Here is a 144,179-nt window from a genome sequence, read left to right as displayed (position 1 = left end):
ATTTGAAGATCAGGCTAAGTGGATGGCTGGCTGGCTAACTTGATAGATGGTTGGTTTGGTGGTTGGATGACTAACTACCTGGCTGGGTGGCTTTTAGAAGCACGAGATCTCTGCAACCAGAGTTCATAAAGAACTCGTTTTGAAGCATTAGATCCATATTATTGAGTTACTGGCTTATCGATTAGTTTGGTAGCTTACAACTATCTATAAATGCTTTAATCAATGATTTTTTCCAATTTTTAATCCTGTTTGTTTACATAAAACTTTGAAAAATTTCCCCTCGTCGAAAGTTTGAATTTTTTTTTGACCGTTAAGTTTCAAATAAAAATTGACAGTTATTTTCCAAAACAGAGTTTTGACCATTTTTGAATTCTTCAAAGTCGTTGGGGGTTCAAATTTCAAAAAACCGTTAGTTATTTAATGCTCAAATAATGATCGTTGGGCAAAAATGAGCTCAAGTTCATCAATCTATAACAAGAGAACTTTCAATATTTTTAACTGTAATTTTGCTCATTAATAGGTTTAAATTGTACTTGCTTGGCATTATGTAATAATTGAGCGACCAATTAGTAGGTTTGACCCTCTATTATCTTATCTTCCGAACCCACTCAACGTCACAAATAGAAAATAACATTCACTTCCTAAGTGCTTCCTAACACATTACTCACATTTACTCTACAATCAATTTCCACTAATCTTCTTAATTTTAAAGTAAACATCATCTTTTCCAATCAAAAAACACCTACAACTACAAGTAGTAATTGGAAATGCACGAGTTATGATAATCATAGCTGATAAATTATTCTCAAGTGCCTACTTGAGTTGAGGAAGGAAGCATGCAAATGATTGTTGATAAAATAAAAAAATCGATAATCTTTCACGTTATAAATAGGAATTACGGATTGCCTATCAAGTATGTGACGATGACGTCTTATTGTATTAAGAAATTAATGTAGGATGAGATTGATTTGTCGTAGGTAGTTGCAAGATTTAATTTATTTGTTTTATTTAATAAGTGACAAATTTTAGAATGCAGCATAATTAGACGTAGCTTGTTTTTTGTATTTCTTGATCCGAGTGACCCAAATTAAGATGGATCTGGTATGGAGCTTTTAAGGCTCTATTAAATGGATCCAAAATAGCTCCCATACGACATCCACATGGACTTCACTTCTTCAAATAAGTCGCTCGGACTAACATCAAATGGAATCTACCTCAGTGTGACTTTCATATGGCTGCCTAATACAGGTGGACTGTGTGTTGCTTCTGTTTGGTTCTTTAATGGCTCCCTGTGTGTTGCTTTCTTAATGATTTTAGAAGAGGAATTTAAGAGGGGTTAGAGACAACCTCTATCTAACAGCCATACGGAAGCCGCACGGAGGCGGCTTGTTTAGGAAATAACTTTAGCAGAACCTTCTTCATTTGTGTCACTCGGGCCTCATATGTTTTTAAAAGATTTAATAAAGTATTAATTTTCAAATCTCCTTTAAATTGGTTTTCAGCCTAAAATTTGATACTTAAAATAATATCAACATAATTTTAAAATTAATTTTGGTGAAAACTTTGAATTTATTAGTCCTCAAAAAAAAGTTTCAAGATAAACCCTACCAGCACAAATTATTCATGACAATCAAGTGGATATCAAATGTTATTCAAGTGCCAAATTTCATTTTAACTGTTATAAAGATTGTCAATTGGATGTTATGTGGTTGCTATGTTGCCGTCATGGAGTCACCATGTGGTCGTCATGTAGTCACCATGTGGCCGCCATGGTGTCCCCTTAGGCCGCCATGTGATAACTATGTGGCTGTCGTGTTGCTTTTATGTGGTTACCATGTGGTTACCATTTAAATTATGAATACTTAAGTGAAGGCATCCTAGTTACCAAAATGCCAACATCAATGAATCATATCCGGTAGAAAGTATATCATTTTGTTAGGAGTCTTCTTTGAACGTCGCAACATTAAGTGCGCATCTTTTATAAATCAACGAGAAACATTGAGAAAAAAAAATAAATTTTCATCACAGTATTCATTGAATATCATTCAATTTATTTTAAACACATAATCAAATAGAAAGCGGGGAGGCAAAAAAAAATTCTATTCAGCATCAGTCAAGTATAATGAATCAAGGAAAAAGGAAGTAAAATTCTCACTGTCACAAATACGTGTAAAGCTACGATGTGTCTGATGATTCATTTAAGCATTCATCTCACATGTGAGATTCATTAAGAGATATTTCCGTATTAGAAGAAGTTAATCGTACAAAAAAAGAAAGTAATCGTGAATGTAATCCTAAATCTATGCTATATGCTATATGAATTCATCTGAGAATCAGGTATGAAAACTAATTTTTTGGCAGTGATTGACACTGAACGGATGAGAAATATAAATGAAAAAAAGGTGGGAGAAGCAAAGTTTCTCTTTTTTTGGCTGTTTATAGACGAATGCTGTGGATTTACTTGATACGTAATTGGAATATTCCCATTGCCAGTATCAGCAGTACTTCAAAGATAATTTGTGACGAAAACATTCAATTTAGATTAAACGAATGTCGACCTCCCGGATTTAAATAAAGCTGTTCCTAATTGACTCATCCGATTCGGATGTTGTGAGGATGTAAAATGTGGTTTTAAAATCATGATTGGCATTGAAATGTGGTGTTACATGTTGAGCTTTGGATGAGGTTAGGTGAACTTGATTTTTGGTCGTCTTGAGTGACATAATTAAAGATGTCATATGGTCATATAGAAGTGTTCATGTGGCATGCAAATGTGGCTAGTCGCCACATCCTGAGCGGTACAAATGAAGAATGTTTCGCCACGGAGCTTTTAAGGTTATGTAAATTTGCCTTTGTTGGTACAAAATGGAAGCTGCTTTCGTAGCCTTATGGCACAAATGTCACATATGGCACAAGTGTCACATATGGCAAAATGTGTCACATATGGAACAAAGTGTCACATATGGCACATGTATCATAAGACACAAAAGCCATATTGCACCCACTTGTGTCATATTTTATCCACCTGTGTCATATGTCATATGGCTTTATGGTAGTCATCTGAATACCACATGGAAGCAGCTTTCATTTGGTGTTAATAGAATTACCTTAGCCTCCTTCATTTCGGGAGATTGTCGTTCGGGAATAAAATAGCTTTAGTTGAGCCTTATGAGCTCCATGCTCCTGTAATTAAAAATGAGGATTTTTAATATTGAAGAATTTCCGTTATTCTCGTTATTTGAATTATGTAGTATTGTTTTTTTTATTTCAATAGTAACTTGCTATAAAACTTTTTAACGTCCTTTTTAATTTTGAACTGAATAGCGTAAAGACGCGAAACTGCACTTTTTCTCCTTTTTTACTGAAAAAGATTTTATTCTTCTCGTTAAAGTGAGAGATAGTGCATCGATATTTTTGATAAAACCCTACAAAAGTAAGAAACATTTGGAAGGTTTTAATTATATTTTGTATTAAAATTCTTTAATCTGTAGGTGATTAAATCACACCAAATTTATTAAATAATAAATCGAGCCGATTGTTAGAAATCGAGCGGAAGCTTACAACGCAGAGTTTTTTTACTGAAGATTGATTAGGCAGGAATTGTGAATCCGGCTCAGTGACTCAACTATCAGCCTACTTAACAGCTAAAGTCAACAGGACAGGCAGTAACATTTTGAGGAGATTGAAGGACATCAGAAGTTGAAGAATTTTGAAGGTGATAAGAGTGATTTAGTCACGAAAATAATGGTATGTTGCATTATGTAATCACATTAGAATTTAATCACTTTTGGCTAAGTGATATATAAGTGAATTAAGAAAAAGACAGTGAAACCAAAAAAAGAGACATAAGTAAATGAAAGATAAGGTTAGCTGGATCTAGAAACAATTGTGTTTTTCTATTGTCTCTATTCTAAATCTATTGTGTCTATTGTATCTATTGTGTCATTCTATTGAAAATTATGCGCCAAAAAAATCAGTCATTATTACTATAAATATATACAAAGAAAAAAGAGGATCCAGCGATAAGGACCTCAAATAGCGGACAAGCGATATAATTACTGAGTGAAAAAACATATGCTTTTTTAACGATTGATAATTTAATTCTAAGAGACACTTTATTGCTTGATCTATAAATTCTCGTCCTTCGTTCTATTACTATGAGTTATTTTATCTTGTGCTAAAATCCCGAAATTCCAATTTTATTGCTGGATTTGCGTTATATGCTTGAGGATCAAGTATATGGTATTTATTAAATAGGCATTTTGCTTCGTGAACTGTTTTAAAATTTATGAAAGTTAAAGAAATGAAAGATATGCAAGGAGGGTGCGAAAAATGTGAGAAGCCATATGAAGGCAAGCTTAGAGCTGCAAAATGCGGGTTCCCTTCTTGTGTAAAATGGGTACATGAACCTTGTGCAGATACAGGTCAAGTTTCTAAATCTGGGTTTTGGTTTTGTAAGACACATATAGCTAAAATTCCTAATGAACAGAGGGTTCAAAGCCCTAAAAAGAAAGTGATTGTAAAAGAAAGAGATGAAATTAAAAATCCAGTAGAATCTATCAAAAGAAATCCAGATGGAGAAATAAATAATCAGGAAATGTCAGGAGATAAGAGTCCCAATGAATTAGATAATTTAAAGCTTCCAAAGGCATCCCATTTGATTTCTACTAAAGATAATCCGATTAATATTGAAGGATTAAAAAATGTTAATGAAAAAATAGTTCCATATGATGATGGTGAGGAAGAAAATCCTTTCGCCAACTTTAATTGCGAATCATGTCAGGGAAAATTTACCAAAAAATGTAAAGGAGTTCTGTGCATTAACTGTAGATCCACATATCATGAGGCATGCTTAAATGAAGCCGAATTAGAATGTAAAAAGAACTTCAAATTTACCTGTCAACATTGCATTCAAGACAACATTAGATTAGAAGAAGTAAGCAAAAGGCAAGAAAGAGATATGAAAACTGCTCGAAATAATAAAGTAGAGAAAGATAATTTTTTTAATCCAAGAAAACGTAGCGCGATTAGGTCAAGTACAATGAAAAAAATAAAAGAAAAAAATTTAGAAAATCTTTGGGGCAGTTCTAGTTCCTCTTTGAGTTCTGATGTTGAAGATGAAGAAGAGATAATCAAGTTGTATGAAAAATTTAAAAAAATTTTAAAATCGCGTAGAAATGAATCGAAATTAAAACATCGAAATTCTAGTGACAGTCAAGACAGTGGAAGTGATTTAATGGAAATGAGTCAAAATGAAGCGATGATAACTTTATTGAAGTCAACTCAAGAAGATAGATCAAGAAGTAAATTCGAAAATCTTCCTATAGTAGAATGTGTAGATACCAAGTGGTCGGTGTTTTTTGATTTGTTTGCACAATCCCGTAAATTATTTTCCGATTCCGAAAACATTTTGAGAATACAAAAGTCAATCAAATGCAAAGAAATTTTGGACATAGGCGGAATAAACTTATTCGATCCTAGGGCTTACTGGCTAGCTATTAAGTTGATAGATAAACGTTTAAGTCAATCTTATAATCTTTTGAATAGGGAAACAGCCGAAATAATAAAATTAAAAAAATTAAGATACGAGAATGATTGCAAGAAAACCATAGAATTTATCAACCGAATTGTAAATTATAGTTCAATTATTGAAAAATATGGCAGTCGCAAACATGCCACAGATGACCGTGTGATTTCTCACATAGGTAACATTATGCCAAACAGTATGTTGAACGGGTGGCACAAATTGAAATCCCGATTAGAAGGCAAAGACACTACTGTGTCTATTGCACATGTTGCTGAATATCTCAGTAAACAAGTCGCTTATTTAACTTCCAAAATGCAAGCCGAAGAGCTTGATCCATGGAAAGAAAACAACCATCTTAATAAACCCTTTAAAAGAAGTGAATTTAATAGCAAGAGAACATACAACACATTTTCCAGCAACAGTACGAATCCCATTTCTTCAGAGTCCACTGATAATAATTGCTGGTTGCATAAGTCTAGAGGACATTCTGCTTTTCGTTGTAGTAAGTTGTGGGAATTGTCCGGCAAGGAAGTCTCAGACTTAGCAAGGAAAAATAACATATGTACCTTTTGCGGTCACAAGAAGCATAAAGATTGTCCTGCTGCCAAGAATTTAAATTGTAAGATTGAGAACTGCAATTTTAAGCATCACATTCTTTTCTGTTATAAAAGATTGGGAAAAGGTAAATCACAGGGTTTCCAAAGAAAAAATTACGTGAAAAGGGGCAATTATCGAAACTTCGAAAATAAGGAAAGATCCAAGAGATCCTTTGAAAAATCTGAAACAAATTCTTTTCATCGTAAAGATGACAGAAATAAAGAGTCAAGTTCGAGAGAAACAGATGAAAGTGAGATTGAAATTCCCAACAGCAGCATGTATATTAATAATCCACCCAAGTCAATTAGAATCAGACCTAGTAAAAAAAATTCAGTAGTTTTGAATCCAGAATCGCATAAATTAGGGTACCATGCAGGAGCTGATAATACTTTCGATTCATTCTCTCATGTTAGTAAGGATAAACAAACTTCTTCCTGTATTTTGGGGGTTTTGGTGGTCAACTTTATAGAAAATGATGAACATGTTCCCTTATTACTTGACAGTGGCAGCACTGTGAGTATTATCGAAGAGAGTCTAGCAGATAGATTGGAAATAAAAGGCCTATGGCACCCGTTAAGAATGAATTGGTCCAGTAATATGAGCCGAGTAGATTACTCGTCCAGAATTATAAAAGTAAAAGTTTCCTCGATTAAAAGAAACAGCAAAGAGTTCGACTTATACTTTAGAACGGTTAAAAACCTCAACATGCACGAACAGCCATTCGATGCAAAAGAAATTTCGGATCTTTATCCTCATTTAAACTCATTATCCTTATCTTCGTATAGTCGGATATATGGAATAATTGGTCTGGACAACCTTTGGTGCTTCGATCAGCAAAAAGTCTTTAAACCTAAAAATTGGGTTCCAAGTGTCCCATATGGCGTAAGGGTACCTTTGGGTGATATAGTGATGGGAAATTTAAACCAGTTGGTTGATATATACAATTATTTAAATGGAAACGATGTTAATGTCAGTAATCATGTAGCATTCTCTATATCATATAATCAATTGTTAACAGATGAGGAAATTAGAGAGTTGGCCTGACTAGAAGAAAGATTTTTAGGCACTGACTATAAAACTTTTAATCCAGAAGAAAATGAAAAATTTGAAGAGAAGTTGGTGCTGGAAAAATTAGAAAAAGGTGTTAAAAGATCTGATAATAGTATTAATTATGAAGCTCCTTTGCTATTTAAAGACGACAATGTCATACTTCCTACTGAACAATCCTTCAAGATTGCATTCAGAAGATTATTAATTTCTGAAAAAAATTCCATTAAAAATAATAAGTTAAACGAATGTATAAATCAGGTGGACAATTTGTTGATCAAGGGGTATGCGGAAGTGGTGCCTAAGAAAGAATTACATGTTCCAGATAAAAAGATTTTCTACATCCCAACATTCTTTATAAGTCCAAAAGGGAAACGTATTAGATTCATTTGGGACGCGGCCACTAGGGTCGAAGGCAAATCCTTGAATGATCATTTATTAAGCGGCCCAAACTTATACACCAATTACTTGCAAATAATGTACCAAATGAGGGAGCGTAAATATTTAATCAAAGGCGATTTGATGGAAATGTTCCATCAAATATTCGTCCGAAAGGAAGATAGAGATTGCCTTAGGTTTTTGTTTCGCCGTTCGCCACAAGAAAAGGTTCAGGTTCTTAGAATGAAAGTTTTAATTTTTGGGGCAAAAAGTAGTCCAATTATTTCACAATTCGTTAAGAACAAAATTGCACGTGAACATTCAGAATCTCATCCAGACGCTGCAAATGTCATCATTAATAGCACTTATGTTGATGATGTAATCACATCAACAGATGATTTAGAATTTGGGAAGACACTAATTCAAGACATAAGAAATATTTTGAAATCTGGAGGTTTTGACTTAGTGAAGTTGAGAGGAAGTAATGATGACATCTTATCACTTGTCCGTCAAAACCTTACAGAAGAAGATCTTAAGAATGATAAATTGTTCAGTCTAGAAAATCAAGAGAAACTTTTGGGCTACCTAGTCGATTTTGAGTCCGATGTATTAAAATTAGCTTTAACATTCGAAAAAATTCCCGAAAAAATCATTAATTGCGAGCAGAAGCCCACAAAAAAACAGGTCCTACAACTCGTCATGTCCATTTTTGACCCAATGGGTATTGCAGAATTTGTCACATCTAAATTTAAGTTGATTTACCATTGGTTGAACAAAGATAATTATGAATGGAACCAAATTCTAGAAAATAAATATTTCAGCTCATGGAAAAAATGCTTGTCATGGCTTAAAGACCTTCCAAAATTAAGTATTCCTCGGTTGTACTCATGCAATATGTCAGATGCAAAAATAAAACAGTTAATTGGGTTTGGAGATGCAGGCACTGAAATGCTTTGCACCGTTATATACATAAGACTTCTTGATAATAAAAGAAACCAGATAGGTTACAGATTTATTTGCTCAAAATCCTACACGGTCCCACTTAAACAATCCAGAACCGTCCCTGAACTTGAAGTAGATGTTGCATCTAAGCTTGCTAAATTGATAAGTGAGGTTGAAAAATTTCACAGAATTAAATTCGATGAGAAAATATATTTCACCGACAACGCTGCTGTAAGGGAATGGATTATTAATGGGGCAAGAAACCCAAAAGTATATGTAGTAAACAGACTTAATAAAATTCGTGGCCTCTCAAATCCGGAAGATTGGTATTGGGTGCCGACAAACTTGCAACCTGCAGATTATGGAACTAAAATGAGCTCAATTCCCACAATTTCCCCCACGAATGAATGGTTTCACCCACCTCTCTTCCAAATACCACAAAACGAATGGCCCACTATCGAGTCTACCATTGATACTGTATTAACGCACGTTGAACTTGATGAAACTGAATTTACGCCCTCATTTTTACATCGATTTTCTTCCTTTGATAAATTAATGCAAGCTGTTATGAAAATACTCGAATGGCGATATAGAATTCAAATAATGAAAATAAATAAAGAGATGGGTAATATCCAAGAAATAAAGACTTCTATCACTAGAAATTCCAAAAAAGAATCTACAAAAAAATTGGAAAAGTTGAGGGATGAAAAGAAAGCATTATTAGATTATATTCTTAGAAATAATGACACGTATCGTAAAGTTGAGTTTATGATTATTAAAATGGCACAACACGAATCATACTCGCACGAATTAAATTGTTTAATAAATAATAAACCACTAAAAAATCCAACCCGTTGTATAAGTGGCTTCCCTATATTGATGAAAATGGAGTGATGCGCGTCCAATCAAGAATTACCGATAACGAAAGAAATAGAGAAAAATTTTCATTAGATAGAATTAATCCCATCATATTACATAGAGATCATCATTTAACCCGACTTATAATTCTTAAATATCACCAGTCCCAAGCACATCATAACGTGAAAACGGTAGTGGCAAATTTGTTGCAACGATTTTTTATTCTTAAGATCAAAAGCACGGTGAATAAAATCATAAAACATTTTTGCACAAGATGTAAAATAACAAATGCCAAACCTGAAATACCATTAATGGGTGACGTCCCTGACGTTAAACTAGCTATGCACTGTAATGTTTTTTCAAATGTGATAATTGATCTACTTGGACCTATTCATGTAAAAGGCACCAGATTTGTCTCATACAAGAGATATATATTAGTTTATTCTTGTCTCACAACGAGAGCTTTGCATCTGGAACTAATAGAAAATTTAGAATCACATGCAACTTTAAGAGCGTTACAAAATACCTTTAATTTAAGAGGAGTTCCAAGCAAAATATTTTCTGATAATGGAACGAATTTCGCTGGAGGCAATAAGATATTACAGGATTGTCATCAGAAATGGAATCAGCAGTTGATCGAGAGAGGAGTTATAATTCACCCAATTCAGTGGTACTTTTCCCCACCAAGAACCCCACATATGAATGGGTCAGTCGAGCGCGTTGTGGGTCTCGTAAAAAAGGCTCTAAAATGTATAAAAACATACGTAGACATGAAACATTCTCTGTATGATGATTTTGGATTGAAATCTGTATTATGTGAAATCATTAACATTATTAATAGTCGTCCAATTGAAATTCTTACAGGATATGATGGACAACACACTTTCCTAACTCCAAATTTTTTTATAATGCACAGACAAAATGCTCAAACAGTCCCACCAAATTGCAAAGTTCCTAAAACATTAACTCAACAATGGAATGATATCAAAATGATTTCCAATATTCTTTGGGAAAAATGGCTAAAATTTTATTTCCCAATGCTAATGGCAAGAGAAAAATGGGTGGATAGAAAAAATCCACTACAAGTTGGCGATATAGTGATTACAGCAGATCCTTCAATCGCTAATTCATGGAGATTAGGAATCATTCAAGAAGTTGTAGAAGGCTCAAAAGAGCAAGTAAGAAAAGTCACTGTGCGACTTGGAAAAAATAAAAGTATAGAAAAAAATTCACTGAAAAATAATAGAAGTATAAAAAAGGCATATACAGAAGAGATTGACACAATTGTTATTCGCCCAGCAATAGCCGTCGCGAAAATAAATATAAATTAATAATGTTAAAGTAGCAAAGAAACAATTATAGCAATAATGACTAATAGCAAAACATTGGGAATATACATAAAACTAAAGTTAAAGCATAAATCTTGGTAAATCTTAAGATTAACGATAAACCAATGTTTAATCCTGAAAAGTTACGCTAAACCAATGTTTAATCCTGAAAAGTTACGCTAATCCAATGTTTAATCCGCAATTTTAACTTAAATCCAATGTTTAGTCCAAAATTTTATGTTTAATCCAATGATTTAAGAAACTTGATTTGATTTAATTGTGACATCATGAGATTGTATAAGATATCCGATGTTTAATCAGATAATTTGAATGCTGACTAATTTTGCATAAAATAATAAAATTAAAACATAAACAAAAAAATTCTAAGCTTAGAGAGAAAAAAAAAAAAATTTATATATATTAAAGAAGTAAGCGCACTTCATTGATTTCCTTTAACTTACGGCCATAAGTTAAATAGGGAGATGTCCCGTCACACTTTTTTAATGATATTTGATACGAGTGACCATCTGCACCACCGAGTGGTAATTTTATTCACACTGAGTGATACTAGTAAACATACAAAAAGAGATTTAATAGCTTTCCGGAAAATAGTCAGAAAATTAATGCTGACATTTGAAGATTCACATGAGTGAATCATATATATAATAGCAGCTATGATTCAAATTATCATGAAGTAACATTTTGAATGATTGACATCACATTGTCAGGAAAATAACATAGGATAGTTTTTTTTTGGAGAAATGGATTAAGCGGTGGATTTTCTTGTTACATAAAAAATCATTAATCGTTAACAAAACGAAATAAAAAAAAAAAAAAAAAAAACAAAAAAAAAAAAAAAATTTAATTATAGCATGGTTCGACATGAGTTCATATTCAAAATATATAAGTAAACATCGTTAGAGATGAATTTTTCTTTCTATATTCAATTTCAATTATATTTTCAGGAGAATCACAATCAGAAAAGACTGATAAAATTCATCAGCCTCCCAACAAGAAGGAATGTGAAAGATTTCGTCAGCAGTGTATGTAGGAGGTTGAAATTCACCAGTTCCAGCTACAAGGACATTAATGGAATATTTGTCGAGCCTCTAGAGAATAACAGATATCATTTGCATTTATACGCACGAAATGATAAAATTAAGGATGAGCTGAGAGCACTAGCAAAGAAAACGTCAGATGAAAACTATTTGTCTTTGGAACTGAACAAAGTAAATCACCTATTCATCTTACCTCCATTCAACAACGTGACTTATCGTGTACATCCAATTGACAGAGGTCATGAGGCTTTTGAAAAGGTTGTCGAGTACAAAACTGGAGTAAGGCAGACGATTATGGATGTTATGCTTTTATTAGACCCTCAAAAGTATAAAGTGCTGTATATTGTATGTAATAGAGAACGCACATACATCCATTTTACGGAGGGAACGGACGCCATTGAAGCAATCGATGTTCTACGAAGAAATAGAATAGTGGCAACGTTCGCCAAATGCGTTGCCTCCATTGATTATGTAGAGAATACAGAGGAGGATGTCGAAATGTCAATTGCACAGACACAGCCAACTCGTCTGAACAACATTCAACAATCAAGAGTTCGTCGAATAGATCGTAGCATACAAGTCCGTAATTCTCAGCAAGTATATAGGCTCAAGAATCGTCGAGTCCAGAATCGTCATGGTCATTTTAATCCTCCAAACAATTTTAGAGCAAACAATTCGAAAACAAGGTTCATCAAAGTGGAAGTCCCAGCGTATGTCAATCAACATCAATACGAAATAAGGCTTGTGAGAAAGTAGTCATCCTGAATCTCTTGCTGGCGGCTGGAATGTAATTAAAAATGAGGATTTTTAATATTGAAGAATTTCCGTTATTCTCGTTATTTGAATTATGTAGTATTGTTTTTTTTATTTCAATAGTAACTTGCTATAAAACTTTTTAACGTCCTTTTTAATTTTGAACTGAATAGCGTAAAGACGCGAAACTGCACTTTTTCTCCTTTTTTACTGAAAAAGATTTTATTCTTCTCGTTAAAGTGAGAGATAGTGCATCGATATTTTTGATAAAACCCTACAAAAGTAAGAAACATTTGGAAGGTTTTAATTATATTTTGTATTAAAATTCTTTAATCTGTAGGTGATTAAATCACACCAAATTTATTAAATAATAAATCGAGCCGATTGTTAGAAATCGAGCGGAAGCTTACAACGCAGAGTTTTTTTACTGAAGATTGATTAGGCAGGAATTGTGAATCCGGCTCAGTGACTCAACTATCAGCCTACTTAACAGCTAAAGTCAACAGGACAGGCAGTAACATTTTGAGGAGATTGAAGGACATCAGAAGTTGAAGAATTTTGAAGGTGATAAGAGTGATTTAGTCACGAAAATAATGGTATGTTGCATTATGTAATCACAGCTCCCATGCGTTCTTAATTTTGTCGCTGTGCGTTTTTAAGGTATTTGAGAAATTTCATTTTTAGTTAATATTGCTAGAATAATGTGAACTTATGAACAATTTGCTCTGAGTAGGATTTGAACCCACGCGCACTTACTATTTATAGTTGCATGCTCTCATTCCTAAACTGTAACAGAAGCTTTTTTTTTAAAGTTCTTTGAAACTTGGCAGTATGTCAATTTAACCTATTAATCTGCTTTGAGCTGTATCTTTTATACCCGAGCGACACAAGGCTCTATTAGGAAGCCACACGAGGGAACACTTAAATTCTTTCGTCTAGTCTATGTTTGCCTACTTTAATCCCACACATGAACACTAAAACTTGTCAAACTCAACAACAAGATAATGAAAACTTCACTTTTTTTACTTTTTTCGCAAAGTCATTGCTTTATTAAGTATCAAGTTTCTTTAAAAATGACATCAACAATGAGTCATAGCTGTGCCTCCATTTAATACTTTATCGAACAATTTTGCCAAAAATTCGACCCAAAAGTATCAAAGCTTTAAGAAATATTTACAAAATATTTGTCAATTTTCCAATGCCATGGCCAACTATTTCCATCCCTAAAAAAAATCCGCATTGTGTTCCTCGAACTTCCTTCCTACAATGAATCAACAAATATACAAAAAAATACAACAAAAAATTAAGTTAGGAATAATTTACTGCGTATGTATTGTACAATAATATTTATTCGTCATACTTACTACTCGTCTCTCCCTCTAACAAGACTGGAAAGAACAAAAATAAAGTTTTGTCAAGGCAGAGATAACAAAAGATGCCAAAAATAAATACATACACAATAGAAAAGAAATTGAAAGTAAAACTTTGATAAATAAACGGTAATGGCGCATTTTTTTTGGATTTCCCAAACTATCGTTACAGTAATCCAATGATTATGACAGCAATAATCAAATAATGATATCTAATGCTATCCAAATATTTTCATACGACTGTTTTTTTTGATGATGTAAGATCAAAAGGGGGTGACTTTGAAGAGTATTTGTTGGCAGAGTTGGTTACTGGGAAGTTATGACCATTGTATTGCCCATTGGTTAAAATCAGAGTGTGGCTTTCTCAAAAACGACTGTTAATTTTTTTCAAAAAAAAATATTTTTGTCGATAAAATTCGAATTTGAGACGGCCACACTTTGGTTAAAATGAATATTGCATTGAATTAGTCAAACTATCTATGACTAGGATTTGAAAATTAGCTTGCGATAGCTAGAGATAGAGCTAGTTTCATGCACCTTCTAATGAAGATCAAGCACCACAGCAGTTAAAATATTTTTCTTTTGGTTATCGAAAAATGTAGTTTGGCGAAAAATTGGTAATGAGCTGCACGATTACGTGAACAAAGTACGGCACAACACGGTCACTAAAGATATGGCATCTTCGTATTGATAGACAGTATTGCAAAATGACGTCAAGCCAAGGCATTCACACTCCCAAATTCTCTTCATCCGTTTTCATCAAGCCAATATAATTCTTTTATCTGGATGAAACGTGAGTCAATGCTTTGTGTTAAGGTGCCTTGACCGCTATTTTTGTCTCGTTTTGATGCCAAGAAATGATAAGTGATACAACGTGCTACTTGAGTAAGATAACTGAATTGTCATGTGCATTGTGTCATCTTGAAAAGATTTTTGGTAGGAATCGAACCCGCATATTCATAATCATCTGACCTGATGTTTAACTTCTCGACCACAGAGGCCTTACTCTCACACTGACAGAATCCTCAATAAATGACTCGATACCCCAGATTATGTTCAGACGCCGCAATAATGAATTCAGTAAGCTTAAACCAAGCCTGCCTTACAAGCAAAACATTCCATTTTCTCTCCCCAGTTCCACTAAAATATCAACTCAGACCAACAGAAAAAAACTTCTCCCCCATTCAATTAAGCTAAGAATCTGCCTCAAATAAGTTCTTTTGTTTTCTATATATGCAGGAATTATTGAATGATAAAGTTGATGTGAAAATCAGAAATGTATACTGTGTCTCCAAACAAAAAAGTGCATATCGTACAATTTTTGCATACATATCTCTGAAAGGTAATGTGTTAAATGAAGACAAATGGACTGAAAAATTGAACATACTCCAATATTGAAAATGTGTCGTTTAACTACAGATGAGAAGACATTCTTAATGGGAAACTACATTTTCATGTAGATTTTGTAGACTAAAAATATCTTTGATAATTGCGCAATGACTACATAAATTCATTGTAGACGAGAATATTTTTTATGAAAAACAATTTTGGAAAAGTTCCACGAAAGTTCAAGACTCAATGGCAAATGTAACCGCAAAGCAGATTCTACTTGAAGCTCAAAAAAGCTAATTGACTGAAAATGATTGTCAAGATAACTGTTGTTAAGTTAAGCGGCATTAACATATTCTGTGAATTTTATTTGTTGCTAAAATTGTTAATGCAGTTGTGGGCAACCTGTGTGGCGCGGAGAGTTGCAAAGCAGGGACATGTCATTGACATAAACCGTACAAATTCTTGATAATTTGTATGGTTTTTCTCACAAAAACGTACAATTTCTTGATAATTTGTATGGTTTTTGCCTTAAAACCGTACAATTTATTAATCATTTGTATGGTTTTGAGAGAAAAAACCATACACATTATTAAGAAAGTGTACGGTTTTTGCCTGTTTTAGTAAGAAACCATACAAATTATCAAGAAATTGTACTGTTTTGTCTGTGACAGGTGCTTGTATTGCAACTCAAGTGCCGCGACACAATAGTGTGACGCCAAAATTTTCTGAAAATGTGATTTTGGTCGAAGCTTAACACCAAGTGTGCCCCAAAAAATAAAAGGTTGTCCACCACTGTGCTAAAAGCTGAAAGAATGAAATTGAAAAAAATGTAATCGACAATGCCAGTGGCTATTCACAAGAATCATTTATTGTATTATTGATAGATTTTTCATAGAAAAAAAATGAAATTTTTACATCCATTGTATATTATCAATGCTTTCATTCAAGCTTTTAATATGTAGGTGTGGAGATGTTTTTGATGTGTACAAGAATTTGTATGAGGAAGTTCCAATTTTCATTTTCTATTTTTATTTATTTCCGTCCGGAATAATTCGTTTTTCAATTTTGTATATATAATTATTTAATGCATGGAATGTATTGACTATTGATGATGTTCATAAGAGCAAGGATACAATTTTCATAACTATTTATGGAATAAATTTGGAATAAAGTTTGATTATTTTGGGACATTGTGTGATTCTCTCAGGTCTGTTCCAGTTCGTTCTTTCAAAATTCCATTCGCAAGGTAATCATGCAGCTCATTCCAATTCTATTTTGGTGCTCCTGACCTGTTTTCTAATCCAACATTGATGTTCCCTAATATCCAAATTGCATGCTTTCACGAGCTTGTTCTGCTTCATTGTACTAGTTAAGCATGCTTGCTAGCTTGCTCTAAGATTAATTTGCTCTTAAGAGCTTGCTTTTTACTTGCTAAGAGTTGATCATTAGTTTCTATTTATTCAGTATGAATAGTTGGAAAGTTAAGAAGCATCTGAACTGATCAGCATTCTATTCCTGACTATAACGGGTACTCCTGCTAGTTTCTGTGTCTCCTTCGCTGAAGGCCAAGTTATTTTCCTTCTGCAAACATCCCGTTTGCCTTTTACGTTTCAAAACAGCAAGTGTTTCGCAATGTCTGCTTCATACTACCTTAAAGTGTGACCAATCCAACTTTACTTCCTTCTGGCAATCTTGTCACAGATCTTACGAAAACACCTATTATTTATACTTGGAGAAGATTTGTGTGGGGCTTTGTCATTTTATGTTGAAGCATTTATGTTAAAGTATTTTAACTTCTGAAGTAGTCCGAATTTGGAGATAGTTGGATTCGAACCGGCAATCACCAAAGTTGGCATACATCTAAATCGAGCGTCAGATTGAGCGTGTTCATGAGTCCCGATCGGCACTCATTGAAATGTTGCCACCACGTCGACGAGGTCTAGTTGATCAAATCCGGTTGTTTTCGACAAAAGACTGCCACTTAGTTCTAAGTCTCTCTTTGTCGTTGTGGCAACTTATAATCCAGCGTAAACGAATAGAAAAACTGACCGTTAATTTTGTACGGTTTTGCACGAATTTGTAAGGTTTTTAGCACCAAAAATTTGAATAAAAATTTAACGGTAAAAACACGAAATTTTTATTGTTGATATCAATTGAGATTTACTGAATTAACCATGTGTATAGTATAATTTTTGCAAATTATCAACTAATTAACAGTGAAATTTAAAATTTATGTTTTAAATTCAAGAAAAAGTTAAATTTTAGTAATGATTTTTAACGGTTTTCTAAATTTCAAACATAAGTGCTAAAACGAATTCTTGAATGCTAAAACGAATTCTCGATCCGTTTACGCTGGCTTATAATATGTGCCGATCGGGAGTATTGCCAATGAGCATTCTCAATTTTGTGGGTATACTCTTGCTCCTTGTCTGTCCATGTTACTCAATACAACAGTTGTGGACAACTGAGTCCCCAAATTCTTTTGAAAATGCCATGAACATGTTGTGTGCAGTTTTGGTCATTTCTTACCCTTTAGGTGTGCTGCGAAAAGTATAAGATTGCTCACCACCAAGAACGGAAGCCATTTTGTTAAGCCAAAAATTGAGGGGTATCAGGGGGAATGGGAGGTGTAATGTGAAGTTATGTGAAGCCATGTGAGTCTATTTTCTGAAGCCGTGTGAAGCTAAAAATTCTGAAGACGGGCTCCATGGGCGCTCCCGTTACTCTAGTATTTAATATACCTCAAAACCATACAAATTCAATTCCTCAATTTTAAAGTTTTAATGAATATTATTAAAATTGTTGAAATATTTATCACACATTTAATATTGAGAAAGGCACAGAGGACTCTAGAATGGCTACTTTTGATGTTATCTATTCATCCGAACAATTCATCAATTCTCAGAAAGAAAATAAATTGCATTTTACATATAAAATGGATTTTCTATCACAAGATATTCATTTGAAATTCAATGTATCATTGAATGATATTGACAGAAATCTACAATGTAATAAACAATGTATCGATGTGTCTGATAAACAAGAGTTCATTTGAACAAATAAATCAGGAAATTTGAATCAGTCATAAATACAATGTTGAAGTATGATTATTTGTAGTGAGCAGCATCACAACTGCCTATCACCCCAAAAAAACTCAAAAGACGGTTAAAATAAATTGTGTAAAATTAATCTTGAGTCAGAAGAAGACAAAATGAATCAAATAAGTCATGAGAACCAATAAAACAACCTTATAAGAAGAAAATAATAATAATAATGCTAAGCAAAGTTTGCATTTTTTTTTTCATATCTTTAACAAGACATCAAATACATTTTTTTTATATATATCATGTTTGAAATTTGAAAACAGCCCAAGCGAGCTTTTATGTGTATTATATTTCATTATACAATATTTTCAAATTCTACCTCGCATCTTAACAGATTCTTATTCACTCATATAATGTGAATTCAAGAAGGGTAAATGGAATAACAAGAAGACACAAAAAATGATGAAAATACTCGTGTTATTGTGGGATTTGAGCGCATTTTTGTCAAGTGATCAGGATTTTATTAACAAATGTATACAAATCAAGTTTTAAAAAGGTGATATGAACAAGATTTAGTAGGATTTAAGTCATTTTTCAACACCAAAACAGAAGAAGAAACATTTATGAATTGATATTTTCAAGAACTCTAATACCATTTTTGGTAAAATAAACAAATCATCATCATCATCCAGTAGAGTCCAAGTCACTTTTTCAACCCTAAAAACAAGATCCAGTAAGATCCAGTTTACTTCACAATCCAGGAAACAAGATCCAGTAAAATTTAAGTCAATTCTCGACCTTTTTAACAAGATCGAGTAAGATTTAAGTCCTTTGTCCGACCTAAACATAAGATCCAACAGAGTCCAAATTACTTTTCCGGCAGTTAAGCAAGATCCTGTAAGTCCAAACCACTTCTCCGACCCTAAAACAATGTCCAGTAAGATCCAGGTAACTTCACTACCCAGAAAACAAGATCCAGTAAGATTCAAGTCACCATACAACAAATTTATTAATTTTATCATTTAACGGATTCTTATAATTCAAACTTTTTCAGCAAAAACTGTGAAAAACATTGAAGAACATTGTAAAACAATGAAAAAACGTGTTTTTGCTTACCAAAATGAAAAATTGTTAATTATAGTAATTATGCATTGATTTGAAATTTTTAAATAACCGGCGTCTCACTTACTCAATGGAACTGATCAAATGCAAATATCCAAAGTTCTGAACATTGTCTTGACGCTGAGATCTCACATCCAGCCGACCAACCAAAGTGTATTATTAAGCTACCTTTTTGAAGCAAGTTTGCGCTAAAAACAAGGCAGCATAAAGAAGAAAGAAAAACAATTTTTTATACATCATATTATAGTAGAAATATTATTTTAAACGATTCTTTTTTTTTGTGTGTCTCATCTGATTCATCATGTGATAAAAGGCAAACTGAATGTTTGAAGGCATTAAAATCCTTTATAATACAACAAAAATACTCATAGCATTCCAATGGAAGTGACATTCGAAATTGGAAAGTCGGGAAGGAAATGAACCGTTGTGTTGGAAGTACAAACGGATATCATATGAAACTGTTATCAAATGAAAAAGTTTTTAATTGCTCATTTATTGTAGTCCTAATTTAAATAAAACTATTCCTATGTACTTCTTCTTGTTCCTCTGCCAAAATGTGAAAATAGTTTTGCCTTTTTCCCAAAAAAATAGACTTTTTCACTTCACAGCATTTTCATTCTGTTGCTCAGGCTGTCGATAATGACTTGAGCATAAAAAAAACTGAAAATAACAACAACATTGAGGGAAAAAGAATGTCGGCATATTATTTATTGGTGTGGAAATGTGTACATTACTCGTATATGTCAAGTTTTTGATAATGAAAGGCAAAAAAAAAAATTTTCTCTTTAGGAAACGCTTAAGAACTAATCTGGGGATCAAGAGTAAAAATAAATAAATTTTAGCCTTTCCATTATGTGTATGTGAGATATTTACCAATGTTTGGAAATGTAGAATCGATATTTTGATGAATTATTGATGCTTTTACATCTGTTGATTCTATTTTCAGTTGAATTCTTGTTTAAAGTCTTGGATTAGTCTAATAATTAAGTTAAAATATCACTTTTGATGTTTATTTGTTGAATTCTGAAGTTGCACTGAATTTCAAAGGGCATGCAACTAAATTTCATATTCAGGTTCAAAATTCAAATATCAAACGACCGTTAAAATTGAATTAAATGTTTAAAACTGAAGATTGAAGATTTCCACCAAATAATTCAAATTTTCCGGAAATTTTCGGGGCCTGCAACTACATTTTGGATACAAATGTCAAAATTCAAATAAAAAACGACTGTTGAAATTGAATTAAACTCTTAAAACTGAACATTGAAGTATTTCCAAAAGAAAACCCAAAAGAATTCAGAATTTCCCGACACTGTCTCTTGAATTAACAAGAATAAACAGCAACGTATGTATGAATGCGAGAGTAAAGAATGAAAAGATAAAGACAGAATGGAGAAATGCAAACAATTTAATTTGACATGATAAGAAAATTATGCGTAAGCCTATTTTTCTACGTGAATATGTTGTAGACTTGCCATAACTTTTAATGTTTCGAAACTGATAAGGACGTCTTAATTAAAAGCGTCTAACTCATAAGTATGTTAACCTAATTGTGGGGATAAAAAATCATTACGCTAAGTTGTTTTTAAGAGCTTTTTATATTTTTATTTTAGCATTTCTTCTTCCTGTGCTGATTCCGTTCATGAATGAAATTTGTTTTTCTCCCTTTTGTGAGCTTTTCTTCATGAACCCAAAAAAAAGAAAAGTTGACTTCCTTCAAGCCATTTATTGGGAAATACTTTTAAAGATCTCTTTTTTGGAATTTATTATAGCCTTAGATTCTTGATCTAGTTCCTAAAGTTGGGAAACTTTTAAGAGTTTCAATTTATTTTATATTGAAATATTTGAATTTTTTATCATTCTATAAAGTTTGGTGTAAATTGGATGTTTATGCTCGATAGAAGATGCAGCAGTGGTGGGCAACCTTTTATTTTCATGGCACATCTTGGTGACAAGTTTCGACCGTAACCGCACATGACACTAGTTTGTCGTGACACACAGGCTACCCACCACTGGGTAAGAGCTGCGGACAACCGACTCTAACACCCCGGGTTCGATTCTAGGGAATGTCTAGTCGGATTCACAAGTACTTTAGCGCTGTTTCCAGGCACATCAACTAGGTTTGTGAATTCGCAACACACAAATCGTGGCTAAGTATATTCATTACATTGGTATGTCCTGGACCATGTAACAAAGTTGCAAAATGTCGTCATATATGACAAGTAATCACCCGTATCTTCTGGGTGTCTTGTCTTTTTCTTGCAATTTTACAGCACTTAAAAATTTACTTCGAACATGCAAGTAAGTAAATTATGCATCATCATGCATGATACCAAAAAAACTAAGCATTTAAGTTTATATCCATAAGAATGAATTTTTTAAGGGCAATTTAGTAAAATTTAAGATTATTCATCCATGAACTTGGTTATTTCTGTTTTTGAATTGAACAAAGAAAGTTCACAAATTTGTCTTTTACACATTCTATTGTCCAGCATTTTGGCAATTACTTTACAATTCTAAGTTTTTTGTGAGTGGGTGGAGAGGCTGTTCATTTGTTATGTACTACGAAAAATCGACTGTTTGACTTCTCTCTCTCTCTTCCTCTCTTCCCTCTCTTCCCTCTCTTCCCTCTCTTCCCTCTCTTCCCTCTCTTCCCTCTCTTCCCTCTCTTCCCTCTCTTCCCTCTCTTCCCTCTCTTCCCTCTCTTCCCTCTCTTCCCCGTCTAAGACCGTTACATAAAAAGTGGACGACTCCATTCAATATTTGTAAAAGAAGGTAAAATCAATATTTTAGCAAATAAAGACCTTTTTCAGAAATTGAATCCAAGAATGACCAATAGCTTTGACCATTTTATATTTGTTCAAAATCCTTGAGTCATGAATACCTTTTACTTGACGACTTCATGCTCATTTCGTTTATTTCATTGAATTTTACCATCTTTTCAGTGGATAAAGTTACTGCAAATATAGATTTGCATCCTTTTCTGCAGATCACTCTTTGGTTGTTTGATTATGCAGTCCAACAACTGATTGGAAGCCTGTCTGAAGCTGTACTTATAGAATTTTGAACTTTTAAACTGTCTCGTATTTTATTTACGTCATTTTTGAACGATTTGTTCAAACAAACATGAGCATTTTTTCTAGGAAAAATTATAAAGTCAAACAAAACCCCGAGCATCACTATGTAATCCGGCTCCAGACCGCTGACACCATGTCAGAGTCACATCGATATCATGTCAGAGTCACGTTGACATCATGTCAGAGTCACGTTGATGTCATGTCAGATTCACACTGACACCATGTCAGAGTCACACTGATATCATGTCAGAGTCACACTGACATCATGTCAGAGTCACACTGACATCATGTCAGAATCATACTGACATCATGTCAGAGTCACGCTGGCACCATGTCAAAGTCACGCTGACACTTTGTCATAGTCACACTGACACCATGTCAATGTCGCGCTTAGTGTATCACTCGGGAAAGTGTCTAGCTGCAGAAGAAGATAAAAGTCGCTGCTTAAAATTCATAACCGTCTTTAAATTTTTTTAAGAGACGTCAATAAACAAGAAATGACAGAGTTTGCATTAAAAAGTATGTTTTTAAAATTATGGTGTCTCGTCTGCATAATAATGTTAAAGACATAGAGTATGTATGTGAAATAAAAGACACATGTGTCCTTAAGCTAAGTACAGAGATATTCAATATCGAGATAGAGTACATCTAGTATGTATTGGAAACTTTCAACATGTTCCGACTTGTTTTAATTGTCATTATTATTTCAGTTCCAATAGCTTCATACTTGAATGAATTTCATTCATGTTCTCAATTTTCATCTATAAAGCCTGAACTTTAAGGAGAATTTTCTACACTAAATAAATAATCATTTTTCCACAAAGTTGGGTAGCTGTGCCATAAAGTAAATATTTTAAAAAATTAATTTCTGTTTGCTTTTCATTCTCAAAACATCCAAATTTAATTATGACTATGACTATGATGAGTAGCAAGAAAGTTGATTTAAAATAAAAAGAGTTTTTCCAATTTGAATTTTTTTGTCAAAATTACTTGGAAATGACGGCAAGCATGACAACCGAAAAGAAATAAATTTGTCATTAAATTCGTTTCCAAAATTTAGCTTCAAGTGTTTTGGTAAATAAGCTCATAGTTCCTAAGTGCGGGGAATTTCTCAGAAAACCCACTTGAGATCAGGGGTCGTTCACAAGTGTTTACACACAGAAAGGGGTCAATCGATTGAAAGATGATTCTTACTTTATTCTTAGAAATTAATTTGGATTGATTTGAATTTTGAGTCTGATTGAAGTCTTGTGGAGTCCGAATCCCAAAGTCCAGTAGATTCTGACTCTTGGAGTTCTGGAAACTCTAAACCGGACATTGTAGAGTGTTCTTAACAATTTAATTAATGATAATTCATTTTATAACCAAAAACACGTGATTTTCAAGTTCAAATTTTGAACTTTAAAAATTGTGTTTGTTAAAAGTTTAAAAACTAAAAAATCGTTAAAAAGATGAAATTTTTTAGATTGATTCGCAGTGATTTGTCAATCAAATACAAAAATGCGACTCGAGTCGACTTCACTCGACTTAAAGAGATTGATGGTTTTGGGGTTGAGTCACTTGATTCCTTTTGACTACTTCCACGGAGATTTTTAGAGATAAAGACGAGAAACCCGGAAAGAAAATGGCAAAAAAATGATTGAAAATCAGACCACAAGCCGACTTGACTCTGGCGAATTAACATGGACCTTCAACGATCAATGATCGTGATCGATGCGATCGAGATAGATAAAATCGATCAAAATCGTTCAAAGATCGATCGATTGAAGGACCATGCGAATTAAGCTATCCTGAGCCCGTATTTTGGCAATTTCTACGTAGTTTGTCTTCCCAAAAAGGAGGTCTTGATGTACCAATTTCAATAAACCTCAACTATGAATGACTTCCAAATGACTTATCTATTTTTTGCAAAATTTTCTAAGATTAGATTAAGTTCCACTAATAAAGCAAAAAAATCCCCGAAATAGAGTTTACCAATTTTATGACTAAAATTTCCCTCATATCAAGATCAATTAATTTTATTTACTTCACGTCAGGTAAACTTGGTCAATTTCGCTTAACATTTAGAGTACCATAAAGCGATACCGACGAGCACACTGAAGTACACTTACTGATAAAAGCCTCAAAAAACGGAATGAAATTGTAGACAAATTAATTAATAATGATAAATCAATTAACACAATTTGATGAGCAATACATTGTTTACAGTAGAATGGAATCGCTAGTGGGTAAAACTGATACTTCCTAAACCTGTTAAAATCACGGAAAAAATCCCATCATAAAATTTTCATGCTTAATTAATTTGGGAAAATTGAGGATAAAATTATTCAATATAAACAGTTGTTAATTAAATTAGCATCGAAGGCTGTGGGAAATATCCAGATTGTGACCAAAATTTTTACAAACAAATTGATTGGTATCAAGTTACTTAGCATCGATGTATAATCAGTGATGGGCAACCCTTGTGTCACGGAACATTAGTGTACTGCTTCAAATGATTGGAATTGCCATGAACCGTGTGCCGTGAAATTGCAACAGTGGTCTAAATGGTAAAGCGTTGGCCTGACATGTCAAAGGTCCTGGGTTTGATCCCCAGTCATGACTAATTTTTAAAGCTCTTTTTCCATTTCACCGTTCTAGTTACGAAGCTCAGTTCGTGCGTTGGGTACGGTTTTGAGGTCTTTGGCACATAATGTGTCTCCACTGCTAAAGTATACAATGATATCCTAATATTAGGACGATTTTCTTTAAATAACCTTGCGCATACTAACTGTAACAGGGTACGTTGCACAGTACGCCAGGTCTTATGACATACGCGTGTCTTTAGAATGTGCAGAGCTTGCAAGTGATTCGGATCCCACTATAAACAGCATGACTAAAAAGGTGTGTTGCAACAGATTGTTAATCGCAGTACCTCCAACACAAAGGGATATACAATCAAGCATTATAAATTGATATGAACCGTGTTCGGTTTTGGTAGAGGTTTACCATCAAGGGAAGTTAGTCGAGGTGGCTCGGTGGCGGGATGATATTGTACTTAATTATTGTGACACCGACCAAGTGCTAATGGGTTTGAGACTCGACAGGAGAAATTTTTTCTCTTGTTCTTTTCCGAGTCATATGCAGTGGAAACGCGACGGCTCACAGCCTTTCTTTGTTAGCTAGAGACAATAAGCTGATAATAGCGTCATCAAAGGAGTGGTTCTGTTCTCACTATAAACTGTACGTATACTGAATGCAGTGGTCTGGTCACTCGTTAAATAAGTATTAGTCGAGAATTGCATTTGTAAAGCTCTGGATCTCAATGATCTGAAAAGTTAGAGGTGTTCTGCCATCAAATTAGACTGCGAAAAGTAAAAGGTTGCCCACCCCTGATCTATATCCATTCCTAGAAGAAAGCTCTATTTTTCTAAGACCTTCAAGTAGCTCATTTAAAATTCAGAAGCATCTTCTTTTTTTGTGGGGATTATACGCTAAAATGACGGAATGAAAGAAATAACAGATAAGAAAATTGTTATCTTTTTGACTAGAATGAAACGTGTGTAGTGGCACTAACAGCAATTTTCATTGTTAAGGAAGCCAGTTGAAGAAATTTGATAAAATTAACAAATTTTTAATTGTTTTGATAGCTTGCACATGATGTTTATTACACATTAGATTGGAAATATCTTACAACAGTAAATAACATCAATTGAGTCATATATACAGCAAGCTTATTATCAGCAGAGCTGGGTAATTTAATTTCACTAATTACTACTCTAAATTACATGATAATTCTCAGCTGTAAAATTTCATATTTTATGAAATCACACAAAAAAAGTCACTTGAGCATGTAAAAGAAGGAACATACGAGTACAGCATAAATAAATTTGGTATCATAATCTATATTTAACTTTATATTAAATATTCCGCTGTATAATTTTACAATGCAGAGATTTTTCTCTGTTTAACAGCAATGGATATTCACTAAAAAACAAATATTCTTAGCTTTTTGCTGTACATTCGAAAAACAAATAAGCAAGTTACATGTGCTTGAATGAGTTAGGAATGGAAAGATCAAGGCGCATGGTGAATGTAGAATATGTAGGCTGTTCTGATCAACCAGGATCAAATACTTACTACTTACTTGCTTGAACCTCATTCCGACTTGGAGCCTAGGTTATTATAAAACGCTTTCCATCTGACTCTATTGCTGGACACATCACAAAGCTTACAAAAATTCTAGCTATTGGAGCATCAGGCTCGAGGATCAAATAGCTGCAATTTATTATTGATAACCTTTCTGGCAAATAAATTCGAATAGCAAAAGTCGGTTAATCGATTAATATCCGGCACCAGACCGAAGGGACTCTATCATGTCCCCTATTCAAACCGAACCCAGATTCACAGAAAGTCAAAGTCACGCTCTCTTGGAAATTAATATCCGTACCAGACCGACGTGAAAGTCAGAGTCACGTTGTCTTGGGATCGGATTTTAGATCGATTAACTGATTTGGGCTATTGGGGTAAGTTTCAAAAGATTAACAAATAGTTAAGTTGTTCTAATGAGACTATGAGAATCCATGACGGAAGTCCTTCCATACTCATAGCATCCTACACCACTGAGTCACTTTAACTCATCAAAATCAGTGAACCAACTTCAAACTTTTATTTAAGATTTGGTCCCGTGTAGCACAAAACTGTCGCTTAGTGGCTGGAAGCGATGTTTTTGCGTCAAGAAGGAAGAATTAAAACTCAAATGAAAGCAGGTCAACAAGACTTGACACTTGGTTATCCCGAACAGCACACATTATTCGTTAGAAGTCGGCAAGACACCAAATTGTCCTGACGACACCCAGACGGTTAATTTCGACCCATTTTCGTCACATCGTGCTTCTCGAGTATTAGCATAGCTTTGACTATTTCCATACAAAATCCAAGTTAACTTCCAACTGTGCTAATGCTGTGCTACTAGCAGCTTTTAGGTATTCTCAGTCTAAGAGACACAGATCAAGGCTCATTTTTCCAAATAATTTGCTAAAAAATATAATAATAATAAATATGGAAATGCTATGTTAATATGTGCAATTGGAGTCAATTTATGGTTATTTTTAAGTATCTAAAAGCAACTGCCAAGAGCATGAGGATTCTGCATAATACAAAAATATTTCTATTACATGAAATAAAAAGAAGACAAAAGTCAGCATTTAAAATGAATTTAATGAACGTAGCCCATAGATCTATGGCTTAATGCTTCAAATTAAAAACAATTTTCGTCTTAATAAAAAGAAGCCTATTCACAGCTTATGCTGTAAATAGATGATGGTAAAGGGAGTGTGAGTATGTGTTGGATTTAAAAAGAGACAAAAACCAGTAAAGAACAGAAGATATTCAGTTATGAAGTAATTTGTATGAAAAACATATCACAATGTAAATTGTTTTACATTACAATGAGCTCAAAAAGAAAGGCACCGAGGTTCATTTATAAGCATAAAAGCTTAAAGATAAAGACAAAAATATTTCGTAGTCTTTTTTTCTCATGTTTTTGGTTTTTTTGGTTCTTTTTTTCAAACAAGATGAAAACTTTTGGAAGCTCCAACACAAAAATATATTTTGAATCATTTTGCGGTTATTCTTCTCTTTGGTGAATACACAATTTAATGATCTAATAATGATAAAAATTTATTTCTCAGAGTTCTTTTGAGCGCATTTTTGAGAAAATTTATGCTTATAGTTTCACTTTGATTGGCTGGGTGACTGGCTTTGTAAATGATTTGCTTGTGTTAGATTGCTGGCTGTTAAGCTGACTGGATTAGTATTTAGTTGATTGGATGACTAGTTGACTAAAATGCGAGATCTCAGCAACAAAACATCATAGAGAGCTCGGATTTGAAACCTTAGCTCCATCTTATTGAGTAAGTTGCTTATTTCTTAGTCTGGTAGCTTAAAATTATCTGTAAATACTTTAATTAATGATTTCTTAGCGAATTCTTCAATTTATCAACAAAATTCTTTACAAAAGCTCTACCAAACCTCGTAGAGAGCTCAGATTTGATGCATTAGCTCAGTTTTATTGAGTTACTGGTTTATTGCTTGGTCTAAGGTAGCTTTATTAGGACAAGTATATCTTTAAATGCTTAATTAATGATTGTTGTACAGAATTTTTCAATTTAGGTATTTACAAAAAACTTCGAAATTTTCCCCTCGTCAAATGTTTGAATTCGCTTTGACCGTTAGATTTCGAAATAAAATTGACAGTTAATTTTCCAAGAAGAATTTTGCGGTTTTTGTGCACAATTTTAAATTTTATTTCCAAAATAATGTTTGTAATTCAAAATTTGAACTTTTCAATGCTTGAAGTTTCATTTGCAAAATACCGTTAACAATTTGTCAACCAAATACTGATCACCGGGCAAAAATGCGTTGAAGTTGCTCCATAAGATCTAGTACTTCTGTAATTTTTCTTTAATTTATTTTTAAAACATCTTGCAGTTGAGGTTTTTTATTGCCAGACTCTCTCTCACTCTCTAAGGCCTATTATAAGCACAACAATCTGCAGCACAAGAAATTTCATTTTAAAAGTATAATGAATGTCCATGACGGATGAGTGTCTATTTGAATCAGGATTTCAAGTAGAAAAGAGGGTAATATTTTTTTCTAAAAAAATAATGCTCAAGGATGTTTCCGTTTCAGAAAAATGGATATACCCAAGAATAGAAAAAGAATCTTTTTAAAGTTGAAACATTTATTTCTCTTTCTCTGTGTGTCGTGTAAATGGAACCGCATAGAACATTTTGTTAAATTTTCCGAGCAATTTAATGTAAACCACACCCGAAAAATCGATCATAGTAGTCTGGTTGATATGTTGGCAACAGAACAAAAATTATTTGAGTATTTGCAGATGCACGTGTCATATTTTGTCGTTTATTTTCTATTGAGGATTGCAATTTAAGGTTAAAGAAAATAACGGTCATTAAGGATTTAAAAAGTAACAGAAATTCAAAATTCAAAGAGGAAGTTCAATTTCTGTTGGAATTTGAAATTCATGTCAACAAGAAATAACGGTCGTTTAGGATTTAAAAAGTAGCAAAAGTTCAAAATTGAAAAATGGAAGTTCAATTTCTGTTGAGAATTGAAATTCAAATCAGAAGAAAATAACGTTCATTTAGGATTTAAAAAGTAACGGGAGTTCAAAATTCAAAAGTGAAGTTCAAAGATTGAACACCGAGAATTTTTGGAAGATAAAGTTCAGTCAAACTTGAGCACTCATGGAAGAATCTTCGAAATTCCACTACGTGAATTTCAACATTCTCAAATGCATTCCTAATTTCCTGTAGGGAATCATAATTTAGAATAACAAGTCAAAGAATTTAATCTAATTGTAAGTTCATGCACACATAAAGTATATTAAGTCACATTTTCCATACTTTAAAACTCTATCTGCTGAGATTCAATGTTATAAAATAATAAAAGTCAAATCTTCTGACACTTGCACATAAATTCGAAAGATTTTTCACATTCCCGAGCATGAAGGTCACATAAATGATAGAATGAGTCATTCATGAACTTGCACAACTAAGTGCTGAGCATAAACTTTGTAATACAAAGTGATTAAAATTTAAATGAGTGAATAAAATGTTCCATGTCGCACGCTAGTTATGGAACCAGACTTTAAGTGAAGAAGACAACATTACAATAAGGCACAAGAGAAGCAATTCATTACAGTTGTCTCTATTGTACTTTATGCATATTCTCTCCCCTTCCTTTATTCTATAGAACTTAACGGCAATTAATTAAGGACTGAAAAGCTGTTGACTTTTTTTTTCGTCGTGCTACTATGTATAGGCCGACTAACAATGTGTATTAATCCTCTGTGATTGCTCCCACTCAGATTACTCTATATGGACTAAAAACATCAACTGCTTCTTCTTTAAAAACAAACTTTTCTTTTTCTCAAATGCTGTGTCACCAGAAGTAGAAACAGAAACTTTCAATCGTTTCTAGCCCGAATGATACAAATGTAGAGTGCTGAGTCATGGAGATTTTAAGGATCTGCTGAATTTTGCCTCAAATGCCGCGTTCATGTAAAGGCTAAACAGTAGGCACATGGAGGTTAAATGGCAGGCATATGAAGGCTAAATGGCAGGCATATAGAGGGTAAATGGCAATTGAAGAGCTTTTAAAGTCACAGAGCATTAAAGGCTCTGTCTAATTCAGCTTCGGATGGAATCAGCTTCCATGTTAAGGCCAAGCAGACATATGCTCTAATATAGAATGAGTATGTACACCTAAATAAACGTGCTTATGAGTCTACTCAATCAATAGCACTGAACATGCCCTTACTTACTTATTTCGTTAGCCGTACAGATCAAGTGCGATCCATGGCCTCCCTCAGTTGGCTCCTGAGCACGCTCGTTTTGATTTTATGAATAGACTCTTCAACATGCTCCTTGTATGGTCAAGATCGAAGCTATATGAGAGCCATATAGATACCAAATGACAAATGGAGACTGCTGTCATTTATTGTTATCCCGAGCGACACAAATGAAGAGAATTTGAAGCCACGTAGGTTACAAAGCATGGGGGAGCTTTTAAAACGCAGAGCTTGAAGTCGACATGGATGTTGCATGGAAAAGTCGACTCAAGATGACTCGACATAAAATTTGAGTCGTCTTCTAGTTCTGTTCAAGCATGATATAGCTTTCTTCACATGACTCACTCGGGATCGACTTCTCTTGGCCTCTCATCAAAATTAAATGAAAAAGTTTTTTTTTTGGTTCCACATTGGAGGTTTCTTTAAAAAAAAGAATTTAATTTCTCCAAACGAGAAAACATTCTCAACCATTTGTTGGGACACGACACAAAGACGATTCAAATAATAACACAAAAATATATAATATAAAGGAAGAATAAGAAGAATAGAAAGAGTTGAAAAAAAACTTTTTTCATTTCACAAATTAAATTCCTTTGAGAGAAAAAGGAGACAAGAGAGAGAGAAAAATAGCAGCAATACAGATATAGCTTAAAAGTATAATAGGAAGAAGATTAATTTGAACTTGTTGTCAGTTCCATTAATCTCTTATCAATATACTATATACAATTTTACCGATGGTTTTGCGATGCACTTTGAAGTAGCTTTATATTGTGATTGACATCCTTTGTGTGCACTTTGTCGACTTAGAGATGAGTATCCCGAGGGAGACAAATGAAGAAGCTTCAAGTAGGGAACTTTTAAGGATTCTCTTAACCTCTTTTATTAGCACCAAATGGAACCTATTGGCTCATGAAATGACTTCCATTTGGTGTTAATAAAATAGGTTAAGTTAAGCCTTAAAAGCTCCATGAAATAGTCTTGTTCGTTTGTGTCACTCGGGCTTGATAAGCAGAACCAGGACAAAACATTGTGCTAGTAAAGATACATCTACTGTGGGAGGAAAGACAACTTGCTTCATTTGATATAATACTCAAATAACACTGATTTTAGATGTTCAAACTAAAGAAGAAGCAAGCTGATTGCCTACGTCTTAAGATCGAATTTAAACTTAACTTCTATATCATCTTTGTAATGTCGTCAGTAATTAAAGATTCTAAAATTATCAGTCTCAGGCGATTAAAAATATCGAAATTTTGTAGAAAACTTTCGACATGATGATTAGAAGACATCGGTGTCGAATTTTTCGAGTGAATTTTGTATTTTTTGGCGGAATAAATTCATCTTAAAAACATTGCAGACTTAGAATTTCATGTTAGCTTTAATCAAAATTTAGTATATTTTCAGTTAAGCTTTGAACTCTGAGTTGTAGGAGATTGGAAATTGACTTTCTAAACCCTAAAGAATCAATAATCCAAAATAGTCTTTGAATTCAAAGTCAACATCAATTTGATCAGTCTAAAGGTCATCAGAAATTTGAAAACTATTTCGTTAAGATCAGAGTCAACTTCAAATTCATCAGTCTAACGGCCATTAGAAATTTGAAAAATATTCCTTAAAATTCAGAGTCAACTTCAAGTTGATCAAATAATTAAATTCATCCAGTTTTCAAATAAAGCTTTTTTAAGATTTTCTAAGTAATTTTAATTAAATTGAGAGCTAAGAAAGGATAATAAGACAGGAAATCTAATAATAAGCATCCAAGAAAAGAAGATAAAGGTAAATATAAGGAAAGAAAAGGTTAAAAAGATTAAACATTTTTCATGTGGTTTTTGAAAGTCATCAAATTAGCTTAGCGTGAATTCCACGATCCAGAAAGAATTATGACAAAGGAATTACTAAGATACTAAGATGATTAAGAACTCGGATTTAATTTGAAGCCTAGCACAAAAGAAGCGAAGGAGTAAGTTTTTAATTTCAACATAAGTGAAAAGTGGAAAATTTCACTGTCTAACCAGTTTTACTTTACAAAAACAGACTCGCCCACAGAATCCATTTTAAGCTTTATACTTCTCATATTTCATCTTTTAACAGCTTTTCCACTTTCACTACAGCACGATATTTAATCGACTTTTGGAAGTTGTTCGCCAATAATTGTTAAAAGTTTTAAAACATTTCAACTTACAACTTGACATTATATGGATGTGGATGTGCTTCTGCATGAAGATAATGAGTCTTTATTCTCCTTACGTCGTTGTCTATGCTTAAACTATTATTGTTATAAGTGCTTCTCTTTCTATTGTTATCAACACACGACATTGACAAGATAGATTACAGCATAGCACTTCTGAGACCGTCTATACGCTTCTTCTAGTCGTGCATCATTTGTAGGTGTGAGGTGATAAATCTTCCAGGCAGCATTTATTTGTAACTGAATAGTTTATTTAATAAAATCGAATAAAAATCATCTCATTCCACAGACTTTATTGTGTAACTGTCTTTCTATTTTCTTGTATCCGTGAGGAACTAACGGACGGCGTGACAGTTTTTGTCAGACATCCATTTATCAACATGAATCACAAATTTTTCCTCCTCCTACTTTTTTTTTATTTCTATTTTATATCGCTAAATATTTTCACTTCTGCTTTTCTTCCTTTCCTTCATCAAGTCCAATTTCTCTCGCATTCAAATAAATTCATTCAAACGCTATGTTTGTCATCTAGCATTAAATGTGATTTGGAAATTAAACATTTATCATACTTTATGTTGCTTTTCATGGGTGAAAATGACAAAAATGTTGACAACATAGAAGATTCGCTTTTCAGCACTGTTGGAATAGCCATAAAATTTATTCTATTTCTCTTTCCTTCTCATTTTCGGTCCATGCTCTGCCTCAATATTACTGCTTTTTCATCATACTAAATACATTTATTTAAAATACATAAATTTTCCTTTACGAGGTTTAAAAAAAATCGGTGCAGAATGAGAGGGAACGAGGAAGCAAAAATGACATAGATTGCTGATTTTTCAGACTGAAAGAAAATTTCGCACTGAAACAAAATTTGTGTGATTGAGATAAATTTATGGCCATGATTGAATTAATTTAAAAAATGCTACAGGAAAATGCAAAAATAAATTATGTTAATGTTCCTGATTTATCTGGTTGCATTGGAAGGATGCATGTGGTGAGGGTAGGAATTACTAAGGTATGAAGTGTAGTATGCAATTTTTAGATGTTTTCTGGGGTTGTTCAGCTATTGCGTAAAGCGAAAATTCGGCATTTTACAAACCACTCTTTACTCCTTCTCCCTTCCCCCTCCGGAAACAAATTTTCCCCCTGTAAGAGCTCTACGTAATAAGTGAACAGCCCATTAATCAGAGACGTAACTAGAAAGTTATGAAATATTCGAAAGGATCTAACTTAGGTCGACTTGAGAGGAATGAGCTTAGCTCGATCCAAGATAATCGAACTTAGCTCGACCCAAGAGAATTGAACTTAGCTCGACCCGAGAGAATTAAACTAAGCTCGAATCAAGAGGAATCACCTTAAATAAAACCATAGAAAAACGAGAAGTAATCAAAAAAGTGCAGCTTCTAACACCATCCCACGGTGGGTTTCTGAAAAACCGCGTTTTTTGAAAACCGCGGTTTTGCGGTTTTCCAATATTGCAAAAACCGCGGTTTTGCGGTTTTTTTGCGGTTTTCAATTTTCATACAAATGTATGAAATTTTTTACAACAATTTATATTTGGAGTTTTATGCATAAAAGTATCAAATTATTCTATTTTAATTGTTCTTACCAGATTTTAGTCCATTTTTTAAGTTAATAGAAAATTTAAATTTATTTTTGAAAAATTTCTTCAAAAATTTATATTTTGTGGATTTATGAGAATTTTTCCATACAAAGTTCTGAAACTGCGGTTTTTCTTTCAAAACCGCGGTTTTTTAAAAACCGCATTTTAGGGTCAAAAAGTGCGGTTATGCGGTTTTTGGAAAACCGCTTCCAGAAACCCTAATCCCACCCCTTCCCAAACACACTCCACCCCTTATCACACTTGAAAGCAGTAAAGCTAGATATGTTAAAAACATATTTATGGATTGTTCATCTTTTAATACACGTGGGAACCCATATGATCATAAATTTTATAAAATGGCAACCTTGAACGAGCATAGCTACACCTCTGAGGATAGCATAAACATTAAAATTCGTTTGTAGATGTCATAATATGATTTACAGACAGCAACTTATCTCACTCAGTCAGTCAAATTTAAAGAATTTTTTAAGGAAAAATTCCTTCCCAACATAAATTTCTTAATAAAAAGAACAGAATTTCAAAAGATAAACATTCCGTAATCTTTGCTTCTGTTTTCATGCCGATGACAAGCTTGAAGAAATTCATGAGAAGAAGAAAATTGCCTAACAAACGACATATTAAATATATTTACTTTTCATCTTGTCAATCTTATCAAATTCTGTTCATTCGAAAACATTCTATTTTGTCAGTAATGTGAGCTGATGATCACAACGGATGGGATGAAAAAATGTTCATGCTCGTTTAAACCTAAAAATTTAACAAGTATCATGAAGTAATTTTGAACGATTTCTGATGTGGATTGAAAAGATTAAACAGCATAGAAACAATAAAATCGTATTAAAAGTTTAACGTGTGAGTGAAAGCTTCATTCATCCGAGGGAGCTTTTGAAACTCTTTTTTTTTCGCACAATTAAAACTCATTTTCTATGCTTTCATTGTGTGCGAACTTTGTAGAATATAAGAGCATATTTTTATAATGAGTTTTGGTAGAATTTAATGAAAACTATTGTAAATTTTGAATATTATCCTTAAAGAATTCGGATTTTTGTAGACATGTTTACAAAACGAGAGCTTAATAAAGCTCCTTATTTAGTTGTTTGGGAGGAGAATAGCTTAATTTTGTAATCGTGATGGCTGTAGTTTAATTAAAACTTCTTCTTTAAAGATTTATAAATAAATGAGATGTTTATTCTTCGGAGATCAAAAACAAACTGAACATTTTGTGTGAAAAGGGGTTTCTAACTAAGTGCAATGAATATTATTCAAATTCCAAATGAACGTTATAACATATGGCTGCCTTATGGCGTCAAAGTGGCAGGTTTTATGTTAACTGCTAGAAGAAATTGTGCCGTCATCCGTTACACAGCCTAATTAACGTCAAAGCTGTCTTAAAACAATTGTCAAATACTACAATTAATATAATTTCTTGTTTCATAAGCAAAACCGCGTGATTTTTAAGTTCAAAGTTTGAACTTCGATTTCATTATCCTTCAAAAAGTTAAAAATTTGAATTCCAAAAACCCGTTAAATGAAAATATTCTCATATTCACTAGCTTAATGACTGAATGTTTTATATACTTACTCCGCTAGGCGTATAAATCAGTTCTTATCCATGGCCTCCCATAGATGCTCTCTGAAGTTGACTCTTGCTGAGCTTCACTTGCCAATCCTCAATCTCAAGTGCAACACAATCTCTATCAACAGCTTCCTTCCAAGAGTTCTAAGACCGCCTACATGATCTCTTGCCATCTTTAACGCAAGTTTTGAAGACCTTAATTAATGAAACTTCTATTTGTCTTCTAATAGCATGTCCAACTCAAATTACGTCCGTAATTCAAAGAAACTCCTGCGTCAAAAATGCGCTTAAGGCACTTAATCAAACTCAATGACTCCTCTGTATTTCACTTTAAATTAAAATTCTGAAAGCTTAAAATTTCAACTATTTAATATTAAAAAATGTACAGCACATCATCCGCTGTCAAGATAAATCCTTTATTAAAAAATCATACAAAAAGCAACCAAAAATCTATTTACGCAGCAAAATTAAAAATCAAACTCAAATTAAGCATCTCATCTTCTTGTAATCCGTTTGTGTAACAGATCCTTCCTGCGTGGTTAGTGCTACAGCATTATCCTAAGAGAATAATAAAAGTTTTTCATCATTTCAGCATTAAAAAATTGTTGTTGTTGTTCTGTTTTCTTGCTAATCATTAAAATGAAATTAAATTTCTGTGCTATGTCCATTTGTCAAGAAATGTAATACCTACATTAAAAATTACATTCTGTTGTCCTTCCTCGAATTGACCAAATAATTCAAAGACATCTTCATAAGGTTTCTTGTGACCAAATTTTTCTGACATTGTTATAAAAGCATGCTTAATGGTTGCTTCTCTGTTGGCACTTAAAGTCTTACTAACGTATACCTGAAAATGAACAGAACAGAAAATTTCAAGTAAACGAGCCAAAATGTTGTTAAAAATGACGTCCTAACTTACAGCTGCTGGTAATGTAAAGTCAAAATTGCATCGTTTAAATTCATTTAATGATCTCGTCGTCATGTCCTGGCAAATTAAAATCTTGTCTGAGTGTTTACTTAAATCTCTTGAGTTAATAACTTGTAATTCTCCATTTGGAACAGATTTAACAGTTTCAGGGCATAATTTTCCACTTTGTTTGCGTTGCTTCGACGAGAAATGTAATGCAGCATTGATGCTTCGCAAATTGTCTGGGTCGAATTGTCTAGAAATGAGAAAAGAAAAATAAAAAAAAATCGGAAGTGGGAGAAGAGATGAGCAAAAGAAATATAAATTGATACAAGTTTGTGCTATGGGAAGAAGTGCACTTCCGAATTTAATGACTTATTAACGAAATTAAGGTTGCATTTGGAAATTGTCTGGCTTTTGGCTACAAGTCAAGGTTGGCATCTTGAATTTGAAGCAGTCATTTATTAAAAAAGGACTGTGCAGCATCATGGACATTGTGGACATTTGGGACATCAAGTGATAGAGCATGGTACCCTAACAGACAAAGAGCATGCTCGTGTGTGTTGCTTTAAGTTAATTCTGCTCTTGAGAGCACCTTCTTTGCATGTTAGGAGTAGGAATCGAACTCACATGTCACAAGCATGCCAACCCTATTTCACAAACATCATGGAAGCAAGAAGCAGCAATGATATGTGATGAAGCATTGTAGGAATCGAACTCACATGTCACAAGCATGCCTACCCTACTTCACAAACATCATGGAAGCAAGAAACAACAATGATAAGTGATGGAGCATGGTAGGAATCGAACACATATGTAACGAGCATGCCTACACTACTTCCACAACATAATAAGACAATAGCCAACTAAAATGTGCAAATCTCTTCCATTTTTTCAGTTCAATGAGCCACTTCCTAAAATACTTACAAATCAGCTTTTTTAATTTGATTGAATTCAATTCCATCGTGTGCAATCACAACATATTTATCATTGTCATCATCATTCAATTGTTCATATAAAATTGCCTTTAAATTGCTCAAATTATGCATCTCAAAAGTTTTTGATTGAATGACAACAGCATCAGCATTTCCTTCATTCAATGACTCTATACATTTTTCATTGTCTTTAAGTATACATTCAAAAGTTGGACGTATGTCACGAGAATATGAAACATCACTCATTTCATTACATTTTCTCAAAGCAACATTGCTCGATACACAAAGTTTTATTTTTTCATCATTTGAGTTTCCGTCAAGAAGCTGTCGTTCAATAACATCTGTGTATTGAGCTTTTGATAAATGATCGCCTGGAAGAATTACATTATCCTTTGGCACTAACGTGTTCTTTTCATTAACCATCATTTGTTTGCCATACTTTTTTTGTTGTTGTTGTTGTTGTTGTTGTATGGAAAAAAATAAAGGACATGATGAACATTATCAGTAAATTTATATCGGTTTAGTATTATTGTAAAGCTTTTCAATTTGTAAAGGCATTACATAGCTAATTTTAGCTATTATTACATCAATTTAAAAGCTTCACAATAATCTTATCAAAATTTATATCTTTTTTATTTTCGTAGCTTAAAAGTGCTTAATAGCCAATTGTAATGTGCTAAACTATGACTTAGATAGCTCAACAATATCCCAATGGATTTTTACTTCTACTTCTTCTTATTTCTCGTGAGGAAATACCATAAGTAACTTTCTTTTTTAAATGGATTTATGTCAGCAGCACATACATTAACTGACGGATAATAATGCATTGTAATGCATGATATTATCTGCTGTCATTTGTAAAAGATTCATTGCTTATCACTGTCCAAAGCTGTGCATCTGATACATTGTTTTAATTATGGAATTATTGAATGATTTCTATCGAATTGGTCACAAATGACATCCAGTAAGAATTGGATGTGAGGATTTTATGAAAAATGACCTAACATGGCTACTTAAGCTTACCAAATGAACTTACTTGTGAGCATGCTCTCTGCTTACTCTCCTCTTGAGAGCATGATCATTGCTTGTTAGAGCTCCTGATTTAAACATGTTGCTATTTGAAGCACAGAATATACAGCCAGATTCGAAATAAACCTGACATCAAACTGTCTCAGGCTCCACGTTTATACATTTAGACGCCATGTGTTATTAGGGCTAGTCTATGACTCTGTCATCGATCTGCCGAAAGCAACGAAATTTGTCATTTGACTGTCACTTGATTCTAATTACACTGCCGTGCCACATGACAACTTTTCAGTGTATGACGATCGAACTAGTTGTCCAGAATTCCAATTTATCGGTGATCTAGTGGAGAGCAACCTTTGTGGCAACCAAATTTATTGGAAGAGCTATACCATATGCGGTTTCGGTCGAGGATTTCTATCTTTGCATGCTATTATTTTCCCAATGACAATTTAAAGCCTTTGAAGCTCTAGAATTCAATCCAAAAACGATGTATCAAACATTCAGAGACATTTCTATCTAGCTTGGAATTTTCAAACCAATCTTCACCTTCCTACTCTTTTTTGTTTTGGACGTCTTTCAAAAGTTTCACATCTTGCTTCTTTCTCCCAAGTAAAATTTTCTGTTGCCGTCCATAAATTCATAAAAAGAAGCAATATTTGATATTCAAAATTCATCAAATAGAAAAAGGACATTAGCAACAGAAGAAGCTTCAAGTGTAACAAGAAGTCTATTAAATGCAAGGCTCAGACAGATTTGTTAGGACATTGTGAGAAGGAATTCAGTGGAGACGCTTCTAGATTGGAGTGTTGTCAACTCTAGACCAGTGGTTTGCAACCTTTAATTTTTAGCGGAACACATTGGTGGTTATCTTGGACCAAAACCGCACACGACATACAGTTCTTGTCATTTTCAAAATTTTTGGCTTCACACAGGTTGCCCACCACTGCTTTATACTCGAGTCCTCATTAGAAAACTGCAGCAATTGTGAAATCTGTACAATTCTATAGACGAGCGTCTATGCCTTGATTATGTAAGCATTATTACATAGCACTTGACGTCAAAATTCCATCACATGACTCAAAAGTGTTACTTTTTTCACAAAGGACTGCCACAATTTAACCAGATGAATGATACATCAAAAGATATATTTCTCGGATATAATTTTATACTCACAGTCATGTGATCCGTTGACTTTGCATCTTCATAAAAAACCTTCAACCGACTTTGAAGTATGTCTAGATGCTAGAAAGCAAAATAAGAAACGAACGTGAATTATGTTTGTGACATCCTGCATGACAGAAATACAATATTCTTTTCACTTTTATTAATTTTGTACCTTGTTTGTTATGTCACCATTTCCCATATATGCTTGCCACGGACGTTGAGCCCACGTACATGCCCTCTCGGTAATTGGAACTTTTGTACCATCTTCACATAAATATTCATAATCATTTGGATTTGCTTGTGCTTCTGTTAATGACTTTGTCGCATGTCCAATTGGGAGCTATGATGAATGGAACAAGAAGATTAGAATGAAAAAAGTTCATGACTTGCTGTTGTCGCATCACTTACCCCAAAATATTTTCTAACATAAATAACTTTTGTAAATGCCACATCGCCGCCATTCTCAACCAAGCATTTAATGGCACCATCATAACCTGAAAATCTATTTTTAACAAAATAAAGTATAAAGTATAAAGTTTGAGGTCAGTGTCTGCCAAAAGATAATTAAAATCAAGGATTAAACGTACTTATCAGGATAATCACATCTTGTTGGATTCTCGCACAATGCACACAAATTTGAATAACTTTTTTTCAGTTTCTCATTCACTTCATTGTTATCTGAATATTTTCCAGCAAGACATGACTGTGAAAATAGCTCAGAGAGTGCTTTCAATTCCCTTTCGACGGGTGACAGATTTACATCAGCATCAACTTTAAAAATTCCATGTCTCTTTAATTTTGTGATTGGAATTTTATATCCAACATTTCTACCATAGCCTGTATGACATGACTTTTTCCCACGCATATCAGACAGTGAATTGATGCCTGAATTCTTTCTTATTAAAATTATTCCCTCGTAACGGAATTCCGCTTGAATTTCTTCCTTTGTTCTTATATCGGTAAAAACAGTAAAATCTTCATTCTTCTTCTTAAACGCAAGATATAAATCCTCGGGATCAACGGCCATAAAATCAGCACCGCGTCTTTCTACAATATCCAAGCAGTCGACTCTGTCTCGTCCAGCAATACATTCTATCGTTGCAATTTCACTCCGTTTAGTCATTAATTCATTACATGCTGGAAGGATTAATGCCGGTACACAAATTTTATCTGTAATATATTTTGTAATTAAAAACTTGCACGATGAGCACAAAAAAAAAATTAATAATTTTCTGTTGTAAAACTCACATGATGGCTTTTCTGCTTTTGCCAAATTTAATGCAACAGCAATGAATATAAATTTTAATGCTAAATTATTGCCGCTGTTGATTTTCATTCTCTTTAATTAATTGAATCGAACTGATGCACAAGTCTAGCGTAATGTCTGCTTTTATATGCAAACTGAATATGAGGAACACATATTTATTTGTTTTTAATACAATTAACAAATGAATGCATCTGTTTATTGAATGTATTGGAAAAAATACAATAAATAATAAGGAATAACAATAACTATGTAAATTCACAGATAAGAGATTACTTTTGGAGCAATTGAAATCGATATCCTGGAACAGATTTTATTTTAAAGGATTAAATTTCTAATTTTACATTCAGTGTCATTTACAACGTATCTTTGAGTATCGAGGTGGCTCGGTGGCCTAAGTATTATGATAATCACTCGGACCCCAACCAAGCAAGCGGTCATGGGCTCGAGGCTTTGCAGGAGAAACTTTTTCACCCGTCCTTTTTCGAATCATATGCAGTACAAAGACGGCTCTTGTAGATTAAAGACAATAGTCATCAAAGTAGTGGTTCTGATCCAACTATAAACTCTAAGTATAATGAGTGTAGTAATCTGGTGCACCATCACTACATTCGTTTCAAGATCTCAAGTTACCCAATTCTTAGTTTTACATCTTTATCTGCAATACCTTATAAACTGAAGCATTGTTGGTCAAATATCTAAGGTGCTTGTCTCAAATTTTGTATGGCAACCCGAAAGTCATGGATTCAAATCCATCCATATCCAAATTTGTCCTTTTTTAGAATCTTAAATACTTCGACTACATAATGTACAAGATCAACGCATGATTCGACTTCTAAGCAACATTGGATTGAGGAACGGGTCTTTAGGGTATAACTTTCAGGAAGTAACGCTATGTGACATTGTTAGATTTATCAAAGAGATCGGGCTCCTTTAAATGACAATCAGAGATGGGACAACAGATCGTCAAACACACAGTGTCTTTTCGTCATCGACGGGTCAAATCTTTATTTTATCTATCTAAGGAACGGGTCAAGAATTTAAAGTATAGACAGACCTGAAAGTATCTCATCAAACCCCCATACAAGATTGAAACGAGAGCCTGAATTTATTCGACAACTAAATTTGAAAATTGTGTCCATATATTTTCCGTCGATTTGGCGACAAAGTGATGTCCTAGTTCAGTATATTTATACAATGAACAAGGCAAATTAATTATTTCAGAGGACAATCTATAAATATCTCCAATAAACAACTATTGTCTGATAAACTAAGCAATTAATTAGTTTATTTGCAGCATAAAAGAGTTGCTGATTATATATGAGTTATGACGTACAACATGATGCCTTGCTTCCTATAAAATTTAAAATATTTTATAGTCATTTATCTTCTTTGATTTTCTTTTGAAATAATAATGATAAATTAAAGTATTGCTTAGATACCAACAAGCTCCTCCTTAGTAAAATTTCCATATCTGTCTTTTATTATTAAATTAATTTTTGATTGAATATTTTTCACAAGACTTTTTAAATTTCTCATCAAATGTTAGGCATAGAAGCTTGACATTAACTTATGTAGTCAATTTCCATCAATATTCTACATTTGGATACAAGGAAGTGCCAAGCCTGAGCATAATGAAGTTTTAATCAATAAATCATTGAATTTTAATTAATTACCTAGCTTAATTAAAAGATTAATTGCTGAAAAATCCCCTCATTTATTTTGCGGGGAAATTTCTAGATCAGCAGCTTACACAAAGGTCAGGAACAATATGGGACTTTTTTTTTCATTTTAAAAGATTGCAAATAATTAACAAAGTCATGAGAGCTGCTTTCACATGTGATAAGGGCGACCAGATTCTTTCGTGGAGGAAAGAATAGGAAAATGAGTCATCTATGGACCTAAGAAGGAAGAAGACCTGCATATTAAGTATAGGAGTAACGTGGAAATATACCCGACCAGCACAATTCCTAAACTTACTTCGCTGGTCGTACACAGATCAATTATGATCCATGTCCTCCATCAAATGTCACCAGAAACTGTCCGTATCGCTACCTTCCGCTGGCCTATTTCTAATACCAATTGCAATACTGTCTCTGCCAACAGCTTCATTCCATGAATTCTATGGACGTCCTTGTGATTTTTTGCCTACAAAATTGATTTGAAGACATTATTTAAAGAAATTTCTACAGGCCTTCATACAGCATGTCAGGCCTATCAAACCCTGCTTCACATTCTTCGTCCGGTTGTTTTCGCCAAGTGGCAGCTACTTGGCTTTAAGTACACGACCGACTCGTCGCCGTGGTGGCAACATTTCAATTTGTGCCGATCGGGAAATAGGACAACTTTGGGTATTACTGTTAATACTGCATCAGAAGTCATTAAAAAAAATGGACAAATTCTATTGGAAGAGTTAGGGAAGTTGTAGATCTGACTCGGCTGATCTAAGAAAGGCCGCAATCAGTCAACCATATGCTTAGATATAAACTTGAAATTCGATGGAAAATTAAACAAAAAATGTCATTTTTATTACTAGACATACTGTCTCCTAATCACAGCTTATTTTACTCGAGTTAATATATGAGCCTACGTATCAGTACATTCTGCATATGTATATAAGATTCATTAACAATAACAATAACAAAGATTAAGTAATCAAAAAACAACAGAGAAAAGTGAATTTAAATTAAAAATATTTTGAATGTCATTGAAATGTGCTTATAAGCTCTTATCAGATATAGTTACTGTTGTGTCATAGACGTAGCATATTATTCATTCGATAAATCTACATAATCTATTATCTAACTAAAGAGAAACTTTATCCATGTTTCATTAATATGAGCAAAAATCTTACATATAGTGACATACTTGAATTTTATCTGTATAATAATAATAATGGTAAATATTTACTGGATATGCTTATATGTACGTATGTGTAAATAGGATCGATAACATGTGTTGTGCATGGATGTGGAATATATTGACAAATTAAGTTAACAAACTTTTTCCTCCTTAGCTTTATATTTTGCTGTGTTACTTTTGTGTATATACGTTCATCCACCACATCTATTTGACGTATATACACTTGAAATTTATGTAATTTGATAAACTATTCTTGTAGCATAGTAAAATCTCTTTTCGCATCAGCTAAAATTCTTATGAACTTTTTGTTCATCAGTCGATCTTGTTTTGCATCTAACAGTCACAAGCCCGAGCGACACAAATGAAGGAGGCTACGTCACGGAGCTTTTAAGGATCTGCTAAACTAAACTTATATCATTTAACGGTTTTTTTGGAATTTAAATTTTCTAACGGTTGCTAAAAATTTAAATTTTTTAAAAGCAACGCTTTAAAATCAAATAATTTGATTCCGGAATGGTACGGAGCTTATGCTTCCATCAAGAGCTTTCTACGATGTCTGGTTGCTTGTTGTGTCTCTCGGGTAGCGGTCTGTTATGCTTTTTGCTCATTCGCGTCGTAAAGATTCTGTTGTCGGGTGGAGCAAAAACTTTGACATGTGAAGATGTTTGCTGTACCTTCTTCTTCATCATCTACGAATGTTGTTTCAAACGGGAAAAAAAAAGTTTTGAAGGGCATTATTTTATTCCTACATACATGCATGCGAAGGAAAGCAGAAGCGTAGTAAAAAAAATGTGTTAAGTTAAAAGTTTCATATAAACATCATTATATGTGGTAATGACATTATAAATGTTTTTAATCAGCACCAAGAATATTTTAATTTTATCATCATATACAGCCACATGGTGTCTTACAATTTTCTCTCCATCAAAATTCTATACTAAAAATATTTTTTTTTCACTGCTCTGAGCTTCATTCGCATTTATTCTATGTGCAGTATAGTTGTACGGAACAAATTTCAGGGTTGGAGACTAAGTTTTAAAGATTATAGACTGATTTGTATAGTTATAAACCCTAACAGGGCTCTAACGGAAACTTGCTTACCTTAATAATACTTGATTAGCATGCTCTTGAGTTAGTCTACTCCGTCGTTGAGAGCATTCCCTTTAACTGTTAGGCAAAGATGTAAATTTCCGTTTATTACTCAGAACAGACAGCCTTATCACTATGGCCTAACATCCGAACTTTAATTTGCTGTCTCGACTTCTAAATGGATCGAAGCAGAGAAAAATTAAAGAATTTTGTCTCAATTTTGTCTAAAATCCCTCTAGATACGACACAGAATCAAAATACAGATCTATTGATGAATTCCGTAGATGAATGTCGGCAAAATGTGAATTGTTGTTGAAAATATGTTAACGGTTATTTTATATTCAAACTTTATATACAACTCTAATTAGTTGAATTCCCCCTTTTATGGTTGTTAGTCCCCTCAATAGAAATGTTTAGTTTATTTTCAATCTTCAAACAATAAAGATCATATTTTATTCGTTCAACTAAGTATAAGTTCCTGCATTTACAAGTTACAGAAGTGTATCCAGCAGTCATGCTGAATATCCTATTGAGCTCCAGAATACACTCCTGCCTTCACATGTGTTTCACTTATTACATTTCCTGAATGATTCATCTCGTTTGATCGATATTCATCATAGACATCAATAATCATAGAATAAGCAACCCTGTCAGTAGTAGAAGCATTCTCAAATGTTATTATTATTATTAATAAAAAAAGGCGAGAAGAGTAAAGCTGTGTATATACGGTACGAGAGAGTGAGTAAAAGAGGGAGAAAAAAAATTGAATGATAAGAAGAAAGAATGAAGTTTATGAGCGATAAAATATATGTAGATATGCAATAATAAAGTCTTTGTGAGACGATGGAAAATACTGTAGATGCTACCAGGCGACGACTAAGTCAATTAAAAAATGTGTTGGAGGCAAGTTTAATTATATTGAAGAAGCTTAAAGTTTTTTGTTAATCTATTTCCTAAACATTATTATAAAATTCAATTTTACAGATTTTGTGTCATACTTGTGGTGCTGTTGCTGCAGGAAATAATTTGTATCAGTTCTAATGATGTAACTGAGCGTAATGAGAATCGTACAGTTATTATGTGTAGCGAATACAGTAATGAAATTTTGGTTAATGAGGAACAAATTCAAAGCAACAAATGTACATTTTCCTATGTCGAAATTGATGAGCCTAATGATGTTCAAATAGCACCCATGGTAGTTAAGGATGTTGACTATGAAGGTAGTGTTAATGATATCGATGCATCAAGTCACATTACGACAGTTCATTTTGTGAATTCTCGTTTATCTAACATACCAAGTCAAATTTTTGTGAAGTTTGTGAATATGAAATCATTAAACTGTGATGGTGTTAATTTAAAATCACTGTCAAGAGATGACATGAAGGCTGCCACAAATCTAAAAGACTTTTCATGTAATTCAAACTACGTAGTTTCACTTGAGTCAAAATTATTTGAAAATAGCATCGAATTGGAAAGTATTGATATTTCAATCAACGATATTGAACGTATTGATGCAACGTCATTCAATGGATTGAGTCAGTTGAAGAAGCTTCTACTGTATGACAATAAATTGAGTTCACTATCAGAGGATTTATTCAAGGATTTGATAAAACTAGAAGAAATAAATTTAAGTAACAATCAAATTCAAATAATTGATGGGAAGCTCTTTTCAAGCTGTAAGCTATTGAAATATATTTATCTCAATGATAATCTCATCCACAAATTAGACGAGTCAGCTTTTAAGGATATTGAGAATATTGTATTTCTTGAGATATCAAATAATAACTTAACATCACTTAAATTTACAATATCAGCAAGTGGTTTATATGCAAATAATAATCAATTAGAATCTGTTGAGCTTGGAAGTATTGGATATTTGTCATTTTATAATAATTCAATATCAAATGTAACATTCACAATGGAAAGTCATATCTTGAGTCTGAACATGTCAACGAATAATCTTAATAATGAATCATTGAAAGCTATAACAAGATGCAGTGCATTAAAGTCACTCGACTTATCATTCAATAATCTCGGACAATTGAATGTTAGCACATTTCTTGAACAAAATGATCTGCAAATACTCAATTTGCAATCAACAAATTTATCTCGTATAGATTATGGTTTATTTCAACATCAAACAAAATTAGAGCAGATGGATTTAAGCTATAATCAATTGGGCACGTCTGAACATTTTGATTTGAACAAATTTACATCACTAAAGTTACTAAATACACTTTTTATGGAAGGCAATAATATAACAGAATTTGATTACGAAGACATTAGGAAAATATTCCCAAAGCTACAAACAATTGGCTATTCTGACAATCCATGGAAGTGCTCATATTTAACCGAAATGAATCAATTTATGGAAGAACATGAGATTGAAATTTATCAACTGGTAACAGTTAAGACAAGGTCAAATGTCGGTGGTATAGAATGTGATGGTGATGACAAGAGAATGAGTTATAGAGATAGATTGCATTCATTTAATTCCATTAGACATAAGCTAAATGAGAGCAATAATGAATTGTCTGTAATTTCCAAAAGGTTTGAGGAATTAATGTTGAACTTAAGCAGTAGCGCCAGTAGCAGCTATAACAAAAGAAATGATGATTATGTAAGCAAGACGGATTTAATTAATGAATTGAGTATGATAAAGAGCAGCATAGCAACGCTACAAGAAGGCTTTGTAAGCATTTCAAAGCGCCTTGACAAATTGCCAACACACGATGGTGTAATTGAGGCTATTAAATCCATTCAAAATTCATCATATGACATGAAAATGATGAAAGAAAAGCTTGATGGTGTCGACAAAATACTTGAAAAATTAAACAACGGAAGCCCCAAAGTTATACTTCAACAGCAAACCCTGAAAAAGCAACCAGGAATAGATGATATATCAGCATCCAATACAAACAATGATTTTCTTGTCAAAGCCATGATATCTATAATATTTGTTATTGTTTGTGGCTTTGTTTTAATCTACATTATTAAATTGTTCGCTCGAAGACATCATCATCATCATCATAGAGATTTGAGGACATATACAGATGGGGATACCATAGATGAAAATATTATATTATAGATTTTTTTTCTTTTCTATCATTTTCTTTTATTATGTTAGGGATTTTCAATGTTGGTGATATTTTTCGGTATATCATTGTGTTGTTGCTCTATTGGGATGTGGATATATAGTTTTAAATGGTTTTAGTCACAGAGCTTGAAATCGAGTTGAAATCTATATAGAGTTGAGTCAAATCGAGTCAAAATTTATATGCTCGACTTTGCACTCTTATTCTGGGACTGGGATTATTCCAGAGCTCAAAGTCGACTCGAGTTTTGTATGAAAAAGTCGACTCAGGTCGACTAGACTCCATACAAAGTATGAGTCGACTTCAAGATCTGGATTATTCTTTTTTGATGCTCAACAATTAGCAATGTCACTTCCTAAGGGAATAGAATAGAATATAATGTTGGGTTTGCTTATAGCAAAAGGCACAGCGATCGATGATCTGATGTACCATCCCAAAATCTCTATAAAATGCCTATGTCCTTGATGAAGGGAAGTTATATCTCTAATTTACAAAGATCTAGATCTCAACTTGATAATTGCTTCCATAGTGACACAAATCCAAACAAATATGGAATATTCTCTAACAGACAAAGATATCACTTTTAGGTACCCATGTGGTATTTCTAAAATCATGAAAGCATGCTCTTTGCTTTCTAAGGATGCTCAATTATATTGATTGAGTATACTCATGAACAGGATCATTTAGATGATTTTGCTCATTGTCTATAAGGAAAAGGCTCCATTTTCAATCTTTAAAAAACCACACATAGCTTGCACATAGCTTTCAGTATATATGAACTCCGTAAGGATTGCTATGACTCTAATTCCCTTTCTTGTGGTAATTGACTCCAATTTCAAGCTCTTTGTTAATTTGAATATGTCACACTTGTTCTTGACATTGAAATATAGTTCAATCCATGACTTGAATCCAATTCCTCAAAGACTTCATATAAAGTTCACAAGTGTGCCCCAATTTTTAAGGTTATGTCAAAAATTCCAATTCTACAGACAATTTATGTATGAACAATTCCATATGAGAATGAACTCTTCATATATCAAGGTCTGAAAAATTAAGTTCAATGAAAAATATCGCAAAACGACGGATTTCCCATCACTGAGATATATTCATACACAACATTGAAAGCCCTATCTGTCTCTGTACTGCCCCAGTTATTCTCTACAATCATTGTTATCTTTTCCTTTTTTTAATAATAAAACATGAACTATAGTCGTATATGTTTTATGATGTTATTTTGTTTCCATGCTTCTCAACCATACCATACGACGACGAGATATACAATATTTGATGTCATATATTCATATATGAATACAGAATAATATGTACTAAAACATGACAATGATGAAAATGATGAGCTGAGTGAAATACAATAAAATGTGCAATTATATTAGAATGAGGAAGAACGAAAAAAACAAAACGAGCAGTTTTGATGTAGGTGGAAGATACAACGAATAAATAAAGGATGAAAGGTTGATTAATGAATTATTTATTTATTTTGTGGATATAACGTTTATCCCCATAGAAGAATTTACCAAACAACAATAAAAGATTTGACTTCTGAAAAGGAGGTTAAAAATGCATGAAAAAAATTGGCCATGACATTTCTGTTGTTTTTTTTTCTAAGCTCTCTTAATTATTCGGTGAGCCAGCATAAAATTAAAACAGCACAGACAGTTTGTGTCTCTGACATTTATGCAAGGACATACTAAAGAGCTTTGTTTTTCCACTGTGATTGCTCTTTCACAAAATGAACATATAAATTACATTACACTTTCAAATGGATGCAAAAATGTTAAATGCATTGAGCGGACAACTTCTAATGAACCCGAGGAGTACATGACTATGGGATGTATGGTCATATTGATGGTATTTCATGTTAAATTATCAATCCAGAAAGGCATTTAGCGTAGAAAAGTCAAAATATAATGTCAAAAGCCAGAGTGGACAAATAGACGTTAGAACTAGTCATCAACTGGACATAAACTAGCCATCAACTAGTTTAAACGTACTTTTGGCCACCATGACTGTGAAATCGAGTCAAATTCGGAAATATCATACTTCGAGAAACTATTTTCAGCAATTCCACAATGGTTATGTGATGTTAATATGTCAACTGTCATTTAATATTCAAATTATATTTGCATTTTCAATCAGTTGATTTTCCCCTTTCATAGTTGTTGACCCTTTCATGTAAATATTTTAGTTTGTTTTCTAACTTCAAACAATAAACATTGTCTTTATTTTAATCCATAAATTGTTATTTTGTCTCCTCAATAGTATGTTGCGTGATTTAATCTCGTCAACAGAATTATTCAGCTATGATAATATAGATTTACAGCTCTAAAATTCAAATCCACGATCATATTTCAATCTGAATTCGATGACTAACTAGAAAAATGCATTTCCTATTTGAAAAAGCATAGCAACTAGTAAAATTTACAACAATAAATTCCCATAAAAACTGAATCACTCGATAAAATAGCCTTAACTCACAACACTATGTGCATACAACTCGGGCAATTCAGACTGAAAAAAAGTTGTGTAATTGACACGACCACTGCAATTGAAATCTTAATTTACACATTAGTGACAATTCTCGTAAAATCACGAACTTGATGCTGCATGGTTTTATCATCATTCAACTGAAAGCCATAAAGCATGCTACCTTTGAACTTTTATTCCTATACGTCTACATGATTTTATGTCATACACTTAATTGCTCATCTTTCCTCATCTCTACACCTACTTGACATGCTTTTTCTTCTGTGTTCATAAAAAATGAATTATGTGAAATAAATTTATGAATTTGCAGTGCAATTATACAATGATGATGGTGATAATGATAATGGATAGATCATAAAAATGAAATCAATTTAATTATGATTAATATATATTTTATTTCATTATATGTATGTATGTACGTACTATATATTTAACATCATCACAGAGACATAGAGTAAGAGAACATTTGATGTGCGTCAAGAGGAAGTAATAAAATGTATGTCATAAATAATGTACATCATACATGTCTGTATGTTAGATGTATGGTATGTGTGATGAAGATGGAAAATGGGATAGAAATATGATGATGATGATGGTAAGGAACTTTACCGCACAGAAATAATGAAATTGCGTGTTAAATTGATAGAGAAAATGAGGAATTCCTGCTTTAAATGTTGAACTCTTATGGCAAAGAAAAAATATTAATTTATCAAACTCATGAATGATATGTTTGAAAAAGTCAAGGAACTATCAGGAAAAGATTTTTGCTAGTCCATTAAATCATGTAGAGAACCATTTACTAGTATTTTGATTGACTGACTGACTAGGAAAGAGTTAACAAGGGTGAGAAAAGCTGTGGCATTTAGATAGAGTTTTATGAATCAAAATTGAGCATAAATGGCACAAATGAGGTTGTAAGTATCGCTCAACCCCGACTGACCTAATTTGGGGTTCTTACTTTCTTCGCTATCGTTCATGGCCTCTCTTAGTTGTCGTCTAAAACTGATTTAATCGCTGACTGCCCTTTGGCAATTACCTATACCAATGAAGGTTCAAGTAGCCCAAATAACACACATCGATTATCCGACTTCAGGTCGGCGTGACTCTGACATGGTTCCAGATTTAAACCGAATTCAACACCAAGTCACAGTCACACCGGCATGAGGCTAGATTCTCGATCAATTAACCAATTTATAATATTCAAGCACTCGCATCCGATCCCAAGCTGAATTATTCACCTTTAAAATATTCAAGTGCTTGTGGAACTCCATTAATTAAAGTCTTCAAAGATGACTTTCTGGGCGGTAAAAGAGCTCGAGCACGAATAAAGAACTCTTGGAAGTAGGGTTTCCAAAAACGGGAATTTTCCCGGGAACTTCCCGATTCCCGAAATTTCACGGGAACGGGAATTCTGGAAACCCTCCTTGGAAGGAAGCTGTTGATAAAGATAGTATTGAAAATTGACAAGTGCATGCCAGTCAGGCAACTCCTGTGGGCAGGTCATGAATCACAACTGATCTGTACGACTAGCAAAGTACGTAAGTAAGTAAATAAACTATTAAAGTGCTCTGATTGATAGCAACAACTGTAACAAATGCGCTAAAGTCAGTCAGTTCCTAATAAATCAATCAGCAAAACTTTCAACTTTCCCGTCTTCCAAAACCACTAAATAATTGTTGTAGTTACATTTTCCTTGATAGATAGCTTCACAAGATGTTCAAGGGGAATTCTCTGGTTGCTGTTTTTTAAAACATGAGAAAATAATAAAATAAATTTACTTCTGAGATATTTTTCATTGACATGAAGTTGTTCCTTCATCTTCACGACCAACCGTTTATATTACGTTTCCAACCACGAGCTTCCTCGAAACGGAAATATTCTTTTTTTCAGAAACTTCTCACAAAAGAGATTGATGATCAAACATTTGTCAAACCATAAATGTATTTTAAACATAAAAAGGGGGGATATAAAACTTTCATCATAAAATAAGCTCACAAGAGTGGATTAGAATGCGTATTTGTTGAAATTTATGAATCATAAGACACATACGATATTTCCTTCACATTACAGTTAATTTATCATGCACAAACATTTTTCTTTGTCGTTGATTTATGCTCATTGTCATCTCTTTTTTTTTTGACATGCACTTTTTTTTAAATTGGATGTTTAAATCAGTTCTGAATACGTCCAACATGTGACTTGATGTGGATGTCTGGAATGTGGAAGATCTGTCAGATTCAGACCCCTATCTTTTTAGACTGTTGGGTGCAGTCTTTAAGGTTGAATGAATAATACTTACTCTATCAGCACAAATTCCAAGTGGCTGTCATATGGCGTCCAACTGGCAATTTTAACGTTAACTGCCAAAAAAATTTTCACCGGGATGCAATGTGATCGCCAACTGGCTGCCATGATAAACGTATATCGATCGGGATAACAAACATGCCTGAGATGAACAATGCGGCAAACTGGATTATTCGAAGTAAAAACGGGTCGAAACTCACTGACACGGTGTCGCCAGGGCTTCTTGGCGTCTTGTCTTTAACATGGTGACACAGTGGTGACATTGCGAACATGGGGATGTGTATTATGCTGTTCGGGATGTGAATTATGAGAATTTTAAAAGAAGGAATCTTAGATTTTCGGAAGCTCATTTGAAACTGCAGGAGCGTAAAGAGATATTTTATAAAGAGCTTCTGGATCCTGTATGCTCGGACTCTTATCAATTACCAAGATTCTAGAGAAGCCAGTACACTACCCCACAACTCTAGCTCCATTAGGATTTGAACTCACATTCTTTAGATTATATGGCAATCACTCTTGCCTAGTGAGCAACCGAGGGTTGTTTGACAGTGTGGCACAATGCTCACTTAAACCTCCATCAACCTATGCAGCAGTACTGATTGTAAAGCTCTCATCGTTATCCTAAATCAAGGAACTAAATCCAATACTGTTCCCTTTAATATTCCCAATCTCCTAAAATTAAAGCAACATAGGGCCACACAAAGATGAAACGACAGTTCATAAATGTTCAATCGCAATTAGCTAATGACAGCTCTTTATGTGCATTCAATTAAAGCATTCGATTTTCGATACAATCTAAGAGTATTTCAGTATTTCTCGATAAATGTCAACAAACTAATGAGAGACATAAAATATTGATTGAATATATGCAGATATGTAGATGCAACATTTAAAGGCAACATGACAACAACAAATCAAAAATTAATGATACAAAATTAGCGCAATTGAATTAAAAAAGCTGAATATCTGCATTCCAAGCACATACTATACATAAATGAACATAGAAAATTGCAAAATATTTGAACATTTAATTAGCTATTATTAAAACATACCAAAAATTGGAATTCAAGCAGTGAATTACTGCAAACTAAAGTTTATGTTGTTATTAGACTAGTGCTTAACATTTTATATGCACAAAAATAGAACACAACATCAATAAAATTTTGTTTCAGTATAGCAACCTAAAAAGTTTCAACAGAACTAGAGGAAATAGTGCAAAAATCCAGAGATATACACGCAATATATATACATCCACAATAATATATCAAAAATTATGACCGGAAAGGCACTAAAATTTAAGTGCACCAATAAAATAAAATCCTTCCCGACGACTACTATAATGGAGGAATAACAACAACTTAATTCTACGACAACAGCATCGTGCGATTTTTTCCACAAATAAACACATGCATTGACATTCATTTATATTGAATCAAACAATGCAAAGATTCAGAAAGTTTAGCTTTATTTGAATAAATAATATTTGAAGCATACATTCAGCAACTGTGTTATTTGGTGCACATCCATAGAAATACAAAGGCGTACGATGAAAACAGTGACAATATGAATTGAAGCTTAATTTGTGGACTTTTTGATATTTAATGTTAGAAGGAAGTGAAAAAGAGCAGAAAGGACAACGAACTGTATCGTATAGGAGTGTCATGAATATCATAAGACGAATCAAAGTAAACAACCATCGATAGGATGAACAAGTTATTAAGAGACCTCCTAAAGCTCCTTTGAATAGGGTCTTGAAACTTGACTTTGCAGATGGAAAATGATCACCTGGGCGATCAAAGAAATCTTAAACGGAAGCTGTTGATAGAGATATTGAAAATTGTCAGACGAAAGTCTAATTCAGGAAGAAGTCTGCAAACAGGAATACCTGTTCTCTGTCTTAAAATTTGGCAATTCCAAGAAATCGTGAAATTTCTAAGTTTGTCTGGTTCTCGGTCACGGTCACGAGAATGTGTCAAAACCTTCAGTAGCCTCGGCAGCCCCTAGTAGAAGGAAGTGAGAAGAAAGGTGTCACACTCTTCAGAAGTAGGGAAGGAGATTCTCTTCAGAAGAAACTCAATTCCTAGGTTCATATCAATCTGGTTGTGACAAGCAATTAACTAAGACAACTTGAGCTGTCAGACAAGTAATCAAGAGAGAAACTACTACAAACAATCCTGACATGTTAATGACAAATTTAATACACAACAATTCCCATTTCTAATGGCCAACCCCCATAGTCGTATGACAACAAAGAAGTACAGTTAAAATCTATGCGAAAATAAGCTGAAAATTTTCCAAAATAAAAAAGAATATAAAATAAAAATTCTATAGCAATGCATGCATGAGAATGCATATTATGTAGAGAGTGAGAAAGAGAGAAAAAAAGTTCATCGTTATCATCATGATCATCATCATTTGAGGGGTGTAGAATAAACAGGAGACATAACACTACAAAAGGATGTATTGTATATAAAAATGCAAAACTACACAATACATAACATATTAAAAAATAGATCGAAATATCTAGAATGGCCATGAGAATAAACTTTCTTATATGAAAAATAAAATAAATGTCTCGATAAGGGAAACGAGCAAAGTTGTATATTTTATTGTGCTCAGGTGCTTGCAGTCGATACAAGAAAGATAAGTTAGATGATTGGGAAAGTTTTTGGCGAGGCATGAAGTAGAAAAAATAATGTTTTCAAAGAATAATCTTCCTTAGTTGACGCTGAAATAAAAAAGTTTTCAGTTCTTCTTTCTTATCCACTTTTATCTCCAATTGATTCAAAGTGAATTTTTTTTCTTTTTATTTCAATTCAATTTTAAAATTGTTTTTTCTTGCTCACTTGCTGGGCTCTTTAGATAGCGATATTTGTAAGTAAAGTTTTAGTGAGAGAGAAAGAGAGAATATTAAATTATTAAGTTTAGCACCAGTTGAGCAATTCAATTAAGATAAATTCATCCCCCATTTATTTTTTTTTTTGTTCTTTTGTTTCATGAGTGTTCAATCCAGCTATGTGGAAAATTAAATAATAAAGTTCAGTCAAATTCACAAAAAAATGCATTCACAACTTTTTCAGTTTAGAATTACTTCACTCTTGGGGAGTTTCAATGTTGAAATCTGAATACTGTGAATAATGGACGAGGAATTTAAAGTTTATGATGAGCTTCTGCAAACTAAGCTCTTTAGTTTTAATCAAATTATAATTTAACGGACATTTTGTTTTCAAAATTAGTTAAGCAAAATTTTTGAAAATTGATGCAAAAATTGAGCAAAATTGACGCAAAAATTCATCAAATTTAGGTAAATAAAATTGAAATTGAATCAATTAAGCTGAAAATAACACAGATACAGAGAGTTTAATGACTAGCAAAGCACAATAATCAATACAAATCACTCAAGACATCACAAATTTAACAAACAATTAAGCAAAAACATTTCCTGAAACCAAAAGATTATTCTGTTACCAAGAGCATCAGCAAAATTTTACACAAAAGTGATAACAGTTTAGCATACAGAACCTCCCATACAATCATTGGTCAGCATGACACAGCTCTGAAAGTTTTAGACAGATTGTTTCTTCAGTTACTTGAAGGATGTCATTACCAAAAAAATAAATTTTATCGTAAGGCTTAAGAAACTACATGCTAAGCAAATTTCCAGTCAATTCATTATGTACAACAGATAATTTATTGTATTATAATATCACATTCTTCAGCAATAAAAGCATAAACTCGAGATGAATATTAATTGCAAATCGATTTTCATGCTGCTGATTTGTATGAATCTTGTATATGATTATTTATATGAAGATGATATGGAATAAATTTCATTAAACAACATAACAATAAATCATTTGAGATAAAAAAACAAGAATTTGAACTATTTGGGAGAAATTGAGCAGCAAATAGAATCTGGGGGCTTCAGACATTTTCAATTTCAATTTATGGACATTTTTTGATCGAAAACATTTGATAAGGCACTGGTACGTCACAATATCAATATTAATATGCAAAGTGTTATAACGTTCATTTGAGATTTGAATAATATTTATTGTACATAGTTGAAACCCCCTTTTCATACAAATGTTCAGTCAATTTTTGAACTCTGATGAATAAACATGATAAATAAATAAATCTGAAAGAAAGTCGTTTTAATTAAACTACATTTATTCAGTTAGAAAGCAAATCGTACTGACATACAACCGATGACGGATTTCGACCCATATTTGCGACTGCGGTTCGCTGCATTGTGCTGCACGGGCAAAATTTTTAAAAATTTGTTTTTCTTTTGTTTTCCACCAATAAAGCATCTTAAAGCCATCTAACCGCAAAGAAACTGGAAGAGTATGAAAGAAAGTTTTGGAATTGTTGAAATGAAATATTTTCTTTCTCCATATTATATATATTCCACTCCACAATTGGCAATGCTCAGTTTCAAAAGTTTTAGGAACTTTTTAATTTGATTAATGCGGGAGCAATAAAGTCATTTAAACGGAAGAATGGAGATAGAAGAGAGCGAAAGAAAGGGAAAAGCTTTTTTGTCAATTCATAATTTATGTTTTTAACTTTCTCACATTAAATTATGTATGCACACACTGTATCATATGTGCATCGAAAAAAAAGAGGAATATATATTCATTTACTAAATTTATAGTGCATTTAAGGTTCCACATTCATTGGTTTATTAATATGATTTATGAAATCATTTATTAAAATAAATTTTCCACGATTTAATCAATAAAAAAATATTTAATGCCTGCTAGGAAGTTCCTGATGTCACATCATGAAGGATAACCATAATAGCATTAAATTTTCCCGTTCTAGATTTAAGTCATTATAAATTTATGGAAGAGGTTTTTGTGTTTTTATCACTTTTATCATCTGCGTTGCTGAGGAAAAAGTCATGAATTAATAATATGATAATATAAATAGTGAAGTGATAGACGTGTTATTGCTAAAAATTCTGTCTAGCAATTACAATTCAAGTATTTGTGTACTGCACTTACCACACCTAAACCGCAGGTCTAAATTACATCAAAATAATGGAAACAGCTCATAAATTGGCTTTTTCACACTTCATAATGTTTCATTGACAAGCCATTCAAAATTAAGCCTATTTGCAATACATTTATGACCAGTATTATCAGTTGCAATAAATCCATTACACCACAAATCGTGATCATAATATGACTACAAAACATACAATCTGTTTAACGGAAAAATAAAATTCAAACATTTTCTGAATAAAGAAAGATTTCAAATTATTTTTGACCGTTTATTCATACCATTATAAATTTCATGTATGTATGCAAAAAATGAAAATTAATAGAAAATGTAATATATTTAATTAGTGTCCATTTGCTCGACGACTGTAGATTCTACAACATCAAATGCGATCTTCTTCACAGACAACACTCCAGTTGTTCCTCTCTTGAATTGATAGTTTTCTCGTCTGACTCCCTTTTGATTTGCCAATTCATAATTACGCAAATATTCAGTATTTCCTTTACGAATAACACACAAATCTACATTTGATCCAGAGCCCAAATCATTGAAAATACCAGCAGCAATTGCATCACGGACGAGTTTCTTGCCTTCTTCTTCTTCCATATCAGGCTTCCAGCGGGATTCAAATACTGACATAGCAGCTAATGATCCAGAGCCCATTGTGGCATAAGGAAGTTTATCAGTTGAACCGTGTGGATAGATACAATAAATATGTGGACCTTGAGCATCAACTCCACCAAGAACTAAAGCAGCACTGACATGTCCTTGATAACGGAACAAATATTGTTTAAGAAGTGTTGATGCACAAGTTACTGGCACAACGCGATTAGTACTCAATCGATGAAGTTCCAATTGACTTGCAATCATCTTTGTTGTCATCTCAGTATCAGCAGCTGTACCAGCACCACAACAATACATATTCTTAGCCAAATAATGGATTTTCTCGCAATTTTTATCACTAACGATATTTCCACTAGTAGCTCTTGTATCAGCGCCTAAAATAACGCCATCCTTATAAATGATACCCACAATTGTTGTTCCAGTCTTTGTTGCTTTCGGTACCTTAAAGCCATCCTTAATAAGTCGTTCATTACTGTAAATAAATTTTTGTTGTTGTGTTTATGGTTAGAATGATTCGTCAAAACTTTTAATTTATGAAAATCACTTACCGACGACAATTTGAGAAGTTGAATCCAGGTTGTTCGATTTCAGGAGCTAACACAGTATTCATTTTGAGTTAATTAATGCTCTAATTCTTAGTAATAATACGATAATTTAAGGAAAAACTTCTTTTCTGTCGAATAATAAACTTTTTGTTTCTGCTGAATAGTGCTGAATGTTTGTCTCAATGTTTCGAAAGTAGAGAGATATTGTTCGTTACGTTGTATGAGCGCGTTTGTGCAACAACTTGGTGATGCTTAAAAAAGTTTAAATCACTTTTTGGTGATTATTTTTGTAAAATTAATGATTATTTGTTGAAAATCCGTTAAATTTATTTTTTGAAATTTGCTCAATTGGCTTATAATTGAGCAAATTCAGGTTGATTTTGCCCTCCAAAGGGTGTCAAACTACAAGACATAAAATTCAAAAACATTGAAAATTGTTGCACAAAAGCAATTTATTTAATTAAAGCGATTTAAATCAGTTCTCAGTGAATATAACTAAGCGAATATGTTGCAAACATCACAGACGTGTATTCGACGATACAAAAATAATAGCCGAATGAGTGAGTCTCACAGAAAAAACTACATTTCAAGATCAGTACAGAAATATCGAGTCGTGGAGTAGTAATATTAAATTTTTCTGTCCATAAATAAGTGAAGAACTGTAAAAGGTATATAAGTAGTGAGAATGAAAGAAAATATTAGCTATTTTTCATGTCGATAAAGATATATATAAAGATTTTAATGAAAAGGATTGTGCAGAAATATTTTATATTTTTTTGAGAAAAATAGCAGAAAGAAAAGATTGAAAATTAATTTATTAAATCACAAATTTATTTTTAGAAAGGTGTACATATTGTGATGATTGTTGGTGTATATAATTATCAAAGACTAGAGCAGTTGTCTCTTCATTGTGCAATACATACATTACCTTAATTCGATTAGCAAGGCACTACATATTGCCTAAAAGTGAACATATTTTAGTGAAAAATCTTTTTTTTTATGTATTACTATTTGTGGATCTTTTTCGTGCATAAATGGAATTAGCATAGATTTTTTTTTTACTTTTCCACATAGCTGCGTCAACCGTTAAGGAAAATGAGTTAGTTATATACATAAAAGTGAACATTCAGTGAATCCACTCCCTTAAAAAATAATTTATGAGTAATTAATGAATTGAGGTCTTTTTTAATCAAAAGAACTAAGTTTAACTATGTGAACTACACACATCAGAAAAATGCGAACACAATAAAATATAATTATGCAAATTTTTTTCATTAAGTTCAGAGAAAAATAAATAGAGATTCTGTATGAATGAATGAAGACCCTGCCAAACATCATCACACAGGCAGTCAAAAAAGATAGTTCAGTTCAGTTTTCAAAAATAGAATTTACAGAAAAAAAAATATATATCACTGCGATCAAGACACACACAACAATTTTATTTATTTATTATTATATTTTCCTGAAAAATTTTCTCTCATTTTAATACATTTTCATATTCGCTTCTATTTTCTCCTTTCTTTATGGACGGGCGGCTGATATGTTTTTGATGAACATTAACACTACTATGACATTGCCGAATAAAACATAACATAACAAAATAATATCAGCAGTGAGGATATTTTGTGTTAATAAGGCATGGATTGAATTGACATCGATATTGAGCTAAATGGATTTAGCTGAACAAATTGACGATTTTATACCTTCTGTTCAAGCATCTCATTCTGATATGGATTCTCTTATAATGCTTATATTTATCCTTTTTATAACATCACTTCTGCTATTGTGGCTTGGTCGATTTTTATATCAGAAATATGTTACAAATAAGGCTGTGCCAAGCAGTTCCACAACATCAACAGGTACTGCATCATCATCAATTATACAAAAATCATCTACTCCCGTAAATTCATCGACTCCAACTGCTGCATCATCAAAATATAGTGCTTTTTCATTTGGTGCTGCTGGTGGTGGTGCACGTAGAGGAAGTAGCGGTGGAACGCCAATTAACCCATCGCCAATTTCTGCTAGTTCGGCTGGTCAAGGATTAGGCAAGACTCGTGCATTAAGTCAACAACCACAATTAGCATCAGGTGGCGTTAGAAAACGTCTTACACGTCGTAGTCCAGGACCTGAATTACAGCCAAGAAGATCAAGAAGTGTACAACCACCATCATCAGTTACAGGTCCTGATGATACCACAGTTCAATGGGCCAGTCAAGTTTTCAAATGGCTGTATTCCGACTTAGTCATTGTTAATGACCTCCTTTATGGCTTTATCACTGCAATTAATCAAACAATGGCCCGTAATACGAGCGAGGAAAAAATTCTTATTGAAGTCGTTCGAATTCTACCAGAATCGACAACGCCAAATATTTCGAATATATTCTGTGACAAGGCAATGACAGATGCTGCCAGTGAGGTAATTTTCAAATATTTTAGCTGATTTTCTTATGGGGAAAATACGTTATTGTCCATACTTTGTCAGTCCGTCTGCTAATCAGCATTATTTTTGGTCATTATTTTATAACCGTCATTATTTGAATGTTTTTTTAACCGTTATATTTTGAATTTTCATAAAACCGTTAACCTAATTCAAATATTTTTTGATCGTTTATTCAAATTTTTTGGATTTTGTTTTTGTGCGTAGAAAATACGTTTACATCAGTCAATCATGACGATGCTTACAATTAGTTTACTGCCTAGACAGAAATAATAAACAGATTTAATTTAATACAAATGTATTTTAATCTTAATAGGTTGCTATAACGATGGACGTCGAGACGACATTAGTTCTCCAAATTAAAGCCTTTCGACAGATTTCTGGCAAGGCAGATGTCTTACATTATCGTGCCAGTGTTCGCTTTAAAGGACATTTAAGTACAACAATAAATTATACAGCATTAGTTGGTGAAATGCGTATGGAAGGATATCCTGATATTAAAATTACAATCGCATCCATTGGACCAATTAAAACAAACTCGAAAGAGGAGAAGGAGATACAAGACATGATTTGTGAAACATTAAACCTTACGATACGTGACACTTTATATCCAGTAGATTTTTCAGTTCACGCAACATGTCCACGTGCATTAAAAATGGATCCTGATGATTATTTTGACCATCCACAATCAATGGATTTTCCAAATCCATACGATTATATGGGCGGTGGTGGAAGGTCACAGATGCAGAATACCATGTCTTATGACCATTCATCGAGACTCATGAATGCATCGCCAACAATTTCATCAGGACGTAGATTATTAGTGAAAATTGTTAAAGGTGATGGATTAATGCAGGCCAAAGATCCATATTGTGTTGTAGAAATGGATGAGCCACCACAAAAAAATCAAACAGGATCGAGACAAGGAACAAGTCCATTTTGGGATGAACATTTCCTCTTTGATTTGTCAAATCTGTCTTCAGAAATTCTTTTTGAAGTCTACGATCGTCCAGTGAATGCCAATGAATATCCAAAATTCCTTGGTCTTGGATTAGTCGGAGTCGATGAGCTTGCCGTTGGACCTTCATCATCACAAGTGATTGGTCTTCAACCACGACCATATGAGGCTGAAAATGTTAGTGGTGCAATAACTGTTGAATTTGTATTCATTGAAGGTCCACAAATTCCATCTGCTGGTCGTCGACCATATAAATTAAAGGAAGCACTTAAACTTGATCCTCAAGTGCAACAGCAACAACAAATGTATGGATATGACCAACATCAACAAGCTCCATCAAATATATCACCATCTCGTGTCTCGCCAATGCTTCAACGTAATAATCAACAGGCAAATCATCAACAGGTGTACATGAATGGAAGCGGTTCCGGACAACATTTGGTATGTATTGTGCTGAATAATAAATTGTGATAATTTAGTACAAAATCACGAGAATGTTTTGATTTGTGAGAAAATTAAATTCCTAGCTTGCCAAAACTGTTTCTTCATCGATCGAGTGTGTAACAAGTGCCTTTATGCAACGATTTTACTTTTTTTTTGTCAATTTCATGCTCATATAACTAACAAATGTAAAATGACATCATGTAACACTTCAAACATCGTTTTGTTACTTTTTTTCTTCCAGAATGTGAATCCTAATCAAAGAACTACCTCACCATCACATGATATAAATAGTCTAAGACCAATAAATAATTCTAGCTCGCAAAGGCACAGCATAAGCGTGCCAAATAGCAGCAAGCAATATCCATATGATAATAGCAGTATAGCATCATCATCAAGTCCTCAAATGCCTGCATCATCAACTCCAATTAAACCTAATACTCTTAATATTAAAATGAGCATGATTCAGCAACAGCAACAAGCTACGAATAAAGAATTTTCGAATGAACCAATTTCTGGTGATATTTCAGAGCGAGGACGTGAACGAAAGAAGACGACAATTTTTGGTACATTAAGGAAACGATTATCACGATCAAAAACACGAAATGACGAAAATGGAACTGGATTAGGAAGCAATATGATGAATACGACTAATGGATATAATAGCCTAGCATCACCGAATAGTTTAGACAGCAATAAAGACAACTCATTGAAAAATAATTCATTAAAATCTCCAGGAAGTACATTCTCAAGTAAAATTGGAATCTCAGGCTCATCGCGACGATCATCAATCTCTGAAATGTCAAATTTAAGTCGAATGTCCAACATTTCTAGTAAAACATTTTTACACGAGGCATCGAGTCTTGTATTAGAAGTGATTGAGAATGGTGTCAAGAGGTGAGTTGACATTTAAACTACTTATTTACTTAATTCCATTCTGATGATATCAGTAAATTAATATTTGAATCATATTAAATTACAGACATTATTTAGTTCCTATGAACATTGCGCAGAAACCACGTTGGAGAAGGAAGGGAACAAAATTGCATATTTATAATGATCATACCTTTGTGGCAAAGCATTTACCGAGGTAATTAATACTTTCAAATCGTTCTTTTGATGTGCTCCATTTTTAACGGAAATTTAGTTTCTGAATTTTCACCGGAATTGTATGGTTTTGAATATTTAAATCTCAAAAAATCGTTAAAAATTTGAAATTCAAAATTCCGTTAAAAATTCACAGAAATTTCTATGCGCAATGAATGACTAAATTATTTCGGGAATGCCTTGCAATGACTAGTCTTTAAGTGCCTTTTCCACGAATGAAAAAATGAATAATTTATTTGTAAAATTACATTCAATTTACAGTGGCCTAATTTGTGAGATTTGTATGTTATCAATACCGTTTCGTATGGGAAAACAGGGATATGAATGTCGAGATTGTTTCCTGAAATGTCACAAGCAATGTCATGTTCGTACACCACGCCTTTGTCCCAAGCCAACCATACAATCAATAGAACTGTAAGTATATCGTAATTAATACATTTCACATACTTTTTATTTGATATCATTTAGGTCTGTCGTCATTTTTAAATAAAGAAAATGACATTAAAATACTTGATATGACCCGCTCGCTCACATTCTATACTTGCGATATTATCAAAATTTATGATTTTTGAGTGATCAATGTTTTATTTATTTATTTTTTTTATTTCTCTTTTTTCAATTCTTTTTTATCTTTTTATCGATTTAATCACGCGAAGGAGCTCTATACCCGTTCTTAAAGATTATTAAACATAAATATATGATCAATGTTTACTATACACACATATTTATATATATTTAAAGCCTTAAAAGTTACTGTGTTCTAATTATTCACACTTTCATTACTGATTAATTTATTTATTATTTCACTCAATGGTACGTAAAATAGGTTTTTTTCCTTAATTTGCTTTTTTTGTGTATTTTTTTATTATTTTTCTTTACGATAAGTGATTTTTATGCCTTTATGTCTGCTTGTGTGTTTACTTTTCATATCGTAACAACTTACTCTAAGATCATAGTTTTTGTGCTTTTGATGAATGAAATGATGCACGTACTTTTCTTTTCCTTGTGTCGTAGATGATTCGCTGAGAAATATGGTCGATATCTTGAAATTTATGGGATATTTGATATTATTATGATCGTGATTGATTGATCTGTTGATATAGTCGAGCTTTATGTTCATAAATTGGAATTTAAAATGTTTTCATTCAACAAGATATCAAAATTTTTCAATTAAATATTTTAAGATCAATATATCAATGACTGGTCAAAATCATTCATGAGTGGCTTTACTTTTGAACATTTAATGCTTTGATTGCATTCTGGAATTTGTTAATGCGTAAATATCTGAATTGAAAGTTAACTGTCATTCTGGATTCAAAAATTTGTAGAAAAATTCATTCAGTAAAATTGAGTTAATTTCAGTTCAGTTGAATTATTCAAAATCTGTTAAATTTTGAAATAACGATCATTTAAAATTCAAATTTTCGTTTAGTAAGACAAAGTTCGTTTTGATTCGGATCATTAATTTCAAATTTTCAAAATTCGTTAGAACGTTTTTGAACGAAAATATTTTTAAGTTGGAATTTTCGTTCAGTAAAAAATGTTCATTTCAATTCAGTTCATAAAAATTTGAATTTTCAAAAGCCGTTAAATTTTAAATTTTATTTCATGAAACAATGTCATAGAAAATTGAAAAGCATTCATGAAAAATTCAAAAGTGATTCAGCAATATGAAATGTCCCATAAATATTTCAAGATTCCCCCTTTTTTAGTTCTGAAACAGTATCCATCGTAGTTGAAATCGACCTGTTTTTCGTAGTTGCAAATCCAATTTAATATTAGAATTAACAAATTTACAATTTTTTTTCTTCTTTTCTTTCCTTTCCATCTGTTTTACTAATTTTAGGTGCAAAATAAATTTCGATAATGATACCGCTATACGAAAGTTGTAGATGCAAGCATAATGTTGATGTTGTAATTATTATCATACGTAGAGATGATGAGATGACCACATGCTGTACTTGAAAAAAAAATAAGTAATTGGCTAGAACTATACACATAAACACATTTTATACTTAACTGAATACACAAAATGCGCGTGTTTCTTAATAAGAAGTTTTTTTTTGATTGAAACAATTTGATACATTTTTTTGTAATAATAATTAATAAAGTTATTACTTTACATTACAATTAACGCTAATGATCATAGATCGACAAAAAAAAAAGAATATTAAAACAAAACTGATTATATTCAATGTGACAGTGACTTACCTATGTGCAAGATGCTTCTACAGTCAATTTTAATACATATTATATTATTACTTATATTATTATTATTTTAAATGAAATTGAGCAAATTTTTAATTTAATTTCAAATGACAATTTAATTGTAAAAGAATTTTTTGTTAGGCATTTTTATTATTGTTAATAATGTTAGAAAAATGTTGTTTTGAGACATGACGGAATTTACGGAACTGTAATAGAAAAGAATTTATGTATATTAATTAAAATATACTCTCATTGACCACTTTAATTAGTCTCATAATTTGTAAAATCTCTCTGTTTTTATTACATATTTACTTTATAAAAGGTCAAGTTTGGATGGGATGCAGATACTGGTGTGAATTTGGCTATAATCAAGTCATGATGTCGAATATTTTAGACTCAATAAAATTTGTTAAATTCCAATTCTTGCCTTAAAGTGATCTGATTTTAGACTTAGGAATAATTTTAATCCAATGTTTAATCGTAGGATTTAACTTATTCCATTGTTTAATCCAATGTTCAATCTCAAAATTACAATGTTTCATCTCAATAGTTACCTTAATCTGAAAAAGAAGTTAATGCCTTCATCCATAAAATTCATAGAAAACGATAAACTATACTTGAAATGCCAATAAATCTCCTGATTAATAGACCGTCGGATTTCAGAATGTCGCGACTAAATGATTAAAATTTTTGTAGAATCATTGAACCTTGATAAAAAAAAATTTGAAGTATTTACCTCAAAACGTAAACAATAACGCATGACGATCGACAGATTATTAATTCAAATTTCACACCAGTGTCGAATGATGACTAAAGTTTCTCAATTTACATACTTAATCTTGAATAAAAGGAAAGAATTTATGGTTTTATCTCTTTTTTTTGTGTTATTTCAATAAAATTTATTTCAAAAAATTCAACTTGTAATTAATTCACAAAATCTTTCAATTTAAACTTCAATTATTTATGAATGGAAAAAAGAAAAGAAAATTTTCTTTCGAGGGAAAATATTCAATTTTAAAGCTTAAAATCAATTTACGCTTTGTTTTTCTTATTTTTCTTCTTAATAGATATCTGCTCTTTTTCAGATACGGTCACTGCTGTTTCGTCGCTATTTTTGTCTACCAAATTAGATTTTGTTTTATTTTTATTTTTGATTTTTTTCGGCTTTTCAAGTGCAGGCTGCTCAACAGATTCTTCGACAACTGATTCTATATTTACAGCCTTCTTTTTCTTCTTCTTGGCTGGCTCGTCAGCAGGTTCAACAGCATCTGTAGTAGCTTGTTCCTCTACTTTGCTGCCCTTCTTATTCTTTTTGTTTTTCTTTTCTTTTGCAGGTTCTTGGGATTCTTGTGCTACAGGCTCTTCAGTTACGGTAGCCTTCTTCTTCTTTTTGACTGGCCCAACTGCTGATTCCTCGGTTTTGCCTTCAACTTTCTCTTCCTTGGCTTCTGTTTTTGCTGCTGCTTTTTTGCCCTTAGTTTTTTCAGCCTTATTGTCCTTGTCCTTCTTACTAACAGTTTTAGGTGTTGCTGCATTTTTAACTAGTCTCTTTTTTCTAATGTCAAGTTTAAGTTTCTTGGATTTTTTCTTCAACTCATCAGCCAACTTGTCAAGTCTGTTTTGTTTCGCGCCTTGAATAACTGGAACTTCGATGTCATTAGGATTAATGTTTGAATAGTAAATGGGGATTGTTACTTTTGATGGTTTCATAGGCTTAAGATATAAACGTGAAATGTTTTTCCAACTTCCAGGCCATTTTTCCTTCAATTGGTCAATTGATGACATGATGTTATCAGCAATGTTGACATTTTCCATCTTCATGGTACCAACTTCAAAGCATGTCAAATTACTTGATGAACTTAATTTGAATGAAACTTTTCTAATGGCATTCTCGATGGATGTCTTGAAAGACTTTTCTTTCTTCATGTCAATTTGCATTGGTCGTTTACGTTTAGTGATGAAATGCTTGCCCAAAATTGAATAGACATGTTCGGCAATTTCTGATTCAACTAAGAATACATCATATGTATTGCAAAGTTTGAGCTTCAAATTGTTAGATTTGTAGTCATTTTTAAGGTTTGTAATCGGAATAATAGTCTTGACATTTTCAATTCCTGCTTCCTTCAACTTTTCTTGGAAATTTCTTATGTTTTCATCTTGATCGCCCTTCTTTGGAATTGCATCCTTAATGAAGAAGCAAATGTCGGGTTGTTGATCAAATAATGAATGTGTAAGTAAGCTAAAAATGTAAAGAAATTATTAATTAGTTAACGGTAAATTTAAAATTTCAAAAACCATACAAATGTTTTGTTTCTAGAACTTTAATGTTCTAGGGCTTTAAAACATTTATGTATGTTAAAATATCAAGATTCAGCACATGGATAATAAGCAAATATTTCTCAGTGGGAGAATATCATCAATATATCGCATGTTTGAGAAACACATTTCATATGAACCTGAAAATGTCTATGGGAAAATTTTACAACTTACATTTTTCGGGTATGGTTTGGGCATTGAGGTATTTTAGCAGAGATGACTTGTAATCCAAGACGGAGCTCCTCATCAAAGAGGTCCTTCTTGTCGCTCTTTTCAATTTCCTTGTTAATTCCATCTTTTAAGGCAATAATGGCCTTTTTGACAAGTTCGCGTTTAATTAATTTATCAGCATCTTCGGCCTGCTCTGCTTCAGTTGGTTTTGTCTTACTTTCTTCCACTTCCTTTTTAATTTGTTGTAAGATTTTCAATTTCTTCTTTTTATGACTTTTCTGGATCTTTACTTCGGAATCGACAGTTTTTTCTGTTTTATCCTTTGCCTTCAACTTTTTCTTCAAAACTGCATCATTAATCGATTTCTTACGGTTCTCTGGATTCTTTTTGTCAAATTCAGCTGCTGGCTTTGCTTTTTTCTCGAGATTTTTAACTTTTCCCATTTTTAATGATTGCCGAAATGTTTATTATTTTTGAGCACGTTTTTTGAAGTAATAATGTCACTAGAGTGAAGTTGGGTCCAAAACGCAACAATTATTTTAACGGTTTTCAAAAATTTAAATTTCAATTGTTTACTAGAACATGCTGTATTTTCATCGTAAAAATTAAAAATTGTTAATTTAAGTGATTTTAAGCATGGGAAAGAAAAATAACAAAAAGGAAAGTACTGAGACAAAAGTACACGAGACACAGTTTGAGTTGGATAATGACTTCAATCAATATATTAGGGAAATATCGAGAAATCTTTATAATGAGCAAAACAACGATGATGAAAGCCGAATTTTATTAATTAATAACTTTATTGAAGCCATTCCTGACAATCAGTTTGAAGCAGTTGCACAACATGGACTAGGATCAAAAGTTATTGACTCATTAATTGGATTTTCATCTTCAGAAAACTTTGAAAAGTTTACATCAAATTTGTCGTCAAGAAAGTTGTATACAGACATCAAGTCAACCTTCGTTTTGGAGTGCTGTATGCGAATTGCCACCATTAGGGCACTGGCTAATGAAAGCATCAAAGATGAAAGTAGTGTTGATGATGAACCAGCTACAAAAAAGGGAAAGTATGTTAAAAGATCCACAGATATTGAGTATAATCTCAAACTGGATGTTAAACCTGAGCATATTCAATATTGCAATGAATTAGTGATGAGATTATCAAAATTCGTTCTGAACAATATCGAAGACCTCCTCAAAAGTCAAGGCAATCATTTTGTTAGGACATGCCTGTTGTCACTTAGTGGAATCATCAATATTAAGTCACACGACAGAAATGCTCCAAATCAGATAAATTTAGTGACTGACTATCAAAAAACAATTAATCCAGAATGGATAGAAATAGCTTGTGATTTTGCCACAAGAATCATTCAATGGCCACAGTTTGCGGACCTAGCATTTGATGAAAAATCATCGACATTCTTACAGATTCTCTGTCAGGTATTGCACAATATTAAACAACAAGATACTCTGAAAAAATTAATTAAAGCAATTATGAAGAAGTGTTTTATGGACGAAGAAGAAGAAGGTCAGGAAGAAGCTAGTGACGAGAAAAATTTTGAGATTCTCAAGCCATTCACAAACAGATCAGCACAGTTTCTGCTTGAATCAGTCATTCAATATTGTGATGAGAAGCAATTCCTGAAAATATACAATCGATACTTTAAGGATTACATTGTTCAAATGTCAGATACAAGTTTCAACTTTACTGTCCAACGATTAATCGATGCTGTTAAGAATAAAGAAATTTTTGAGGAAATCTTCAATCAATTAACGCCGCAGTTCTCAAATTTGTTACAAAATGGAAAGACAGGAGTCGTTTTAGCCATTTGTAAGGCATGTGATCGATTAAGCTTCAAACAAGGACAATTTATTCAGAGTTTATTGAGATGCCTAGAATGTGAAAAGTCACCAAACTTTACAATCCAATGCATCACAAATTTAATGCCTTTAAAAGTAATTGAGCAGAAAACGGAAGTAGATGTTCATTTACATGGATCATTAATCTTACAGCACATTCTAAAATTCAATAAACCAATCAAAATTGTCCAAAATTTACTGGATATGAAGCCACAGCATTTATCAGACATCTTTTGTCATCCAAAAGGTTCAAGAATTGCTGATGCATTTCTAGAATCAAAATTTATTGGTGAAAAGTCACGAGAAAAATTAATTAAGCATCTTGAAGGAATGTACCTGAAAATGGCATTATCAAGGAACGGATCCCATGTTCTTGAAAAACTTTACAATATCTCATCCGATGGTCAAAAAGAAGAAATTGTTAAGGAAATTTCAGAACGAATGAATCAAATCAACAGCTCACAATCTGGAAAGATTGTTGCATACAAATTCAATGTTGAAATGTATTCACGAAATCCAAATCAATGGAGGAACTTCCTCTCAAGGTCAGCAAAATAAATAAAAACATTAATAAAATCTTCTTGAAATTTTTATAAAATTTAAATTCAATACCTAATAAAATTCATCTATCAAAACTCAATCTAAATTAGAGATTAGTTCCTCAAAAAATCATGATTAGTTCTTTTAGCACAAAAGGAATCAGTAAAAATTTAGTGACAAGACAACCAAAAATTTTGAGCATTTCCAATTGATGTAGAAACAAAAATAAATTAAAATAATGACGATGACATGCTGTAGAGATCATTAGTTAGTGCGTTTGCTGATAAACTGGATAACACCATATTGTCCAGTGGACATCCACCTTTCATCCTTTTCCCATAACTCTTCAAATTGACCAGCCTTTAAGCCACAAACTAAATCAGCTTTAATCGTTCTCAATGTACACAAATTGGTCGGTTCAAATTGATTAAGAGCAGTACGGAAGTCATTCGTTGGATCCCAGTTTACATCTCCGAGTAGTTTACGATAATTTAAGTCTCCTTTAAAGATGGCTAAATGTGATTCCGCAATACTTTGGTATAAGCTCGGTGAAATTTTTTCCATTTTATAAAATTCATAGCCAGACGTAAAGAAGTGATCAGCAGGTTCAATCAATTCAAATTGTCCACTTTTGACATATCCATTCCATTTAAGGCCAGCTTCTTTTAGAATGGGATCTTGACTTTTCTCAAGTTCTGTCAATGTATAATGAAAATCTTTTGGAAGTACATCAGATATGAACCAAGGTATAGCCTTAACACGGAATCTAATCTTTTTGGCTAATTTGTGATGAATTATAAAGTCACATAGAACTAAGTCACTCAATAGCTCAAATCCAGAATTATCGGAAATAATATCAACGACTTTATCTTCCTTCTCAACACTAATGCACTTCCATATGTCTTGGGTTTGGTCAATCAATAAATCATTGTTGTACTTTTCAATTTCCTGTAATGGATTACAATCGATACTTTTGATTTCTTCTCCCAAAGTAATCGACAAATCATTCCTATTTCCCCACAGATCTTGTTTAAGTAGCTTACAAAAGAATTCGCCTACTTCTGATGCCGTTCTATAAACGGAATTAAATTCGTTAACTGATTTTATGACACGTGATATGGCATCCATTGACTTTGATAGTTCCAGTTGCTTTGACTGTTCGAAATGATCGAAATCTTTCAATGACTGAGTTTCCTCAAAAATTGATCGAAGTTTCCTGTAGACATAGCATTCAGCATACAACCAGACAGCTGTAAAGTATGTATCATTTGGGGCAATTTCATTAAGTAATTTATTCCATTCAAACTGGTCACTATCATTTCCAGGCAGTTCAGTCATCTGCTTGTTAGTTTGTATTTCGTACTTTAGCTTACTAATTTCCCCAATACATTGTTTTAGTTCCTCACGACTCAAATTTCCATACTTTTCAACAATTTCATCCTTTTCACGGTTTAGTCGATCGATAATATTTGTTAGTATTACAGGAATCCGTACAGACATCGTATAGAACGCATAAGACCTTAAAAAGTAAAAATATTCAAGGTTTTAGATTGTATTTTGCAGTATTTTGTAATTTAATCGATTATCATCAAGTGCAATATTGTCAGTGCTTGTCAGTTCCAATTCTTATCATATTTACGAGCATTGTAAAGATTATTAATTTTGTCTATAAATAGTAATAAGCTATAGACTTGTTAATCACGGAAAATTGCATACGAATGAAAAAATTTGTGAAAAACTTGGAATTTTCATTTACTTACTTTTTATAATGCGCTGATAATTGCTGGAACACTGGAGTCGGCTCATTGGCTATATTGTATCGTGTTACATCGAATGAATCACTCATTTTAAAGCTTTAAATTATTAAATTTTTGTAAAAATTCTGTCTAGAAAATTTTTTGGTCAACAAGAAATTCAGCCTGCTGTGACAAATTGTGCTGTTTTGAATGTCTGGGTGTGTAACAGATGATGATCGCGGGGCACATTACTCTCTGTGATTATTGGTGGTATGAAAATAATTTTTGGGCACATTACTCTCTGTGATTATTGGATACAAAATTATGACTTAAAAGGATCATTAAAGAGTGTCATGTTAGTTACATTATCTCCAGATCTAAAATTACCATGCCAACTGACATTAAATATTTGAATTACACAAAATATTCATAAAATTTCAAAAATTATTCGACTGTTTCAGTTTCAACTTTGTTTTTACAAAAACAGAATTGAGTAAATTTAAATTTCAATTTTTCTCTTCAATTGTGTTCTTTATTTCGATGTGAACGGATCAGTTAGTATATTTCTCCGTATTTTATTGTTTTTAATAGAAATATATACAAGAAAAACTTAATTACAGTTAGTAGAACAAAAAGTTTTGTGAAAAATTGTGTAATTTATGAAAAATCAGTGAGATAAAAATATTATTAATGTAAGCTATAAAGCATATAGCAGACGGCTAATAAAATAGCACAAAGTATATGATCAGTGTGCTAAAAATAAATATATTAAAGTGTTTTTGGAATATTTATTATTCTTCGTAAAACAATTGTTTCAATTGTGGCATAATATCATCTCAAATGCAAAACGCTTATATTTATGCTACATATTATACAATAAACTGCAATTTGGATAAATTATACTGAATTATTTTATAGAAACCTATGTAAGTATATGTGTATTTATTCGCGACATACATAAAAATTATAAATTGGGAACATGAAAATATTCACTGGATCTTTTTTTGCGTTTCTCTAATTTCTTAGTATTGCCGTCATTTCATTATCATTTAATTCGTGCTGTTATGAAATTGAACTCTAAAATTAAAGATTCAAACAGAAAGTACAAAGAAAGTATAGACTACGAGACTATACTTGAATTATATTAATATTAAATACATATAAAAGTGCCTTTTTGTGACAATAACTTGTCATATGAATGAATTAGACGCTATATACTTAAAGTCGTAAGCGTTGATTGACACTTTAAATTGTAAAGGAAAAGAAAAAAATTGAAATGCAACTTAAAATGTTCTGTAAGTTACGGAACAAATTATAGAATTCATATCCATAGACCTCAATTGAATAATGATGCAATAATCTGATTTTTCATTCATAAAGGTCATTTCTCTCGTACTTTGATCAAATCTTGATCACAGTGTAGGAACCAACCAGAAATGAGATTAAATAAGGGTCAATTATCTCGGAACAGAGAAATTAAAGTGAAATGAGATTATGTGCTGTGTATAAGAATAGAAGGAGGAATTACAAGACATACCACGAAATAAGGAATTTTGTTTTTCTTTTAAATGACTTACGTTCCACACAAATACAGAACCAAAACCTGTTTATCATCTCGCGTATCTTAATAGTTATATTCATATAAATTTTTTTGTCGATATATTTGTGTTTGTAGCTTCGATAATTAAGCTTTTCTGTCTGTCTTATTTCCATACATTGCTAGTCATATGTTTTTTGCATTCAAACAAATTCCAAGTCTACAGTCATTGAGATTAGTGCTTATTGAGAAAAATTTCAATATCATTAACAACAAAAACATTTAAGAGGGTTCAGAAGATTTATGCTGGTTTTAAGTACGACATGTATTGCTGCTGTACGGAACAACGAACCCTTATCTCAAAAACATTGTGTCATTTGACCGGAGTAGCATTATGTCTTAATGATCAGCTGTTGCATAGACTGATGACTTAAAAGTGAAAATACTCAGATTACAAAACATGTAGGCACGACCTTAGATTTCATATAAATTATACTTTTGATTACATTGCATGTTTTCGATACAGTCATAAGTTATGACTGATAGATAGTTGTTCTTGAATAATTGATAGATAATAATAGTAATGGACGCATGATTATACAAATAAATGTCACATGACAAACATAAAGTTATGGTCTTTATTTTTGAATGTCACACGAAAGGATGAAATTTACCTTTCCGTACTTTTCTATTTCAAGAACAATTTTATTTAAAAATGAGTGCATTTACATCACGGAAATTTTAGTCTTATCATGTAAAATCTACATAATTTTGCTATAATTATCTTTTTTCATGTATGCACTGTGTCGTGTTGAGTTTGAGTAATGTTTTGTGTGTTATAAAGCTGCATTCTTGTACCTTTTTCAACAATTTGTGAAAAGTTGTCAAGGGTTTTAAAAGAATTCAAAATTAACGGCTTTCAAAAATTCAAATTTATTCAAAAACGTTCAGTAATACTAAACTTCATTTAAATTCAGTTTATTTTAAATTTAAAAAATTCGTTACAATTTCAAATTTAAATTCAGTTTATTAGTAACATTTATTTTGTGGATAACAATACAATTCCTTATTGTGTTATCAAAATGCGCTCTTGCAATCCATTCTTCTTCCTTCTATCATTAATTCAATTTAGTTGCATGACGAAACAAAAGTTTGTTTTGCATGCTGCAACTCAATCAAAATACTCAGTGAATTTATGCTCATAAAGGTACTTTTACTTGAAGTAATTGATGCAATTTGATGTATGAAAAGTCTTCTAATCATTCATTAACTTTATTGCACTTCAGTGATTCTTTTAATATGGATTTGTAGGCGTATAGCTAGCTGAGACTTTCTATGCATTTCTATAATTACATATATGAAAATAAAAAGTTTCCTCTTTGTGCTTATCAACTTTATATTTATCAGACATTGCTAGTTGAATTATTTTCTACTAAACAAATAAAAAAGCAAGTACAGAAAAAAATGTATTGTGTGTGTGTGACAAGCTAGTATGTAATCAGAATGAAGCAAGAAAAATTTTGTGTTTTTTGAGGAAATTAATAAAAAAAAAAAAACTTTTTATTTTCATTGTCAACTGCTTTTCTCATACCATTTGGGCACTGCTTGTATTATTATTGGATTAAATTTATTTTTATATATTTTTTAATGTCGAAAGCGTTGTTTTTTTCGCAATTCACACAAAAAAAGACATTTTTAATATTTTAAGTAACTGTAAAATCTACTTAAATGAAATTCAATATAAAAATGGATTCGAATATTTAATATGCTCAATATTTTTCGCGGTATGTTATTATCATTATGTCCCATGAATTGCCGGTGTTTATAACAGCTTTTTCTTTCTACTCGATAATTTAGAATTATAGAGCGATTATTGATTTTTAAATGTCATAGACATGTTAAGTACTTCTGTGAAATAATCCAGTTCGATAGAAAACTCATTTATTAATTATCAGTCAATTGTTTATTGTGATTCATAGATTCAGCTTTATCTAGGAAATTTCAAAATTAAACGTAATTTAAGGTACAAATTGCGGTAGCTTAAAATGTTATGTTAACAGAAAATGATTTCAAAATTGAAGGTATATCAATTTAAGAGCTGAAAATTGACCTAAATTTGATAAGAAGTATAGTCTTCAATGTCATACAAAAACTCTTATCATCTTTGAATTCTGGTCGAATTCAAACTCAGCTCATTTTGAATCTAAAAATCCGCTACAATTTCAAATTTAAATACAAGAAAACCTTACAAATGTTTCAATAGAATTTGTATGGTTTTATGCTATTCATTTTGAACTCTGAAAATTCTAACGGAATTTTAGAATTTAAACGTTGAAACAATACAAATGTTATTTTTATCTGCTTCAAAAACATTTGTACAGCTTTAGAACATTTATTAAAATCAATTTAGGGACATTTTTAGGGGGGGGGGTCTAGGATTTTGTCAAAAAAAAATCGACATTTTGTAACGAGGGGAGGGGGGGTCTAGAAATTCGTTTTTTTGCGTAACGTAATAAGTGAACGGCCCCTTAAGGAATTTGAAAAAAAAAAAAATCAAATGACTTGTGTACTTATTTTTCGTCGATAACAAACACATATCATTTGGCATGTCAAGGACAAATTTAAACAACAGAATTGTATTATCCCAGTATTATCAATATTTCACCATACATTCCTTCCCATCTACTAATCAGTTCTAAGAATTTACTCATAAAAGCCATAAAATGGGTTTTTTAGTTCTGCACGAAGTTATCTAATTGTTGTGAATAACCTTGCCATCAGATATCCATAGTGATTCATGCATAAGAATAAAGCATGCTTATTAGTAATTCTGTTGGTGTCATTTAGACAGTAAAATTGCACCTGTGATGTTTGTTATTAAAATATACAGGAAAATATAGATGTAAATCAATATTTCGTTACTGCCCGAGTGACACAAATGTAAAAGGCTTCATCACGTAGCTTTGAAGACGCCGCTAAACACCTTAATAACGCCAAATGGAAGTCTACTATTTTTGGCAGCCATATGGGCATCAAACGGAAGCGGCTTCCGTATGGGACACCATATGGGATGTATAATAATAATAAAAGGTTTGCCAGAGATTGTGTCGCTCGGGCCTCATGCTCGTGCATTAAAAATGTGTTTTTAGAATTTCACAAGTGCCAAATTGAAATATGATACGAACATGCAGCTACTGTATATAGTGTAGAAAATGCGCTGTATAATAACGCAAAATACTTTTTTCTTGTTTTGAATATTTTCTTATAGGAATTATATGAAACAGTTTTGTATTATAAAAACGGAATACGAGGAACTTGAGCATGTATAGATTATTTGTCAACACACATTCAGACGCATATCAGTAAATTTTTCTTTAATTTTAGACGAAAACTGAAAGCTGAATGATAAAAAAAATTAAAAATACGCAAAGAAAAAGTGCAAACAAATCTTCTTCATGCCGAAAAAGTCGAAAGCAGGCAGAAAGTGTGCCAAAAAGTTAGCATCGGCTTGCGGCTATTGAATTATTAAATCTCGCAACCCACAACATCCTGAGTGAAATTTTCGAATGTTAATAACGCAAATGTAGTTTCTTATTTCTTGGAACACAGTCTGCGATTCTCAATAAAATATTTATCGCCCATACATATATGCATAATCGACAATTGAAGGAGTTCGAATAATGCGTGGGTTTAAATGATGTAAGAAGATACTTTGTGTGTGCCTTCATTCTAGACTCATTTGAAATTCAATTTACCCTTGAGTAAGCTTTATGAAACATAGTTCATATTCAATGTCCTATTTCCTTTATTGTTAAGCAATATGTTTAATTGATTGAGGCTATAAGGCTCATTATGTCGTGTTAATCAAAAAATACGAATTAATATCGACGCAGGTCAGGCAATGTCGCTGATTTAACCTTGACAGTGAGGAATAGCTGTGTAATAATTTTATACAATCAAAAAATGTACGTAAAAAAGTGGTATGTACTGTCACATGAACGATTGACAATTTGGGCGTTGCAATAGAGAAAATTACTAAGCATTTTTTATTCATATTGTTGATCGCATAGCTTTTATATGACTTATAATGACCAAATATTTCCGCGATAATTGGAAAATCCACTTTTGGTCAACATCGTGTCACGTGTCGCGCCGTGAATGAGGAAAGCAAAAAAACTTTTCATGCAATTTTTTTTGAGTCATACTTTTTGTGTCATTTTCACAACATTAATCTGCACTCATAAAACGTTTCAAAATCTTATGGATGAGTCATCATTTTTAGCACTAATTATAATATTATGTGCTATAAATGAGACAGATATACACGCTAGACAAACATCTGTGAATGTGTATATGCCTCATCTTCGCGTAGTAAAATTATCTACATGCTAATGCTGTACTTGTGACGAAAATGAGACGGAGAAAGAGATAAATTGTATATAAATGGTTTGAGAATTTTAAATGACATTGTCAAGTGTTTTTCGCATGAAAAATGATAAAAGATATTATTTACTTAATGAGCTACTGGAGACACACTTTCATATTTTGTAAGATATAGTCTTGAATTAAACTTTTACTTCCATTTAAAACTCATTATAGTTTAACGGTTATTTAGAATTTAAAGAAATTGAACTGAATTGACATGAAACTCATGAACTACTGAATGACTAAAGAGAAAATTTTGAATTTCAATTGACGGTTAATTTTTAAAAACAAAAATTTTTCTTGATAAATTTATGATAAAATCCTGAATATTTAATTGACTCATATATCATGAATATCTATAAAATTATATCATCCAAAACTAATCTAAACTGTACATCGATAAGAATTTTAAATATAATTAAGACTGACATTAATCACACACATTGAAAGTGAAACAAAATAAACAAAAATGCGAAGAGAGAAGCGTAACTCATCAACTACTGCACAGTGTTTTTATCGGTCACGAAAAAGCTGTCGGTCGAACGGAAACGGTCACTCAAAAACGCGAATATTAAGTTCTGATGTAATGAATTTGTTACATATAAAGCGATCATGTAGAGCTACTTGCTAGCTTGGGAGAGCTATGAATGAATGCATTTAAACATATGTTTCATTGTTATTTGTTTTGTTCCTTATCAGCAACTTATAAACAAAAACGTGATAATATATTTTTTAAATCAATCGTAATGAGTGACTCAGTCTTAAAAGTTTGCTGTTTGGCTATTTTTGAGCCTATAATTACTTTGGACTTTTGTATGTAAACTTTTCAAGGAAGTGATAATAGAATATTTGCATGACAAATCACCAAAAGTTACTTATTTTAAGAATATTTGCACTGATAATCTTTTGAATGTTTAAGGGCAATTGTTTGTACTCAAGATGAGCATTAATCATACTTTATGGATGAAAATCGTTTCCTCTGTTATCATTAAATTTCAATTAAATTATTCATTGAAATTGCGAGACGTCAGGAATAAATTTGCATTAATAAACAGTGAATTAGTCATCAGAAATATCAATTTTCAGTCACGATTGTAGATTGCGTGAAGTTTAAAGATTTCACAGCTAAACATATGCTTGACGAGACAGCATTGATGACACAATTCTCTTTTTTAGGACAGCATCTAAAATAAAAGTTCTAAAATTATCGCTCATATCTGGATGAGAGAATCTCATGAAAAATGCTTTAATTTTCCGGTTGATCAGTTTGCATTTCGTGAATCATTCTTACCTAAACAAAGCATTCCACCTACGACTGACGAAAGAAAATGTAGAATTAACTTTTTTTCGTGGAAATAAGTTCGTTTTATTTTGAAACAATAATGTTCCTTTCATGTGCAGTCAATTGATGAATGGAATCTTCAAACATTATACACTATTGTGGGTTTATGAGAAATGAGAATGAGTTATTTTGGAGCATCTGGAAGGAATTAGTGCTGAGATCATTTTTAATCAACGGTTTTATGATTTTTTGAAATTTTATCTTTAAAACCGTACAACAGCAATGTTTGAATGAATTTCAGAACTTTTGAAGGGTTTTTTGATATTTTGAATTTCGTATGTAACCATACAACAGCAACTTTTGAATGATCTACAAAACATTTGAAATGCCTTCAATTGGACAAATGTAAATGTCTAGGGTCTATTGATAGAATTTTGTCAACTTTAAATTAATGAGTTTAAGTGCTGTACACTTCATAAGTGAAGACATGTTTACAATCCCATAACTGCGTCATTATTATTCTAATTTATATTCTAAATGTCAAGCATCTATGAACAGTTATGATCAATATAAATAAGCATGTTTGTCATAAAATTTCGTTTAAGAATTCATTCAAAAAAATAGAGGAACTACATGGAGAGACATTTGAAAAATTTAAATGATCATTGATTGATATATTGGACATACTTAATAGATGCCACGTCAAAAATTCCCAATGTATCAAAATTAAATTATGAATTTGATCACAATAGCATGCTTAATTGGCAGTTCAGTCTACAATACACATCAAAGATTCAGATTTCGGAAGTGTTGCATTAAGACAAGTTTGTAGTCAAGTCAATCAAACATTTTTATCGCATAGTCCAAGATCTGCCCAGTCCAAAGCACAAAAATAGTCTACCTTGTTGTTTAAGCATGCAGTCAAAAGTAACAAAAATATTTATACATTCCAGAACGTGAATAACAAAGTTTGATGAATAAACAGTCTGAAAGTATTCACGCTTTAATGCTTAAAAAGACTTCATCTCTTTACTATTGTAACATAATACCACAAAGTCTGATTAAATTGCTTTCTTTGTCTTGCTTTATGAAAAATCACACATCATTGTATTGTTGATGTACATAAGGACTTAGTAATGTCTCTGAAAGCTTAAAAATTAATTTACATGAATTAGTCATTAGATAATGTAAATTTTTTATAGGTTAAGTAGTTAGTCGTACCTTATAGCAGTGATGTGTAAAGTAAATGAACACATAGACTTTAATTACTTTTATAAAGCATTACCACCAGTGTTAACGTCATCAGAATTTCTTACAATTTTATAAACGACATATGACTGTGATTGCATAATGTCTGGCTTATTTGTAGAACACTTCCTGATCTACTTGAATTAATCAAAAAATTATTGTTGTATTTCATAAATCAGAATGACTTAATTTGCGATATTAAATTCATGCTTATCACATTTATCGGATGAATCATGAATAAATCATAAACAATAGTGTGAAGAATACAATACGAGCAATTAATTACTTACTGGAACCTTATTGTTAATTTTTCATATGAATCACATCGGATTTAATTAGGTTTTTTTTAATAGGTATGAAATATTTCATTCATTGACAGATTTTGTGCATTTATGCATGACATTGAAATCGGAATTGATTTGTTGAAAACTATCAAGGAACAAAGAAACTGGCTGATTATAAATTTCCTAGAAAAAATAACGACTTTTTCAAAAACAGCTAGGGGTCTAAACTACGAATTTGCCATAATTTATGTCAATTTGAATTTCAAAAAGCCGTTACAAAACTGTCCAATTCAAATTCTGTCAAGAAACCAATCCCTACGCAAATAAGATCCAGTAACATTAATCGTTCTTAAAATTGGCACAACTATTAATCATATACATTGTAATTTCAGATATTCTATAAAATCACATCCAATAAGCAACACAAGATGATTGCACAATCATAGAACAAAGAGAAACCATAAAGTACGAAAGAAAGAGTGTTTAATCAGCATAGTAGATGTAAATTAGCAGTAATCATGGATAAGTGGAAAATTGCAATTTATCTGTGTCTATATGTGGTGGCTTCATCGCAGCTTAGTCATGCGGAAACAAAAGCTTTTATTCCTGGTGATGAACTTGAAGGTCCAAATGTCTGTAAAAGGATTATATCTCATAATGTTACGGTTGTCGTGACAGAGATGGTTCCATATCAAGAAAGTAAAATGGAATGGTGTGCAGCATTTCCGCCAAGATGTAGAAAAACAGTAATTAGATTAAAAGCAGTAAATAAGACAGAAGTTTTAGAAAAGGCACAACCAATAAGAGAATGTTGTGATGGATATATAGAGAATGAACAAAAGAATCGATGCATTCCTTATTGTCAACAACCATGTGGTGATCATGGAACATGTATATCACCAAATAATTGTAAATGTGATTCCGGTTATGGTGGTCCATCATGTGACATCTCATGTCCACCTGGAAAATACGGAAAGAATTGTAAAAAGAAATGTGACTGTGCGAATGGTGCTGAATGTGATCCATATGACGGTTCATGTCATTGTAAGAGAGGCTTCCAAGGTACAAAATGTGAAAATACATGCACACCAGATACATATGGAGAAAAATGTCAGGAGAAATGTCGATGTGTCAATGGAGGAGCTTGCAATCATGTATCAGGTGAATGTTACTGTAAAAAAGGGTTTACTGGCCCACTTTGCGAAGAGACATGTAAAGTTGGTAAAAATGGTGATGAATGTAAATCTATTTGCCGATGTCAAAATACTGGTATATGTAATGATGATTTAAGTTGTACATGTCCTCCAGGTTGGATTGGATCGGTTTGTGGAAATCGATGCCAACCAGGTTTTTATGGCTTAAACTGTAGTCAAGTCTGCGAATGTTTTAATGGAGCTTCTTGTGATCATGTCACAGGTATAAATAAATTTGCTTACTTTTCATTAGCTTAATGTGTAAATATTTAATTGCTTATTATCATATCTCATAGGAGCATGTATTTGCGAGCCAGGCTTTATGGGAGATAAGTGTTTAGACCAATGTCCATTCAATAAGTACGGCGTAAATTGTACACAAGAATGCATTTGTAGTAATGGAGCTACATGTGATAAAGGCACAGGTTTTTGTCATTGTGTAGCTGGATGGACTGGAGATGATTGCTCGGATAGACAATGTCCAGATGAGAAATATGGAGAGTCATGTAATGAAACTTGCGAATGTGAAAAAGACAATACTGAATCATGCCATCCACATGATGGAACATGCGAGTGTAAAGAAGGTTGGACAGGAACAACTTGCAATCGTCCATGTCCGTTCTTAAAATACGGAAAATCATGTGCTTATCAGTGTGACTGCAGAAATAATGCACAATGTCAACCGACAAATGGAAAATGTATTTGTCTTCCTGGTTTTACTGGCGATAAATGTGAATCACCATGTCCAGCAGGCTCCTATGGGCAAGACTGTTCACAAAGATGTGAATGTAAAAATGATGCACAATGTAGTCCTGAAACTGGCGAGGTAAGATTGATTAAATTTTGAAAACCCTCTAAATGTTTTGTAAATCAAAATATTATGAATGTTTTTAAAATTGCTAAATTCAAATTAAAAATGTCCGTTAAAATGAAATTAATTTCTACTAATATTAAAATTATTGTCATTTAGTGTTTCTGCAAACCGGGTTGGCAGGGATTGAAATGCGAACGACCTTGTGAAGTAAATACTTATGGTCAAGGTTGTAGTTTGAAATGTGAATGTCTCAACAATGGTGCTTGTAATCCAGTAACTGGAGAATGTCATTGTGCTGTTGGTTGGACTGGAAATCATTGCGAAAATAAGTGTGATGCATGGACTTTTGGCCAGAACTGTTCATTTGAATGTTTATGCGAGAAAGAAAATACCTTAGCATGTGATCATCAGACAGGCAGATGTCTATGTAGAACTAATAATCGAGGAAGTCAAACTATTAAGTATGCAGGCGTGAAATGTGAAAGTACATGTCCATTAGGTAATTTGTGCATTATTTATTCATTAGATAAAAGATTAAGCTACAAAGTACTTCTATTATTTTAATAGGATATTATGGACAAGAATGTCAACATCAATGCAATTGCAAAAATAATTCATCATGTGATCCAGTCAGTGGAGAATGTTTCTGTGATCGAGGCTGGATAGGAAGAACTTGCGATGAGAAATGCCCAAATGGATATTTTGGTCAGAATTGTAAAGAAAGATGTCCTGATAATATGCCACCAAAAACAACTTGCGATCATGTAACTGGAGATTACAAATGTCGTCCTGGTTATATTGGATTAACGTGCGATCATGCTTGCAAGTCTGGAACTTATGGAGAAGATTGCAAAAATACTTGCAAATGTGTGCAAGGAGAGTGCCATCATGTTGATGGAGTTTGTAGATGTTTCCCTGGTTGGTGGGGAGAATTTTGTGAAGAGCCTTGTCCAGAAGATACTTGGGGTACTAATTGTCAGCACAAATGTCAATGCTCTAATAATGCACAGTGCAGAAAGACTGATGGACTTTGTATTTGCAAAGCTGGTAAGATTTAATCTGGGGATTAAAATAAATCCTAGGATTTAATTAATCTAAGTTTAAAAATAAATATAATTATCGTCACTTTAGGTTTCATGGGACCCAAATGCGAGGAAGTCTGTCCAGAAGGATTTTTCGGAGATAATTGCTTACATGTTTGTACCTGTAATCGAAAACCAAACTTTGTCTGTCATCCAGCACACGGTTGTGTCTGTAAAGCAGGCTGGAGAGGAAAGAACTGTGATGAATCAATTTATTCAGCTAGTACAGCCGATCCAGAAGACGGTAAGCATGTGCTAATATATTTATTTAAGAATCAAATTTCAAGTGAATTTAGTCACAACTATTTCAAGTTTTGCTTAAAACATAAAATTAACGCGGAAGCAATTTCCAATTATTCAATTTCCTTACTCGAATTCTTGCTAAATGTTCTTAATAAGGCAGTTTAATTTATCGTGTCTGACCCGAGAAATGTAATGCTTTTAATGAAGATTGTTGGGTCACGCAATAGATTTGTAATCTATGTGTGTTATCATGTGGGCTGCTAGATATTAGATACAGTCGTAGACAGAATTCTTCAAAGTCTATTGCTTACTTACTTCCTTGGCTGGGGCGCACGGGGCATTATTAGAGAAAGTCTGTAGACAATTTCGATAACTTCTGCCAGTTTGGGATATTGAGAGCTATAGCGTTCTTATCAACACATCCAACAATAGGGCATCCTGTGGTTGTCTGTTCACATGACCTGCCCATCTCCCATTATATCCATTATACCTTAACATGCTTAAATCTAATACTTACTAACCATATTATAATTCCTAAGACTTCAATATAACTGACATTTTTGCATCAACAAATAATGAAGAAAGTCAAACAATTGAATATGAAGCAACAACTCAAAATATTGATCAAGACACAATTCCTACTGGATCTAACATCCAGAATGCATCAAATTTATCAGAAGAACATAACGATGGCAATATTTCACCGACTATTATTAATGTTAATCAACCAGAACCTACAAAATTTACTTTCATTACACTGGAACCAACAACTGCAACAGTAAATGCCATGACTAAAATGTCAGCAACAAGTAGTAATATTGAAAATGCTACACAATTTGCTTTTGCACCTATTGAAACTACAAATGGCAATCAACAAACTTCAACAATGTCCACATTGTTTACTTTCGCACCGATAGACTCGAAAGCAACAACAGAGTCCATAAGCAGTGGCACACATTCATCTTCTTATTATAATGCGACGACAAAAGAAGACGAAAATCACGAACAGAAATGGATGGCAACAACAGCAAATTTAGAGTCAAGTTCAATGGCAATAAGCATGAATAATGAAAGTTCATTAACATCGCAGAAATCTGACGATGAGCACGATCTAACGACTGCTTATGAGCATATTAATTCTGGTTTAAGTACAACAATTTCAAGTTCATTAGAGAATGTCATGACAACGCCTTTGCTATCAGTTAATTTTACGATCGATTCAATGAACTTGAGCACTTCCACGGATGTTTATAATAATGATAATACGCAAAGTAATCAAGATAAATCGGGCGAGAAGCACTCAACAAGTTCTATGGAAATTACAAAAGAGAATTCTGAAGTATCTGTTCCGTATTTATTAACTACTGAATCGAGTCTAATTAACTCTACAGCAATAAATCATAATAAAGATGTTGAAAGTAGTTCCAGTGATTCAAGTGCTGAAAATCCAAATATTAGTATTGAAGCAACAACAAGCATTAATTTACAGATGAATATTTCAACAGAATCAGCATATAATCCTTTAACAAGTTTCGATACAGACTACTTAAGAGATCGCAATGAAACAGCAATTTACTATCATGAATCAAATGATACAGTACAGCCATCAATTTCGAATCCCAACAGTCTGATTGTAAATAATACAAAAGTAAAGGTCAATGAAAGTGATGAAAGAGATACAAATGGACATGAAAGGAATAAAAATGGAACTGGATCAAATGAAAGAGAATCAGACGAAACAAATCGTATGGAATTGAAGGATGGGGATAGACCTGAAGGTGATTTAAGAGAGGATCCGCACAGTTGTTTGTTGTTGTTTTTCCAGCACATGATTTGATGCAAAAATTCTCATAAAAATTCATCCGTACACAATAATCGTATACATTAATTTAGTTCAATTTAAGCCAATCATTGTGGGGTTGTTTATAAATAATGTCTGGTAAAGTATCTGGACGTTATTGATGAATGACCCTTAAAAAAATCAGCGCATTTCTTCAAATATTTTTTGACCGTTATATTTTAAATATTTTTTGTCCGTAATTTTATTGTATGAAGAAATGCGCTTCTGTTGGTCACGAGTGATCACATCTACACTATTTGTGAATTTATTGACTGTCTGTAAAACGTGACAATTTAATTAATTAATCTCTTCTTTCTCGTATTTCTTTTTAGTGAATCGTTCAGGAATGGTTTGGGCAATTTTCTGTACATTCCTGTTCCTCGGAGTTATTGGAATGCTGCTGCTGTATTACCGAAGACGTGTCGCAAACTTAAAGGCTGAAATTGGACATGTTGTGAGATATATGAGTGACGATCCAGGACGTAATTTTGATAATCCAGTCTATTCTTATCAGCCAAGTGTCAATACAGACACATCAACACTTTTACATCGTCATGGAATGAATAATTTAAGACAAACAAGACCTATGAATATAGCTCTTAATAATTTAGATCAAGATTCAAATTCAAGTGGACGAGCTGCACAATATTCACTGCAATATGATGCAGAATTAATGAATCAAAAGAATCATGAAGCTGATCAAACAAATCCTAATTTTTATTCAAGTATAGATGATCATTTATATGATGAAATTAAGCTTAAGTGTGCTGATCTCGATATGGAATATGATCATTTAGATTATTCACGTCCACAACAGCCAATAGTTCCACATTATCATCGAGCAACAAGCTCAACAATGTCAACATTAAGTCAACGAAATCGTGAATCAGATCAATCAAATAATACATTTGCTAGTAATTTAGATAGCACATATGATGCACCAGTTCCACATCCAAAAAAATTAAATATTTCAGTTCCTCCTGAATTACCTGCTAAAAACATTAACTCAAATCTAGTACCATCACCGTCATCAAGTACAGCATCGACTGTAACGCAAGATGACAACATTGATGCCATTATTTCCGTTGAGAAACCAATGAATAAAGATTTGAATTCTAAGCCTGATGTGATGAATCAACAGACTGATAATTAGATTGTGGATTAAGAAACTAAAAATTTATCGATGCTAAGCAACGATGAAAAGGAAAAAAATTTGTACAAAATCATACGTGAAGAAGTCATTTATGTCCAAAAAATATTTCAATTATATCCGACGATTTTGTGCTCAAATTTTTACAAATATGACAAAATGTTTTTACGTGCTTTGATGGCACTTACAACAATTTCTCACAAAAAGATGTTCGCATTTTATTATTTATGAACACAATTTTACAGTACTATTTTTGCTTAGTCAAGTTACTATAACGTTAATCCTGTCTATCAATTGTGTTTTCGTGTGTTTTTAACGTGTTATAAATTTTAACTTATAATGTACAGAGTCTATCAGAAAAGATTTATGGTTGAGGTTTAGGATGTGCTGATAATGTCATGAAGAAATTCGACAGCTATTCAAATTTAGAACAAATTTTTTTCAAGAACCTTACAATTCCAGTTAAAATCAAATTAAAATGTTTAAAAACTATACAATTCCTTTTAAGCTGTTATATGGTTTCAAATGGAATTGTAAGATTCTGTTTTTGGAATTCAACTTTTGATGGATTATTTAATATCCTGATTTATTTCAAACCTCTTGGCAGGCTTTATTCTATCAGAAATCATAAAAATGCAGCACAATATCATAAATAATAATCAAAAATTAAGCAGCAGTAACTTTACACCAAACTTAAATTTATAATTTTCCTTATGTCATTACCAGCACATCCTAACAAAAAATAAGCATAAACATCAATATTTAGAGTGTCAATCTTTATATGCCTTTTCAAATGCGTATTTTCTAATATCGATTATAGACAATAAGTAAGTCTTAGTAGTGTATATAATATGTGATATGAAAAAAAAAATTATATTTTTACTGCTCAATATTAACTAAATCAGTACATATCGAGTTTTGGATGCCGGTTAAATCATGTCTAATAAAAATTTAGACTAATTGTTACAAAAAAAAAAGTTGTGCAAAATTTTGTTTCTAGCAAAATGTTTTTTAAAATATAAAAAATTTAATTTTAGGGTAAACAAAATTATGAGCAATAAAATTTTCTATTTAATATAAAACTGTAAAACTTCTTTCATCATTGTTATCAGTTATTAATTGTTTTGTTTCAGTTGTCATCTTGAAATTGTGTTCAGTTCTCATCTGCAATGCTGGTTGGACAGGTGAATTTTGCAATGAGCCATGCTCTGATGGACTATGAGGAATTAACTGTCAAAATATTTGTAAATGTCAAAATAAATCGAGGTGTAGAAAGTATGATGGTCGATGTATATGCGAATTTGGTAACATGCTTCTCATTGAGCTATTCACGCCTATGTAATTAACATAAATATTTCTCTATAGGCTATACTGGCGAATATTGTGAGCAGAAATGCTCCAATGGATCTTATGGAAATGAGTGCATTGAAGCTTGCAATTGTCTAAATCGACATAATTTTCAGTGCCATCATGCTTATGGATATGTCTGCTCGGACTGATTTAGTGGTCTAAGCTGTGAGGAACTGGATGAACAGAAATTATTTAATAAAAAGTAAAATGTCACGTATTTGTCTGTAAATAATTAATAGCCACAATTTACAGATCACTTCCGTTTTATTTAAATTTTTATTAATTAATTTTTAATTCATGCAAATTCATGCTACATCCAAAAATAGTTTAACGGTCGAAAAATTCAAATTCAAATCGAGTCATTTTGGATACACTCAGCGATTTTGTAATAGAATAAACAGTAAAGCATGAGACGATGAAAACAGCTTTAACTAATGATTCTCATAATGACAGCAAGTATTTGAGCGATTTCTCCAAATAATATCAATGAAGGCCGATGTTACATGAAGAAATTTTTTTTAGATAATCGTTGAACATATGCAAACATATGAGTGACATTGAAATTCGTAGATAAGAAAGTCAACATTGAAGCTGATTAAAACGCATTTTTAAACAAGTTCAATTTGTTCGTTAAATTTTAATTTGAATATTTCAGTACAATACAAATTTTCTTCTAAATCCATACAAATTATGCTCAAAATCATACAATTCCTTTAGTTTAGCAACCATATTCAAATTTGAAAAATACGTTATTTTTGTAAACATTTCTTTGGCAAGATCCAGAAATTTTAAAAACCTCCATTCAAGGACCTAGCTGCTCACCAAACCAATGTGAGGCACACTAGCATGCTCTTGTTTTCAAAGAAAATGTGCTAAACAGTTCAAAAGCCCTGAATAGCGCGGCAATATTCAATAACAACTTTATCGTATATAAACAAAAACTGAAATATAATTTCTTAATTTTTCGTGTCATTAATTAACTAATTCCAATTCTGTTTGCATAAAGCTGTCACAATGGATGAATTTGTCAAGAATATGCCGAAAATCGTAAGAATCACGTGATAAAAATAACAAAAAATTGATAAGATACAAAAGTAGTTAAATTTTATTCTTGGCAGGAATTGCATGCTCATCTCAATGGAAGCTTGAGCAATTCGACACTCGGAAAGTTGATTGAGTTGAAGAAAAAGAGCCAGGGTAGTGTAGATGACAGTAATTTGGCTTTTTACCACACTTTCAATTCTGATGATTCGTTGGAGAAATGCTTCGATAAATTCAAGCTTGCCCATGACTTAGTCAACAGTAAAGAGGCCGTCAAATTAGCCTTATATTGCGTGATTGATGAATTTTCAAAAGAAAATGTTATATACCTGGAAATACGTAGTGCTCCAAGAGCGACAGCTTTTATGTCAAAAGAAGAATATCTTCAGGCAATCATCGATCAAATAATGTGAGACACGATTATATCTAGTGTTACGTTTGATATGCATGTTTACTGTCAATCTTTTGTTCACATGCTACTGCTCTAATCTATCAAAAGTGAAATTCACTTTGACTTTTTAAATACCAATTTCTTAATCCTAGGATTTATTTTAAATCCGATGGATTAAAAATTTTATTTCATCAATTTTATTTACAGATCATGTAAAGAATCTCATCCGACCATCATGGTCAAGTATTTGCCATCAATCAACATCTCATATGGCGCTAAAGAAGCTGAAGAGAATTACAAGCTATTTTACGAATTTCGTGATAAATATCCAGATCTTATTTGTGGCATGGACTTAAGTGGTGATCCTATCAAGGGAAAGTTTACAGACGTCAAAAAAGTTTTTGATCAGGCACGAGCAGATGGTTTTCGTTTTGCCATTCATTGTGCTGAGTCGTTGGATGAAAACGAGATTCTTGAAAAATTAGAATTCATGGTATCTGGCGATAGAATTGGACATGGAACGTTTATCGAAGGTAATTATGTATTCATCACGAGTTGCTTAATTTTAACACATTTTTTTATAATCGTCCAAGAATTTTTTTGTGTCATGTCCATTCATTCATAAATGCTTAATTCTTATATTTTTTTAATGATTCAGAATCAAATACGGAAATTTGGAACTTATTTACGTCAAAACATCTTCCCATCGAGTTATGTCTAACATCAAATGTTTTATGTCAGAGTGTAAAGTCATACGAAGATCACCACATTTCACGTTTCATACGAAAATATCCAGTAATGATTTGTGTAAGTCAACATCAAATTTTTTTTCTCACTTATTTCATTCCAATGGCAATAAAAAAAGCACGAATGGGATGAAAATGAGAGAAATGAGAAGTATGGATTCATACACAACAATTGACCACATTCACTTTCAATATTTTCTCACAGACTGACGATTATGGTGTCTTTTCGACCAGCTTAACGCGTGAGCTCAAAATATGCGTTGATGTATTTGGCTTAACTAAGACTGAATTAATTGATTTAACGGAGAATGCTAATAAGTATAGCTTTGCAAGGTCAGAAGAACGTCAACTGATTAGTGACAAAATTGAGGCATTTAAAGCCAAAGCAGTTCTTGATTAGAACGAGATGGTTTTCCTTATCATATCATGTCATGTCCATATATAATCAAATTATGCATCAGCGGAATCTACGTTACGGAAGGAAGATGTGATTTGTAATTTATGCAGGAATCAATGTCAATGTCAATAAATGATGATATTTTTGTGTACAAATTTGTCATGATATTAAATATCCGCTAGCAAAAAAGGCCCAGATTTGCAGAAAAATATTTTAATCGGCACGGTCATATCCACCTACTAGAGATTGTCTATAAATACAAACAAGTCAGCCACTCAAATCGTTGATATTTGCTCATCTTATACTGCTAATTAAGTGTAAGTTCTAACATCTTTAAATGCCACTTTACCAACAATTTCCGTGTTCTAAGGATAATGTCATGCATTTATTTCAACCTGACTCTCTCAATTCATCAACAATGTCGTATTATTAGTCACAAATTACAAGTATATGTTAATTTATGCATGTCTATGTATGTAAGCAAATCATAAACGAAATTTTTGTGAGCGTAAGAAATTGCTTTTTTTAACCCATTCACACAATGAGACACTCTCATTTTCATAGACAAACTTTTGTGTCATAAATTTTCGTTTTATAAGCTTTACAGTGGTCAGTTTGACTGTTTTCTAATAAATTTTCAATTAATAATTTGATTTTCTGGATGTTTGTTACGCTTATGGAACGGTAAGATTACAATTTTTCACACCTATTTGATTTCCAGTCTTACATTAAATTCATGCGTGAATTACAGGAGTAATTGCATTGTTTTTAATCTTATTTGACAAAGTATATTTTTAACGAATTTTAGATATTTGAATTTATTAATTTTCACATTGAAAACCTTACAATTCTATGTTTACTGTTGTGAGGTTTTCGAATTTCTAAGAATCTAATATTCGACAAGTTATTTTTGTTATTATTATTTCTATGTTAATTAAGTGTATTTTAAAGACGAATTTAAGTTTACATCATAACTAAAGGTAAGAATTGTCGAATTACTCATAAATGTACATAATTAAGAAGAAAAAATTGGAAATTTCTTCAAAATTTCAATATTTTTTTCAGACTTTTCACGGTTACTTCCTGTAAAATGCATGAGGTCGACTTATATATGTTTCACATATTCTGTGATATTATTAAAATATTTCAAAATTATTTGGATCACTTGTATTTGTTTCCAAGTGATTACATAGAAAAGGATATTGAAAAAAAATATGGACTTGCAATGACTTTTATGGATCTTCATTTTCGTCGTCTAATATGGAATGAAGAAGATTTAGATCAGAAAGAAAGAAATCATGTGATCGTAACTTATAAAAATTTCCAAAAAATCCTCTCAACACTTCATGATAGTAAGGAACAGCTTTACTTATCCCATTAACCACAATCGTTAAAAGCTTATCTTTATGCTTGCTACTAGCTAGTTTTTTAATTTTGTGGTCACTGGGGTAAGCCTATTACATAAGGAATTTTTCCTAATTTCAATACTTTCAGAAATTGAACGACGTTTAACAAATGAATTTAATGAAAAGATGGAAAAGGTGATCGCGAATGTCAAAGCAAAGATTGCTAATCAAGCACAAAATCTCAATCCTAAATAAGTTTTAGGCTTCAATTTTTTCAGTGGAATTAATTTATAAGTTAAGGAAATACATAAGAGGAAATTATACCTATTAAGATTTTTAAGCTCCTTTCTTAATTCCAATTACATTTTCAAATATATCCAATTTTCTTATTTCCTTAATTCCAAAGCCCAAAGTCGACTCGGATTTTGTATGGAAATGACGATTCATATGAAACTTGAGTCGATTTCGAGCTCTGCTATACTCTTTCCATTTGCATGCCTAACATTTGTAATTTCCAAATGCGCCTACTACATTCACATGCCTAACAATCAATCACCAAACTTTTTTTCTTCTCGGCAAAATTAAGTTTTTTTTTTCTGTGATGATTGCTTCCAAAAAACTTTTTTTCTTCTTTTTCATATCCAACAACCAGTTTGTTTGAAAACGTCAATGTGATCACATCTATACCTAACGTTTGTGCGCGACTTCGCGTTTCATTTCGCGATAAAAATTCTAACTGACAAGAAGTTTTGGTGATTTTGTTCTTAACAGTGAGAATTGAGGAAAAGAATAAAAAAAAAGTCGAATCAATGAGTAGACAAAGATCCGGATAGGACTTTAAAAATTATTTTTAAACCCAAAAATGGGGAATTGCAAAATGTTTAAATGGATTTTGTTAGTGTTCAGTGTGATTAATTATGTGACTGGTTTAAGGAACAGCAGCATAAATTTTAATAATCAAAATGTGACATTTAGTGCTTCATTGACAGAAGCTTCATTTTCAAGACATCACCTGCCATGGTTCCTTAAATTATCGCCGTTTTTTGATTTAACAAAATATCCACAAGTCAGTGAGACATGCAGACATGATTTTCAGATATTTTTGGACGCGTTAGATCGGCTGGATTTGTGGGCACTTAAAAGTATATAACAAATTTTTAATTCCACATATAAAAAATATATATATTTGCATAACAAGTAATATGTACATGTGTGATTAGTGCTAATTCAATTTTATGTGAATATTTTTAGTGCATGATGCAACAGCCAAAATTCCATCAGGTGTATTTAACGGAAATCTTAATCAATATGGTGATTATGATATGTGCCTTAATGTGATTGCAAGTGAAGACGAATTTCAAGGAAAATATTGCATTGCTTATGTTCAGCCACGATCGCGAAATGGAACATTTAAGGACTTGTTAAAGCTTGTTCAGTCACATGAGTTCTTTAAAAGTAATTTTGATGATGTAGGTTCAAACAATAATAAAACAAAATAATGTTTATGTCTTCCTGTCCCGAGTGACACATGTCATGCCACATGTGGTGTGACATGAAAACTACATAAAGTAGCTTTGATGTGTTACTCGGTATAGGAAACATAAAATAACGTGATATATTTATAAATTATAGTGCGGCCACAGAACTCCTCGATTCTCACATATTAACTGGGCAGTCTGCATACCATCATCATGTAGTGCAAAAGATTTAGAGATTGGCATTAAGACATACTTGGACGAATATTCCGAAAATACCGATATTATAATAGACGTCAAGGTCGATGAGGATATGTGTCAATTGAAAAGAGAGACGAGTATTAATGCTCTGGATAAAAATACAAGACGTGTTATGTAAATATTGCCGCTTAATTTTAAATTCTCCAAAATCTTGCCAAATTTTTTATGTCACGTCGAATTAAAACATTTATTTTATTGCAGAATACTGCTCGTGACAATCCTCTTCGTTTGTGCCTTGAGTACAATTTATGACATGAGAACGCAAATGCCAAAAAGTAAGAATTTATTATTATATATTCAAGAACAAACGAGTGGACACATCTTATAATGCACTCATTTATTTTCAGATGAGTGGTTCACGATATTTTCACTTTCAAGAAATATCCAAGAGTTACTAAACACCGATGAAAATCCAAATGATATTCAAACTGTTCATGGTATTCGAATGCTCAATGCTCTCGTGCTTATGGCTACGTAAGAAATTTTGTCATTTTTTGGTTTGGAGAGTGAAAAGTGTTGTGATTTGATGTGAAAATTTGTGGAAAACCGTTAATTTAAAATTTGAATTTTGCAACTCTTTTTAACCGCTAAAAATTTGAATATTAATCAACCGTTATAATTTTCAAATATTTATTGACTGCTACATATTTGAAGAGATAATAACAGAATTATCCATCAAGTTCCCATATTAAATCACACGACCTTCACCCCATTCACATGCTCATCCACTTAATAATCTCAAATACTCACCATACCGTAATTCCCTTCTAATTCACAGACACAAATCAATGAGTATTCTCTTCAATCCATTTACAAATCGTTCCGAAATGACGAAGCGGTTGGCGAATCCATTTTTATTAGTGTACGCATCAGCAGCCAGTTTATATACAGATGTATTTCTCATGCTTAGCGGCTGTCTAACAGTCTATACGTTTTATGGGCGTTTACAAAAGGGCAAACAAGTTAAGCTATGGCGTGAAATACTTGATCGTTACTTTAGAATCATTCCATCTGTCATCTTCCTGATTTTATTTTGTACCTTTATACTGCCACTGATGGGATCAGGTCCAATGTGGAATTTAGTTGTGACATCACACGCTGAGATATGCAAGAAATATTGGTGGAGAAATATGCTGTTCGTTCAGAATTGGTTCGGTTACAATTCAATTTGTTTGACAAATACACATCATGTTGGAATCGACATGCAACTATTTATTGCAGCAACAATATTGACACCAATTTTATACAAGTATCCAAAGAGAGGTCTTCAATTAATTATAGGACTCGCACTTATGTCGACAGTTGCACGATTTTATGTAACTATCGTTCATGAGCTATCAATCCACATATTTTTCGGCATTACACTACAGAAAATAGCTGAAGTTGCCGACCGAATGTATATCATACCACCGTTCAGATTTACGGTCTATGCAATGGGAATGCTTCTTGGTTATTACTTAAGAAAGCATAAGAATTACATTCCGACTGACAAAATAGTTCGTCTTGGATGGACACTTGGGTTCCTATCATTTGTGATCACTTCCATTGCATCAATACGTCTAAATTTTCCCGATCATGTTTATAATAAATTAGAATCGGGAATATATGCAGCTTTTGCACCTGCAGGATGGTGTCTGTTTTCAGCATGGATAATTTATATCTCTGAAAAGGGGTCCAATAGTAAGTTCATTATCATGACCAGAATATTAAAATTAATTACTGCAGATTAGCATTAAGGAACCGGTTTCAATTTTGGGAATTTAATGGAATTGAAGCTGGTTGACTGCTTGAAAGAATTTATATTTAAATAATCTCTTTTTATTTCTCAGGTCCAGTTGTGCAAATATTCAGACTAAAAGTTCAAAGATTCTTTACCAAAATTGCCTTTGCTGTGTATCTCACGCAGTTTCCAATATTCTTTTATAATGTCGGCAAGGTGCGGAATGCAGAATATTTCGAGTTTTGGAAAGTTATGGTGAGTTGGCTGTATCCTTATTGGGACCATTAATATTCTGATTGCCATTTGATATTTTGGGATTTTTTCTTCTTAAATTACGACTTGATTCAGCAAATCTTAAATGCAAATGAGCTTATTTCTGCATTTTCGTTAGAATCTGCATAATAAAAAAGTTAAGTCTTGATGACCTTCAAATTTTCGTGAATATTTTTACAAAAGTACATAAGTCACACGATACTTATTATCATATTTGGTCTTGCTGACTCAAAATATATATCTGTCATTAGATTGTCATGATAATTACGAAAAAATTTGCATGAAAACAGCTTCTCGTCAGTTTCACGATTTATATGATAATGATTTTAATGAGTAAGTCATAAATCTATATTTAGAGACCACGAGTTCCTGTCAATTAACAATTCTCAAATGATTCAACATTTTTATTGTCAGAATGTTATGCAAACTTGTAGCTCGGGATTATATGCAATAAATATTTTTTGCAATTAATAGATTCCAAATCGATACAGGAACTGCTATTATATCTTTGTCAAATTTAATTTGCATTTTTGAATGCGCATTTTTTGCACAAATTCGTTAATTAATAACTTGTGACTTTTTTTTTGTGTGCATCATTCTTATCCAAATGGATCTAAATTGGTCAGTCTTTGAAGGTGCAATTTAAGATTTTATGAATTTTAAAAGTATAATGCTTTGCATATATTAGAGCAGTGATTGCTAAGATTTGTGTTATGACTGATCGTATTTCCATCAATTCGGCGACCTTTCTCTTCCTGAACTTGACTATTCAGACTGCTTTGACTTTGATCATTGCTTTACAAAATATGCATCGTAACAGATCATCGGTCGCAGTGCTGATTTAGCTATAAGCATACCCTACACTATTTTCTATGTATCGCAACACGCTAGTGTGCTGTCGAAACCCACGAAAAGTATCAAGACACACAATATGCACACTTGTTCATCTAGGTTTCTTGTGTTGCGATCGAAAAAGATTGAGATACATTCCTTAATATCACTGTCGTTTGGAATTTTTGAAGCTTTTTACATACTTTAGCTTGTTGTACGTCACATCAGTGTGCAACACAAAGCTTTCAACAACACTGCTTTAGATCGTGTAATTCTACAAAAATTGCTTTAAATGCACAAATATCGAGATCTGAGATTAATAATTCCTATAGATTCTAACTTTTAGTTCCTTAAGGTGACAAATGTAGAGGATAAAGGAGCCGTTTAGTTGTTACTTAATGCAAAAATTAATACTTAATGCATTTTTAATTGATATCACGGTTCCCCTTGTCATCAATTTTTAATGACTAATTGGCGTCATGCAAAACTGCATAAAAAATGATGGTCATAGAATAATTAATCGAAACCTTCGAATTTTGAATCTATTAATAACAAATTAGTCCTTAAACTTGAAATACGGTCAAATTTCGAAAGGAAATGTCAATAAAACTTTTGGTCAATCAATCAACAGTTTCCACATCTTATTAGTTTTTTAGCCGGCAAAAAATTTTTTTTATTGCGACCTTGTAGGATACGCTCACATTTTTTTCATATCTTATGGTCACAGATTAATATCATCACGCATAACATTTATGTCTGCGTTAGATCTTATTTTATTTATTAAAAGATGTATTAGAATACCGAAAAGAATCACAAGAACTCAACAAATACACAGAATTGGTTGAATATCCGCTTAGCTATTTGAGTAAATATTGTCCCATAAAATGTTCAACAACGAAGCTGCACGTGAATAACAGCAATTAAAAGTTATTGACATAAATTAAATATGAATGACAGGTTCTTAAATTGCACACAAAAAAATAAAGTCTGAGATGATATTTCGCAGTTTAAAAAAATATAGAATCTGATGAATAACTCATTAGCATGTTGACTTTCAATTATTGATATTCAATAAATTAGATTAATACATACTTAAGACTATTGAACTGAATTGCAGATAGCTCTCATTCATTCATATAATTAGATTCAATTGAATAGTGAGGAACAATTAAGAAAGTGTGAATCAATTGACTCAAATTGGCCAATCTCATAAAATATCTTTTTTTATATATCTTTACAGTATAACGTGGAAGAGCTGACAACAATTTTCGTATGTTCGGTTATTTTGCATTTATTGATTGAAGCACCATTCAACAACATACGAAAACTTATATTCGACAAAAAAGTAGTTACAGTGAAGAAGGTTGACTAATTGATGCCATATTCCTGCCGATTTTCCGTTCACAAGTCTAAAATAATTTTGGGAACCTGTACGAGAAATACAGCATGTATATAATATAATCTTAAGTTTTTATTAGCTTTTAAACATTCTAAGTCATTAGAAGAGTTCTGCTGTGTATGATGATTATATTTAATATATAATCTTTTGTTTTACATAAGACAATCACCAATAAGTTAGACAACTCTAGACTTTAAGACTTATTTAACAAAAAATAGAGGGGGTGCATTGATGGGATTTTGAAGTTTTAGACAAGATTTTGCATTTTTGAAGGTTAATTGAGCATGTCCGATGGTTGATGCTGAGATTTAAGTTGATATTTCAGAATCCCGAGCGACACAAATGAAGAAGCTTCATCACATAGCTTTTAAGGCTCTGCTGAACCTCTTTTGAACCATCAAATGGAAGCCGCCTATTTTTGACAGCTATATGGACATCAAACAGAGGTGACTTCCATTAATGGTGTTAATAAGAGACTTAGAGCAACTTCTTCATTTGTGTCACTCGGGAATGTCTGCACTTAACAATGCAAAATATTTTACAGTTCAAAATTCCATCATTGGACCCCCTTTGATATTTAAATTTTTTGCCTACCTTCATAACGGCAAGAAATAGGTAGAATTAATATTAGCATAAAAATCATCTAAAAAATATTCTCATTTTGAGAGGATATGCTGATACAAAAACGATGAATAGTTTTATTGGATAAATCATAAGTTTTTATACTCCTATAACTTCCCATACGAATCACACAAACACATACTTATGTGACACACAAGAAAGAACACCTTTTAGCCGAAAATGCTAATTTTGAATTAACTGATCAATCACGATAATATTTTTTTAACGAAGAACATTTCTTTCTATTTTTTGTCATCTTTAAAAATTTGCTACGTGTCATTTTTTGGCATATCTTTGGGAATTTATAAGGGTCGTTCATTAATGATGTTTAATATTTGATGATAGTAGTGTTGTGAGCTTTTTGAGAATTTTTGTCATATCAACAGCCTTCTATGTAATGATTGAGAGATCGACTTCTGGTGAGTTTCGGACTCAGTCTGTGGCCTTACTCACGGACTGGTAGAATCGACTACGTTTCTCTACACACCATAATGAGGTCGTGTGATGATTTAAATAAACGTTTATGACAAGAGCAAAATAAGATATAAGAATTCTCTCATTAGCATTGTCTCGCGAAGTCCATTAAAATTTAATGTATAACGGCAATTACCCTATTAGTCACTGTTTATTGGAAAATCCTCGTTTTCAAACATGCAAACCCGGAAGGCACATCAGGTAGAAATGACAGAAAATTCGTCCTCAGACCGACTTTAGTGATCTGAGGTCGACCTGAATATGACAAGGCAGGATTTAATCGAAACTGGCTTGATGCCAGAGTCACGGTGGCCTTGGATCGGATTTTCGGCCATTTATACCCCTTGTGCTTTCCGGGAAATTCTCTGTCCATATTTATGAACGCTTCTTTTTCGTAGAAGCTTCAACAAAACCATATAAATCCAGAGTCCAATTCGAGTTCTAGTTCCACAGACAAAATCCAAAATTGATGGTGAAATCATTAATGAACGACCCATGAGTGAAAATGTATATATAAAAGATTTTTGGAAGAAGATATAAGAATAAAACAATTCAGATGTAGAAATCTACGAGAATGATAAAGAAATGACTTTTTGAATACACGGATATCTAGTTTCAGAATGAAGTCTGGATATTTGCAGGTAAATTTAGTGTGTTCATTCCTAGAAATTACATGGTCATGTTTTGTCTCTCATTTTTTTTGCGTGAAGTTATAATTAGTAACTCTGTAAATTTATATAAACAGTCATGCTGTGCCTTATGACTAAAATTATATTCAAATACCCTGCTCATGCACTTATAATCTCTCATCAGTGCCAAAGTTTAAATTACAATCCAAAAATTCACCTTGATTACACTTCATAAATGTTTAATTCAAATTACAAACTTTTTTGTCGATTCGGATATCTGATGAAAGCTTTTTGCTGCTTTTTACAGATACATATTAGATAATTTTAAAAATATTCGATTGAATTCAAAACGAAAACAGAGAGGCAAATATCGACTTGTTGATGATATATACAAATGGCCTACTTTTTGGTTTTGATCGTTTTATGTTTCGCTTATCTAAAGCAGGGTTTATAAACTTGGAGTTGGAAGTGATTGGAATGTAAATAATGTTAGACTGGAATTTTCGAAGATGAGATTTAATTAATTTACCAAGCTTCGGATATTGTCACATCTAATCAGTAAATTCGAAGCGTCACTGAAGGAGTGACTAATCCATCTTTTGACGAATCAGGCAATCCGCCCTCGAGCGCCTTCGCCAAGGAAGAGGAAGGAGAGGCTGCTTGACGAAAATAAGCAAAATAAGTCAACGAAGCTATTGTGACAAAATGATTCCCAAAAGAAAACGCAAGTCGCGAGTTGACAAAACTACGTTAACAAGACATCAACTTGACTAAACCCGACTAAACTGGACATTAACATGTCATCAATTGATTTTAACGTGGCTTTGATAATAATGCTAATGATTGATAATAAGCTGCGTTCCTACATCGAACCATAAAATACGTCGAATAATTACTATCCCGAATGACAGTAAGGCTCAATTAAACCAATTTTATCAACATCAAATGATTCTCGTCTCTGCTTGGCGGTCCATATTTAGTATGGTCCATATTTATATTTTTTTAGACGACTTCCATTTAGTTTGAGTAAAAAAAGGTCTAGCAAAGCATTAAAAGTTGTATGGCAGAGCCTTCTTCATTTGTGTCGCTCGGATATCCACCCTCTTCGAATTCCCCAAAGTTCAGCGATTGGTGTTTACCTCAAAAATCACGAAAAGCACTTCTAAACCCTAAGCGAAAATGAGCATACTCATATGGTATCATGATCGTATCACAAGTTATTGTCAGCAAGTTATCATCATCGTCAACCAACCTTTTCTGTTCAAGTCAACTCAGCCTTTTTTTTTGTCGCGGCACATAGGTTGCCAACCTCTGATCTAAATTCCTGTCCAAAAATATCTAATCATTTACATTACAAGGGATACAATCGATTCAAAAGAGATTCAGCCAGGTGTACAAAAGCTAACAAAAGTTCGGATCGGCATTCAAATGTTGATTTTGGCAGTAAAAAAATTCTTCATTTTATGTTTAAGCATCTCTACACACAGGTGAAAATTACCAAAAAATCTCATCTTTTTCTTCCAAAATTTGCATTTCTTCGAAAGGCAACAAACAAAAAAAAAGTCAGAACCTCAAAACCGGTTTTATAATTATGGAAATGTAAAACAACATTTGTTTTTAGCATTTTAGAGAAGAAATGTGCGAGAATCAGCCGAGGAAACGTGATCAATATTATCATTTTAATCTTTTTTCTTCCTCTCTTCTTCTTTGCCTATAGCCTATAGCTTTACTTATTATGAAAACGTGAAACTGAAAGTGGATGTTACACAACAGTGTACAAAAAATGTGGAAATGATATTTAAATATCCAGCCTTTATTGTATGATGGGCAGTAAAAAATCAGAATATGTACCTCATTTCTATTTACCTAATAAACTACTAAGGCATTTGACACATTTGATGAAAGACATAAAAAAGTGGGGAAGTTAAAACTTAAGCATGCATAAGCTGACTGTTGTCATAATTATTGAGACTGTTTTCCTCATTAAATTGTCAGATTTATTTTGTTTTTGTCTCAAGTTCATGGATTCATGTGGATTTTTGGGGTATTTAAATGCATAGAACGAAGTATGTTGTGTCGTAACCACCAAGTATTTACTTGATTAAAGAATTACCTAAACTTAATTAAAAATTCGTAAGCAATCGATGAATATTTTGGGTTTGGATCGTTCACTTGTTATGTAACTTGGAATATTGATGTTTTGACCCCTGGCGTCTTCCTTAACAAAATGTCCCAGGAATTTTCATTGTTTAAACCTGTTACCATTGAACAAACTGCCACAATACACTTTACTTAATTACTGGAACTATGCTCCGATGTTGAGCCTAGGTTACTAGAAAGTGCTTTCCATTTGACTATATTGCTGGTTTTTGCATCTTGTTGCTTTTCGAGCTCCAATACGTCTTATGGCTATTGGAATCCACCCTAGGGTTGTAAAACAAATTTTTCTCCTGCCGCATTGACACTTTCTGCTGTATTGCATTTTCAAAGAGTGTGACCTATCCAGCCGTACTTTACATGAGTATCTTCCCATATGAATGAACCATCAAGGTGTGCCGTGAAAAATAAAAGATTGACCACTACTGATTTTAACCATTAATGGACAACCTGTATGCCACGGCTCACTATAGTGTCTTAGTAAATTTTCGGAAATGCCGAAAAAAATAAAACCTTGCTCACCACAGGTTATGCTTTAACAAAATCTCATTTCTTCTCCCCCATAACGAAAAGCGTTACTTAACATTTGAACGACCCCTTTACATAATTCCATTGCTTTTAATAAAAATCAATTTAAAATTCTAATGCCGATTTTCATTAAACAAAATAGAAGGACAGAAAAATGCGTCAAGTTTGTTCTATGTTTTGTTAATCCACGTTTTGAAAACACCGCATTCCGGTAAATATAAGACGTAAATTGTGAACTTTTCATTTTGCGGAATTCAACTATGAAAGCGATCTTCAGCACGTGGAACAGAATTTGAGTTATTCTAATTTTATGCCTGATTCCTGTTCTTTTTTTCAGATTAAAATTCAAAATTTCATTGGTCCGCAAATGACGTCAACAAAAAGAAGATGTCCAAAAACTTCAATATGCCGAAAGTCAATTTTTAAATTATTATTATTGCTGTTTTTGGTAAATACCAAAGAATTATAACTGTGGATATCCAATGTTATTTAAATAATTTGCATTTATTCTTGTTTTGGAGCAATTTATTGGACTTAATGTCAACATTTCGAACATCAAAACTGCTCAAAATAAGAAGATTTAAATTTTTGTCGGCAAGCCTAACGTCAGTAAAAGGCACTTGACTAATTTATCTTTTATAATCATCGACAATTCACTAAAAATGCTCAAATTAAGTCCACTTTGAAGCATTTACTTTCAATAGCTGAAAGTTTATCCTTTAAACATTCAATTCAGCCGACTAAATATCTAATAATGTACGCCTACTCGCTACTTAAACTACTTCAAATATGCATGCAGCACTTAAACATGATCAGCCGTTAATACTTAATGTCTTCTTACCAATTAGTTTTTAATTGTAAAGCCATTTTTTAGTTTGTTTAGTTACACTTGAGCAGCAAATGAAATAAATTGAGCGTACATAATTGCTTGATTTAGCAGGTTGACAACAAACACAGCTGACTTCTTATTCTGAAGATTCGCAGTGGCTTGATGGCGGAATGGTTTAGTTCTTCAGTACGTAATTATTGCAATATCGACCTGTGATCATTTGTTCCAAACTCGGCACGTTTCGCGTGAAGTAAAATACGTTAGAACTAGTCATTAACTTGCCATAAACTAGTTATTACGCATTTTTGTTATCTCTGATATAAGAAATGCTTCACCTTGAACTTTTTCGCATCATAAGTATTCAGTGGCGCGTGTCCTTTCTTTGTAAGCCACGGACAGTAATGTCATCATAGGAGTGGTTCTAATCCCATTATAAACTGCAGACGTTTATAATGCGCACCCTTACTCGATAAATAATCTTTAGCCATGAACTGTCCTTGCGAAGATCTGGATTTTAATGAAATGATCAGATTAAGGTTTTTTAAAATCAAATCAATGCTGAAATAACTAGAATTTTTGGAATGTTTTAAATACCAGTTTTTGGGCAGTTCTTATGTTAATTAGGACTTCTTCGCTATGCGAAAAATTTATGAGGAAAAACACTGGCAGATTAAGCAAAACGGTATAAATTAATATATTAGCTGTGGTGAATCACATTTTTGAAGGAAAATGACAACAATGTGACAATGACAAATCTTGAAATACTTGGAAGTATTGCTATCCGGTTCAAGAAATTACAATAGGAAGTCTAGGTGTCATAGTCAACTGGGAAGAGTCTTGATATCAAGCTCAAGAAGCTAGGAAGCTATCTGCTATCAATCTCAAATATCGTTATTTATCTGGTCAAAAGTATCTGTTGTTGCGCAACCTGTTTTTCACGACACCATCATGTGTTGCAAAAGATGTCAGGTGTGTTGAAAAAATGCTGAAATGTGTCCTGACACAAATGTTAACTTCCACTGAATTAGAATATTTGTGGAATTGTTAATGCCGAAATCTGATTCCGAATGTCAAGGTCTGATGACCAAATGTCAATTGTATATTTTCACGTGGTATTCCGTTATATCAATGAATTTACCGCTGACGATGAAGCTATTTGCCGGTATAAGGACAGGATAGAAAGCATCTTATCTGAAGGATGGCAGCCTCAAAATTAGGCTGAGATGTTAAGACTAACAACCGACTATCAACGAAGACACAACGCAAAAGACAACTGAATTAGAATATTTGATGATTAGATCTCAAAGAAGCGATAATAAAGTGTGAAATGATTAGATCCACGATGCGCTATTTTGTGACTCGTGCACCAAAAAACTAAGATTTTATGTCATAAGAAAAACCCAAGGTTGAATCCGAAAATAGATTCTTGAAATTTTTCCTGCTGAAACTTGAAATGTTAAAAATCAAGGACATGCTTCTATAATCATGAACTATTAATTTATCATCCTTTGTCAAGAAAATGCAAATTGCATCGAATCAATAAATCTCTAAAAACTCGTAATTTTCAAGACCAAATTTTTACACATTTGAATAACTTTGCAATAAAATGAAGCATCTCAATGTTTTGACTGTTTCTATAAATTTTTTCGTTTTTATTCATCAGTTTCTTTTTCTCACTACGGTATAAAATATCATTTAACAAATAGAATATATAGATCTACAATACAATAGCAAAAAATGCTCTATTATTTAGGTATTAAATATCTTTTTTTCTCATTTTTGATATATCAATCTTATAAATTTTTTTGTTTAAAGCTACAGATTATTAGAGAGACAAAATTGGTCAATGATATGATAAAAAAGAGTATACTTTTGGGGAAGAATCGTTCGTTAGTATAATAAGGCGTAGAATATAAAAGTCTGCATAAATTTCTTGCAGAATGTTGATAATAAAGAAGAGATTTTTGGAAGGAAATAGCGTTAATGGAAGAACAAAGTTGTCAGATTGGTTTTTCAAATACTTACGACGCAAGTTCATGGAACCTTAAATATATTTTTTGCAGCAAATATATAGCTTTACAACCTACAAGGTTTCTTGTACATCTTTCTTATTAAATATTTGTATATTATGTCTATATTCGACTTATAGAAATATGAATTTCTCGTATAATTTTTTTTGTCACAACTCATCGTCACTGCGTTAAGTTACTTTGTCACTGAGTTTAAGTCCAAATCCCAATCTGGATCAAGTTCATCAAAGCATTCCTGTAGTGTCTTCTCAGGATTCATATTTTGCATTTTACATAATTTTATAGCTTTTTGTAAGTCCCAATTTATAAAGTTTAGAGTGTCTAGGCATCTTTCCAATGTTACCTGTGTATGAATAAAGTAGAAATAAGAAAATTTAATGACATGTGATCTGTAGTTCAGTAAGATATTAATCACATGAATGTTAAGTCAACAATTGCACCTTTTTAGTTCCCGAAATAGACAGGCAACAAGGCAGACTTACGATGCGTTAATATGAATAATAAACATTTAACTAACCTTGGTTCCAAACATTTTTCTTATGATGCGCACCTCATCAGACTCTAATCCCCGTTCGGGCCCTAATGGCTTCTTATCGGAAAAGTCAAGTAAATCTTCACAACTAACATGATTTATTGATCTTTTCAATTCACATGGACTATTGCCACCGCTATTATTATTATTTTCCATTTCTAATTCTATTTCACACTCGTCAGTGTTAGCTGCCATCTCGACAGATTCTTTAATTTTATTAAATAATGCATTGCTGGCAAGTTCATTCTTGGGCATTTTATATTTTGGAAATTTTTGACTAAATTCAATCTTTTTTGATTCAATTGATGATGTCGATACTGAAAATGGTCTTCTTTCAACTTGCTTGAATGGAAATGATGAGCTGCTATTACAATGATTGTTAATGACTTTACTGGCACTATTATTTCTACTACTAGCTTTATTATTGTTATTACCACTATTTTCACTTTCATATAATCCAAATCCATCGACCATATCGTCGGAGATTTTAACGTCATTGACAACATTTTCATCTTCCAATATCGATTCGAAATTAAGTGACGCTGTGTCTGATTGCTCATGACTTGAAAATCTCTTTTGAAAATCTTCAATATTTTGATATGTTCTCGCTTCATTAGCGACAGTTGATGACATACGAAGATCTTGAAATGATGTTGATGGAAAATTATTTTCGATGAAATCTTTCGTGTAATTTTTTTCAAGACCTTTTATCATACCATAATTATTATTGACATTTTCTTCAAATTCCTGTGAAATTTTCGTGTCTTTTTTTAAATCTTCAAAGACATCATCATCATCATCGTCATCATCATCATTATTGATGTCATAACTTGTGTTTACATTGGATGATGTTGTTGGTGCTTTAAAATTGCTTGCTTCCGTAAAAATTTCACTTTTGTCTTCAACTGGTGTTATTTGATTAACTTTATCTAATGTTCGTTGTGTTGCTGATGCGGGAATTATTAATGGATATTTACGTACATGACGCTTTTGAGCAATATTCAATTGTAATGTACTTCGATCTCTAGGTGGCAATGGTAGTGGATTTTCTGTTTTACGTTCAATCGGCTGCACTTCGGTTTTTGGTGTCGTCTTCAATGAATCAACATTTAATGTAAAATTTCCATCGGCATTTGCCATATAACTTGGTGTCTCGCATGGATTTTCGCAGTCGTGATCCAACAAGAATGTTGTTGAATTAACACTTTCACTTCCTATAGACGGTAATATTCTCAATCGGGGCTTAACAATGGGAAAGCTTTTATCTCGTAGAGCTTTTAATGGACTCGATGTTGATGATGCTGATGAGGAAGTCGATGTATCAAAGTCTTTCGTAATTCGTAATAATTTACTTAAAGTAGCTGCCTTATTTGATTGTGGCACGTGCTCTAATGGACCATTTGTTACTCTTGGTAATGTTGAGCCTTTCTCTTTATAGTCATCCTCAAACGTCTCGTCATGCGTTTCCATTTGATTCATAAATAAAAGTTCTTTTGGTTCCTCAACCAGCGATTTATAAGCGAGTGAATTTTCAGCGGTTATTGAACTCTGTGAATGAGAAAAATGAAGCAACACAAAAGGGGACGGAGATAATGATTGGATGTGGAGGATAAGGTTTCATGGACATTTCGTGATGTTAGATGATGTTCGTGTAACGAAAATGAGGAAAAATAGACAAATGAAATTGTTTTAATGAAAAAATATTTGAAAAATAAAATCATAAAAAAAATTAAAAAATCCAGCACAAAATAGGAATTAGAACTAAATTAGAATGTTAGTAAGTTGTAGGCAGGTTTAGTAAATTTGCATGCAATATAGATTTTTATTTATTCTTTGTCATTTCTGTTTCAATGGAAGATCAAAGCTTTCTCTGAGCTTCACATTTCCTCTACATTTCTTTTGTCTGTGTCAGTATCTTCTTGTGTAGCAGGAAAACCTTTACTTTTAAAATGAAAATGTCTCGTAAATTTCCCAACGGTATTTAAATTATTGATTAATTATTCATATAATAATGTAAGGTATTAAAGCTATAGAGTCGTAGAATGCTGAAAAATTTGCAAATATTCACAATAGCACTCGTCGTACAGCTTTACATAGATGTGAATTTATGAATGAAAAGACTATTAATATCCATCGTAAAGCCAACAGTCGACATTTGTCATCGTAAATTTGTTCAAATAGGGGATTGTTCGGAGGTTATGTAACGCTTAAAATGGATTTTTCAGCCCTACTTAGAGTTGCAATCCAGGCACCCATGACAGGCCAAAACCGTACAAATTCTTGATTGTTTTTATATTTTTTCTTACAAAACTTCACTTGCTCCACCGTGGTGCTTTGTAGCAGAATCATGAACTAAAATAATACCACTCTTAAGGGGGTAGGGGGATCCAAGTAGAGTTGCAAAACAGGCACCTGTGACAGCCAAAAACCGTATAAATTCTTGATTATTTACAAAACTTCACTTCCCTCACCGTGGTGCTTTTTAGCAGAATCATGGACTGAAATCGTAAATCCCCTGACCTCTTCGGGTTCAGGGGTCAAAGAGAGGGGGACCCAAGCATTACCTAATTTCCGAACGCATCCCTAAAGCATCCAGCAACTGAATGTTGAATCAAAAATTAATAATGCTACTTAATTTTGCGCCAAATTATTTATTCTATTGATCCTTCAAATGTCTAATTTAAAATGATTTTGATGCCATCTGAAGGCACGAGCAGTAATTGACTTTGACATATTGTATCCCATTCGTATAGCAAACATGACGTTCTTTGAATTATATGTGAAGCTACTCTAAATATATAACATTTCCTACTTTTGTTTTCTGTGTCATTTTATAACATCCAACAGTGATGAGAAATAAAAAGATATTCAACAGGTTATGTATATATGGAAATCATTTCATTATATCATACATTTTTATAGTATATTAGGCGAGTGCATCATGAATAAATATTGCTGAGTGCATTATTCCAATGACTTTTTGGATTTCTTTTATGGTGTCATTTCAATAAAGTACCTTAAAAACCTTACATAATAATGCATTTTATTTGCTTGCCTTGCATATTAATACTTTTCATATTGATTAAAATCAATGATATTTAAAAAAAAAACAGCCATAATCAGCATTACAATAAAAGGATTAGGCGTCTCTGCAAGTGACAGTCAATCAAATAATACTTCAAAATCACTTAAATGTTTAATAGCAATTTAAATGCCTACATGAACTTAATGTTACTTAATAATCATTTTGGCAATTTCTTCTTGATTGCTAAAAATTTATTACAAGATGTTGCTGCATATATGACATATGCTTTTTTTGTGCCAAAATTAATCTCTAATGTCGGAATGCTGGAATTTTTGCTTCATTACGATGACATGTAATGTCTTATTTTTCGTGAATTGCTGCATGACTTTTTTGTTTTGGTAAATGGATATAAAATTACCGTGATTAGTCTTTATTTTAGAAAGGAAAAGTTATTAAAATAATATAAAGATTCACTCATTCTACAAGTCTATAGCAATTGCAAGATGAATATTGGAGATTAGATGCGCGTAATGGATATTCATAATTATTTGTGATATTTGGACAGGAAGGAAAATTTTGACTTGATTTGACATGAAAACTCTGAAAAAAGTCTCAATAATGCTTGAATTCTCAAGTTGAATCCAATTTGTCCTCAATAAAAGGAACCGCAACTAACTGCTCAACTCTCTATTGAGTAATTTGGACATGATTAAGTTGTTACTCAATCGCCGGATTACTTTGCAAAGTATCAAAGCTTTGATAAACTCAATTACTGATTTCGCCAAGGACTATTACATTAAATATGATAGTTTTCAAGAGGTTCAATTGGTATGGCACAGATGCGAAGCCGGATGATTTGGATGAAACTATTTTTAGTAATTTTTTGATGGAATAAAGCCATAAAAAGCTCATTAGATAATTGTACTAATCTGTATGTTAGATATTAAGAATTGGTTTAATGTTTCGATGGATTTTGGGGAATTGAAAGCTCAACATTCTTTAGGAATATTATCGTTATGCAACAGGGATGGTAAACCAGATCAACAATCGCAGTGCCTATTCACTTTGGGAAACCCTAAACTATTTTCCTGCTCTAAGCTCAAAATTTATATGTATTAAACCTATCGGCTAACCGATTGATTAGTCAATCGGCTAAAAGTCAGGTCCATGTGAATTTTTGAGCTTAACATAACAAGCAACATAGTGTGGCGAACAGCACTTTTCGCCATAAAAACGATGCTTTTAGGGCAACTTCTCATGCTACTATTAATATGACGATATGGTACCGCCCTAACGAACGCGTTGTGCTGTTCGAGTTTATGGCATAGAGTTCAAGGATTTAATGTAATGAACGACTAATTGCTGAGATGCATTTTATGTGGTTTTATGCAATCAAAAATGAAAGCAACGGCATAGCTCTCTGGAATGGAATCTCCTGATTGATAACCCTTTATAGTAAAGGTATCACTAGCTACAATTTAGAAACCGTGACACCAATGGATAATATTTCATATACCACTCGTCTATCCTTAACTTTTTGTTCAAATTCATATCAAATCTTCAAAATTGTTCACCCCTGAATAGGATTATAAATATTAATATAGATAATAAAATACTGATATTATGCATATGATGGATAATTTGTTGGAAATTCTCGTTTGACATTTTCATTTTAATTTATCTTTTCTGAATATATTGTTTTAAAATTAATTAATTAAATTATTAAACAAACACTAATTTTTTTCTGCATTTTAGTCGCATTCGTCACAATTTTTTTTGTTAATTAAATTAATTAGCACGATAAATATGTAATTTTCTATTAAATTGGAAAGAATATTTATAGATTTTTATGTTTTTCACATCATGAACATATTAAAAAATTGGAAATTAGTATTTATTAATAAATTCGAATAGTTTTTTTTTGATTTAAAATAGAATTTTTTACGATAAAAATGAGAAAGATTTTTAAAATATCTACTGTGTAATTTGATATTGCATAATATCCATCACTAAACATCTCAAAAAATCTTATATCTTTTTTATGAGTTATTTGAGAGATTCATCAAATGATTATCATTATTTTCATTTTTTATTATTATTTATCATAAAGATCACATCACGATGACATGATTGATTCGTCACATCAATTGAATTCTTTTTTATTCATTATTTTACTCAATATTCAAAATATTTTCGCTCCATAAATGGAACATCTTTTTTTTTATTTTAACAATTAAACGATTAGTAGACAAAAATTTGAATTATATTTGCGCGAAAAAGAAATTTTTAAGAGAGAGACTAAGTTCTCACTACCTGTAGATAAATACGATTAAATCATTTATTACTAATCTATACAAAACAAGAAAGCTTTTAATTGCACCTTCATTCTTAAATGAAAAAAGTTAAGTTTTTTTAATGGCTATTTAAAAACTCATAAACTCGTTTTAAGCTTTAACAAACACGTGTTTCACTTCTTTTTTATTATCCACCTTTTCACTACCTCTATTCGTAACAAATTAGTGAAAGAAAGTGATCATATATTCACTATGGGAACACAAATCTTGACCTACTAATGACCCCAAGTGTAATTAAAATGATGGAAAGGAACGATTAAGTTACTAATTGTCATTTATGACCATATAAATGTCTTGTAGGCAGTGTTGATTCATCTGGTGTCACGACTAGACACAGATCATAGTCATTTTATTATAAGGTTATGTTTTGTTTAGATTTTATATTGTCAAGGTCTAGGCTGCCTGAATAGCACAAGTTTGATAATCGATCCTAAATTCCGTACTAAGGCGTCTCTGATTTGGTGTTGGATTCAGTTCAAATTCAGCAACATGCCAGAGTCATACCTTCCTGATACCAAGCCGGTGTGACTCTGACTTGGTGTTGGATTCAGTTAAAATCTGCCATCATGTCAGTCACTCCTTCCTGGTATTTTGAATCTTTTAACATCCTTGTGTTATTCGGGTAGCCTCAACATGTCAGTCTGGTGCCAAATTTTGGACCGATTAACCGACTTGAGTTGCTCGGGTTACATAATGCAAAATATTAAAGACCTCAACCAATGTTGTCCAAATTATGTGTCGAGGCACACTTTTTTTTAGAAATGCAATGAACCTTATGCCTTGTGCGGTTTCGGTTGAGGCATAACACTAAGGTGTGCCGTGGCATAAAAATGTTTGGACAATACTGACGTAGACTAACATTGATCCAATTATAAAACAAATATATCTATGCAATAGACAGATCTGATTTAGTCATTCTCGTGATCAAGCATAAAGTCAGATAGCAACACTGCAAACAGGACAAATTTCACACATTTTCCCACGGTCTAGACTAACAAAAAAAATATTAATTAACTTCTGTGTTGAACATGAAAGGAGCCAGAATAAATAAATAACAATTAACACTCGACAGCATAAGATGTTAAACAAGGAAAATAAGGTAATAAGATGAATATATTTATACTAAGTAGCAGAAGAGTGTTTTTATGATTAATTATAATAAATTTATATATGATAATTGAATAAATTTCGTGTGCGCGTATTACTCACTGTATTATTGAGTATATTGAGTATTTTGTAATGATAGTAGTTAGGTATTTAAATATACAATAATATTGCGCAATAATAACAAGATATCAAGATACTCACACTACTGTTAATTTTACAATTATTAATACTTAGAATTATTCTTCATCGTCTTTCTCAGTTTCCTTTGATTTGCTTTTTATTAATTTTGTGTTTGCTTTTTGACTTCCTAATTTATTCAAGTTAAGACTCTTATTGTTTTTTTCTGTTTATTTACATATAATTAAGTTGAGATAGATCCAACAGAGACTTGAGATTTTTTTAGAATTGTCATTTTTTTAAATATTTAAAATAACTTTTTTTTGAGAACTTCTACTTCAAAAAACCTTGCAACATTTTTCTCATTCATTTAACATTTAAAAACCTTTCATTTAAATCGAAGTAAAATGCTATAGGGAAAGTAACTTTTTTTGATTATTCTTTGTTCAAGTTAAGAGTCAGAAAATATGTCATCATCTCATAGAGTTTACAACATGTTTTACAAAAAGAATTGAGACGAAAAAAACGAAAGGAGCTTCTCAATGTACATACTTTTTATATACTATGAAGTTTTGTATTATGAGAGATATGTTTCATTAGAGCGTCATTGTTTAGACATTAACAAGTTTATCAATTATCAATTTTCATCTTCAAAGGTAATTTAACCGGTGTGGATCATAAAAAGGTCCATTATATTAGGATTAATAACAATATTGCCATTCATTAAGAATGTAGTCATGATTCACATCTTCATGCATTCGAAGAGATTAACCAATTTTATTTTTGCGATGTTAAATGTATTCAGTTCATCAGTTTTGTGAACAACAACAATAATCAATAACAACAATGTGGGAAACCTTTTCCATGTCGGGTATCAAAAAAATGATGAAAATAAAAGTGAAATAAAAAACATAGTGAACTATGATTAGAGTTATGGGACGGAAGTTTATGTTTTCTAAATACAATTTTGATTGGCATTGAGAGATTAAGGTGCTGGACTTGGAGGCATATAATTTTGACGATAATTGAGGGATTCCGTACTTGATGAGCTGCTCGAATAAGCAGATTTATTTATTTTTAAATTGTCCATAAGTAGCTTTCTCTGCTGCTTATGTCGTTCTTCCTTTTCTTTTATATCCTGATCATGTTGTTGTTGTAATTGCCATATCAAGTCGTTTTGCTTAACCGTTGAACCGTGAATTTTATCTGGCCATTGAAAGCCTGAGCCTTTAATATTAATGTTTGCACCTGTTACATTCGACTCACGTAGGATTGTTGAAACTGATTTTTTGCCACTCATACCTGGATAGTCGATGATATCGAAGTAGCTTTGAGTTGTTGGAGATTTTCCAGTTAACTTGGTTACATCAAAATCTGTGTAAAGTAGATCCAAATTAGAATTTGAGATTTTATTGCCTCTCTTTGTATAATTACGGTAGTCATTCTGAAGAAACTGTTGTGCTTGTTGAATAGCACTTTGTGTTATTGATTTTTGCTGTTGTTGTCCATTAGAGCTATTACTAGTTGATGAACCAAAATTCCTATTGAAACATTTGCCAACAAATTCATAAATATTATTGAAGTTTGATGTGAATTGAACAGGCTGTGGCGTAGGTGTGAGAGTTCTTGTATCTTTGTTTATCAAATTCTTTCGATGATCATTGACTGAATTATTAAAATCCTCATCAGAATCAATATCACTGCTACTCAATGTTGTCTTATCATCACCGCCACATCCTCTACCTCCACTTAGGTCTTCATTCAAGAACTTTTTACGATCTGTTATGTAGTTGTAATGCGGAGCACTTTTGATTGATGCATTTGAGCCATAAAGTTTATCACGTCCATTTACGTTTGGATTGCTACTGTTGCTGTATTGAGAATTCTCACTACGATAATATCCACCTTTTGCGGTCTTGTGAGATTTTTTATTCAAGTATCGTTGTCGTCGCTTTTGGAAACGTGACGAATACATTTTAGAACGAATATCACATTCTGAATGTGCCATACTTTTATCCAAATCACTTTCACTTGTCGATGATGACGAGTCAATCATATTAATCGGATTATAGCTCAAACGTCGAAGGTTTCTTGCTCTAACACTTTTTGGCTTATATGTTATAACATTTCTAGGCTTTTCTGTCATCAATTGACTTTTAGTTGGTAAAAATAAACTTCGATTTCCATACTCTTCATCCAATGAACTAGTCTTGCGTACTTCCATAGATTTCAAGTTCATTTTTGTTAAATTACTGGGTTTGGTTATCACACCTGGAGATTTTATTTCAAAATTATCGGTAAATGACATCGAACGTTGTCGTGGCTGTGACTGTATCGTATCTTCAAACTTATTTGCAGTAAAATTTGTTTGATTATTAAACATTCGTTTTGTTGGTGACAAAAATAAATTGCGAGTTTTAGGATAGTTAAAAAATCCAGCACCACGCGACGTAGCACTATCTTGTGGACTATAGCTACTAGGCGTCGTCTTTTGTGATTGTGAATCTTTTGGACTAAATGATTTATCAGAATGTTTCTCTAATGGCGAATAATAATCTCGACTAGCAGACTTTTTATGATTATTGCTATTATTGTTATTACTAGAATTATTATTATTGTTGTTGTTATTCTTAATCTTTGAAGATATATTGTCAATGTCATTAGTAAATGTCTTTTTATTGAAATTATTTGACAAAGTCTTTAAATTATTCTCCAGAAGGAAATTCTCACCGAATAATGTCTCTGCTGAATCAGTTTTTTCAAGCTCATTGAATGCCTGCATAAAATCTAAATTTAATGCATTCAATGTCTTCTCAATGTCTAATAAATTTTCACCGATAATATCTCGAGTCTTTTTATCAGAAAGTCTTTTATCTAACGTTCCCGTGTCTATAGAAAAGTTTAATGGCTTGCTTAATATTTCACGAGATTTTTCAAAACAAAAATCAGAACTTTTCTTATCAAAAATTGGTATTCTAAAATCACGTGGCTCTCTTGTACTTTCAATCTCATTTAATGATCGGAAGCGCTATACAATTTTTAAAATTCAACCGCATATGTTTAAATTCACAGCAATAAAAATTATAAAATTACAAAATAAAAATTTCCATAAAAAAATCATAATTAAGGATTTTGCAAGAGGTAAGACATGATAAGAAAGAAACAGCAGAAAAAGAATTTATTGATTAGTAACTTACAATTATCATGAAAAAATTGTTAGTTTATGAATAATGCTTAATATTTATAAGTCAACAATAGAATTGTCAAAATAGCTGCTATCAGATGTAGAAAACTTTATGTGTTAGTTACAACATGAAACAGATAGGAATTTATGTCAAATAGCGACGGGAGAGCGGAAAATTGAGAGAAAAGAAGTTTTTTTTTCGTTAATTTTCAATAGTTCCCAAAATAAATTACATCTACATCTTAAAAAAGTATGGAAATTGTCTTTCAGATCTCATATCTTGTAAAATTAGTCAACTACATAGACCCAATAATAGATAAAGAAGTTTAAATGATAAATTTTCAGTATTTTACTCACTTGCAAGTCAGGAGCATTCTTTGCTTCCTCACTGAAATTCTTCCGATCCTTGTAGTTCACATTTTGCTGATGCATAAATGCATTTCCATTCATATGATTTGCCAATGATGATCCGTCACGCTCATTGTTTGATGAATGTGATAAGTGTGGAAATCGGAAACTAAATTTCCGTTTCGGACTTTGTGTTGATTGATTTTGATCAAGATCTGTCATCGACCTGTGTGAAAAATGTATAAACATTAAGTTAAAGATTAACTGATAAACATGAATCAATGATTCCTCACCTAGCGCTCATTTCATTAGCAAATTCAATCGCTTGATTAAGCATTTTTTCATCCTTAACCGAAATCGGCTTTACCGTTGATGCCTTCTTCTTACTTTTATACGTTGCGGCTGTGAGCAGAATACAAAATTGTTTAGATTTGAAATATTTGATTAAGTTGGTGATTCATTTACCTGCCGTTATACCTGAACCTGAATTCTTTCGACTTAATTTAGAATTTAATTCAGTCAGTTCATTTCTCTTATTGACATTGTCAAAATTAGGAGTTAGCGGTGGACCGTGTGAAGAATCACCACCGGATGTTGACATTGATCTAAACATAAAGTCCATCTCGTCTAACAATGATGGACCAAAATCAAATACTTTATTTTGCATTTCATCATCTGATATCTCATGATAGTCATGAGCATCTTGTGCATCTTGCCATAATTTTGTCTCGGTTGGAAGCTATAAAGTAAATTTGACAGTTATAAAAGATTTTGTTTGCTTGATAAAAATATGAACTTACGCTTGCAAAATTCTTTCCCATTTCTGTAGTCCACATTTGATGGTCTGATTGTGCAAATGGATTAGAATCGTTAAATGCTGCTGACACAGGTCGGGTTGAGGAAGTAATACGTTGGAAGTCGGAGGATAAACTATCATTATTTAAGTTTCCATTGCTTTGATGTAAATGTCTATGATTATCAGATACTTGCTGTGCGGGTAATAAATTAGTGGATTCTGAAAAGTAAACGCTGCCGGTTGTTTGAATTGATGTAGGTGTAGGTGGGAGAAGTTGCTCTAAATCCTCGGATGGTTTATAAGGTGTTACAACTTGCCTTGGTAATTTATTGTACGTTTGTGTGTTTGACAGAAATGCAACATTGCCAAAATAAGCTCCATCAATGCCGACGTGCCCTGTATGCTTAAAATCATTTTGTGGGCTGGATATCATGTCTGTTTTTAATTTTCTTTTACTATTTCTTTCTAATGTATTTCGTATGAAACTTCCAGTACTGTTTTGATTTTGTATGCCATTTGATGATGATGATGGAAGACTTTCAATATGTGCAACCGTATTGGCAGGATTAAAGAGACCACATCGACCATTATGAAGAACGCCTAGCCAATATGGTGAATTTGTTGATTTATCTAAAACTGTAATTATTTCTCCTTGTCGATATGCCAAATGTTCCTTCTTAAGATCTATACACTGTGTGACTGTTTTCAATTGTTCTGGCTTCATATCAGGCAAAAGTCGATAAATTTCCACAAATTTTGGTCTATCGTTTGGTTCGTGGCTCCAACAATTAAGCATTAAAGCATAATACTCCTTTGGACATACTTCCGGCTTCTCAAGTCGTTGAAAATTAGGTTTATCGATTGCTTCAAGTATTTGTTGACCTGTAAAAGCAGGCCAAGGCTGAAATCCATATGAGAACATTTCCCAAAGACAAACTGCGTATGCCCAAACATCTGATGCACTCGTAAATTTCAAATAATTTACACACTCTGGACTACACCATGCAATTGGTAGCTTTAAGTTCACATTAAAGTTTGTCTTGTAATAATCTTTACCAACACCGAGTGCTCGACTCAATCCGAAATCACTATAAAAAGAAGCAAATTGGAAAGGCAAAGAAAATTATTGATGTGAAAATGGAAAAAAATTTCACGCACATATTACAAACCTTATTTTCACTTTATTCTTATTGAATACCAAGATATTACGTGCTGCCAAGTCACGATGAATAAGGCGATTATTTTCTAAATACATCATTCCATTGCATCTATAATTAGATTCGAGTGATTTATATACATTATTTATTAATTGCTTAATAGTTTAATGCGATTTAATAATACTTACATCTGTAATGCAAAATCACAAAGCACTGGTACAGTTAAAAACTTTACTCTCAGATCATTATCTTTGAGACATTCGAGTAGTGAGCGCAGTGGAGCGAGTTCTGTCACGAGCATTAATGAATCAGTCGACAATACAACTCCATATAATCGGACGATATTTTCGTGATCGATTGAATGCATAATTGCAGCTTCCTTTAGAAATTCCATAGGATTACTTTGCATTCGTTCACGACAAAGGCATTTAATGGCGACTTGAATCCTCTCATTTCCATTCGTCCATACGCCTTGTTGAACAATACCGAATTCACCATTTCCGAGTTGTTTATTGACACTTATTGAGTCGAGCGGAATTATGTGCTTATTTGTTGGTAATTTATTCGGGGAACTGGGCGCTTTCAGCACATCTAATGTTGCATTATGATTTATTAACTAAAAATATACAAATAAAATTAATCAACATTACAAAACGGAAAGGATGTTTCCATGAATAAATTAATAATCACTGACCTCATCACGTTTATTCACTACTGGCGTTTGCAGTAGACGTTTTATTTTACTCAAATAACCTTGAGAGCAATATTTGTCATAAAATTTGTGTAGTCTACGAATCTCTGGCCGACTAAATCCGATAGTGCGAAAGTCTTGATCGGTTGCATACTTAATTTGATGAATGGCAGTTATTTTTAGCTCATTTCTGGAAATGATTTATATTTTTAGATTCTTATTAATGTTCTCATTTTACAAATTGCGTTGTTGTTGTTGTTGCTGCTCTTTAATGTTCCGCTCATGTTTCATTGAACCTTTTTTTTTCCTCATTCTGTCGTCGCTCAATGAGACATTGCAGATTTTTGCATGTTTTACAATGAAAATTACTGATTTTAACATTTCACTATAACTTATTACTTACTTTAAGCTTGTATAATATTGCTGGAGTTCTGCTTCGATCAAAAATTCATACAGATCTGGTAAATTTTGTTTTTCATCCATCTTTTTTTTGCGCGACTAAAAAAACTTATTTTTCATCTGTCATCGTTTTTAGCTATTTCCAATAATTGTGCACGCTTACTTCACATAATTTCAATTGAACAGCATCTCAGTTACTAAAATATCAACTTTAATATCCTTAAAACAAACGAAAATGACCTATTTAATGACTATTTGATAAAATTGAGTTTTCTACAAAATAATTCTACAGCTGTCTACCAAATAATTGTGTGATGGAATTTATGGAACATGAAATAGGACGGTAAGTTGTGTATTGTATGGATGTGACTCATTTTTGTTTCGCTCAGTGTAGAATTCAAATTTAAATAAACCGTTACAAGAATTTAAGAGTTTGGAATTATTTTCTGTGGAATGCAAGCATGTTCTAGATTTTTGTATTTACTTATGAATATTTATTCGAACAACCTGTCTGAATAAGTATTACAATTTTTTCGATTTACGATGTTAATTAATCTATATAAATGTAGGATCAAGAATACAATTTTCAAATCTGGGTTTTTTAAATAAATTAAGGCTATTGCTTGGATTATCAGTTGCCATAATGTGATACTTTTAGGTCTGTTCTATCAATATTCCATTCGTAAGGTAATCTTGTACTTACTTACTTAATTCGCTGGTCGTACAGATCAATTGCGATTCCTGACTTCCCGTAAACATTTCCTAAAACTGGCTTGGCTCAATCGTTGGCTCCCGTCTGACAATTACCTATACCAAAAGCCGTGCTACCTCTATCAACAGATTATCTCCATGAGTTCTTAGGCCTTCCACAGGTATTCCAATGGAGCTTCAGCAGATCTTATAATGGAACTTCCACAGTTCTTCTAATGGAGCTTCCACAGGTTTTCTAATGGAACTTCCACAGTTCTTCTAATGGAGCTTCCACAGTTCATCTGAAGGTGCTTCCACAGATCTTGTAATGGAGCTTCCACAGTTCTTCTAATGGAGCATCCAGAGACCTTCTAATTGAGCTTACACATGTCATCTAATGAAGCATCTACAGATCCTCTAATGGCGCTTCCACAGGTCTTCTAACAACATGTTCTGCCAAATGGAACCTGTTCACATTAATTCTGCTAATTGTCGATACCAAATGCCTTGAAGGTAATCTTGTAGTTCTCTGAAGTCAACGTTGCCTAGAGTTCCGATTTCTTCTTGATCTTGACGACTGTAGAGATAATATGCATATGCATATGTAGATAAGGATTGACTATACTACGATGTAGTAGCTATATTAATATGAAAATAAAACACATTTTTTGATTTTTCAAAATTTTTTCGATTTTTTATTATTTTTTAATTTTAATGTTTTTGAAAATTATAAATTATGTCCTACAGAGTTTTTCATTTTTCTTTTTTTTTTTGGATGATGATGATAAGTACAAAAAAATGTACAAGTTATTTTTATTATTTCTTGTTCGTCTATTGAATTTTTCTTTAACTTCTTATTTTTATGGGATTTTTTTTGTATCGTTTTTTTCTAAAAATTATTTAATCTTTTTGTCAAAAATTGTATTTTTCCTATTGTATTTTTGTATATTCACGAATGAGGAAGGACATTAATGTATCGGTTTTTTTTTTCACTCGCATTCAATCTCAAGCATATTCACAATTTTTTTTATTTTCTTCTTTTTATGCATACAATATATAAAAACCTTATGTCATAAATCATTTGGCAATCATGTAGTTTGTTTTATAGCGCCACATATGAATGTATCATAATCGTCGTCTTCCTTTTGTAATCATTTTTTTACTTTATTTTTTTGTTTACTTTACTTTCTTTTATCAATCTTATCATGATTCTCAGCGCATTTTCTGGGTATTAGGGGAATTTTCGCACGTTTCTTATTTTGTGATTCAATTTCGACGAAATAATCCATTTTGGTATGACTTAACTCTGATATAAAGCTACACAACAATTTTCTACAATTTTTAAGTGTCAAGTTTCCACAACAGTAAGCATCTAATAAAGTTTATGAATCATAAATCAGAAAATTGACTTGAAAAATTCTGTGGGTCTATAAACAATATTTGAGAACGGGAAGCATAAAAAGCAGACTAGATAAGCGAATGTTCGGAAATTACGTAGCGCTTTCGAGGAAGTGAATCAGCAATTTTGTTATGGAGTTCAAATTTTGGGTTCATGATTTTGTTACCCCAGCTATAATGAGGTATTAAAATGCAATATTTTTGACGTAACGTAATTTCCGAATGATTCCTAAGTATAAAGAGTAATCAACAGTTATCAAGGTTATCTTTATTTACACTTCTTAATGATCTAGATTATATAATCTTCAAATAACTGAGTGTAAATAGAGTCGACCTTGCAGATGCCATAGAACTTCTTTAAATCAGAACTTGAAGTCAACTTGGATTTTATGTGGATTCTACTAACTTTTTCATACAATGTCCTAGTCAAGGCTCAGACTAGGGTTAACAATCCCGGAATGAAGCATCAGACGATGGGAATTAAGATTTTGGCCAGGAATTGAAATCCTTAGCTCAGACATTTACCTGAAAATTAAATTATTCTCTGAGCCTTGATCCGAGTCAACTTCAATTTCTATGCTAAGCTCAAGTAACTTTTAATTAGATTATTTGCGAATTCTAGAAATAGGTTGAGGGTTAGTATTTAAACCTAGAATATTCACATGATGTTTGTGACTGCATAGCAGTTACTTATATCCAAGAGCTGTTACTCTGTGTAAGTTGAATTTGGTTTTCAGGTACTTCAAAAGGATAATAATCATTTAAAAATTTTGAGCCTAATTTCTAAGCTACTCCGATGCAGAGTTGATTTATTTGAATTCGAGGGCAATTTTTGTTTAGCTAGAACAGACAAATGAGAATGCTCAGGAGAATGCCAATTATATTGATTGAGCACCTTCATTCAGGTGAGTATGTTCATTCTCTGCTTCTTGAAGGACAATGCTAGTGTATCAAATGATTTGTCTTGGCATTAACTATCATTGAATATTTCATATTCATCCTGAGAAAAATAAGAACATACTAATGCATAGACAGGTTTTACTTCTATTTTGATCATCGTATGCCATTATCAAGGCATTTTGATTCATAAACATTGGCCTTCATTTTAAAACAGAGGAATCGACTCGAAATTTGTATGAAGTTTTCGAGCTTAAATTAGAATTGCCTTAGAATTCAAATCAATCAACTGTGCTCCCATGACCCTAGCTAAGCTAGACAAAACCACTTAAAATGCGCTGAGCTGGAATTCATTTGTGATGACAATTTTTTCACACTTTCGTCTTCTTTTCTACGAATGTTCAAATTAAATGTAATGCAGTTAGCTACAATACAAAAAGTTTATTATTATTATGATGACGCTAGGAAATGGAGATATCATTATAGTAGAGATAATAAATAGATTCTTTTTTAATTTAAAAGAATGAGTTTTTTTTTCTTTTCTTTTTAAATAAATTAGAGTATGAGGAAGAAAAAAACTAAACATGAAAAATAATGAAATTTTATTTAAATTCCTATAAATATTCGAATGATATTAAAAAGCACAAAAAAACAAAAAAATTATAGCTGTCGATCCTTAAAAAATCTTTATATCAAACTCTAAGCAATATTCTTAATTCACCGAAGCGTATTTTTTCATGAAGTTGTGAAGATTTTTCTCTTTAATTCTTTTAAAGCTCGATTCAGAGAATTATTTGTAGACAAAAATTTGTAAAAAGTTCATTTATTGTTTATTAACCTTACGGGGGGGAGGAGCAAAACTGCAATTCCATAAGCATCATTAATTATTTCGCAGAATATAAATTTAAAATCGGTAAGAAATACTCAAAAAAACAAAAAAATTGTCACAATGTGACCATTTTAATTATTCATAAAATAACCTCGAGTAATGTAAAAGGTCAGCTCTCGTTCATATAGAAAATAATAATCATCGTACAACATATTATATATCACGAGCAGTTTTTATATTCGTGTGAATGAAAGTTCGCTATATTATGCAATCAAAAAAATCTAATAGCAAAAGCATGGATGTTGTTTTAAACTTAATTATTACTTTCTTTTTAGAATAATGTGTTATCCCAATGTATGTTTTATGTATTAACAATATATTTGCATGCTGCTACTCAACTCGATAGAAATTTTTTAATTTTTTTCAGAAACATTTTTTTAAATTTACTTTTTGTGTTCTAATTTGAAAAATGAGCCGTAACATGGAAATAATGGTATAATCCAGTGTTGTTTAAACTTTTTTGTGTGGCACGACACAGTGTGGTTGTAGACATTTGTTTGCGATTTAACATTTATTGGCTGAAATACTTTATGAGACATCAATATAGTAAATATGCTCAGAATTATGTTGAATTCGATTGAAATCTAACTCATGCAACCAATGTATTAAATTGATGTTCCTAAGGAAGTTCAATGATATTTTTCGTTGATGTTCCTTGAGAACGTTAATGTAATACATTTAGTCCATTTTGATTACATAGTTACATTACAACATTATGTCAAACCAGAGCTCGAAGTCAACTCGAATTGAAACTGGAAAAGTCGACTCGAGTCGATACTATTCCATATGAAATTCGAGTCGAGTCCGAACTCTGTTCCTCATCACCTCTAATCAACTAAGGATATAACAAGAGATCTTAAGGTTTTGATGCTTTAATTGAGTCTTCTTAGTCACGACACACTGCAACTTGTTCTACATCACACCAACGTGTCGCACCACACAGTTTGATCAACACTGACATAAATAATGAAGCATACACTAATATCTACACATGAATGTTTTCTTTGTTTTTCAATTATCATTATTATTAATTTTTTTTTTATTTTCTTTATATTTAACAATTAATTTTTGGTGTTCGACTTTAATTAGTACTGATCAATTAAGTTTGTTTTTTCTGCGCATATTTTTAAAACGTCCGTTCATAGTTCACTTTGTGGTGTTGGCTGGATGATTTTTTGAGCTAAATATTTGAGAAGAGATTCTCAAATCGACAACAAAAACTTGTTCTATAATGTTTATGTTTTTGAATATCGAAAAAGATGCCTATGAACACATTCCTTTAGTAAGGTTGCGAAATTTACATAAACTGCTTTACGAATTAGAATGAAAATAAAAATGATAATCGGAATGAAAAACAGTTATTCTGAATTTATTATTGCCACGATATTAAATATAGAAAAAGGTAAAAATTTCAGAAATATATTATTATTGTTTACCAAACAGCAAACTTGTTTCTTAAAGTTTTGAATTTACTGATTGAGCCTGCAGAAATGCGCTGTACTTTTATATGAAATCGGGTTATCTTCTTTACATTTCAACAATGTTTATACAGATCTTAAAAAGAGTTTTAACATGTTGCATCATTTTTATATCAATTAATAATTTTTTTAATTTAATAATTAATAATTTTTTTAATAAATATTTTATGTTCCCATTTTTTAATATTTTTTTTGAAAAAGTTTCACAAAAAACACTTCGATGAACTTCTCCTATATCATCTAGTTGAATCCTCTTTAAAACAAGAGGTTTTACGGTCCATTGTCTTTTACTTTTCCATTTAACCACTTTTTGTGTGTGTGTATGTGTGAGAAAATAATATCATTTATAGATTATTTTCATTTTTTTTTCGTTTCCACTTTCCAAAAAAAAAATTTATTTTTTTGTTATAAAATTACGAAAAAAAAATAATTAGGAAATAAAAATTGAGATAGGGTACCTAATACAGTATAAAAATAAATGATGAAAAGAAAAAAACATTATTGATCATGCAAGATTTTCTTTTTTTTACAGGTTATAATTAAATAAAGTGACAAAAGTAAGAATTTTTCCCTCCCCTACATTAATTTAATTATTTAAATTAACTGTATGTATATTAAATATTCGCTATGATTTTATCCTCGATTTCGTCTCATATGCTATACCACCCCAATGTAGTTTAAATGTCCTTTCTCGCCATCTGATTGCTGGATTGAATAATGCACATGCAAATAGGTATGGTCCAGTAAACTCGCGGAATAACCATCCGACGACAAAATTGAATTTATTAAATGGCAATGGTCCATTCTAAAAAGGTAATTACGCGGACGGGGAAGAGAATAAAGAGAAAAAGGAAAGAAAAAAAAATCATTAAATAAGTTTGCAGCTATTACACAAAGGAAATTAAAAGGAACGGCAATATTGTGAGCTTGGGAATAGTTTTGTCATTATTTTAGTCAGTCCTTGACGCGGTTCTGTCAGCAAGTCATCATTTTTAATGATAGTAAATTAGTTTGAGGATCCAATTCTTGCATTTTAGGTCAAAGTTAATAAAAATAGGAATTAAAGTAATTATCAAAACTTTTAAAATCCTCAACAGTATCCAAAAGTCCTTCAAAAAATTTGTCCGTCGTGTTAAGACACACAAAAAAAAAATTCCGACAAGGTCAAGAGAAAAAACAAATCGATGAAAAAATAAATTTCAATGTCATTATCATGTATATACATATCGTAGGTATTATATAAACACGTACCTGTACCACTGAAAGCATAATCCAGTCAGATAGAAACCATACTAAAATATGTACTAAGTAGAATGGTAAGGCATCCCATTGAAAAAGCACATTGACTGCCCATGATGCCAAACAACCTAGTACCATACATTCACTGGAAAAAGGAAATTAAAGGAATTGTAGAGTAAATTTTGACATGCTAACATTAGAGCTTATGCAATGTTTTTGTTTTACTTTAACAATAATAATAAAATAAAAAATAATGAGTGAAAAATGCATGAAATGCATTGCATAAGGAAACAGGCGATTGAGCGAACGAATGAGTAAATATACATACCTAAGCGGTTCAAGAATTATTAAATGCGGCACCATTGCGACCCGTAATTTCGCCCATCGCGTGAGACGTAATTGAAAGCTTGTAATATCGCATATGCCTGAATTTTGCCATGCAGGTTGACTACTAATAGCGGACTTCCATCCCGCATCACTTATTGATTTGGCTAGGAAGAAATCCTCAGCAAGATAACAGCCGAATGACTGTAGACCACCAATTTCCTCCAACACATCACGACGTATTAATGATGACATTCCTGTATGACAAACGGCACCGAGGAGATCAGCCGTAAGATACATACGGGCTTGGTATGTGCCAAAATAAATTTTCTCAAATGTCGCTGCAAATCCTTCACGATCGCATGTGAATGGCAGCTGATGAACTAAGGCAATTCCATCTTTCATATGTTGTACCATATCGAGTAGAGTATCTTCTTTCATTCTTATTCCACTGTCGGATATCATGATAAGCTCATGTTTTGCATTTACATAACCAGCATTTAAGTTATTAATTTTTGGATTAACTCCAACTTTTGATCCACCGAGGTATAAATGAGCATCTACTTTTGGATATTTATCTATTAAATTATTAACTACTGCCACAGCAGGATCTTCCTTATCTTCTATACAAAATAATAGCTCATAGGATGGATATTGCATAGTAAAAAATGTTTCAAGATTCGGCGATAAATTCGGATCGACACCCATCAATGGCTTCAATATTGAAACGGAGGGTAACGGTGATTCTCGTGGCAGTAGACATGGTTTCTTGTGCAATTTGATTTTGCTATAAAAGAGATAAAGGAAAAAAAAAGTATTAAAATTTTGTTAGATAACATCGAATGACAGTCATTAATGACAATTAGAGGAACTTTCAATATCACGATTCGTACTTATATTACAATGTATGCATAGTCGTGTATATATAATTTCTTACAATATTCTTTTCATGTGTGGCTTTGAACTTGTTCAGTAAAAAATTTAAATGGGTTTATAGACAAATGACTTTTGAGTTGCAAAAAAATTACTTCCTTTGCACGTCGTGACTGTACTTAATATTTGCCAAAAAAATTCATTTTCTATTCATGACTTAATTGACTTTCTTTACATCTGGATAATTAAATTTTAATTGTTACTAAAAAAAAATGTTTAACTTCTGCTCATTAAAAGGAATTATAAAATCCAAATATATTATTAAGAAGCATAAAAGTCACGGTCATTATCGTTTCGTCCGCATCAATCAATAAAATTCATCCCAAACAGACGTAGCATTCGTGAGTATTATTAACGCGTGTCGACGTTATACGGCTTTTTCGCAAAAAAACAAAATGATTATGGTGAAATTCAGTGGATGAGTAACTTACTGAGTATATCTTGGTTATAAATAATACGCTCAGGATTTTGAATTCTTTTGGTCAATTTTATATCTGATGTAATCTTAGTAGACATCTATAGCTAATGAATTGATTAGAAAATCATAATTATATATGCCAACTAAAGATTACATCCATTTTACGATTGACTAAAAGATTTAATATTCTGTGCGTATTTTGTATATATAACACAGTTATAGTCACAGTCAGTTACGCAACAAAAGAATTTCACCATCTCGTTTCAAGGCATTCAAGGGCATGAAGCTAAACTGATCTAGAATTTTTGAATAAATTAGCAATTATGTAAATATTATAGATGCTCTGACGTCATGGCTGGGACACGTGGTGTTGTTTGACTCACTTCCCCTTTTTGGAAAGAATTTCTGCGATTTTTTAAAGTTTTTCGTGATAAAAAATCCCTACGCCCCTAAAATTGTACGATGACTATAGAAATCGTTACTTTGATCTCACTGATGAATCTACAAACCCGGCTTTAAATTATTGACATCATCCACAATAACAAATCCCCATATAATCTCCGAAAATCATCAATCAATCAATATTCAGCGGTAAATTTTTGTTTCTCGCACGAAATTCATTCTGAATTGTTGCACAGCTTATGAATGTAGAGGAAAATAATTATGCATAACTTGTTATTGAAGCAAAACTATCATTAATAGGCATTCAGAATAAATTCCAGTAATTAAAAAGATATTTCATTTTAAATTGATCATGACCTGTAGACTATGATGTATTATTATTTATTACGATATGTTTCCTACATAGCCAACTGTATTAGTCGAATCGCAGCATAATATTCTTTAGAAATATTAAGCTATAGCCGAAAAAGAAAAATACTTCTTGCAAATTATAGAATTTCATCATAAAATGAGCTGTTCGGTAAGCATTTGATGACTGAGTACACAAAGAATTATATTGAGTCATGCATTAACTCTTTAATGAGTAGCTTTTATCAACAAATTGAGTAACAAAAGTATAAATTTTTCAAAGAAATTTGATGCGCTAAATGACACATTTAATACTTTTAAATTCCTTAACAAGTGTCCGAGTGACTCAATTCGGAAACGATGTCACGGTGATGTCATAGCAACATCGCGTCTTATCGTGATTGCAGCTGTCTCCTAGTTCACACGATGTGCTGTTCGGGACAACAAATGCTAGTACAAATGTGACAGTAATTTTATATTTTTATCAGTGATGATGTGAGGTAGTAAAAAATCAGAACCGAATGACACTCGATTCATGCACGTTATCTTGACAATTTAATTGAGTATTGAAGTGCTCGCTGATTGTGATAAAGCACTTAAACCAAATATCATTATCAATTCCAAATATTTACACCATAAGTGATTGCTTTTTTACCCCATTCCAGTAATCAATTACAATTCATGTCGCGAACATAATGCAATTTATCATTATTTTATGTATATATATTTAAGTTGGTTAGAAACTTAATAATTCTGATTAAATGTAAGTTAATTTGATGATGATAATTCCCATAGTACTCATGAATTTGTCATGACGATGTGATGATGATTAAATTAAATTATTCATGCGGACCATACATGCGGGTTTGAAAATCATTGTTATTGTGCATAATATACCAGAATATTCAGAGATGTATTCAAAATTTAATAAATTTTTTATCACATTAATGGACCATTAGTAAGTGTGGCTATACAATATACATTGTATGTGATTCAATCATCGAGAGTACAGGCATGTAATGTGACATAATTGGAGAATTTATCTACTTAAACTAATAAAAGACAATAACAACATTAATGTATTCATGTACATACATTGTATTGCATATGTATAGTTCATTCATAACATAAACTAAGCACGAAAATAATAGTCGAATTCCCCAAACCAAACATCACATAAATTATTACTAAGGAATTGAAACAATCTATGATAGAATTTAGTTTTGGGAACCACAATATATACATGCTCTGTACAATGGACATCATAAAATATTTACGATAATTTCTTTTGTGGTCTTTTTCTTCTTATTCTTATTTTTGTTTTGTTCTGTTTTTTTCATTCAATAAAGAAATGTGGAATTAAATTCTGATTTACTATTAGGCTTCAAAAAATCAGATTAAGTTAAAAGAAATTGACATTGCATGAACTGTATAAGTGCACAAATTCCTACTAGCCTGAATAGACAGGGAGCACATGTCGGTGAACATGCTAATGTGAGCTTGCACTTCCATGCAACTCTGCTCAGAAAGCACGGTCTTAAGAATGTATTCAAAGCACATTGTGAACACGTGTGAACATGTGGTGTGACATAAGACATTCTTTTGAGAAATGTAATGTGACGTAAGACATTCTTTTGCGAAACATCATGTGACGTAAGACATTTTTTGGGAAATGTCCTTGTGACATAAACTAAAGCATCCTCAGAACATTCTTATCGAGCATGTTAAACGATGATTTTGAATGCACGATGCCCAGAACCGTGTTCAGTATTGTGGACACGCTCATTGTAAACTCGGGTGTATATCAACTATGTAAATTAATTTATTTAATTTGATTTGATTTAATTCGTCAATCATAGACTGATTTGAATATATTTTAATTTAATTTACATCGTAGATAAGGTTCGATCAGACCATTTTACTAAATTATTGAAAAACACGGATATCTGTTTAAATTCTTAAGTAAATATTACGTAGAATGTTTAAAAAATATGTTTTTAATTGACTCATATGGAACCAAATCAAGCACACTTTATCCAAACAACAATGTCTAACTAAGCGAGTTATTTTATCAAGAAAATGTCACAAACTTGTGAATTTCAACAAAAAAACACTTTCTTTATTTAGAAATGTGATACTGTAAGGGAAAAGATTAATATAAAAAAAATAATAAAGTAAGCACGTGGATGACCAAAGTCCACTTTCATTTTGCCGGTTCGATTTGAAAAATGAGATGAGAATGCAATGTCAGACAGTTCACGTTACATTTAAAAAGACTTGATTTGAATATTTACGACTTTAAAATTGAAATTCATTGTAGAAATTGAGGATGAATTTGCCTAGAAACTTCTATTTTTGTTGATTGCGATAAAGGCTGATATGATGTTGATTTTAAAGTGATTAAGGAATTTTGGAATATTCTCGAATGAAGCTGATTCATTAAATAGCTCGAGTGGTGCAATACCCGCACTTTTAGCCCTTTAAATGACTCAAAATCAGTCGTTCCGATACAATAAGGGCAACTTCACATCGTACCCTAAATACGGCGACGTAAAGCTGACCTTGGGAGTACGTTGTACTTTTCGGCTAGCCTTTGAAGCTTAACAGATTGTAGTGCTGAAAATTTTATGAAGCATAGATTTATCTGTCAAATTATCATAATCTGGTTCTGTCATTGAATACAAGATTAAAGGACTGATATAAGATAAACAATTAAATTTAAATATGGGTTCTGACCGAAGCCTTTTTGATAAAAACATGTGGAAATCGATGATGATAGTTTTTAATTAACTTAAGCATTTCAATGTCAAATCTCCCACGCATGAGAACATCAAGTGGACATAAATCAGCAATAAAAAACTAAAGTCATCACTAAGGTATGTGTTACGCAAGAGAATATGATCGAAAAGAATTTAATAACAATATAAATTAGTTGTCAAATGTAGGCGAATGATTTACAAAAACAAATAGTAAGGCACGCATCACTCGAACGTAGAATTCGGCAAAAAAAAAAAACTGAACAAATTTTTTTTACTCTACAAATAGAATTTCCTCATCTGTTACGAATATTTTGTCATACAGACTTTCTCAAGACACTATGTATCTGTTTGCTCATATTTTATTCGGTCAGGGAGATCTGTTGTCAAATTCGTCACTAATTATTATGACTTTTTAAAAAATGTCACTCATTACACTAATCAGTGTTGTACAAACTTTTTTGTGACATGACACATCTTTGTGGTAAGCCTCGACCGAAACCACATTAGTCATACGATTTATGTCATTTTCACGATGTGTCGCGACACAGAGGTTGCACAACACTGCTTGCACTAATCAGAATCATAAACGGCACATCTTGTGTTGAGTCTTAATCGACTCGATATACGGTGCATGACATTGCCGTGGCGTGTCACGACACAACGTTTATACAGCACTGCACTATTCAGAATCAAACAAAACAAGTCAGGTACTTAGCATACAAAAAGGTAATTCGAACAACTCTATTAATACTTGGGAGTGTTACAAATAGTAATTAATTTGTTCTGTATAAAGCTCCGTTGACTTAACTTATCAATTTAAATATTTATTTACATGAGTTTCTAGTTCGAACATGGAATTTATCACGTTTTTTCATTCTTTATTATTTCTCCATTTTAAATATTCTTTCAACATACATTTTTATGAGCCTATATTCCATAAATAGCTCGAATTTCCTTTTCGTTGCCGTCAACTTATTTCCTCAAATCGCACTTCAATATTTTATTTTTCTCTCTTCTCTCTGTTCTATAAAAGGATTCTATAAGCTTTGAGCATACTTAATGTTCAACAACCTTTTTTACTTCTTCTTTCCTCTTTTTGCCAGTTTATATAAATAAGGAAAATAATGTAAATATTATGATGATTGAACGTGTCTGAATAGAAACAATTCAGCCTTTTACATAAATGAATTATTTAATGTTAATACAATATATAGTTAATTAGATTAAATTTTCTTTAAGGGTTGCTTATTAATGACGTCTAGTGCTTTTGAGTGATTGAAAGAGGGTGGAGGCACTTTGTGACACAATCAGAGCACGGAATTGACACTGATTGATTTTGTATAGGAATTTTGGTTTGAGTTGACCCGAATCCTTTTAAAATTAGAGACCATTTCGAGTTCTGGTGACACTGTTGTGTGTTTTTGTTCCGAAGCACACGTTACGCAACATGCGACACGCGTGACACAAGATTTTGGTCAAGAACCATTTCTTTTACGAATTATTTACTACCCGAACTGTGCGAAACGCAAAATTTAAATTTTTTGCCATAAAACTGCGCAAAAGTCAGCCGTCACGTAGTCGTCAGACTTTCCTCACGTAACGCGGCGACGTAGTGTCGCCCTAAGCAACTATGTTTTGCTGTTTGATATTTTCACTAAAAAATGCTGTCTAAGTATAGATGACAAACATTTTTGATATCAAATAATCTCAACTAGACAAATCTAAAATGAGTCAGTTCCATGAATTAATGTTAGCAACGTTGCTTATGAAGAATGTATGAACATGCCATAAAAAGTCACATTTTTCAAAAGACGTCATTATTGAATGACTCAATGCTACATTTTACATATTAATAATCATTCATAGAGTTAAAGCTTTATCAATTTATAGAATTTCATTCCAATCATATTAAGATAATTGCCTCCCAACAAGAGCATGTCCCGAAAACAAAATTCCCCAACTGATTAACTTTATTAATTTCGTAGAATTTAATAAATGGACACAGCAATTTCAGCTAATAAAAGAATTTTTCCCAATACAAATATTTCACTACGGTTTAAAAATGTTCAATTGCCAATTGAATTTCAATTTGCTAAATTGTGTTTATTTGATGTTTTAAAACATATTCATGTTTTAGTCTATGGACTTACAATACAAACAAATGTGAATTAAATATTTTCATTTATTGAAGTGTAGCTGTAAATATTTGAGCATGATAAGAGAAAAGAAAAAGAAATTATTGCACATATATATAGAAATTATAAATGAGGAACAAATAACTAAAGTTATCTATGAACTCGTTCACAAAAAGTCAAGTATTTGACTTTCTGTTGCGTTCATCATTCCATGAAGTAATATCAAGTAATGTACGACAGCGTACGAAAAATGTTTTTCTTACATTTTGTTAAAAAACAACTTGTTAAAGTCATCGAGGTAGATGACACATGGGAGCAGCAACATTTGTTTATTCAATTAGCATGCCTGATAAAGTGCAAATTTATTTGAATTGGATTTTAACGATTTTATAGAAATTTGAACTAAGTATTTATTCTAGAATTACGTAATTTGTTTAGTGGGTTTGTGTGCAAATTTATTGGAATTCGAGAATAAATATGAAGGTTGTCATGGACGTAAGCTATGAAGGATAATCCCCCATTGAGTTCCGAGAAGAAGAAAAACGACCTTCGGAAATGCAAATTTCCTGCAAAAACTCTACACAGTAATAACTAAGCTACAAATTAAATGATCTTCAAGCTTTCATAACAAGTATGACAACAAATTACACTTTCATGTTTCATAAGCAACATTTCTACTGTCTCAATACGGAGATACAAGTCAATCACGTGAAATCATTTGACTGGCAGTTTCTTATCTGCTCAATTTCTCGGACGATTACGACATTAAAAAATAAAATTACTCTGGAAACATGACGAAGCAGACGGACTGAATTAAAAAATATTCATTTACCGATAATGACTGTGTGAATCACTCAAAAAATCATAAAGCAAAGGAATCTTTTAAAGTAACTAAAAATTTAGCTTTAAAACTTGAGGATGGAACCATCAAATACAAATTAGCATTGACGCTGGTCATTAAGTACACAAATGGTCTCGCATAGCCTAAACATTCAATTCAAAAATACTACACGTGCTGTCTATAGACATAATTCATTGATTCAGACAACAATGAATCCAGTTAAGTCTAATATTAATTTCTTATCAGTTAAATGAGTAGGCTTTTTCGGGTGCTTAATAAATCCTATTGTCATCACGTAGTTTTTATCTAATTAGTTGGTCTATAAATTAGACAGTCAGACGCACGTAAGTAAATAAACGTACTATCTATCAAAATGAACATAAAATCCAATTAATTTTTTTGTTTAAATCGCAACCGAAATATGAAATTTTTTTATTAGAGCATTTTCATTATGGGAAACGATAGGATTGCCTGCACTTTGTCTGACTGACTGTTGCGTAACTAGGATGATGTGGTTTTTGGTTTCATATGCGTGGAAAAGACAGGAATGGTACAGAAAGATCCCTACGGTACCGAAAAGCGGTTGCTTTGACTTTTGGAGCTTTTACCGATGTTTTCACCGAGTTAGACATGGGAAGTCTTCCCCAGCCTATAGTACATGTATAACGTAGTAAGAGAACGGGCCCTTCCCGGAAAGAATTGACTATTTCCTAATAATTTGAAGCTTTAATGCTGGAATCATGACTTTTATCACATTTCGATTATCTACGTGCAAAATGCGCTTCCGCCAGTCACGTATGACTTTATGCTAGTTTTTATTTTACAAAACAAGATAAGAAGAAACGCGTAAAGAGAAAACTTCCAAAAAATAATAACAACAAGACGAGACAATGCACGATAATTGTAATTTTTTTGTTTTTTAGCAACGGATATTTACATTCAATTAACATACGACGTGATAAATTCCATCTACAATTGTTAAGTTTGCGCATTTCCATTAATAAGAAGAAGGAATACGACAAAAAATGTGTTAAATTGAAAGGCAAACTAAAGCTTTAGATAAGATGATGTTAGATAACTTTGTCATTCTTATATGGAAATGAAATGTATGAATGTCGACATGACTATAAATGCTTAGTTGAAGAATTTGCTGGAAATAATGCCTTCATGTGTGCCAGCACTTTGTATGTTTGCCTGCGAAAAATAAAGTTTGGCTTTATTCACCCAAATAAAATATATTTAAATAATTAATGAAATGTGTGAATGATAAATACAAGCTAGGTACGTAACTATAAGAATGTAAGTTCTAATAATCTCTCAAAATGTTCGGAAGGAATTAGAGTCGCTAGAAAATCACGCGTAACTGACTGATTTTTGCATGTTTAATTCAATTTTCAGTTCTTATAAGAATTTACGGTGGTATTTTTATTAAGTGAAACTTTTTTTGTTACAAAACACCTTGATGCCAATTCACCATAAAATGTATATTTAATCGAATTTATTCATACTTTTTTTGTGCTAAGAACGCAAGAAGAATTCCGTAGCAAAATAGTTATTTATTTTGCGACTTTGCAAATACTTATATAGTAAGAAACAGCACCGAATGACTGTGTGATTTTTTCTTTCTTTTTTTGAATAATTTATTGATAATATGATGATGCGATTTTGATGACGAAACGATACAGTGACTCTCAATGTCACAAGCAGTAAACGAGTGAGAGAATGAATCATATCTTATATATAAACTTGTATACAACAACTGTGTTCAAAAGTCAATTTTCTACTACGTAAGCTGGGTAAATACATGATGAATAATTATAGCGATATGCTATGGCGCGATTTTCTTGATTTAAAGAAGTTCACAGGCACAAAATAAAAAAATCTATCAAACAAACGCCGTTCCGCGTCTTTTTTTTTCGTTATTTCTATTCTCCATTCGTTCTGTGCTGTATATTACATACTTTTTTGATGTTATATGGAGGAGAAAAGAAGGATTGGTTTTTGATGACGGCTTTTTTTACAGTAGCAAAATTAATCACGCAATCCCTTTACGAGAGAGAAAATAAAAAGGGTATTTCCAATCATGATATTGGCTTCATTTTTCACCATAACATTCCATACCAATATTATTAAAACTAACTAGTTTTAAATGCCCCATAGCAGCCCGCGTACGACGAGAATCTTTTATTTATTTACTCTATTAGCTGCTCTTACTGCTGTAGAAGTTACGCCAACACATTAGAATAAAGCACCTTGAATAAGGCGTTTTACACACATATTTTTTCGATAGTAAAAATTTATATATATTATAAATATATTCACTTTTTATTGAATGCTCGAATTTTTTGGGCGGTGGGCATTTTTGTGTAGCAAAAAAAAAAAAGAAATTTTCCTCTTCTTCACATTCACAAAATATAAAAATGTGAAAAAAGTCATTTGTGGCTTGAGATCGATAAGGAAATTCTTTTTTTTTCCGCAAAATATATCTCATGACTTACCCGTAAGTAATTCCAAATATATGTAGAAGTAGATTTCCACAATAAAAGATGAATAAAGCTATTGCAAAACCATAAATATAAATGGAAAATGACATTTTAGGAAAATAATTTTCATTATTTTCGTGGAATTTCACGAAACTTTCAATTTTTTTTTTCTGCACAAAATTTTCACTCTTCTTTATCTTAATTTTCTTGCTATTTTTATCTTTTAATCATTTTGTCATTTAATTATTTTAAACTTTAATTTCACAAACTAACTATTATATTATTAAATAATTTTGTTACTCTGCTTTAAATTAACTAAATTCTTTAATGTATTAAAAGAAAAATTATGAAAATTTTTTTCTTTCACTAAAAATCCTCATTTTTATCCTCGATTACTATAATTATTTGTTAATTTTTTCAAGATTTTTAATCACGCGCGTAATTGAAAATACTTTAACTTATGATTTCTAGAACGCGGAGCTTGATAATGAATAAAATGTTGAGGAACAAAAATTATTTACACTTTGTGACTACTTGATTTTCTCACGGAATACTGACCGTATGATCCTTGTCAATTTAGCTCAGAAATTTGAATTTCGAAAATACGTTATGCCTGTTTTATCCTTTTTAAACGCTTTAAAATTGAATCTTATAGGTAATTATTATTGATTCATGATTCCTGGGTGAGCATTATTCTCTATAAAGCTATAATTAAGGAAAAGCTCATTATTGGGTAACACCCTATTGCTTAATCATCAAACTGAGCAACTCGAGGGGAAATAAAGGGGAAAATATAACAATGACCGCATCAACGTTGAATTTCATGTATTTACGCAATGTCGATGTAATCTAAATGGCTTAAAAGATACAGGCTTAGGAAATAAGTAATCTATTTCATCTTGGTAGTTAAACGTGCTGTAATTAAGGAGGTAATTCAATTTTTGATGATTGCATGATTTCCCCTCATTCTAGCTAATCTGATAACGCTCATTTGAAAAAAAGTCCGTTAAAATCGACATGTCGAAAATGCTATGCAATTAATTTATATCTTTTTATGACCAGACATCTCATGTGATCATGCCAAAAGGATTCAATAATCAATGTAATTAGGTCTGAGTTCATCAAATACATTAGTTTATGTCAAAGAATTGCAAATTTCAAGAACACTTAAAGCCGTTAAGAAAAGATTCCAAAATTCAAATTTTTGTCGAAATTTCCGTTATTTTTTGCTGGCAATTTCATCGGATTTTCCCTTCAATTTTAAGAAATTAGAAAAAGCATTGAATTGTGCAATAATTTTATTAAATGCAGACTAATTAAGAATAAACTGTACATAGATATTAAAAGAAAGTTATAAAGATCACGCCAGTTCAGTGAAATAATCATTCCCCTGTTGATAACACAGAAAAATTTATTTACATTCAATTTTTTGCTTTCTAATTTTTTGTTCCATCTAAAAATTAATTAAACTTCATCCTTAAGTATTCCATAATTTAATTAAAGTCTCGAGTATCGTTTAATTTGTTGAATATATCTTGTTATTGATTAAAAATGCAAAATTCAGTTACTGTTATTGCTCCTGTAAACATTGCTGTTATTAAGTACTGTAAGTATTGATAAGTGATGAAAGCTGTGCTAAATAATTAATTAATTCTATTTTTATATCAGGGGGAAAGCGTAATGAGTCATTAATTTTACCTATAAATGATTCTTTATCGGTCACTCTCTCAACTGCTGACGTAAGTATAAAATATCATTGACATTCTTTTCTTTCCTTAATCTCCACTTCCTCATCACATGTAAATTTACATATTCATTTATTCATCATCGACTGATCATCATCACATTTTTTTCAGTTATGCAGTAAAACGACAATAAGCGCTGATCCGTCATATGAGAATAATCAGATCATATTGAATGGAAAGGAAGAGAACTTTGAGAATGAAAGAATTCTACGATGTTTTGAGATGATTAAGCAGAGAGCACTAGAGGCTGATTCATGTCCAAAGGAATTGCTAGATTATAAAATTCATGTAGACTCGGAAAACAATTTCCCAACTGCCGCTGGATTAGCAAGTTCAGCATCCGGCTATGCATGTCTCGTATTTGGAATGGCTCAACTTTATGGCTTGAAAAAGCAAGAAATATCCGATATCGCAAGAATGGGATCAGGTTCAGCATGTCGTAGTATTTATGGTGGATTCGTTCAATGGCAAAAAGGTGTCGAATTAGATGGAAGTGATTCAATGGCTGTACAAATTGCACCAGCTTCTCATTGGCCTGATCTTCATGTATTGATTCTTGTTGTTAATGATAACAAGAAGAAGGTCGGTTCAACCTCAGGAATGGCACGAAGTGTTGTCACATCAGAATTGATTAAATATCGCGTAGAAAAATGCGTACCACAACGAATTCATTCAATTACTCAGGCTATTAAGGATCGAGATTTTTCAAAATTTGCTGAGATTACAATGAGAGATTCCAACCAATTTCATGCAATTTGTTTAGATACATATCCTCCATGTGTCTACATGAATGACGTATCTCATGCTATTGTTAGTTATGTCCACGAATTTAACAAAACTGAAGGTAATGTGATTTAAATTTAATGGTAATTAGGCACTAATTAAGAATATTTATATGCAGGTGAAACGAAAGTTGCTTACACATTCGATGCTGGTCCGAATGCATGCCTTTATCTACCTGAAAAATGCGTTAAACGTGTACTTTCATTTATAAATCATGTATTTCCAAATGATAATCAGGAATCTGTTGAGTATTTACGTGGAACACCAGTCGAGTTGGAGAATGAGGTAAGAAGCTATAAAAAGTTCATATATACAAAATTTTTGATTATTTGTTTAATTATTTTGCAGGAAAATGATTTTAGTCAGTTTACACCGTACGCTAAAAATTCATTGAAATACATAATTCATACAAAAGTCGGTGACGGTCCATCAATCGTTGAATGACGTTACGAAGGTCGATAGCTTATTGTTGAAATCATCAAGCAATACACGATCAAATCGAATCTCGTCAATTCCATAGGAAATATATCTTTAGGTGCATTTTGGTTTATGTCTGTTGGTTTTAAACTATCCGTACATTAACATTAAAAAAAAAAAACTTAATTATAGATTAAAAAGTATTAATTTCAAATCAGATCTTTTGGTTGGAGGGCATTAATGTTTTTAATTTTACTTAATGTAATAAAACTTATTTAATTTCACGAGAGAAAGTTGTTCATACTTAAGTAACTATTTTATGATTTATGGCTTACTTATAGCTTTAGCTTTGACTTTGTGAATCATATACGAACTACGAGAATTAGTCAGTATCAAACGTCGTGTAAACAATATCAATTTTCAAAATTAACAGATTGCAAATTTCGGCAGAATGAATCATATATCAATCATCTGATGAGTTTTCGGAGAAATGTACGTGGAATGTTGTATCTGGTTTACAATTCTGGTGAAAAATCTGGAATTTCAACAGAAATATAATTAATGGATTTCAAAACAAATCAAACGAATTCATTTATCAACAGAACTAGCTATACTTTATTGGTAATAAACTCAAACAAAGGTCACATAAATACCTATGAAATGACAAAGTGTGACAAAGTACAATAAACTGGATAAATCGATGTTTATTAGAGAATTTATACATAAAGTAATGACGGATATATTGATTATCTTATTTTCCGGATCTGAATGTCGTTAGAACTTTTATTGCTGTTCCATTATTCTTGTTTGGTGTAACGGCGTAACAAGGATGAGGAAAATACTGCATGCGTAACTCCCATAAAAATTAGAAAACATTTATATGGAATCTAAAAAAGTTTTATTAGAAGGTAAAGCTGTAGTCGTCGGAGTCCGACGGAGCTGATTAATTATCAAGAGTAGACCTTCTCGTGGTATATCCTGTTTCTACTAAATAGACTTCTGGTGATCAAGCTCTGTGTCTGGATTTGAACTTGAAAAGATCGATTAAAAGGCTATCCAATCGGCAATTGGTATGCCTTACAATCTACCATCTCCGAACTCAACATGTACAAAGAAAGCAACAGCATACAAGTTTTCTTAGGTTTTTGAAAATATTCATCAAATTGAAGGAATTTTAGTAAGTATTAGAGTCATACCTATCGATTGTAGTGTTTAGCCTTAGAAAGAGTACATATTTCACTTAATGCTGCTCTATCAATCAACAAGATTCCTATCAACATAACTATTCAATGACAAGTTAATGTCTAGTTTTAACGAATTTTTGTCCATTCGGACTAGGAGTTGAAAGCCCATTTGTTTGCACGATCCTAAAATCTTCTGGGATTATATAGAGCTACATTCAAACTTGACTTAAATATGATGTTTATATGTTCAATATAACAGAACCTCCGTTTCATATCACATCCGTCGATATACCGGAGCGACATCATGCGACGAACCTCATATAAATGGGTCAAAACCAGACATCACGGTGACGTCAGGGCAACTTTGCGTCTTGCCATTAAAACGACGAGGTAGCGATGCCTTGGCGAACAAGTTGTGCTACTCGGATAACTTTAGTATGCAATTAATAATTCCCAGACATTCAAAATTGGAAGGTCGATCTGAAACTAAAATATTTCAGTTAATTAATTGATCACCTGTCTACTCATCAAAAAAACACAGCATAACAGCCAGCCTAAAAACATAAGCTTAAGCAATAAATCTCAAAACAGTAGTTTTCACCAAAATTACAGCCTTTCTCTGCTGCACAGCAATCAATCTGAAAAATATTTAATTTTTTATGACACAAGAAATCCGGTTCCAACCGCAAATATTAATTTTTCTTTCTGGTTATCTTTATTTGATTTCAATTGTGGATTTTTTAGTATCAGTTAACAAAAAAAGATGTTCAGAAAAAGATAGTAATAAAAAAAACGTAAAAGTGAGACGCCGATTTAGTCGTTAATAATATTATTTGTTCCTTTATACTTTTCATCAAAGGTTTGAATACTTTTTTTCTCATCGACAAGGCAAGGATGAATAACAACTTCTTTATGTATCAATCTAGAGTTGAAAGGCACTAAATATTTTTTGTTTTCATTAAGATCTGATTACATTTAACTGTTCCTCTACTGTTTCCAATTGAAAATTAATATCGAATGGATTTCCTTTTTTTTCATAAATTTTATGAATGACGATAGATCGGGGAACGAATAAAATGACTAGGTAAATTGCATATAAATCTATGTGTGAATTATTTTTATATAAAAAAACTTTTTTTTCTTCTTTTCCATTAGGCAATTATTTTCAATTTCTTTTCCTTAACTTGGTTTTCTTTTTATAGGCACAAAAATTCATTTCTTATAGGAGGACATTCATCTTTGTAAAGCACACTTTCAACTTCTTATTTTTTTGGGTTTTGGTCGTTTTTGATGTCTAAATGGGAGAGGATTTTTAAGGAATGGGAGAGGATTTATAAGGAATAACAAGTATGTTATAGCCAGAACTCGAAGAAGACTCTGCTTTTGTACGGAATAATCGACTAACTCAACTTTCTATAATATTCGAGAATCTCGACTCAAATTTCTGTAAAGTTCGAATAACTTAACTCAACTTTCTTTGAAATTTGAGCAGAGTCACTAGAATTTTTATAAAGTTTGGAATCGAGTCACGCGACTTCCTATAAAATTTTGAGCTGAGTCACTCAACTTCCTATAAAATTTGAATCAAATCACTTGAATTCCAATAAAATTTGAGCAGATTTACTCAACTTCCTATAAAAATTTGAATAGATTCCCTCAACTTCTTAAAAAATTTGAGGAGACTTACTGGACTTCCTATAAAAATTGAGTAGACTCACTAAACTTTCTATAAAAATTTAATTAGACTCACTCAACTTTCTATAAAATTTCGAGTCAACTTACTCGACTTCCAATAAAAATTGAGTCGAATCCGATTTCTGGTTCTAACTTACAAGTTTCAGGTACAGGAAGCTTGCATTTAAAGGAAAATTAATAAAAGACATATGGTATAGGGTATAAAAGAGGACAGCACTTAGACATCATTTCTGAACAGTTCCAACTTAATCCTTAAAAGCTTTTTCTTCTAAAAAAAATTCTTTTCTTCTCATTTTTGGCTATTGGTACAAATATTTTTTCTCATCATGTGAAGAGCACATAATTGTTACCATTACATAAGTTATGAATTAATAATCTCGCTATTATTAATAGTTATAATTTTTTATAATAAATTTAACAATGACATTCTATGCAACGACTTCTGGTTCCATCCTTTTTACTTCATTTTTTTGATTCTACCTGGTTTGTACTGAATGTTAAGAAAAATTGCATTAAATGGTGTTTTTAACGTGATTTTGG

The 144,179-nt window shown here is 32.2% G+C and overlaps 13 protein-coding genes across 18 annotated transcripts; 7 read left to right on the top strand and 6 right to left on the bottom strand.

Annotated features, from left to right (window-relative positions):
• Positions 1-36,654: 36,654 nt before the first annotated feature.
• Tsf1 (Transferrin 1) lies at positions 36,655-41,465 on the bottom strand. Its single transcript, XM_070633903.1, has 9 exons — positions 41,455-41,465; positions 40,794-41,376; positions 40,615-40,708; positions 40,379-40,546; positions 40,216-40,284; positions 38,009-38,454; positions 37,094-37,337; positions 36,866-37,021; positions 36,655-36,732 (listed from the first exon to the last, which is right to left on the bottom strand). Exons 2-9 carry the CDS (start codon positions 41,327-41,329, stop codon positions 36,655-36,657), a joined length of 1,791 nt encoding a protein of 596 aa, XP_070490004.1. The 5' UTR covers positions 41,330-41,376; positions 41,455-41,465.
• Positions 41,466-46,266: 4,801 nt separating this feature from the next.
• On the top strand, positions 46,267-49,225 carry LOC139086253 (nephrocan-like). The gene is made up of 2 exons (XM_070634654.1): positions 46,267-46,324; positions 46,406-49,225. Exons 1-2 carry the CDS (start codon positions 46,314-46,316, stop codon positions 48,507-48,509), a joined length of 2,115 nt encoding a protein of 704 aa, XP_070490755.1. The 5' UTR covers positions 46,267-46,313; the 3' UTR covers positions 48,510-49,225.
• Positions 49,226-58,586: 9,361 nt separating this feature from the next.
• Positions 58,587-59,676, bottom strand: Prosbeta2 (Proteasome beta2 subunit). Its single transcript, XM_070634385.1, has 2 exons — positions 59,502-59,676; positions 58,587-59,425 (listed from the first exon to the last, which is right to left on the bottom strand). The coding sequence occupies exons 1-2, from the start codon at positions 59,561-59,563 to the stop codon at positions 58,669-58,671; spliced, it is 819 nt and encodes a 272-aa protein (XP_070490486.1). The 5' UTR covers positions 59,564-59,676; the 3' UTR covers positions 58,587-58,668.
• A 353-nt stretch (positions 59,677-60,029) lies between these two features.
• LOC139086332 (uncharacterized) lies at positions 60,030-67,521 on the top strand. 3 transcript variants are annotated; one of them, XR_011544003.1, is made up of 8 exons: positions 60,030-60,166; positions 61,109-61,917; positions 62,255-63,337; positions 63,582-64,234; positions 64,320-64,427; positions 64,706-64,858; positions 65,101-65,257; positions 66,291-67,521. XR_011544003.1 is itself a non-coding variant. In XM_070634760.1 (7 exons), exons 2-7 carry the CDS (start codon positions 61,168-61,170, stop codon positions 66,334-66,336), a joined length of 2,793 nt encoding a protein of 930 aa, XP_070490861.1. In that variant the 5' UTR covers positions 60,030-60,166; positions 61,112-61,167; the 3' UTR covers positions 66,337-67,521. The 3 variants fall into 3 exon arrangements, 2 of the variants coding, with proteins under 2 accessions (XP_070490861.1, XP_070490854.1); XM_070634760.1 differs by lacking the exon at positions 65,101-65,257 and having other exon boundaries at positions 61,112-61,917; XM_070634753.1 differs by lacking the exon at positions 65,101-65,257.
• Positions 67,520-69,647, bottom strand: LOC139086358 (ribosomal L1 domain-containing protein 1-like). The gene is made up of 2 exons (XM_070634787.1): positions 69,143-69,647; positions 67,520-68,891 (listed from the first exon to the last, which is right to left on the bottom strand). The coding sequence occupies exons 1-2, from the start codon at positions 69,580-69,582 to the stop codon at positions 67,685-67,687; spliced, it is 1,647 nt and encodes a 548-aa protein (XP_070490888.1). The 5' UTR covers positions 69,583-69,647; the 3' UTR covers positions 67,520-67,684.
• Positions 69,648-69,721: 74 nt separating this feature from the next.
• LOC139086349 (nucleolar protein 9) lies at positions 69,722-71,639 on the top strand. The gene has a single exon (XM_070634776.1). The coding sequence runs from the start codon at positions 69,776-69,778 to the stop codon at positions 71,555-71,557; it is 1,782 nt and encodes a 593-aa protein (XP_070490877.1). The 5' UTR covers positions 69,722-69,775; the 3' UTR covers positions 71,558-71,639.
• Positions 71,573-73,471, bottom strand: LOC139086367 (damage-control phosphatase ARMT1-like). Its single transcript, XM_070634801.1, has 2 exons — positions 73,300-73,471; positions 71,573-73,058 (listed from the first exon to the last, which is right to left on the bottom strand). Exons 1-2 carry the CDS (start codon positions 73,383-73,385, stop codon positions 71,804-71,806), a joined length of 1,341 nt encoding a protein of 446 aa, XP_070490902.1. The 5' UTR covers positions 73,386-73,471; the 3' UTR covers positions 71,573-71,803.
• A 352-nt stretch (positions 73,472-73,823) lies between these two features.
• On the top strand, positions 73,824-89,401 carry LOC139085612 (protein draper-like). 2 transcript variants are annotated; one of them, XM_070633711.1, is made up of 7 exons: positions 73,824-74,201; positions 82,444-83,212; positions 83,541-84,070; positions 84,215-84,557; positions 84,626-85,105; positions 85,190-85,384; positions 87,556-89,401. In XM_070633711.1, the coding sequence occupies exons 2-7, from the start codon at positions 82,570-82,572 to the stop codon at positions 88,374-88,376; spliced, it is 3,012 nt and encodes a 1,003-aa protein (XP_070489812.1). In that variant the 5' UTR covers positions 73,824-74,201; positions 82,444-82,569; the 3' UTR covers positions 88,377-89,401. The 2 variants fall into 2 exon arrangements, with proteins under 2 accessions (XP_070489812.1, XP_070489804.1); XM_070633703.1 differs by having other exon boundaries at positions 82,444-83,467.
• Positions 89,402-90,627: 1,226 nt separating this feature from the next.
• On the top strand, positions 90,628-92,470 carry Ada (adenosine deaminase-like protein). Its single transcript, XM_070634850.1, has 5 exons — positions 90,628-90,770; positions 90,842-91,173; positions 91,363-91,688; positions 91,814-91,962; positions 92,107-92,470. The coding sequence occupies exons 1-5, from the start codon at positions 90,738-90,740 to the stop codon at positions 92,299-92,301; spliced, it is 1,035 nt and encodes a 344-aa protein (XP_070490951.1). The 5' UTR covers positions 90,628-90,737; the 3' UTR covers positions 92,302-92,470.
• A 1,840-nt stretch (positions 92,471-94,310) lies between these two features.
• On the top strand, positions 94,311-101,284 carry LOC139086008 (nose resistant to fluoxetine protein 6-like). Its single transcript, XM_070634273.1, has 8 exons — positions 94,311-94,786; positions 94,896-95,113; positions 95,277-95,494; positions 95,582-95,655; positions 95,728-95,854; positions 96,159-97,060; positions 97,210-97,355; positions 99,445-101,284. The coding sequence occupies exons 1-8, from the start codon at positions 94,507-94,509 to the stop codon at positions 99,574-99,576; spliced, it is 2,097 nt and encodes a 698-aa protein (XP_070490374.1). The 5' UTR covers positions 94,311-94,506; the 3' UTR covers positions 99,577-101,284.
• A 5,281-nt stretch (positions 101,285-106,565) lies between these two features.
• Ack-like (activated Cdc42 kinase-like) lies at positions 106,566-120,884 on the bottom strand. Of its 3 annotated transcripts, none has more exons than XM_070634877.1 (10): positions 120,586-120,884; positions 120,186-120,372; positions 119,680-120,107; positions 119,504-119,602; positions 118,339-119,422; positions 118,004-118,277; positions 117,832-117,940; positions 117,548-117,764; positions 107,389-108,951; positions 106,566-107,214 (listed from the first exon to the last, which is right to left on the bottom strand). In XM_070634877.1, the coding sequence occupies exons 1-10, from the start codon at positions 120,663-120,665 to the stop codon at positions 107,047-107,049; spliced, it is 4,209 nt and encodes a 1,402-aa protein (XP_070490978.1). In that variant the 5' UTR covers positions 120,666-120,884; the 3' UTR covers positions 106,566-107,046. The 3 variants fall into 3 exon arrangements, with proteins under 3 accessions (XP_070490978.1, XP_070490970.1, XP_070490962.1); XM_070634869.1 differs by lacking the exons at positions 106,566-107,214; positions 107,389-108,951 and adding exons at positions 109,197-115,380; positions 115,441-117,034; XM_070634861.1 differs by lacking the exons at positions 106,566-107,214; positions 107,389-108,951 and adding an exon at positions 109,197-117,034.
• A 1,131-nt stretch (positions 120,885-122,015) lies between these two features.
• GlcT (ceramide glucosyltransferase) lies at positions 122,016-138,353 on the bottom strand. Its single transcript, XM_070633682.1, has 4 exons — positions 137,831-138,353; positions 127,501-128,283; positions 127,185-127,317; positions 122,016-126,738 (listed from the first exon to the last, which is right to left on the bottom strand). The coding sequence occupies exons 1-4, from the start codon at positions 137,923-137,925 to the stop codon at positions 126,559-126,561; spliced, it is 1,191 nt and encodes a 396-aa protein (XP_070489783.1). The 5' UTR covers positions 137,926-138,353; the 3' UTR covers positions 122,016-126,558.
• Positions 138,354-139,194: 841 nt separating this feature from the next.
• Positions 139,195-141,047, top strand: Mvd (mevalonate diphosphate decarboxylase). Its single transcript, XM_070634311.1, has 5 exons — positions 139,195-139,421; positions 139,484-139,554; positions 139,672-140,404; positions 140,462-140,628; positions 140,692-141,047. The coding sequence occupies exons 1-5, from the start codon at positions 139,367-139,369 to the stop codon at positions 140,785-140,787; spliced, it is 1,122 nt and encodes a 373-aa protein (XP_070490412.1). The 5' UTR covers positions 139,195-139,366; the 3' UTR covers positions 140,788-141,047.
• The last annotated feature ends 3,132 nt before the right edge of the window (positions 141,048-144,179 follow it).

Source organism: Chironomus tepperi, unplaced genomic scaffold, assembly GCF_022539635.2.
Source record: "Chironomus tepperi strain 1889 unplaced genomic scaffold, CSIRO-AGI_Ctep_v1 contig_9, whole genome shotgun sequence".
Classification (NCBI taxonomy): domain Eukaryota; kingdom Metazoa; phylum Arthropoda; class Insecta; order Diptera; family Chironomidae; genus Chironomus; species Chironomus tepperi.
Note: the sequence above shows the minus strand (reverse complement) of the source record. Positions and strands in the feature narration are given on the sequence as shown.

Bases quoted from the DNA above. Each gene is read 5' to 3' on its own strand.
- LOC139086008 (XM_070634273.1), top strand. From the start codon at position 94,507: ATGGGGAATTGCAAAATGTTTAAATGGATTTTGTTAGTGTTCAGTGTG. The intron at 95,495-95,581 runs GTAAATATTGCC...ATTTTATTGCAG, and splicing joins AAAAATACAAGACGTGTTAT to AATACTGCTCGTGACAATCC. The intron at 95,656-95,727 runs GTAAGAATTTAT...ATTTATTTTCAG, and splicing joins GAGAACGCAAATGCCAAAAA to ATGAGTGGTTCACGATATTT.
- LOC139085612 (XM_070633703.1), top strand. From the start codon at position 82,570: ATGGATAAGTGGAAAATTGCAATTTATCTGTGTCTATATGTGGTGGCT. The intron at 84,071-84,214 runs GTAAGATTGATT...ATTGTCATTTAG, and splicing joins GTAGTCCTGAAACTGGCGAG to TGTTTCTGCAAACCGGGTTG. The intron at 84,558-84,625 runs GTAATTTGTGCA...TTATTTTAATAG, and splicing joins TGAAAGTACATGTCCATTAG to GATATTATGGACAAGAATGT.
- LOC139086349 (XM_070634776.1), top strand. From the start codon at position 69,776: ATGGGAAAGAAAAATAACAAAAAGGAAAGTACTGAGACAAAAGTACAC.
- LOC139086367 (XM_070634801.1), bottom strand. From the start codon at position 73,385: ATGAGTGATTCATTCGATGTAACACGATACAATATAGCCAATGAGCCG. The intron at 73,059-73,299 runs GTAAGTAAATGA...TTACTTTTTAAG, and splicing joins TTATCAGCGCATTATAAAAA to GTCTTATGCGTTCTATACGA.
- Ada (XM_070634850.1), top strand. From the start codon at position 90,738: ATGGATGAATTTGTCAAGAATATGCCGAAAATC. The intron at 91,174-91,362 runs GTGAGACACGAT...TTTTATTTACAG, and splicing joins GCAATCATCGATCAAATAAT to ATCATGTAAAGAATCTCATC. The intron at 91,963-92,106 runs GTAAGTCAACAT...ATTTTCTCACAG, and splicing joins AATATCCAGTAATGATTTGT to ACTGACGATTATGGTGTCTT.
- GlcT (XM_070633682.1), bottom strand. From the start codon at position 137,925: ATGTCATTTTCCATTTATATTTATGGTTTTGCAATAGCTTTATTCATC. The intron at 128,284-137,830 runs GTAAGTCATGAG...TCTCTTTTATAG, and splicing joins ATATTTGGAATTACTTACGG to CAAAATCAAATTGCACAAGA. The intron at 126,739-127,184 runs GTACGTGTTTAT...TTACCTTTTTAG, and splicing joins TTATGCTTTCAGTGGTACAG to AATGGACCATTGCCATTTAA.
- LOC139086358 (XM_070634787.1), bottom strand. From the start codon at position 69,582: ATGGGAAAAGTTAAAAATCTCGAGAAAAAAGCAAAGCCAGCAGCTGAA. The intron at 68,892-69,142 runs GTAAGTTGTAAA...TTACATTTTTAG, and splicing joins CCAAACCATACCCGAAAAAT to CTTACTTACACATTCATTAT.
- LOC139086332 (XM_070634760.1), top strand. From the start codon at position 61,168: ATGGATTTAGCTGAACAAATTGACGATTTTATACCTTCTGTTCAAGCA. The intron at 64,235-64,319 runs GTGAGTTGACAT...ATTAAATTACAG, and splicing joins ATTGAGAATGGTGTCAAGAG to ACATTATTTAGTTCCTATGA. The intron at 64,859-66,290 runs GTAAGTATATCG...TACTAATTTTAG, and splicing joins ACCATACAATCAATAGAACT to GTGCAAAATAAATTTCGATA.
- Ack-like (XM_070634861.1), bottom strand. From the start codon at position 120,665: ATGGATGAAAAACAAAATTTACCAGATCTGTATGAATTTTTGATCGAA. The intron at 120,373-120,585 runs GTAAGTAATAAG...AATCATTTCCAG, and splicing joins CAATATTATACAAGCTTAAA to AAATGAGCTAAAAATAACTG. The intron at 117,765-117,831 runs GTGAGGAATCAT...TTTTTCACACAG, and splicing joins GCTAATGAAATGAGCGCTAG to GTCGATGACAGATCTTGATC.
- Tsf1 (XM_070633903.1), bottom strand. From the start codon at position 41,329: ATGACTAAACGGAGTGAAATTGCAACGATAGAATGTATTGCTGGACGA. The intron at 40,547-40,614 runs GTAAGTGATGCG...CATTCATCATAG, and splicing joins ATGTTAGAAAATATTTTGGG to CTCCCAATTGGACATGCGAC. The intron at 37,022-37,093 runs GTAAGTTAGGAC...GTTCATTTTCAG, and splicing joins ACTTTACATTACCAGCAGCT to GTATACGTTAGTAAGACTTT.
- Prosbeta2 (XM_070634385.1), bottom strand. From the start codon at position 59,563: ATGAATACTGTGTTAGCTCCTGAAATCGAACAACCTGGATTCAACTTC. The intron at 59,426-59,501 runs GTAAGTGATTTT...ATTTATTTACAG, and splicing joins AACTTCTCAAATTGTCGTCG to TAATGAACGACTTATTAAGG.
- Mvd (XM_070634311.1), top strand. From the start codon at position 139,367: ATGCAAAATTCAGTTACTGTTATTGCTCCTGTAAACATTGCTGTTATT. The intron at 139,555-139,671 runs GTAAGTATAAAA...CATTTTTTTCAG, and splicing joins TCACTCTCTCAACTGCTGAC to TTATGCAGTAAAACGACAAT. The intron at 140,629-140,691 runs GTAAGAAGCTAT...ATTATTTTGCAG, and splicing joins CAGTCGAGTTGGAGAATGAG to GAAAATGATTTTAGTCAGTT.